This window comes from Peromyscus leucopus, chromosome 23, assembly GCF_004664715.2.
Source record: "Peromyscus leucopus breed LL Stock chromosome 23, UCI_PerLeu_2.1, whole genome shotgun sequence".
NCBI classification, from domain to species: Eukaryota; Metazoa; Chordata; class Mammalia; order Rodentia; family Cricetidae; genus Peromyscus; species Peromyscus leucopus.
This window is the reverse complement of record NC_051082.1, coordinates 9,305,987-9,418,497: the sequence shown is the minus strand read 5'-3', so window position 1 is coordinate 9,418,497 and position 112,511 is coordinate 9,305,987. Positions and strand designations below refer to the sequence as shown.

At 52.1% G+C, this 112,511-nt stretch overlaps 3 protein-coding genes across 4 annotated transcripts; 1 reads left to right on the top strand and 2 right to left on the bottom strand.

The window, feature by feature from the left end:
* Positions 1-3,124: 3,124 nt before the first annotated feature.
* Spring1 (SREBF pathway regulator in golgi 1) lies at positions 3,125-21,759 on the bottom strand. The gene is made up of 5 exons (XM_028878802.2): positions 21,558-21,759; positions 10,486-10,642; positions 7,106-7,257; positions 6,763-6,876; positions 3,125-4,998 (listed from the first exon to the last, which is right to left on the bottom strand). The coding sequence occupies exons 1-5, from the start codon at positions 21,666-21,668 to the stop codon at positions 4,915-4,917; spliced, it is 618 nt and encodes a 205-aa protein (XP_028734635.1). The 5' UTR covers positions 21,669-21,759; the 3' UTR covers positions 3,125-4,914.
* A 186-nt stretch (positions 21,760-21,945) lies between these two features.
* Positions 21,946-81,349, top strand: Rnft2 (ring finger protein, transmembrane 2). Of its 2 annotated transcripts, none has more exons than XM_037198650.1 (11): positions 21,946-22,043; positions 24,077-24,251; positions 24,721-24,779; positions 29,747-30,216; positions 32,823-32,899; positions 36,176-36,276; positions 41,889-42,042; positions 69,221-69,370; positions 70,929-70,994; positions 71,114-71,215; positions 78,673-81,349. In XM_037198650.1, the coding sequence occupies exons 2-11, from the start codon at positions 24,228-24,230 to the stop codon at positions 78,805-78,807; spliced, it is 1,338 nt and encodes a 445-aa protein (XP_037054545.1). In that variant the 5' UTR covers positions 21,946-22,043; positions 24,077-24,227; the 3' UTR covers positions 78,808-81,349. The 2 variants fall into 2 exon arrangements, with proteins under 2 accessions (XP_037054545.1, XP_028734637.1); XM_028878804.2 differs by lacking the exon at positions 21,946-22,043 and adding an exon at positions 22,050-22,204.
* A 1,477-nt stretch (positions 81,350-82,826) lies between these two features.
* On the bottom strand, positions 82,827-103,656 carry Hrk (harakiri, BCL2 interacting protein). The gene is made up of 2 exons (XM_028878806.2): positions 103,278-103,656; positions 82,827-87,936 (listed from the first exon to the last, which is right to left on the bottom strand). The coding sequence occupies exon 1, from the start codon at positions 103,621-103,623 to the stop codon at positions 103,345-103,347; it is 279 nt and encodes a 92-aa protein (XP_028734639.1). The 5' UTR covers positions 103,624-103,656; the 3' UTR covers positions 82,827-87,936; positions 103,278-103,344.
* Positions 103,657-112,511: the final 8,855 nt, after the last annotated feature.

Here is a 112,511-nt window from a genome sequence, read left to right as displayed (position 1 = left end):
GAGCAGCATCACTGACCCCCTACACCCCTACCCATTAGGGCCGAGTGGTACCTTCCCCACTCCAGCTATAAGGACACTATCTCCAGACACTGCCAGATGTCCCCCGAGGGTCAGGGGGGAGGGGGGAGGGGCTGCCCCTGTGACAAACCCACCGCCCTAAATCTATTAGAAAGATGGCTTTGTGAATGTGAGCTAATTGCTTGAGTGTGGCCACGGAAGGGAAAGTTAAAGCAGAGAGAGGCTCAGCTGAGGTTTAGATCCCTGGAGGCTGAGGGTGGAGGATGGAGAGTCTGAGGCTAGCCTGGGACAGACAGACCAGGTCTCAAAGGAAGAGGGGGGGGAAGAGAGATAGAGAATTATTTAAGGCTTATCATGTTCTGTGATAACCAATAGGAAGAGACAAAATAAATGGTCAATCAAAACATGGGTTTCCACTCACTGTGATTTAATAAACACAAATCAATAGCATTTGTGTAGTTTATCATTTAACTTACGGACACAGACTTGGGCAGGACCAGCAAGATGGCTCTGTGGGCCAAGGCACGGCCACAAGACTGATGATCCGAGTCCCATGCCAGAACCCACATGGTGGAAGGGAGCGCAAACTTTCGAAGGTTTTCCTCCGACCTAAACCATGATACATGTGTGCCCCCACCCACCCCCAATAATGAAATGTGATTGAGTTTTTTTTCAGACAGGTTTCTCTGTTACTTTGCGCCTTTTCTGAATCATTTAGACCAGTGCTCGAACTCACAGATCCTCTGCTTGCTCCGAGTGCTGGATTAAGGCGTGCGCCCCATGATTTGAGTTCTTAAAGATTTATTTTTATCATTTTTGTGTGTGTCTGTGTGAAGGGATGCCACATATTTCCAGTCCCTGTGAAGGCCAGAAGACGTCATCCCATCCCATCGGTTATGAGTACCCCAACGTGGATGCTGAGAACTGAACCACGTCCACTGGAAGAGCAGTAAACATTCAACCATTGAGCCGATTTCCCCTGCCCTTAAAAAAAAAAAATCTTCAGTTAAAAAAAAAAATCCTCTTTGCAACCCAGAACTCCTTATTCAGCGTGAGTTGATACACATGGGCTCGGGATTTTACAAATAACATAAATAGAAACGGGAACGCTCAACCCTTGTTAGCAAACAGCTTAAGAGATAACTGGTCCACGGCCGACCGGGGAACGGACAGACAGACACCTCCTGTACCTGTGGCTGCAGGACTTGACCTGAACAGTGGTGCTTTGTAGCAGCAAACCCACCCCCATGGAAAGACCCAGATGTCCCCAACAGGTCCCTAGCAGCCTCACACTGTGCGCGCAGGCCCTGCAGACATTAAACCCACAGGCGCCGCCGTTTCCAAGGGGGAAGCAGCTCTGGGTTTTGTGTTTTTGTTTATTGGCTTGTTTGGTTTTGCCTGAAAAGTCACGGAGGAAGCCGAAAATAGCTGGTGGTTATCTTCGGGCTGTGTGATTTTTAGGTAATAATTTTATCATTTGTATCAGGTCCAAAAAAAAAAAAAAAAAAAAAACCACCTCGGGACAAATGACTAACTATGGTGCCTATTAGCTTACCAACGTGAATATTGCTCTCCAGGCTTTCTCAACATCACTCCTACCTGCGGCTCTTCTCAGTCAGCCCCCTCCCCTCACCTTCTCCAACTCCCTCCCCCAGCTTCTCATTCCTGTGTTAGCCTGCCATTTGGGTCATGGGCTCCGGGGCCCCTCGCTTCCTCCTCCTCTCATGATCATGTTCGGTCCACTCCTTTCTCTCCCTGCTCTGGACTCTCCCAGATGCCTCGGACTATACTCCCCCTCATTAAAAACCTTCCCCTCAGCCACACCCTGGAGCGGTCAGGTCCTCACTTTACAGTTAGATTGTCTGGAATTAGCTAATTAAAAAATAAGTTCCTAATGACTATAACGGATGCCTTTCTCGTCCTTGCCCACCCCACCCCCCATGCTGCTCCCCGGGGGCTGCTGACATTGGCCTCTTAGGAGACAGCATCTCTCACTCAAGAGGATACCTCAGGGCAAACTCGGACAGGTAGACGTGTGACCCCGTTTTCCAAATAAAGGGCCCAAGACTCAAAGAAGGCCACACCGTTGAGAAACAGTGGTTCCAGGCTCCAGTCACATTCCTGTCCTGTCTGTGAGGAAGAGGCCAGTTCATGATTGACCTGCAAATCCCTACGTTGGGAACATCTGGGCCTGGAATCCCAGCATGCCCGTTCCCCACTCCGCTCCCGGGAAGCCCTGCAGTCGGCCTTTGGGGTGTGTGAAGGGCTCCATCATGGCCCTAGAAGGCCTCCTCTACTCCTACAGGAACCCAGGAGCTCACCCTTCCATCCTGGCTGGGGGGTGGGGGTGGGGCCACATTCTCCGGCACCCCGTCTCAGAACCGTCCTGCTGTTGTGTTTTTTCTCTCTGTGGTGACACGGGTGGCATCCCATCATCCTCGGCGAGAGACCTACCTGCCCGCATCCCCTCACAGTTAATAACACTACACACCTAAGTTGATGTCTGCACCTCCTCTCTTCCCCCAGGCCCCCCCGATATGCCTCACTCGACTCGTGCACACAAAACTACGGCCTCTGACTCCAGGAGCCCCATCGGGAGAACTCAAAACCAACCCTGCGAGGGGGTGAGCCGGGGCCTTCCCTGCCCAGTGCCACTCCTGTCTAGAGGAAGTACTGGGAATTTCCGAAGTTGTGTGTGTGTGTGTGTGTGTGTGTGTGTGTGTGTGTGTGTGTGTGTGTGGTGTTTGTGTGTATTCCCCTACTTGACTAAAACACAAAACCCACATTCTACAGTCAATTAAAAGTGACTTTTGCAGCCGGGCAGTGGTGGCGCACGCCTTTAATCCCAGCACTCGGGAGGCAGAGGCAGGAGAATCTCAGTGAGTTCCGAGGCCAGCCTGGTCTACAGAGCGAGATCCAGGACAGGCTCAAAAAAAAAAAGTGACTTTTGCATTACTGCCTTGGTGTGGACGTAGACACCAGTTTCTCCTATCTCCTGTCTGGGATAGCTGAAAGCCATCCATTCTGGGGGTGGGGGAATGGAGGTGCAGTGGAGGACACGTGGGCAGGGTTCAAGGTGAAGTTCTTGTGTGGGTTTTGATGATTCTGTCTTGGAGGGGACTCGGGAGGGCAAGTCACCTCTCGCTTTTTCCCCATCCACCGAGTGAAACACAAGCAAACTCGATCCTTGATCCCAGCTGCTCGGGGACTATAAACCCGGGGACTGTACACAACGATGTGCAGTTCCGGTGCCGAGTCAGACAGAACTGGCAACGGGCATGACGTTTGCATTAAACTGTTCACAGTCAACCTGGGTCGCCACTCTTGAGAGTGAAAACTAACTTAAGGGAGAGACTAACACCAGTGCTGACCAAGGGCAGACTGGCATTAAAAGCCAGGTGAACCCGGCAGCTGGGGTGCACCTCTAATCCCAGCACTTGGCAGTATATATATATATATATATATAAACACCCCAGTTACCAGAAAGAATGAGCAAGCCAGAACATGCCAGAACATTCCAGGACATGCCAGAATGTGCAGGTGCACCTAGTTCTTCAGTGAACTTTGAATTCACGCACTGAGAAGTCCAGAGCAAACGGAAGAGAGTCACGGGGATCTAACACTGAAAATCGATTCCCTGGCCAGGGCCACGGCTCAGGAGCAGAAGGTTTGCCAGTCACACACAAAGTCCTGGGTTTGATCCCAGTATGGCAGCACAAACCAAGAAAACAACTGCCACCAGCCTGTCCTCCCTTCCAGAGAGGTGACAGAATACAATTCAGAGGTGAGCATGAAGAGGAAGCGGGACGGAGCTGAAAGAAATCCCATCCTGAAGGCAAACGTGGCTGGGAGACAAGGTTCCACGAAGCTGCTGAGATAAAATCTTGAGACTCATGTCTGACGCTAGGGCAACCTGAACCAACCCACAGAACGCCGGGGCCTACTGTGAGGCTCCGTGAAAGAAGTGTGCATTAACAGGTGGCCTAAAACCCAAGTTTCAGTTAGTGCTGACAACCGCCCACCCCTGCGAGCCTCGGACGTTGACCCGCCTTCGGGACGCTCTTCGGCATGGCTACCACATCCGGCTCCCACCGAGAGTGGCTGGGAAACTCTAGGCTGGAGGAAGAGCTTAACTAGTGTTTGCCTCTGGCACACGGCCAGGAGCGGAGCGCAGTAAAGAATGAGCGGGTGGTGTGAAGCACATTTCCAGGTCCCCACCGGCTTCCGTGACGGCCAAGGGAAAGGCTCCCCTGCCCCAAGGCTGAGGGGTTTCAACAGGGGCACAGTGACAGGAAACCCCACTGGGACAGTCATCTGGGGAATTCAGGCCTCCCGACTACCATGTCAGGTATATGAACAACCATAAGGGCTCAATGGGGACCAGCGCCCCCCACGTGAGGCTCTACATACCCCTAGATGTTGGGATATGCACACAAGGCCTGCCGGTCCGATGTTGAAAACAACCAAAAGTAAGTCCGTACACCCACACTCCTGGAGACAACCTTGCAGCTGGGCGCAGGAGCGACGTCACTTGTTGACTCAAGTCAGGAATCAAGCACAGCAGTCACCTCCTCGAGCGCACCCGACTGGACAGGCAAAGGTGTCCTGCACAACACACGGCACCTCCCACCGCTCTGAAAAGTCATTAAGTAACTACAACCTAGGATCAAGCGCCCAGCCCCTGACCAGCAGGCTCAGGGCCCTGTAAGGTGCCAGGGCCTCGTCCGACCTGCTCTACAGGACAGCTCCGTCCATCCGCTCCAGCGGGTGGTGAGGGAGCCAGAGACACTCGATGCCACGAGACACGGTCAAGGCCAGGATCCTTGTGTGCCTGCCTTTCTCCTTCGTCATCTCACGTGGACCAGACTGGTTCTGGGTGTGTCTCTCCATCAGGCCTCACGCGGGGAAGAGTTCCGGCGGGCTCTCTCCATAGCAGTACTTGGCTATGGGGTCGCGGTAAGTGTTCTCATGCTGCACGCTCTGTTGGCGAAGGAAGACGGGAGAATGATAGAGAGGGTCAGCCACACACTCCCTGCCCATTCCACCTCCGGCACGCCTTGGGGTTTCAAGGAACTTTCTGGAATAAAGGCGCTGGGTTTGAGCTCTAGCACCTCATAAAAATGGGTGGAGCGGTGCCCATCAGTGATCCCGGCATTGGGGGAATAGAAACTCGGGGTCATTCTTAGCAGTACAGTGAACCTGAGACCAGCCTAGCCACAGGAGTCTCAAACATCAAAACAAGGGCAAGGTGAGATGGCTCAGGAGCTAACACAGACAGCGGCTGCCTCCGGGCCTGAGGACCTCGGTTTGATCTCTGGGACCCACATGGGAGAACGAGAAGCAGACTCTACAGGCTGCCCTCTGACCCCCATGCACACACGGTGGTAACGCCCACACACGTGCGCAATCGTAAGTATGAAAAGAACGCACAAAGCAATCTGAAACGGATGGCCGCGTGGTGGGATCGACACCTGACCCCGTGGTCGGAGAGATCCAGTCCCTGGTAAGGAGCCCTGCAAGGGACTCGGGAGGTGACGCCACTTCAAACGGCAGACATACGCTAAGAGTCTGTGCGCGAGCCAAGCGCCCTCCCCAAGAGCCTCTCTGGCTGGGCTCGGCAAGTGAAGCTGAGTCCAGACAATCCCCCCCCACACACACACCGTCGGGGGTAGACTTCCAGCAATTTCTTGTCGTATGAGCAGTTTGAGCTTTTGGCTGCTCTAGAGCTCATTAATTAGTCTCTACCAAAGCTATGCACCCTGTTAATCCCACTCAACAGACTCGAAGCCCAGGCTCTGGGCACACGAACCAAGCGGCCACTGAGAATCGTCTCCGCTTGCACAATAGTCGGCTACAGGAAGCTGCTAGAGTATCAGTTCCCCTTTCCAGTGTTAGCCAGGAAGAGCAAATGAATCTACTGAGTCCCCTCACGCTTCCCTTTACACCCATTTACCTGGGAAGCTTCCCACCAAGACCAGTGGAATTTCACCTTCTCAGCGCTCCCTCTATCCTGACCCGGGATGGTCTCAACAGTGGACTAGAGATGGAAAAGGGAATTACCAGGCACAAACCCAAAGTTTATAGAGGGCCAGAGACGGACACAAGCCAGTTATCCCAGAGGAGTATGCTTGTGCAAGAGACAGCTTACACAGAGCAGTGACAGGTGCCCAGCCACAAAGGCAGGGAACCGGGGCAGGCGAGATGGCTCAGCATGGGAAGGTGCTTGCCGCCAAGGCTAGTGACCTGAGTTTGAGCCTCAGGACCCACATGGTGTATGGAGAGAACAGACCCTCACGAGCTGTCCCCTGACTTGTATGCATGTGCCTCCCCAAGCCCAAAACGAACGTAGAAGGGGAAATACCCAAAGGTGGGGGGCAGAGGCCTTCCGGGGCACTCCATGGGTGGCGGGTGCACGTCAAGAGAGCAGAGCACTCAAGATGAGGTAGTGTGTGCTCACCGAGAGCGTTACAAACCTCAGACTGACCCACGTGCCTTTAAATCCCCACCGCCTACCCCTGGGTTCCAGAATCATCCATGGCTCTGCCGAGGGACAAGGGACTGCCCTCTCAATGACCAGCTACTGGATCTAAATATCTCGCCTACCCACCCCCAAGCAGCAGAACGTGGTGTCGACGAAGCCCCTTTCCACCCTGGGTCTGTCCAGAGTGATCGGCTAGTGTCCTCCAGCTCTGCCTCCCTCCCTCCCTCCCACCTCCCCTAGCGAGGGCCAGCACCGCTTCTGACCTGGGATGAAGTCCTGCACTTCGCCAAGCACAGTTCGAAGTGGTCTTCAACCGCCATGAAGAGGTTCTGGAAGGCCACCGCTGCCCGGTTGAGGAAGCGCTCCAGTAGAAGTTGCTATGGAAACAAGGGGTATTCAGTCCTGACAGTCACTGCAGGCCAAGCTAGCCCACCAGGAGGGACAGAGAGCGCCATTCTCTCATTCACCAGACACCTGGTTAGCAATAGCATGGTCCTCTCTGCAAAGGGACCATGAGTCGGGGGCCAGCTCGCCTCTCGGGAGAGGCCAGTGCACCCACAGAGCTCTTCTCAAGCACCCCAGGGGATGTCTAGCTCTCCCCCTCACCTTGCTGGGCTGCAGACAGCAGGAGACACAGTACTCATAGGCTTCGCAGCAGCCATTGGCCAGGCACCCTTCACAGGAGTACTGCTTGGCGCTTGGGACACCGACATCACAGCAGCCATTGGCCAGCAGGTCCTTCCTCTCGCAGACATAGCCTGCAAGTCAGAGACGCATCCTGAGCGCCAGGGCTGGCTTCATCCAGGCAGACGATTACGGGGAAAGTCGGGTTCCTCCGTGATCACTAGATCCACCTTGTCACCACGCTCAACCACTTTCCAGTCTCCTGCATAAGTTGTGAGCTCATCACCACGCCAAGCCACGCCCGTGCGGTTGGCTGGGCGCTAACATAAGCAGGCAATCTTTCACCTGGGCCTCTCTTAAAAAGTCTAAGACGGGGCTGGAGACGATGGCTCCGAGGTGAAGAGCGCTGGCTGCTCTTCCTGAGGTCCTGAGTTCAAGTCCCAGCAACTACCTCTAGTGGGATCTGATGCCCTCTTCTGGCATAAAGGCGTACATGCATCTAGAGCACTCATATACATAAAGTAAATGTTTTTTAAAAGTTTAAAACAGAAACAGCAAGGCACCCATTCATAAAAAAGCATGTGCTTTGCAGATTCAAAAAGCAAGCACACCGCTTTTGATGGCTTATGCATGCTCGCTGCTTCTGTGGCCATTTGAAGGGACAGTCCACCTTCCTAACTCTGCCTCCTGGAGTGTTTGTACACAAACATGGGGCAGGGGCACGGCCACCTCCTAGAATTAGGGATGAAGTTCTCAGATCCGTGAGGAGGAGAAAAACTTAATTCGCTCCACAACTGAGAAACCCCATCACATAGATATGAATGTCCAGTGTCAGCCAGGCCACCTTACTGAAACTGCTTTACTACCCAGAGTTTCTAGACAGACAGTTCCCTGCATCCTTTGGGAACAGGACAGAAAAATCTAAGTATAAGTCATGAGAGCCATCACCCAACCCCAGACATGCTCCCAGTGGCCATTCAGGCCTGAAGGCATATATGTACATATATACATACATATGCATACAAGTATATGCAGGGGCCCTCGGGTAGGTGTGTGGGCTCTCATGTGTAGGCAAGTGCCCTCTGGTATGGGCAGGGGGCCTCTGATGTGTGTGTGTATGTGAAGGGCTTCAGGTATGTGCAGGGGCCCTCAGGTGTGTGCAGAGGCCTTCAGGTGTGTGCATGGGCCCTCAGGTGTGTGTGTGGGGGGGCCCTTAGGTATTCATGTGGGTCCTCAGGCATGCATGTGGGCCCTCAGGTGTGTGTGTGGGGGGGGCCCCGGGTGTGTGCATGGCCTCAGGTGTGTGTGGGGGGGCCTTAGGTATTCATGTGGTCCTCAGGCATGCATGTGGCCCTCTGGTGTGTGTGGGGGGCCCCGGGTGTGCACAGCGGCCCTCTGGTGTGTGTAGGGGGGCCCCCCGGGTGTGTGCAGGGGCCCCTGGGTGTGTGCAGGGGCCCGCAGGTGCTCAGCAGCTGTTCCTAGCACTAGCCCGTGTGAGCGCCCCAGCTCTGTCCTCAGAGAACAAGGCTGGCGGAGGATAACTTGTTTTCGGAACTGCTCTGGAAAACAAGGTCTGTGCAGGAGCGGCTGGCGCTGGCAGAACACTGACACCAGAGGGGACACCAGAGGGCCCTCGCTCAACACTTGGGGACCAGGAGAGAGCCATTCCCACCACCTGGGAGCTGGCGCTTCTGTTGTGATTCTGCGACTGCGTCTCCTGAGTGAAGAGACAAAAGCACTCTCTGGTGTCCTGGTAAACGCTTCCTTCCCAGCTGCCCCCACTCACGCTGTTGACAAGGATTCTAAACGGAATTCCCAGGGAGTCAGCACGCTCCCCAGGATCCCATCCCTGATGACAACAATAAAGCAACTCTCTGCATCACGGAGATTCTTCCCACTGCCAACTCCCGGCACTCGGCCTTGAACTCCGGTGCTCACCTCCCGATGACCAGGTCTAACTTCTGAGGAGAAGCAAGCTCACCCAGGCCTCTCACCGTGTATCAGAAATCATGAAAAAGTTACCTTTCCCTTCTCAAAGAGTTACTTTGATTTTTAATCGTGTGTGTGTGTGTGTGTGTGTGTGTGTGTGTGTTGTGTGCCCGCAGAGGCCAGCAGAGGGCGTTGGATCCCCGGGAGCCCGAGTCACAGGCAGTCTGTCTTCTATGGATGCTCGGAATCAAACCCAGGCCCCAGTCAGAGCTCTTGACCAGTGACCCACCTCTCCAGCCCCTTCTTTATTTTTAGTTGAAAACAAACAAACAAACAAAAAATACCTACAAGAACCATATGAGGCATTGTGATATTTCAATACACATATGCACAGTGTGGTGCTGATCAGATTTGCAGATTTCCATCAAGTCCTGTGAGGCCAGGGCCAGCGAATGTGTTGGTCTTGACTGGGAAATTAGCATCCAGCTTCTGAAAAGTTGGTGATTCTAATTGGCCATCTTGTTTAACAGCGCTGTTACCCTGGCAACATGGTGGCATCTCGTTGCTAACCAGCATCAACGGCTGTGAGTTTTCTTTATTAAACCACGTTTCCCATATTTACAAAGGCAAAATAAAACCTGCGGCCGCTGTGGGATTTTTTACAGGTTGAGAATCTGAGTGCTGATTTTTTTTTTTTTTTTTAAAAAAACTAAAGGAATCTGTGAGTCTTTGTCTGATCTAAATTAACCAGAAGAAAATTACTGTTTTTGTGGCTACAGTAAAAGAAAATGACAATCTGCCACCTGATACTAAAATTTCCTGTTTTCTGAGTCTATAGAAACAAGCCCTGGCCTCCAAGCCAGCCCCCACCCAGTTATTCTGACAGCTCCCTGCATCTTCTTGGTGAAGTAACAGCCCCATGCTCGATTTCTCTTTTCTTACAAGGATACTTAAAGGCCAGCAAGATGCTCCGCCAGTAAAAGGGCCTGTGTTAATCCCTGGGATCCACATTGTGAAGGGGGAAACAATCCTACCAATTAGCCTATGACCACGATATACACCATATGTGTGTACACACACAGCACATGACACACACACACACACACACGCACACACACACACACACACGCCCGTGCATGCACGCGCGCACACACACTGAAAAACAAACACAAGATGAGGAAGCCCTGTGCCTGCGCCTGGTAGGAAGTGGCCTGGGACTGAGGCCAATGCTGGAGCTGTAGGCAGAGGGGACTGCTAGGGGTCTGGTTCCTCAGCCAAGCTTCCCAGACGCTGCAGGGAGCCTGGGATAGCGAGAAAGGTACGGAAGACGGACATGGGCGCCCCTGGAGAGGAGCAAGGAGGGCAAAAGCATTCATCATGAGGGAAGGCCAGCCAGAGTCCCAGGCCTTGAGTGTAGGGGAGGGAGGCCGTACCCAGCTCGTCCGTGATGAGGTGTTTCCCTTGAACAGAGTTCCGGCACTGGTTGCTGGGCCGGCTGCTGTTGCCCAGGTTAAACTGGACCTTCCACGGAATGGGCTGTTCGCGGTCTTGAACCTGGAGCAGGTTCCGATCTCGCACCGCCCTCTCTTCCTGCAATGAGACCATGGGGGAGAGGAAGGTTAAAAGTGTTTTTCCAAGCTGTAAGGGAAAGAATAGAGGAGAGCTAAAATGGGCCAGAAGGAAACATCAAGAATGAGTTAGGGAGTTGGGGATTTGGCTCAGTGGTAGAGCACTTGCCTAGCAAGCCCAAGGCCCTGGGTTCGGTCCTCAGCTTCAGAAAAAAAAAAAAAAAAAAAAAAAAAAAAAAAAAAAAAAAAAAAAAAAAAAATGAGAGTAGAAGAACATCAAGAATGAGAAAATAAATCACCAGGAAAATAAAGAATAGAGAATATAAAAGAAGAATAAAGAAAAGGTCTGAAGGAAACCATCAAAAAAAAAAAAAAAGTGTTTTCCCTGTGATCTCACTTGCCCTGCAGGGGTCTACACCTCCAGCTCCCCCCTCTGTGCGCACGCCCACACACACACACACACACACACACACACACACACACACACACACACACCTCCAGCACAGGCACCGTCTGAGCAAAGCCACAAAACAAGCCAGCTGGAAAATGTGGCAAGTTAAAGTTATCCTCCCCAATGGCTGCGCTGCTGATGTGCCCAGAAGTGAACAAAAGAGTCTACGGAATTCTAGAAGGAAACTTCTCTCTCTGCAGGCAATTTAAGTTTTTAAATACTAGAATGCACACACCACAGAATAGAACACACGGCCCGAACACTTTCAGAACCAGGAGGAAACTATGTTAGCCTGGTCATCTTATACTGCCGCCTGATTCCTCTAGACCACGAGGGCTCAGCCGGGACAAGAACTCACATAGAAAACCTGAGTCAGGGGAAAATGACTTTAAGGTCTCCCTTTGTGTGGAAACACAGAGAGGTCATCCTTACAGCTGCTTCTAGATGTCATTCTGGCTACACAGCCTTTTGCCTAGCAAACCAAGAGAGGAGTGGCCCTGGGGTGAGAGCCTGGATCTTTCTCTTAGGAGCCACACCATTAAACTAGGAGGATGGAGCCCAGCCGCTGGGGTATAAGCCAAGCACAGGGCAGCCAGCCACCTTTGGAACTGCCTAGCCATGAAATGTGTAACAAAACACCTACAAATGACCCCCTCCCGGCCGGACGGTGGTGGCACACGCCTTTAATCCCAGCACTCAGGAGGCAGAGGCAGGCGAATCTCTGTGATTTCGAGGCCAGCCTGGTCTACAAAGTGAGAGCCAGGAAAAGGCACAAAGTTACACAGAGGAACCCCGTCTCAGGAAAAAAAAAAAGAGGGGGCCCTTCCCATGGGCCTGTTTTGGGTTTTAAGGCAGAGCTTCTCATCCTATAGTTCAGGCTCACCTGGAACTCATAGCAATCCTCCTGCCTCAGCTCCAGGTGCTGGGATGACAGGATTATGGTGTGCACCACCATGTCTGCTGTCTTGATGGCTTGAGTGTTTGGACATCAGGGTTGTTTGTAACTAAGGAGACCCCTGCGCATCTGGTGGCATCACAGCCGGTTCAGAGAACCAGAAAGGATCTTTGTAATTACCGTGGGAGAGCAACCCGGGAAGTCGGCGATGTTGCAGACGCGCACGTCCACACCCACACCTTGCTCTAGGGAACTCCCTAGTGAGTGCCGTCCTACAGAAACCACAGGCAGAGGTTTCCCACAACCACGCTTCAATCGTAGGACAACAAAGCAAATAAACCAGCAAAACCAGAAACCCAACAACACAGGAATGTCTGACTGGACACTGGCGTGGACACAATATTGTCAAACCGAGGTTTGATACCACACCAGGTTCCTCCAGAGCGGCCCTTCTTACACTTCCTCTACCTGGGACCCCTGTGAGCTCTAGAAATGTTTACATGACCCTGGGTATTCAGGTAAATAAAATAGGTATGTACGGGCTAGAGAGAGGGCTCATCATTTAAGAGCACTGGCTGTTCTTCAGAGGACTCAAGTTTGGTTCCCAGAACCAGCACTGAGTGGCTCACAACTGTCTATAACTTCGGCTCCAGGACCCTCTGACACACAGACACACACACACAATTTACAATTTAAAATGTTGTTTTAAAATTATCTTTAATCCATCCTTGGAATAATCTTATTTTCATCGTAAATGAAAATATGCTGGTTGTTAACTGTAGGAGAAACTAAATTAAAAACAATACTATCCTTGTACATTTCCTGTTAAGCTGTCACTATTCCAAAAGGAAAGGTTCACTTAAAAAACAATGCTTATCAACATGAAATAAAGAAATTACCTAAATCCCAACACTTAAAGTATATTTGCTTTTTCTGTTGTTGTTGTTTAGTTTGATTGGTTTTTTGGTGTTTATTTGTTTGTTTTGGTCTTTCAAGACAGGGTTTCTCTGTGTAGCCCTGGCTGTCCCAGAACTCACTCTGTAGACCAGGCTGGCCTCGAACTCACAGAGATCCGCCTGCCTCTGCCTCCTGAGTGCTGGGATTAAAGGCGTGCGCCACTACCGCCAGGCAGGTACGTTTGGTTTTTCATGTTCACCTCTGACCTCTGACCCAGTTTACACTGGCATCACTGTCAGCTGTTCTGGATGCTAACTGGATGGTTAAAACATTTCCAATGATCCACATCATCTAGATAATCAAATCTTCATGGATGCCTAATAATCCATCATGTTGGTGCGCCATCATTCAGTAGACACAGACTCCACAGACCAGCGACAACCCTGGTTTCTGCTCTCAGGAAGACACTGCAGTTCAATGGGGGAGCCCTGAGAGAGCCCTGTGAATCACTTGCAGGGCTGTGTGCTAGACAGTGCCATGTAACCTCCCCAAAGTTTGATCCACCACCTGCAAAGCACGGGCATTTAAACAGACGGACTCTCTCCTGCCACAATCAGGACTGGATCCCCCTCCTTCAGTCTGCTCGGTGTACAAAAGTCCCTTGAGATGGCTTCCCTGTGTCCTGCCTCCTTTTTGTTCTTTTTTTAAAAAGATTTATTTATTTATTATGTATACAGCATGTATGACTGCAGGCCAGAAGAGGGCGCCAGATCTCATTACAGATGGTTGTGAGCCACAATGTGGTTGCTGGGAATTGAACTCCGGACCTCTGGAAGAGCAGAGCCATCTCTGAGCCATCTCTCCAGCTCCCTCCTTTTTGTTCTTTTAAAAGATGTGGCTAGCGGGCACAGGACAGGTAACAACTCAGTAGCTGTAGTCCTCGGTTACAGAGAGAGAGAGAGAGGGGCAGAAACCCTGGGAGACAGGGACGCCCTTAGGTGCACCCTGTCGCTCGGAAGCAGACCTTCAGCTGACGACCGGAACAGCGCATCACAGAAGACTCTCTGCCATAGGACCCCATGTCCCGTGGGCCCCCAGCACCTGAACTTGTCAAACACGGCCATTCAAAACCTCTGCCCAGAGGACTATGTGGGTGAGGAGTTGTCTGTGATCCACTTTTGAGGTCCAGTGGTAGAGAGAGCATGTGGAAGGAACAGAAGAGCAATTCTACCCAGCGGGGGACTGAGCTACCCAACAGTGTTCCCACTGCCCTTCTGGGCTGGCTCATCTTCAAGCCTCTCACCAGTATGTGGATTTTTTTTTTCTCATTCAAGCTGCGCGTGGTGGCGCACACCTTTAATCTAGGGCTCAGGAGGCAGAGGCAGGTAAATCTCTGCCAGTTCAAAGCCAACCTGGTCTACGAAGAGACAACGCAGGACAGCAGGGCTACATAGAGAGACCCTGTCTCAGGCAACGGCAATAAGAAACATCCACTCAGAGGGGATTTTTACCAAGTGCACAGACGCTTCCGTCAGGGGCTCCAGGGAGCTGTTGACAAAGGCTCTGCTTGTGAATCAGAGCCCCCAACCCCCTAGAGAGGTCAGGGGTCCACACATGCACTGCGGAGGAAAGAGGGGACCACACATGGGCAGACGCACGAGAGAACGTTCTTTGTAAGCGGTGGAGCCTGCAGTTAACGCACAGGACTTCTCAGACTTTTTAAAGCCTAAGTAGGAAGCATGCCGTGTAGGTTTTGGGGGTAATTATAACGGTCAAACGAAGGACATGTTCCACAGACGTGGCACAGCACCGCCCTACACGGCATAGTTGGCATAGTTGACCTTAAGGGATCCGCGTAGGAGTCGCAACAATGGAGGAGATATGGCCGGAGGGCAGTGCCCGCATCTGAAGTTTGAGAATTGCAACCTGACAGTAGGGAATTATGGTTGTAAAGAATCATAAAGAACTTTAAAAAAAAAAATTGTTTTTATTATTTGTGGGGGGGACGGGACGGGACGGGACACGGTGTACATGGTAGCTAGAAGAGAGTGTTGAATCCCACGGAACAGGAGTTAGCTGGGAACAGAACCCAGGTCCCCTGCAAGAGCAGCAAGCACTCTTAGCCACGGAGCCATCTTTCCAGTCCCGAGAGAGGTTTTAAAGATGGGGGGAAGGCTTGTATGTTAAGTGAGGAGATAGCACTCCTCAAGAGAGAGAAGCTAAAACATTTGGATAAAAGGACAGGAAGAAACGCCGCCTTTATGTCGCAGTGGCCCTTCTGCCAGTCACCCCTCCTACGCCCGCGCCGAGCTCTGCAAAGTCTGCGGAGAACAGGTCTTCGCTGTTAACCAGTTTAAAGAGGGCGAGGCAGCTCTCTGTACTCACCCACGCTTTATATAATGCCCATGTGGTGGTCTGAATGAGAACGGCCCCCCAGAGGCTCATATATTTGAACGCTTGGTCTGCAGTTGGTGGAACTGTTTGGGAAGGATTAGGAGGTGTGGCCTTGTTGGAGAGAGGTGTCACTGGGGGTGGGGCTCCGAGGTTTCAAAAGCCCATTAGCTCTCTGCCTTGTGGTGGTAGATCAAGATGTGAGCTCTCAGCTACCGCCCCAGCACCCTGCCTGCCTGCCTGCCTGCCTGCCTGCCGCCATGCTCCCTACTGTGACGGTCATGGACTCTAACCCTCTGAAACTGCAGGCCCCAAACAAACTCTTTAATACGTTGCCTTGGTCGTGGTGTATAATTGCAGCAATAAAAGAGTACCACAGGCCACATAAGTGGATGGCAAACATAGTGCCACAAACTACGTGTAAGTGGGTGCCAATCCACATAGTAATGTGGACAACGTAGGTGGGCGCCAATCCACATAGTAATGTGGACAACATAAGTGGGCACCAATCCACATAGTAATGTAGACAATGTAAGTGGGCGCCAATCCACATAGGTAATTCCTTCCCAGCAGAGAGGCTAATGTAATTTCAAAGAATTCAGCAGAGAGCCCAGCTCTATAAAGTGCTGTGCCACCTAAGTCCAAGGAGAAACTTAGCTCTCACCTCAGGCCAGATGCCCCCAGAGCTGCCCAACCCTGTGCTAGTGTACCATATATCCTAAATTTCTGTTTGAAGTCATCTGCCTACCCTCCCTCCCACTCCCACAGCAGATGTCAGGCACCCAGGGAGTAGACTTCAGTGCCCGCTCTACCTCCGCCCCTGTGCACAGTGCCATGCCCAGGTCACCCGGCGCCACTCACCATCCCCAACCCTCTCCCCCTGATGGCATCCTCTCCTGCACTCCGATCTCTAACTATTTAAATTATCCCCTAAAGCATTAATTAGGAAGAAAACCAAAGAAAAGAGGCATCCAAGGATCCAAGGCAACTGGGTTAGCAGCTGTCTGGGCAAAGACCGCTCGCTACACAAGCTTGAGACGTCTCACGGATGCAGAGCTGAAGAGCCCGGGGGACTTCTGTGTGCCACAAGCCTGCTCTCCACCGGTGACAAACGTCACCTGGGTGTGTTTCTCTCTCCCACCTCCACCTTGTAGAAGAGAGGTGGAGCCCAGGCGGGGTGAGACAAGCTGGGCACCCAGCTGCAGGGCGGCAGTCAGCCAAGCCAGAAATCATGTTCGGGACAGGACTGACCCACGAAGGCACAGCAGGCACTGGGGACCTGTGTGAGAACAGTCCAAGCCACTGAGGACCCACTGTGTGAGTTCGTGTCTACTGATGGAAAGCTAAAACAGAATTCTGAAAAATACTTCTTTTAAACCAAGTATTTACTCATTAATAAGTGGTAAAATGAACTCACATTAGCAACTGGTTTTTCTTTTTCATTTTGTTTCTTGGTTAAAGATGTTTTCCAAAAAATATTATAAACTGGGTGCAGTGGTGGCACACACCTTTGATCCAGCACTTGGGAGGCAGAGGCAGGTGGATCTCTGTGAGTTTGAGGCCAGCATGGTCTACAGAGTGAGTTCCAGGACAGCCAGGGCTACATAGTGAGATGACACCCCCTCCCCAACACACACACACACACACACACACACACACACACACACACACGCACGCACGCACGCACGCACACGCACACACACTCTGACAGGCCAGAGAGCGGCTACTGGCCATTAATGTGGAGTCTATGTCTCATGAGTCTGTGTGCAGAGGAGAGGGAAGAGAGAGGCTGTGACAATTTTGCGTACAACCATGGTTGATACTGTACCATACCCGACACCAAGTTCTATACCGAAACTTGACAAATGTCCTTCTTATAAGTTTATTACAGTGTGACCACTGGAAAGCAGCCACGATGATCCTCAAAAAGCCGGACAGAACACTCAGCAGTTCATTCCCAAGCCTGTGCTAGTGAGCTATGGAAACATGTCCCCACAAAAACTCATAAAGTGGGTGTTCTTTGCCAAAAGATGGAAAACCCCACTGCCCATCAGTGGTGAGCGGACGGATGTGACAACTATTTACGGGGGAACATTGGGTCATGAGATAACATGGGTGAGTCTAAGAACATCATAGCACTCCCAAAAGATCACGTGTTATATGATTCCATTTATGTGAAATACCCAGGGCGGGGACAGGAGAGCTGGCTCAGGGGTAAAAGCGCTGGCCACACCAGCCTGATGACCGGCGTTTGATTCCCAGACCCAGTGGGCCACTGCGATGGCTTAGCGAGTGAAGGAGCTTGCCTCCAAGCCTGACAACCCGAGTTCAATTCCTGGGGACTCACATGATGAGAAGGAAGAATTGACTCCTTAAAGCTGTCCTGAGTGCCACATGAGCAATGTGGCTTATGCACACTCCTAAAACCTTTCCCCAACACCACATGAACACACACTCACACAAAATCAATAAAAATGCAAAATAATAATTTTTTTAAAACAGAAAGTAGGTTAGAGATTGTTTAGGGTCGAGAAGGAGGGGCAAGTCAATGATAGCGCCCCAAATGGTGACTGTGGTAGCGGCTATCACACTGTGACCTTACTAAAACCACTGGGGCTGCACACTCAGGGGAACAGCCACTTCGGAAGGTGAACTGTGTCTCGACGGGCACACTGGGACTCTGAGCTCAGCCTATAGGACCCCCATGTACTGTCCCTCATGTCCTGCTCTGTGAACAGATCTTCACAGGGCTGCCAAATGTCGACACATTTCTGTCACCTTATAAAAGCCCCAGACTCCAATTCGTTCGCCTCATAGCTAATGGAAGTCAAAAAGCCTTGGGGGAGGAGACAATTTCCAAAACTCTGATTCTTCACTTGGAAGCTTGCGTTTTATCTCTGGCAGTGGAGAACGTCAGACCACCCCTGGGAGGGAGCAGGCTCTCTCCACTCAAGCCCAAGTCTGAGATGAACAAGTCATTTGCCGGTAACTCTGTCTCCTGGATGAGACTGGAGGCAGGGGCCAGTTTAGCTTGTAACTCGGACTTCAGTCCTCAGAAGGTAGCAGAGGCTACCCTGTTCCTGCCTCAGCACAGGGCAGACAGGAGCTTAAAATTAGTCTTTTCCCAACATCCTTCTCAGCGGACCAACTTCTGGACCTGCCCAAGCAGTAGGAGAGAATGTGCTCTAGGGCAGTGGTTCTCGACCTTCCTAAGGCTGCTGCGACCCTTCAATACAGTTCCTCATGTTGTGGGACCCCCCCCCCGCACCATAAAATTCCTTTTGTTGCTACTTCGTAACTGTGATTTTGCTGCTGTTATGATGGTATTGTAAATGTCTGTGTTTTCTGATGGTCTGAGATGACGCCTGTGAAGGGCTCATTAGACTCCTGAGGGGGGTCGCGACCCACAGGATGAGAACTACTGGTCTGGGGCCAATGCTGTGGCTCCTGTCCTCAGGTGCTGAGAACCACGACCTGCCCTGCCGTTCCCACTCAGACTCTCAGAGCACTCTCCCCCACGCTTGGTTACCGCTGAGGTAAGTGGCACCACAGCTCAACCTGGCCAACATGGCTTAAGGGTGATTTTGAACCCCATTCAGACCTCACAGACTTCTTGAAAGGGGGGGCTCTCCTGGGGTGTGCCGACCATATTCTAGAAGCTGATCGGCTAGGTTACTCTGAAAAGCAAAGCCCCGGGAGCTTAACACAATACAAATTTCATGCTGGTGCGGCCAGTATCCCACAGCGAGCTGAGACTACAGGGCGGGAACTACATACACCCCAAGGCCAGAACCCAAGCAGAGGGAGGGACGGAGGTGAAGCCGTCTCCACAGGGGCTATGCTTATCCTGGCCCTCTGAAGCCAGTCAGTGTGGGACCAGAATGGGTGAGCACAGGAGAGTGCTCCAAGGGCCGCACAGGAGAGTGCTCCAAGAACCGCACAGGAGAGTGCTCCAACCTCACAGGAGAGTGCTCCAACCTCACAGGAGAGTGCTCCAAGAACCGCACAGGAGAGTGCTCCAACCTCACAGGAGAGTGCTCCAAGGGCCGCACAGGAGAGTGCTCCAAGAACCGCACAGGAGAGTGCTCCAACCTCACAGGAGAGTGCTCCAAGGGCCGCACAGGAGAGTGCTCCAAGGGCCGCACAGGAGAGTACTCCAAGGACCGCACAGGAGAGTGCTCCAAGGGCCGCACAGGAGAGTGCTCCAAGAGCCTCACAGGAGAGTGCTCCAAGAGCCGCACAGGAGAGTGCTCCAAGAGCTGCACAGGAGAGTACTCCAAGAACCACACAGGAGAGTGCTCCAAGAGCCGCACAGGAGAGTGCTCCAAGAGCTGCACAGGAGAGTGCTCCAAGAGCCACACAGGAGAGTGCTCCAAGAGCCTCACAGGAGAGTGCTCCAAGAGCTGCACAGGAGAGTGCTCCAAGAGCTGCACAGGAGAGTGCTCCAAGAGCTGCACAGGAGAGTACTCCAAGAGCCTCACAGGAGAGTGCTCCAAGGCCTCACAGGAGAATGCTCCAAGGCCTCACAGGAGAGTGCTCCAAGAGCCTCACAGGAAAGTGCTCCAAGAACCAGAATTGAAGGCAGAGGCTGGCGGCACAGGGCTGGCCGGGGATGAGAAATGTGCTTTCCACTTCACAACCTGACAGTACATCCTACCAGCCACTTTTAAGACCTGTATTTCACAGGTGACCGCATGTGACAGAGTCCCAGGGCCAACCGAGTTGTGTGCAGCTACCCTGCTGTGAACTGAATACCTGTCCCCATGCTGGAATCAACGCTAAACCCTTCACTCCCAAGGTGACATTAGTAGACAGTGACATCCACAGATTGGAGTGTCTCCTAGGTAACCACAATTCTGTGAGGTCATGGGGTGGCGTCCCCAGGGATGGGTGGACTGGTACACTGGAAAGCGGCTGAAGGGACCAGCGTGCATGCTGCACTATGGAAGAATAAAGTCGGCCAGGGGGGCGCCCACCACATGCAGAATCTGTCAGCATCCGAGCCTGGGACCTCCCAGCTGCCAGGATGCATGTGCGTCGTTTAGGCCACCAGAGTTCCCGTGGTGTTTCAGTAGCCCACACTAAGAACACAGGTTCATCCCACCCCCACAGGGCTTGAGTCCCACATAGGTTCTGCATATCTCCAGAGACTTCAGTCATCCACTAGCCAAAGGCCCCATCATGACACCAGGACAGCAAAGGTCAGCAGTGACTATCAGAGGAAACAGATCTATGGGGGGGGGGGAGAAAAGCAGATTCCAGCTCTCTAGGAATTCTCACCTGGGATAAAAATGAAAAGAGAAGGTTGAGAAGAAAGAAAAAAAAAAAATCCACCCAACCAAGGTGTGCACCAAAGGGGGCACCTCCAGGAGCCTGCTGGGTCACCCAGGGGGACACAGCACAGAGCCCTCGGCCACTTCCTGGCCTAGACATCTCTACCTCCTGCCCACCTGTCCATCAAGAGGCCTGGATGCAGAGCAGGGAGAATGCCAGAGGACAAACGCTGGGCACAGGTCCGAGTCACTGCCCGGGGGCGGGGGGAGTGCTAGGGGACTGTTGTACAAAGATCTGGAGTGGGATGTTCCCCTTTCTGACCCTCCACACAGCCTTCCATGCACAGGAGGTGAGGAGGGAAGAGTCAGAGGACAGGAGAGAGGAGGACCAGATAATCAGAGGGAGGTGAACCAGAGGTGGAGGATCAGAGCACAGATTGAAGGAGGAGGGGGTGGAGGGAGGACCAAAGGGAGTACTGGAGGATCCAAGGACTGAAAGGAAGAGAATCAGAGGCTTGCAGGGAGGACAGAATGGATGCACATCATAGGTAGAAGGGCCACAAGGTGGAGGACGGCAGGGAGCCCCAGAGGAGGAAGAGAGGACAGAGGATCGATCGATCGAGGGTCGGAGGGAGGAAGTGTGAGGACTGAGGATCAAGGAAGGAGGGTTGGAGAAGGACGGAGAGTGGAAGAGAAGAGGGTGGGAGGAGGGCAGAGGAGGACGGAGGAGGGCAGAGAATCAGGGGAAGGAGGGGGTGGAGGACGAAGGGCGGGAGGGGGCTGAGGGAGGGGAGAGGAAGACAGAGGATCGGAGGGAGCAGGGCTGGAGGAGGACTAAAGATCAGAGGGAGGAGGGACGATGGGGGGTGGGAGGAAGGAGAGCTGGGGGATAGGAGAGAGGAGGACCACAGGAGGATGGAAGATAGGGAGGAGGAGATCTGGGGGGAGGAAGATAGAGGATCTGGGGGAGGAGCTGGCTGGAGAAGGAAGAAGGATCCGAGGGACAGAGGTCCTGAGCGCAGTCGCTTACCTGCTTGAAGGTGCTGCTGAGGAAGTAAACCAGCGAGAGCCCGAAAACCAGGGCGAGCACCCAGCGCTTGCGCAGCAGCCGGCGCCACAGCAGCGCCGCAAGGTTCAGCATCCCGGCGCGGCGCAGGCGCAGAGACGACCCCGCGGCATGACCCCCAAGTTCGCTCCTAACGCTGCCCGGCCTCCCCGCGGCAGCCGCGCCAGCCACGTGACCCGCCGCACGCTCCGCCCCGCCCAGTGACGCCGCCGCCAGGCCCCGCCTCCGCGCTTCCTTGCCATTGGTCCCTGAGGAGCCCCGGCCTTCCATTGGCTGGATCCGGAGGCAGGGGGGCGGACCGTCGCCGGCCAGAGGCAGACGTTGCCGTGCCGGGGTCCTAGCGCCGACTGCACCCGGCTGAGCCGGCCGGAAGTCACGTGCCGCCCGCGCCGCGCCAGTGATTGGCTGGGGTGGATTAGCTGAGGCCGTGATTGCTGAAGAGTCTGACAGGTAAACGAAGGGGGATGCTCGCCCATCGCTACCCTGCCGCCCTGCAAGCCTGGCCAGAAAGGCTTCCCCTGTGGGCGCGGTGCAGCCCTGGACCGGCCTGGGGACGCCGCTTGCGCCCAAGCGTCCTCTAGGATCGGTGTGGCCTCAAAGGGAGCGCCAGGGTGTGTGGAACCGAGACGGCTCATTCATTCATTTTATTGCATCCTGCGTGCAAGATATGCTCTGGGATTCGATATTAGAATAGTTGTGCCGCCTGCTTGCAACAGGGTCTTGGGCATTTAATTTAGGACGTTGCGTTAAGCTTGTAGATGGATACTTGAGGATGCTGTGTCTTATTTTCCCCGAGGATGAGTAGTTGGGCCAGGAGGAGTATTAAGCCAGATTGCAAGTTCTTGGGGACATGTTACATGATGACGTTTACTTTCTTTGTAAAAATAGCAGAGTCCAGGGTGTAGCTCGGTGTTAGAGCGATTGCCTGTATTTGAAGATGGTGCCAAGGAATCTTTTCCCAGCTAATTTGGCCTTCCAAAAAAAACGATAAGCGACTTAGCTGGTCCTAGGTTGGTGGTCCTGAGAAGGCTGTGCAGAATTAAGAAGCCCTTCAGTGGCCAGTTTTTGTTGGCCTGGGCTAAGAGATGGTCTGTATGGGGAAAATACTCCAGGAAGATGAACCTGTTCATAGAAGCATATCCTTTATTTCTTTAAAGATGTTTTTATTTTTTAATTAAGTGTCGGTTTGTGCATGTAAGTGTGGGTTTGTGCAGGTGAGTGCAGGTCCCTTGGAGGCCAGTAGAGGGAGCCGGATCACCTGCAGCTGGAGTTTCAGGTAGTTGTGAGCTGCCCATGTGGGAGCTGGGAACTGGATTTAGGTCCTCTGCAGGAGCAGTATGCACACTTTGCAGGCCCTGCTTGATCTTTTATTGGTGCGGGAGGTGGGACAAGGTGCAGGGATCTAAGAAAACCGTAGCTGGAAAACCCAATTTAGTCTTTGCACAAGTACTTGATCGCCTTCCATCTCCGCAATGCTGAGGTAGAAGGGCAGACCAGACACAGGGTCTCCTCGCGGGTCATAATCAATGAGCATGCGTGTAAATGGCCGGTAAGTGCTGCGAGGAAAGCAGCACAGACCCAACAGGAAACAGGAGGGAAGAGAAGACCTCTGGAAGGAGGTACCGTTCGTACTGAAGACGTTAGCTGTGTAACCCTGAGCTGGGAAAGCATTCCAAGGGAGGAGGAGCAAGTATGAAGGCCTGGAGCCAGGGAAAGGCTAGCTTTAGAGTGACTGGAGATGAGTCACAGCATTGGTGAACAGTGATGGTGCTTCAGGAACAACCTGGAACCTTCCGACAGCTTGGGTTTTACTGGGAAGCCAGGGGAAGTTCTAAAATCATTTTCTGTATTCCCCAATCAGGATTCATGATTTCCTTTTTCTTCCTGTCAGTGTGTGTGCGTGCGCGCGCGCGTGCGTGCGTGCGTGCGTGCATGCGTGTGTATACACACATGCAGGGGTGTATGGATGCTCGTGTGCAGGATTGCAGAGGTGTGTGGATGTGCATATGGTATCATTCCTTAGGAACTGGCTACTTTTTATTATTATTATTATTGACTGTTATTATTATTATTACTGAGGTAGGATTTCTCACTGGGACCTAGGGCTCATCAGTTAGAAGGACTGGTCCTGGGGGGTCCCAGGAACCCTCCGAGTTTTACCTCCCCAGTGCCGGGATTGCAACGGTACACCACCATGCCTGGCTACTTACCGAGGTGCTGGGGATCAGACCGAGGTCCTCAAGCATGTGCGGCAAGCACTTCATCAACAGAGCTGTGGCTCCAACCCCCAGGGTCCATAGTTTGCTAGGATGACAAATCTATCAAAGCCGTAACCCGCTGTAAGTGCCTCAGAGACTAAGAGTCTGCCAGAACTAGCGGGCAAGTGGGGTCACCTGCTATAGTTACCAGTTGCACCCCCCAATTTATTAGACGACTCAAGTCATCCTATAGCCTGCTCACCCAAGTCCTTTGTGCCATCCAAGGTCTGATGCCTTGGAGGAACCCCTGCCTTGCACTTCCCTCTGAAGAGGAAGAGGAGCCCCTGCCTTGCTCTCTCCGGGATCCCGTGACCAGGTCGCATCAGGAACCCTGAATGTCCACGGCCCATTTCGTCAACATGGAGTTCTGAAGTCCATGTGGCTCCTTGCGGCGCACCAGGTGATGTGTCTCCGTGGGAAGTCACCCCTTCACCCACTAAATGTGTGAGAGGGAAGGAGACTTCCAGGCTGACCGTTCCATTCCCTCCCGTGGGACCGATGGGGAGTGGGAGGCCACAGAGAGGTTTACTGATTAGTCTGAGGCCACACAGCAAGTTAAAAAGGATGGTGTCTGCTGCTCACCGCACCCCGTCTAGCGGCTGTCGGCAGCCCCATTAGTCATTTTCCCCCTTTTGCATAAGAAGCAGCTCCACCTGTGACTCCAGTCGCCTCCCCGTGAGATGGGGTAATAACGCTCTCCTGTGGGATGTAACACCCAGGATGGCGTGGCAGAAGTGATAGAAATGTGGTTTGGAAGTTGTCAGAGAGCCCTAGCCATGTAGCAGAAGAGTGAGACTTATTTACGGTTACCATGGCAACAGGTAAGGGGTGTGTCAGGGGACGTGGCTCACATGTGTGTCGGCTTTCAGGTGCTAAGGAAAATGCAGAGGCGCCACAGTAGCAACACGGACAATATCCCACCTGAAAGGTAAGAGTGTCCCCCAACTCCAACTTCCTCCCATGTGGGGCCCCTAGGCTCTGGATGGTGTAATGAACAATACTTGCTTCTCAGTATCTGTTATCGGAGATATAAAACAGACCCAAGGGAAAATGGCTTTGCAGATTATTTGGCGGCTTTGCATTCCTCTAAGAACACACCCCAGGCAGATGACTTGATAAAGAGAGAGGGGAAAAAAAAGGGGTTTCTGTGGCTCACGGTCTTGGAGGCTGAGAGAACGCATGGAAAGCCTGGCTCCGTGGCCACCTTTGACCTCATCACCCCAGTATCACGGATGGCAGTGGTGGCGGCATGGGTCGGTGGGAGTGATTGACTTCTCAAGCATGGCTGAGAGGACCGGGTGGAATCCTTGGAGGATCAAGTGTTGGTCCGGCAAGCCTGAGGACCAGTGTTTAGATTCCTAGATCCCACGTAAAGACGGGTAGGCTTAGCAGTCACCTGGAATCCCAGTACCTGGGAGGCAGAGACAGGGAATCTCTGGGCAGCTTACCTGTCTAGACGAGTGGGAGTCAGCTTGCTCTGGGTTCAGTGAGAGACCCTGCCTGAAGAAATACAATGGAGAGCTGTGCTCTACTCAGACTTTGCTCCTCCTCATGCAGTGCACAGGTCAAGGATCTAAAGGTCAAGGATCCTACTAGGCTCCACCTCTTTTTTTTTTTTTTTTTTTAAAGATTTATTTATTTATTATGTATACAGTGTTCTGCTTGCAGGCCAGAAGAGGGCACCAGATCTCATTACAGATGGTTGTGAGCCACCATGTGGTTGCTGGGAATTGAACTCAGGACCTCTGGAAGAACAGCCAGTGCTCTTAACCTCTGAGCCATCTCTCCAGCCTTAGGCTCCACCTCTTAAAGGCCCACCGCCACACACCCCATGACTCCTGCCTTTACAGTCCCTCAGGGGACTTTCTCCTTCGACCTAAACCACAGCAGAGAGGACACCTTGCAGTGGCGACTGACACAGAGTAGCTGCTATTGTCTTAGGACAGTTCTCAAACCCCGCAAGATGGATCCACACGGATCGTTGCGGCTCAGATGAGTGATCGTTCCTGCTGGGTTTTCATACATAGAGACGCCTGGCCTCTGTTAGCTGCTACAAAGCACAGGGGCCGGCCTGCCTCTTGCCTCACAAGTTGCATCTAACTTTCACCAGCGTGAAGAAGGCTGAGAAGTCCAAGGTCAGGGAGCTGGCGGATCTGTACCTGCCGAGAACTGCCGCCAGCTTCCTAGATGGCTGGCTCCTTGTTCTGTGAACCAGTGAGTTTATTGGGGCCACTTTCTGGGGACCTTGAGTGATTCCAAGGCAGCTACAAATACCAAAAAGCCCAGCCCAGCAAGGGTGGGGATCACAGAAGCTGCTACCCCAGCATCCTCCCTTCAGGGGACCTTCCAGCACCCATAGATATACATGCCAGCTCCTTCCAGGACCACATGCAGCTGTGGGGGCACAGGAGGCAGGCAAGTGGGTTGGGGTCTGATGACCTCCCCGCGTTTCCCTCCGTGAGCCCCAATCTTGTGTGGATTGGGTGCAGCTGTCCTGATTTCAGGACGGGAGCAGCCACACCTTTCCCCAGTCTCGGGTACTCTGTGTCACAGACGCAGATACCAGCGGTGGCATCTTTAGCAGGAAGCAGCACCTCCAGGTCTCAGTTTCTCCAGCCATAGAAAGGTGATTAATGTCACAGTTGCTGACGGATGAAGGACTGTGTCTTCACAAACACAAGGACACACAGACGCAGCGTCTATCTTAACCGTTAGCTTGCTTATGGAATCTTCGGAGCTGAGGACAGCTTTGCTCTCAAGTGAACCCAGACATCTTTGGGGGCAGAAGCCATGGCCGAAAAGCTACTGTCCACCGGGCATTAAGGTGCCACTGTTAGAGCAGCCTGAAGATGAAAGACTAAAGTTCAGAGAGGACAAGTCCTTTAGTGAAAGTCACACAGCCAGGAAATGGCAGGGCTAAGATTAGACCTGTGGTCCATTGGTTCCCATCCAAATTTGCGCTTCAACTTTTAATTACACGACTTATTTATTTGGGTGGGGTGCCGGTGTCATGGCATGCGTGTAGGTCAGCAGCTTGTGGGAGTCAGTTCTCTCTCTCCACCATGTGTGAGTCCCAGGTATCAAACTCAGGTTGTCAAGAGTTGTCCGTAGTCACCTTTACCTGTGGAGCCATCTCATTGGCCCCTTTGAGACGCCGTAGTTCACCTTCTCCAATTCAAGTGGACCCGGTCCCTGGCTCTCTTGGCTCCCTAAGGTGGTGCTCTTAAGTGGTTAAGTTGGAAGTGCAGTTCCAACCCCCTCCCCCCAAGGAATATTCTTTCCCATTTTGGCTACAATCCCAACTGGATACAGGAGAGGGGCCGAGGGGAGGGAGGCAGACTGGAAAAAAAAAAAAAAAGGCTTTGGTGGGTTGAGCTTTCCCGAGGTGTACTGAAGTTCCCTGGAGCATCAGGAACTCGAGTGAGCTCAGGGATTGGGGGAGGCTTTCTAGAGTCCCCTGGGATGGTAGGGTCATCTACAGCGGCCTGGGCACCTGACAAAATGCACGCTTTCTGAGCCAAGCCCTTGAAATGCAGAGAAAGCTCAAGTCCTTCGAGACACACAACCGTGGTGCCTGTTGCTGTTGCCACTAATATCGTAAGTATTTTTATCCAGAGCCCCGGGGAGGAGGGCCACACGGTTCCCAGGCTTTGGAACCACCAGGGAGGGGGCCCGGTGGGGAGAGTGATTTGGTAGCCATCTTCAAGCTGTCCCAGGTTTAGGACGATGTACCATGAAGTCCAGCTTGTGAAGGAAACGACCCTGAGACTTCTCCCGACCAACCGGTCCCTGGCCGTGTGTCTCGGTGTCCTGTGTAACATTAATAGGTTTTCCAGGGATAAAAAAGGATTCTGTGGTCAAATGAGTTTTATAAATACCAGGCTCAGGCAAATGCTTTAAACGTTTTTTTTTTTGTTTGTTTTTTTTTGTTTTTTTTTTTTTTCTCTTCTGAAGACGGGGTTTCTTTAGGTGGCTTTGGCTGTCCTCGAACTAGCTCTGACTCTCACTCACTCTTTCAAACAACACTGGTTGAGCATGCTTTGTACAATCTGCATTGTGCTTTCTGGCAGATATACAACAGGGAGTAAGCAGTCACATTTGTCCCTGTCCCTGCATGCTGGAATCTCCAAGGGATTTGAGAAGTCAAGGTACAGGGCCCACTCCCAAAGATTTTGACGCATTCTTTGATGGGTCCAAGCCACCTGCATTTGTCCTGGGATCCCCACAGTGGCACAGCACACAACCAGGATTGAGGGTGTTGGGAAAGGTGGGCAATAAACTAACCACTGAGATCTGTCCCCTGTAGGCAGTCCCTGGGTTTAGAGAGAGTTGGCCACTGCCCTCCCATTGAGGAGATGTGTCAGCTGGCGTCTGATAGAGGCAGGATGAGGTAACCTAGATTCAGTGAGGCAGGGCTAGGGGACAGCGTAGTGACCACAGCTACCTGAAGCTGGGGACCCTTGAGAGGTGAGAAGTCCAGTGTGACATTGGAGTTTAGGGTGCTCATCTGGAACCTCAGTTTCTGTCTGTAAAATGGGAATGCTCTTGGTACCTGCCTCTAGAACTTAGCAGAGTCTTCTGGAAATATAGACTGGGAGCTCCTTAGAGGGCTTTTAGTGTGATAGTGAAATAGTCAAATATATATATATATATGATCAGTAGAGACAGGATGGTACAAGGTCAAGTCCAAAAGCAGCTTTTGGGGGAAACAAGGTGCTTGAGGAAGTAAGCCAGGTGCTGGGATGTGGCTCAGAAGGTACAGTGCTCGCCTCACTCAGGAAGCCCTGTCAGTCCCCAGTACTACATAAAACCTGATGTGGTAGCACACATCCTTAATCCCAGCCCTTGGGAGGTAGAAACAGGAGAATTGGGGGTTCAAAGCCAGCCTCAGCTACACAGCAAGCTTGAGTCCAGCTTGAGATAGATGAAGACCCGGCCTCAAAGATAGATGCATACATGTAAGTTCTTGAGTCGGGACCAAACTGTCCCTCACCAGCCATTCACCTCTGACCAAGTGTCTCTGTTGGTTGATCTGCGAAATGGGGATATTGTGTATACCTAACATAGGCTAGTGGGAGGAGCTGATGAGTCGGTCAATGAAGCACACTGGACCCTGAGCCTTACCACTGAGCAACAATCCCCTGCCACTGCTGCCGCCGCCTTCCCACTTTCTCAAGATAGGGTCTCACTAAGTTGCCCAGCCTGATCTTGAAGGATCCTCCTATCTCATGCCCCCAAGTGCTGGGATCGCAAGCCTCTTAGAGTTGGTGCCACTGGTGACTTCACCCACAGGGACTGGCCATCTTGTGGTGCTGGAGGCTGCAAGGTGCAAGGTCCACTTTCTGAAGTCTTTCCTCCCAACCTGCTGGGTGTCTGTCCTGATCTCTCCGCACAGGGACATCTGCCATACTAAAGGATTGGGGTCCACTGTTTAAAGACCCTGCCCCTAAATAAGGTCACATTCTGGGGTTGAGGGCTCAGGACCACACCCAACATTTTGAGGGGAGATAACAGTTGGGCTGGTCACATCATTGGTACTTTGAGCTCACAATCCCACGAGGGATTGCCGGTTCTCTGTCTCATATCTGTTTTTCTGTGGCCAAAACAGACCACTCCAGGCTGGGTGAAGTTATAAAGAGAGGTGTGTCTCACCTCTTGTTCGGGATGCATCTGGCCATCCGGTTCTTTCTGGTTCACTCCCTCTTCCCATAAAGCTCCCAGGATTCAATCCTGGGGGTTATACGTGATGACCTCATCCAGTTCTAATTGTGCAGACCCCCACTCCCCTCCAGACACCATAGCGGGGTTAAGTCTACACCTTCCCGGCACAGGGATTAAACTGCAGCGTGAGCTTGGGGCCAGGTCTGACATGGGCTTTGCTATCCCATCCTGCAGAAGCCGCAGCCAGGCGCTCAGCCCCGAGGCCAGCGTGGATGAAGGTGGTGTGTTTGAGAGCCTGAAGGCAGAGGCGGCCTCCCCTCCCGCGCTTTTCTCAGGCCTGGCAGGTGGCCTGCCTGCCAACCCCTTCCCAGCAGGCCTGGTCCTGGGCTCCACAGGAGGTGGCGGGGACGTGTTCATCCCGATGCCAGCCACCAGGGACGAGGCCGGTGGCCGCAGCACCGAAGGCAGCACCTACCACCATCGCCAATCCCACCACCACTTCCACCATGCTGCCCACCGCGGGGGCTCCCTGCTGCAGCACGTGGGTGGGGACCACCGTGGGCACTCCGAGGAAGGGGTGGACGAGCAGCCCGGGACTCCAGCGCCCGCACTGTCCGAGCTGAAGGCTGTGATCTGCTGGCTGCAGAAAGGACTACCCTTTATCCTCATCCTGCTGGCCAAACTGTGCTTCCAGCACAAGCTCGGTGAGTCCCAGTGGGCGGGCCCTGCACTCCAGGGAACGGCTGGGCGTGCCCAGGGCCAGGACCAGGCAGACAGTAGAGGAACCATGGTGCACTCGGCTTGAATGCATACATGGAGTTCTGAGTCAGACCTGGGTTCAAATGCCAGCCCGATTGTATGATCTTGAGCAGGTGACCTCTCTGACCCTCAGCTTTCTCCTCTGTCCAGTGGGGTTGAAATAGAAACCTCTTTAGCCAGTATCTCAGTCGGATGGGAAGAGCAGCGTGTCCTAACTAAGAGCTCAGGCTTCGGGGTCGGAACCAGAGCTCCAGCCTGTCGTTGCTGTAGGACATTGGGCACGTTATTTAACTCTCTGCCTCAGGTCCACGTGTCTCTCGGGGTTAGGTATAGACAACTGTTCCTCTCAGTCCCCAATTCTGTCTGTAGATTCAACCACTTACACACGGGACATTCAGGGAAGGGCTGGGGATGGCTCCAGTGAGTAAAGTGTTCATTGCCACAACACATCCAAATAACCAGAGTCAGCAAGATGGCTCAGCAAGCAAAGGCACTTGGCACCAAAACTGATGACCTGAGTTCAGTCCTCCAGACCCATGGAGAGAACCCACTCCTACAGGTTGTGTTCTGACCATCTCTCTCTCTCTCTCTCTCTCTCTTCTCTCTCTCTCTCTCTCTCTCACATACACACACACACACACACACACACACACACACACACACACACACACATCCCTGACAGAGCCTGGCACGTAGCAGGTACTCAGTGGGATGGGGACTTGTGTAGTACTTAACCAAGTACCTAGCCCATAACTCATCATTTCATGATGGTCTCTGGCGTGTTGATGGTGCTACTCTGCCCTGCAGTACTTCCAGACTGTGACTCGGTTACTTCTTCCCATACAAGACAATGTCTGGGGCCGGCAAGGTGGCTTAATGGGCGAAGGTGCGTGTCTTGCACACCTGATTTGCTGAGTTCGATCCCCAGAACCCAGGGTGGAAGAAGAGAACTCCTGAAGGTTGTCCTGACCCCCACACATGCACGTGTGAGCCTGCATTCAGGCGCTCACACATAACAATAATAATAATAATAATAATAATAATAATAATAATAACCAAAACAACAGAAAAGAAAATCTCAAGATGAGGCCATCCATTGTTTCTTTCTTTCCTTCCGGGCTTTCTTCACTTGTCTCTTCTTTCTGATCCCATATCATTTCTTCTGCTCTTCTCTCAAATCTTCGTCTTTCTATCTCCTTTCTTTCTTTTTTTTTTTTTTTTTTTTTTGTTTTTCGAGACAGGTTTCTCTGTGTAGCTTTGCGCCTTCACTAGAACTGTTAAGTTTGTCGCTGAGGCTCCCCTTGAACTCTCGGAGATCCTCCTGCCTCTGCCTCCCCAGAACAGACATGTGCCGCCATACCTGGTCTTGCAGCTGTGTGATTCCTGCGTGCAGTTGTTTGAGACAAGGTTCCTCTGTAGCTCGGCGGAGACCAAAGCTGGTGTCCCCTGCCGCAGTGTCCTGGGTGCTGAGGTCGTAGGTACGGCAGGTGTGCACCCCGGTACCCAGCGTCAGTGGACTGTATAGTTGTCTTTAATTTACATTTGTTTATTTAATGTGTGTGTGTACATGTGCCCAGAAATATGTACAGTGGCACCGGTTTGGAGGCCGGAGGGCGTTTTTCAGGACTCGGTTCTGTCTTTCTACACTGTGGGTCCTGGGGATTGAACTCAAGTTGTCAGGCTTGGCAGCAAGCCCCTTTACCCGCTGAGCCGACTCCATCCCTGCTTATTGTCTAATCCAAAAGGAAGGTATTTAAAGAAGAAGAGAGGGCGGGGGACCAGAGTCAGCACCCTTCCCTGTTTCTAATGCGGAGAAACACTTCTGTTCGGTCCATCTAAGAATCCTAGAGAACACCTAACTCTAACAAAACAGTCCTAAGCCAGTCCTGTCTTAGCCCCGTCCAAAGTAGCGCAGCAGGGTTTGAAGGTCCTTCAAGTCATTCCCCAGGAGCAAGCCCAGGCTGCAGACTGGCGGACCGTGGTGTTTACATGAGTTGTGGGTTCAGTCCCGTTCTCCCTTCTGCCTGACGGTGGAGAGTTTCACCTCCCTTAGCATTGTTCTGTTTCCCCGTGGCCTCCCTCCTGTGTGTGTATTACAGATAACTCCAGGTTTGTTCTAGAGTTGACAGGGTTATGCATCCCACAGAGTCACTGCTGGAGGTTACCTGTGTGCACTGCCCCTCTGTGAGCTGGGTGCTGTGAGCTGTCTGTCCGTCCATCACACAGATGAGGGAACTGGGGCTCAGAGAGGGCCAGTGACCTGCCTGCACTCACACAGCAGAAGTGGCAGAGCCGGGATTTGAACTCTGGTCTCTCTCTCTGGCCGCTCTCCACCCTCTCCCCAGACGAGAGCGGCTCAGCCTTCTTGCAGATGTGGCTCGTAGCCTAATCCCTGGAAGTCGGTCTTCCTCCCCTCAGTCCTTAGCTTGCCAACTCCAGGGACATGTTGGATGACGTTTTCCAGCATTGGTCAGGGTCTCGGGGCTAGGCTGGAGAGGTCTGAGGGGGTGGAAGCCAGCACGTCCCCCGTGTCACCCTGTGCTTCCCACAGGCATCGCTGTGTGCATCGGGATGGCCAGTACCTTCGCCTATGCGAACTCCACCCTCCGGGAGCAGGTGTCGTTGAAGGTGAGTCCCCCCGCGCGGCTGCCAGAGTGATGGATTTCCATCTCACAGCTCTGCAGACTTGAGATCTGACACAGGGCGGTCTAGGCCAAGGTCAGAGTCGTAGCAAACAAGGTGGAAGGTGAAGACCTACACCCAGGGTTGTCCTCTGACCCCCGCCTCCGCGTGCAAGCTGTGGCCTATGTGCACCTGTAGTTACAAATCTATATGTCTTTTCTCATCTGCACACAATTTAAGAAGACAAAACAAAACAATAATTCAAGACGGGGCGGTGGTGGCGCACGCCTTTAATCCCAGCACTCGGGAGGCAGAGCCAGGCGGATCTCTGTGAGTTCGAGGCCAGCCTGGGCTACAGCGCAAGATCCAGGACAGGCACCAAAACTGCACAGAGAAACCCTGTCTCGAAAAACAAAACAAACAAAAATAATTAATTAATTAATTAATTAATTAATTAATTCTACCCACTGTCAGGCCCACAGTAGGTGCCTTTGAGCTGTAATCCACAGGCTCCTCTCTAGAAAAGGGGTTCCATTGCTCCCTGACTTCGGAGGCCCCGAGTTACGAGCTCATCTCTACGACAGTGGCAAAACAACACATTCTTCTGACTTGAGCTGGTCTCGGTGGCTGCACCGTTAGTCCCAGGGCCCAGGAGGGTGAACTGGGAAGACATGAAGGCCGGGAGTTCCAGGCTCGCTCCCAGGCAGCCCAGAGGGCTGACAGCCAGCAGGCTACAGTGTGCTGGACTACTAAACAGGGCTGTTCGGCAGGCTGGGTGCGTCCCAAGTATTGTCATTGATGATTTTCAACGTGCAATGGGTACATCAGACCATCACCCCGTCTTAAGACAAGGCACCCTACCAACTCAGACCCATCGAGGTGATTAACTAAGATAAAGCGTGGAAGGGGTTGTGCCTGGCCTCGAGGAAATTCTAAATCGATCTGTTTTGCAAAACTGCTTTCTGAGCAGGTGGGCCCTGTGATGGCCCCTGTATTCTGCCCAAAGCATGGATGCATCCCAGGTCCCCTTTGCATGTGAGATCCAGGGCTTGACCCCCTCTGTCTCATCTTCATGCAAACCCTTCTGGTAAGAAAACTACAGAGTGACCCACCCCCATAGAGGGGGACACTGGGGATTGGGCCTGTGCCAACACAGTGTCCTCACCATGGCGCCTGGGCTTAGGTGTTAAGGGCCAAGAGGATACCTAGATCCATGGAGGAGCCTCCTGGGATGCTTAAGGTCCATGAATACACAGATGACATTATGTCTGTACATGCATATTTTGTTTTGAGAGGGTGTGGAGGAGACCTAGTCTCACCATGCAGCCCAGACTGGCCTCTAACCCTGCGTAGTTCAGGCTGGCTTTGAACTTGCAACCCTCCTTCCTCAGCCTGAGTGCCAGGATTACACACTGTACATGCATTTTTTCTGTGAACAGGGCCACAATGACTGGCCTTAAGCTTAGGCATCTGGCCTCTCTTGGTCCTTCGCTTCCTGCCTTTATGGGCCTTCCTAAACTAAGCTGGGACCTGCCATTTATTAGCGAGGAGAAGAGACTGCCGAGTGAGTAAACCTCACTGACAAGAGCTGTCTGTTGGTTGGAGGTGGTGGTTTCTGGGAATGTGCGTGCAAGTGCGTGCCTATGTGCCTGGGTGTGGAGGCCAGAGATCAGCCTCTGTGCACTGTGCGCGGTCTTCCTCCATTCCTGTCCATCTTATCCCTGGAGACAGGGTCTCTCACTGATTGGCCAAGGCTGGCTGCCAGTGAGCTCCAGGGACGCTGCTGTCTCAGCCTCCCCAATGCAGCTACAGGTACCACCACACCTGGCTTCTTCCCTAGGTGCTGGGGACTCAAACTCATGCTGGTGCAGGGTGCACTTTCCTGAGCCCAGCCCCTAAAGGTGCTCCCTCAGTCATTAACCTTGACTCCTGGAATAATGGGAGAGTTGAGATCGGTCTGTCTGCTCTTTCGCTGGAAATGTACACTGCAGCAGAGCACCGGATTCTGGGTCAGGTCTGAGACAGTATGTATGGAGGAGCATTTACTGAAACCGCAAGGAAGGGTCAGTGGGAAAGCTATGATCTCATCTCTTCCAGCAGAGCAGACACCCTGGGCCAGGAAGAGACAGGCTTTGGAGGGCCAGCAGCACAGGGATCTGCCCTCCTCCCCCCCCAGGGCACTGGGACAGGAACATGCCCTTCTCTGCAGATTCTGGACATGTTCTGGGATTGCTGTCAGGCCCAGGAGCTGCTGGGCGCAAACAAAGGAGCCTTTGTGTATGTGAGAGACAGGGTATCACTATGTAGACCAGGCTAGCCTCAAACTCTCAGAGCTCTGCCTGCATCTCTGTGCTGGGATTAAAGGCGTGGCTACCACTCCCAGCTTTCAGGACCTAACTGTTAGCCATACCTTCATCTCGAAGGCATTGATGCCTTTGAGCAAGTTTCTTAACTGCTTTGTTATTAGTTTTCATTTTTACTAACATACTTATTGGGTACATGTCACAGCACACGCATGGAGGTCAGAGGGCACCTTTCAGGAGTTGGTTCTCTCCTTCCACTATGTTGGGCCTGGGGATTGAACTCAAGACCCCAGGCCTGACCGCAAGCTCTTGTGCCTGCAAAGCCATCTCACTGGCCCCGATTTGCTTGTTCTGAGACAGCATCTCACACAGCCCAGGGTGGCCTCAGACTTGATATGCTGCAGAGGCTGACCTCAGACTTCTGATCCTCCCGTCTCTGCTACCTCTGAGTGCTGCTGGGATGCAGGCGTGTGGCACCATGCCCAAAGTTTGTGCCCAGTTCTTAACAACGATGGACACTCATGCCAGGCACTCTAATAGTGTGTGTGTGTGTGTGTGTGTGTGTGTGTGTGCACTCATTCTTAGGAACCTGGGAGGTAGTTGCTGCTGTGGATCTATTTAAGCAGCTTATCCAGGGTTGAGCAGCTCAGGTGGGATGGAGCCAATGGGGTGTGTGTGTGTGTCAAGTGCAAGCTAAGGGTAGACAGCCAGCCCATGTCACTCCAGAGTCAGCTGTGAATGTAAGCGCTGACCTTTCTAGATGGTTCTCCCGGCAGAGATTCCCCCTCCCTGTCACCTTCCGTGTGGCTACTGAGTCCCAGTGAGCTAGAAGGACACCCGCAGCCTTCCCTCACCATCAGCTCTGCTTCCTTTGGAGACAGTGATGTTTCCGCGCTCATCCCAGAACATTCTAGAAAGTTCCACTCCACGCACCACTGGCCTCACAGCCTCCCCCACGGTTCTTTCACTCTGTACACAGGAGAAGAGATCGGTCCTGGTCATCTTGTGGATTCTGGCCTTCCTGGCGGGGAACACGCTGTATGTCCTTTACACCTTCAGCTCCCAGCAACTCTACAGCAGGTGAGAAGGGGGGATCTCCAGGCTTGGGGGTGCACAGCTGAGTGCCGAAAGTGAACAAGGATACCAGCCTCAAATTCCTCCGCTGACACACACACACACACACACACACACACACACACACACACACAGAGAGAGAGAGGACACCAGTGGATATTCAACTTTACATTTTCAGTTGTCACAGGAAGGAGACGAATCAGACCCCATGGAATTAATTCTAGTAATAATTTCATTGAACTATCAGCCTTTTCATAGCTGTGGGTTCTGCACCCATGGAGCAGATACAAAGTACTCGGGAAATGGTCAAGTCTGGACTGAATGGCATGCAGGCTCTGTCCTGGCTGCTGCTACTCCTTGAACCATACAGCAGGACCACTGTTTACATGGCATGTACATGACATTTACATAACATTTACATAGCATTGGGTATTAAGAGCCCTCTAAAATCTGGCTGGTGGGGGTGTGTGAGATTGTTTGCAAATCGTAGACAACAGTCCTTAGATTCAGGCATCTCTGGGGCGTCCTGGAACAAATCCTTCACGGGCACCTAGGGATGACTGTATATCCAAAATATTATTTTGATATACAAGGAAGCTGAGGCAGGAGGACGTTGGAAACTAGTGTGGGCCACAGAGTGAACAACCTTGTCTCAAAGAAGAAGAGAGGGAGGTGGGAAGGGGAGGGAAGAGGAGGGGAGGTGGGGAGGAGAGGAGAGGAGGCTGGCAGAACTGGGGGAGAGGCAGTGATGGTTTATTGTGTAATAGGTTCCGGGCTTTGGTGAGAGGAGACCCCGGTGGAAGTGAGAGCTGTCCACAGTGTGAACGTGCTTGTGTGAAATCTCACACAACTGATCGGGGGAGGAGATTTCCTATTACTCCCGTTTTACTACAATTGGGGAAAAAAAAATCCATATGTCCCAGCATCTCTTCCTGAGGGGGTGGATGTTTTGACAGCAACAGTTTGTTAAGGATAAAGAGCGGAGCCGTGGGCGAAGTGACTATCGCTTCGTCGTCGTAGGAAAAGTGGAAATCTTAGGTTAGGAGAATCTCACCAGAATGTTCTCACGGCAGGATGACGGTCAGAAGGGTTCCTGTTGGGGGGAGGGGGAAGGTTAGACTCCGGACAGGGTGCAAACTCAAGGTGGGCCCTCGACTTGGGGATCACGGTCCCCTCGCTGTGAAAACATGCCTGCAGCAGAAATGGGGAGGGGCGCTTCAGAGCAGTCTTGGGGGTCCGTCTGAGCATCAGCACAGTCACACCCTGCATGGTCCCGTGGTCCATGGTCCGTAGTCCAGGGTCTGTGGTCCTGAATGCTAAGGTCCTACTGAAGGGCAGAGGAGGTGGGGGTTCCCGGCAGCTGGGACCGGTTTCCCACTCAAGCCATCTTCTAGGCATCACCATGGTCCTGAATGCTAAGGTCCTGCTGAAACGCAGAGGAGGTGGGGTTCCCAGGCAGCTGGGACCGGTTTCCCACTCATGCTGTTTTCTAGCCACCACCATGTTCTCGGAAGCAGACTCAATGCCTCCATCAGACCAGGGCAGAGCCAAACTGTCAGCACAGGAGGCCAGCAGGGAGGGCAACAGAAAAGACACAGGGCCAAGACCTTGTCCGCTCTGGTGCCATCACTCTCCAGTTGTATATGAGTGGTTCCCGCAGCCACAAAGCCTTTTGTTTCCTGGTACTGTAATGGAGTCCCTGAGGCCGGGCACTTCGTTTTTGCGACAGGATCTCAAGATGTAGCTGGGGATGACCTTGAACTCTCAGCCTGGCCTACATAGCAAGTCACTCAAAACATAAAAATAGGGGCTTGTGAGCTGGCCCAATGGTTAGAGCTTCCTGCCCCTGTAGAGGACCCAGGTTCAGTCCCCAGCATGCACAGCAGGCAGACTGCAGCTCTAGTTCCGGGAGATCTAGATCACAGATGCTCTGTGGCCTCTGGGAGCACCTGCAGGCAGGGATTGCACATGAACTCATGCGGGGGCGCCCATACATACGCATAAACAAATCTTCAAGATAATAGCAGAAAAATACCAATATCCCTCTTCCTCCCCCTAATATTTTATATGTAATCACTGCTGTTCTTGGTGGTGCCCAAAGGGCAAACTTGTAATCAAGTAACAGGAAATGCATTAACGAGCAAAGACAGTTTTAGAGATGAGTGAACTTGGGGTTTGGTCTTGGGGAAACACTTTTGTATTGCTACCCCACCCACCACTGCCACCACCACTACCACCACCAAAAGCAAAGAAGAGCCATCCAGACAGAGGGGGGCACATACCTGTCATCCCCAAACTAGGGTGACTGAAGCCAAAGGTCAGGATGATGGTAAGTTCAAAGCCAGCCTGAGCCACATAGGAAGACCATGTCTTAGTAGCAAGGTCTACCTGAGGTAGACATCAGCCAGTGAGGTCAGTGCCTCAGACTTGTCCCTGGAGGCCAGGAACGGCCACTGAAGCTGGACCGAGAAGTCCCACAGAGACAGAGCTGTGATTGTGGAAGGGTACTGAAGTCAGCATGAGGAGCTACCAGTGTGGACTCTCAGGGTGCTAGAGTGCGGGCCTTACTCCACACCCCCGGGTTCTCAGGGTGCTAGAGTATGGGCCTTATTCCACACCCCTGGGTTCTCAGGGTGCTAGTGTACGGGCCTTAGTCCACACCCCTTTCTGCCCTTCCTTAGGTTTCCCAGGGATTTGGAAAACATCTCTCTCTGTGTTCACTATGAGTTTCCCAGTGATGGAGGAAGCAGGTAGGAGCCTTGCTGGCCCCTTGCTCAGAGCCTCTAGCCCAGCAAGAAGAGCGGAGAGAAGCCAGTGCCCACCAGCCTGGCTCCGATCCTAGTGCCATACACTGGCTGAGGCAGCATGAGCAGGTGACTCCACCTCTCTGTGCCGAGGCACCCTCAGCTCAGATGGGATACGCTTTACACCTGCTCCGTCCCCCTAGAACCTTCGGGGAAGATGGGATGAGTTGAGCTGAACCAAGTAAATAGCGCAGGGTTGGAATGGCAGAAGGAGCCAAGATGTTTTTACTGCTGTTAAAATTGTGAATGGGATGTTGGAGCGCAGAGCCAACGTGTGGGCCATGGACCGGGACCAGTTTGGAAACTATCTCTTGTCTGCCTGCCGTGAGACAAGCAGAGCAACCGAGCGAGAAATTCGCAATGCAGAGTCCTAGACAGCACATTGTGTCTGCAATGTCCTTGACTGTGAACAGGTGAAATGGATTTACAACGTGCCCGCTCCTGAGCAGGTGAACTGGGTTTGCGTCCTTCCTAATCACGGGTGCAATAGATTTGCAGCTTATAGGATCACATACAGGCAAATGGAATTGTGACCCGCCTGGCACAGACAGATGCAATGGCCGACATCGTGTCTGGTCATGCACAGGTGCCACGGGTTTGCACCCTGAGTAGCTCCAGTGTGTGGCACGGATTCATGGACAGCATTCCTTGCAGCCAGGTGGCCTGGCTGCACATCTACCTCTGTCCCTTGCTGTCGTCGACCTATGCAGATCTCATCTGCTGGACCTGGGATCTGAGGTCCTGAAATAATGGGGCAGACTAAGTCTAATGCTGTAGACAGCCTTACGTCTGTTACAATGTACTTTTATATAGGAATGTAACAAAGAAAGCAATGATCCAAGGAAGGTTGTCTGAGTCCAGAAAAACATGTAAATAAACACCAGTGAGCACTTGCTAAATATCAACAGAGCAGCCCTTTCCCAGAACTTTCTCAGGACAGACTATTTAAACACAATTGTCTTGCACATATTGTAGGCTATGTCTAGGGAAGCATGAAAGCCAGGCAGAGGGCCATATCGAGATTCAGGGCACACTGTGGACAGCACTCAGCACATCCTTTCCCTGGATTGGGTTCTATAGCTGTGTTCTGACATCCAACAAGAATAAACGTCCCATCAATTGAATGTAAATGTTTGTCCCAAAAGGCACAAAATCACATCCAAGAACAATGCAGGGAACAAAATACACCTGAGGTAAAAGGCCCTCTGCCTTTTTTTCCTGGAGCCTCTCTCACGGTTCCCCAAGGCATTGTTCACCATGGGTCATCTTTTAACTGTGTTCAGACACTTGTCAGTTGCATGACTCAACCATGTGCCTCAGTTTCCTTATCTGAAGAATGGGGGTAGACGACAGTACAGGCCCTAAGGGTTACCTCTGTCACCACGGCAAGGCAGGGTCTGTAGTACATCTGTGATTATCCAGGCCTGGCAGCTAAGCTGGGGGAAAGGAGGGAGCCCCGATTTGCTGATGGCACTGAGTTAACTTGACGAGCTTAGATGTGAATGCAGGTCTCTCTGGTTCTGAATGTTCTTGTACAGTCGGTTATCTTGTGACATTAAGCTTCAGCCGTCATCTCTGAAGTGGAGCTAAGCCATGCTCACTGCAGAGCCCCTTGTGGTGGGGGGGGGGGGCGGGTTAATGAGATCCACAGAGGAAGGACCTTAGCGTAGGGCACAGGACTTTCCTCTCCATGCCTCCTCTCTTCCCTCCTTTCTATGAAGACTTTTGGATACGTAAAACTAAAGGGGAGGGGGACAAGATGGGGAGGGGGCAGGATGGGGAGGGGGCACTCAGTAGGCAAAACTCGAGGACCCATGTTTGATTTCCAGAACCCTAGCACCGAGGAGGTGGAGGCAGGGACACCCCCCTGGGGCTCGTTAGCCAGCCAGCCTAACCTGGTTGCTGAGTTCCAGGCCAGGGAATGATCCTGTATCAACAAAAAGGAAAAGAATTGTGGTGGTATTGTGTTCCCCAAAATATTGTGTACTCTAATAAATTTATCTGGGGTCAGAGAACAGACAGCCACTAGATACAAAGGCTAGAAAATGGTGGCACTCACACCTTTAATCCTAGCATTCCAGAGATAGAAATCCCTCTGGATCTCTGTGAGTTCAAGGCCACATTGGAAATAGCCAAGCATGGTGACACACCTTTAATCCCAGAAAGCCAGCCTTTAATCCCAGGGAGTGGTGGTAGAAAGCAGAAAGATATATAAGGCGTGAGGACCAGAAACTAGAAGATTTTGGCTGGTTAAGCATTCAGGCTTTTGAGCAGCAGTTCAGCTGAGACCCATTCCTGATGAGGACTCAGAGGCCTCCAGTCTGAGGAGACAAGACCAACTGAGGATCCGGCGAGGTGAGATAGCTGTGGCTTGTTCTGTCTCTCTGATCTATCAGCATGGACCCCAATAACTCGCCTCAGGTTTGATTTTATTAATAAGAACCTTTAAGATTCATGCTAAAAAGAATGAAGATGGCTAGGCTTCTGAGGGACACCTGAAGTTGACCTCTGACCTTCACATACATGCAGGTGCTCATCTGCACACGCATATGCACCTGGACACACATGAATACATACAACAGAATGCAAACAGAGGGGACCTTTATGATGCTCCAGGCTGATACTGTCATTTAATCCTCAAGGGAACTAAGGCTCGGAGAGATTGAGAGTCCCATCTAAGGTCACAGGGCCGGTCAGTAGTAGATGAAGAAGCAGGTGGGACGCCAAGGTCGGTGTGCTTTCTGGCGGTGATATTTGTGAGGTCCCCTCGTGAGGGAAAGCTGATAAGAACTGATTCTCTGAACACTCCCCCAGCCTCATATTCCTGAAGCCCAACCTGGAGACACTGGATTTCTTTGACCTGCTATGGATCGTGGGGATCGCGGACTTTGTGCTGAAGTACATCACCATTGCCCTCAAGTGCCTCATCGTGGCCCTGCCTAAAATCATCCTGGCCGTCAAGTCCAAGGTAAGTGCTGGCTGCTACCACCCGAGGCCCTAGTCACTGAGACAGCCTGGGGTTCCAGGCACCTCCCAGAGGAGGAGAAAACTGGAGCAGAGCTAATGCAATGCCCACCTTATGCCCACCATGATATCCCTTCATCTGCACCCCTCAGTACGTTTCCTTCAAAGCTTTCCTTGATAGAATTTTCATCTGATTTTACCCGAGGGAGGGAAGCAAAGCCTGTCCATATGCCCGGGTCCTACATCTCTCAGAAAAGGGTGATAGAGCGTTTTTGACTCTGTACATTCCACGAACTCTTTCTGTAAATGTGACTGATCCTCAGAGGGGAAAGGGCTCTTCAATCGATTAGTAATGCCTGCCGTGGGCAAAGGCGGGGAGTGGGAGCAGTGATGCTTTGCTGTGCACAGCAAGGGAAATGCTTCGGGGTGGAGAGTTCTTGAGGAATGGCCTTTAGAACTCAGAGGACTGCCACTGTTCCTCATGCAGGGACAACAGTCTTGAGTGACAACTGACCCAACTCACTAGGGGTCAATCTTTGAGCAGCGTCCTTCCTCTGTGATGTTGAGGTTTTCTTGGATGAGGCCCTATCTCTGTGCCCTAAAACAAGGCCGGCCAGGAAGCATCAAGACAGAGAGACAGGGAAATCAGGAGAGGAGCCACTAGGCATAAAGGAGCCCAGAGCCACCTCTGCAGACTTGCCCAGACCATAATAACCGTGGCCTGTCTAGTGCATGCCATGGTCCTATAGGCACCTTGAACTTCACCCCAAAAATCCAGCATGGCCAGTGGATAGGCACAAGGGCTTCAGCCTCAGGCACATTGGTATCTGGACCCAGCCAGATTCCTCCCTATCTGTGTGACACTGAGCAGATAACAGAACCTCTCTGAGCTCCTCACCTGTCCACCACGGGAAATCACGCCTCCCGTGAAAAGGGCTGACCTTACGGGAACAAGAAGGTGCTTTGCCTGAACCTGGTGCATAGGAAACCGCACACGAAGTCCTTCGTGACACAAGTTCATTGTCCTCCATCCAAAATGCTTGGATCACAGGTTGTTTTTTTGTTTGTTTGTTTGTTTGTTTGTTTGTTTTTTTCAGTTCTTAGACTATCTGCATATTCACAATGAGGTATGTTGAGAATGTGATCTGGGCATAAACGTGGAACTCACCTGTCTCGCCCCCATGGTGAGAAGGTGGCGTCAGACAGTGTTGTTGGCACACCTGCCTCCCATTGCAGTGTGTCAAGGGAGGTCAGGGCGGAATTTTCCCCTTGTGTGTGTCTTCATGTCTGAGCTCAAACGGTTGCAGATTTCCGGGCCTTTGGGATGTTGTAGTTTTGGGTTGAGGTGCGCTCGACCTGCACCAATATGACTTAATCTTCATGACACCTAATCCAGGGGCTTTTCCTGATGTTGTGGAGTCCTGGCCAGGTGCCCGTTTCTCAGACTTCGTGTTCACTGTATGATGGCTTTGTGCTCACCCAGGGTTTGGAGGCTCCTACTTCCTGTCTCCTCCAAGCTCTAGTAGGTCCAGTGAGTGAGAATTCAAGGGTCATATTGTCTGCCTCGTGGAGGCCGTATGCCTCAACCAGGAATAGCTTGCAGCCATCAGCTGCTTGGACAAAGTAGGCCACTTCGTACAGGAATACCGGCCTCGGCCAGCCACCTGCAGGCACAGAGCATTTCACCTTTGTGACCCTCCTCTTGTCCCTCAGCCAAGCATGGAGCCCGGCAGGGCAGGCTGGGGCTGAGGCTGGCAGACACAGCTGTGCCCCCTCCCTCCGGTCACCTGAGCACCTGTCCCTGCTGGAGCCTCCTGGTTCTACATAGTCTGCAGGGTCAGCCTGGAAGGTGGGAGAGTCGGAGTCCCAACCAGAGCTTGTGGTTGATGCTGAATGACTCCTGAGAACAGACTGTGAATAGAGGTCATTTTTCCTGCCCATTCTGGCTGCTATCAGGAGCGACAATCAACATTTGCTGGTTGTGGACTTGATTTCACCATGACTATCACCCCTTTGTAAGTCACCCCTGTGGCAACTGTGACACTGGGTAGCTTGGTGACTTGCCCAGGACTATAGTCAGAAGCCAAAGAGCAGTCAGGACTGTTCCTGTGACTTCCAAGTATCTGAGCGTGGAAGTCACCCCCGAAACTGAGCGCTATGGCTCTCTACTGTGGGTGGGCAAAGACACTGTGCCCACATGACACCAGAGGCAGGAGGGCCTCCCAGCGGCTGGCTCATGGTCCGTCATGTGTGGTGACACATTAGTTGTGTCCATTGTCATGTGCCTTGTCCTCTTGGAATTCTCCCGTTCTTGTCCCTGGGAGAGGGGTCTGGTCTGTCAAGTTCCCCTTTTGGATCAGCCCCCATGTTGCTTAGGGGATGACCAGTGAATGAGTTTCATGCTGGCACATGTTCCCCTTCTCCCTGCCCCCGCCATCCATCTGGCTGCCAGCAAGGGAAGTCTGGACTATGGTCACTTGAGGAAGGCTTTCCCAACACAGGTGTGGCTGAGACAAACAATGGGCGGGGTTTCTGGAATGGACTGGGGACCTCCTCCAAGCCTGGGCATCTTCCAGCTGCTCTGGATCTCTGAACATGGCCCTCCATGAGACCATGGCTTATGTTCACAACCTGGGAATGACCTTGAACACTGTACCTTGCTTCTTCCTGGCAGGCATCGACTTCTGTCTATTTTGTATCTTAATTGACTCTAAAGTTGAGCCTCCTACAGTTTCACTGCTGTACCCTAAACTCTGCTGCCATGAAACCGAAGTGGCCTCTCTTAGTTTCTCCTCTCTGACCTCCTTGTTCGAGTCCTTGTGATCAGAGCGGTCTTTTCAGACAACCCATGTGATGGCTCATCTCATCACTTCTCTTTGCTTCCCTACATCTAAAACCCTCTGTTCCTAGAAGGGAGTGAATGCATCTAGCTTATTTGTTGTTGGACCACAGCATTTCTGTGCATTCAGAAATATGGTGTATGCATGCATGCACGTGCGTGTGTGTGTGTGTGTGTGTGTGTGTGTGTGTGTGTGTGTTAGAATGGATGCATATGTAAATATACATGGATGGATGAATTAGATGAATGGGAGTGTAATAGGTGGATGGATTGTTTATGGTAGGCGAGTGTATGAATGAGAGGAAGGGAAAAAATGAATGAATGGATTAATGAATGGATAGATGGATAAGGGGGTAGATGAGAAGATGGATAGGTGGATGGGCAAAAGGAAAGATGAGTAGGTGGGTGGGTGGATGGACAGATAGATGAGAAGGTGGACGGAAGGAAGGAAAGAAGGATAGATGGATGGGTGGATGTATAGATGGACAGTTAAGAGGATGGATGAATGGAGGATCTAGCCAGCTATCTTCTCACTTCCTCTACTCATGACAGCAAAGCCAGGATTCCATCCTCAGCTTGATTTTCTTAGGTGTGCAGATGTCCAAGCAAGGCAATCATGAAAACAGACATGCACAAACAAGCAATATTCCCTCTGTGCCATAAAAGACCGTGGGAACTCTGGAAGGACTCTGGAGGCCCAGCCAACAGTCATGATGGCCGAGCACTACCAAGCGATCCCCAGGAGCCAGGCATAGGATCCAGCAAGCTGTTTGTTCAAGAACTCTACAGAGAGGCTGCCGGGGTGGGCTGAGGTGAAGGCACAGGGGCATCTCAGGCAAACAGTGGACAAAGCCCTTCCCTGTGGCAGTTCTGAGTCTCCCAACACATTGTCATCTTTGGTCTCATCCGCCCTCAGGGAGGAGGCGCTCTGACCTCTTGTCCCACGGACTGAACTAAGTCACATGGCAAAGACTGCAGATCTCGAGGTGACCACAGGCCAGTCACAGAAGAGGGGGTGTGGCTCAGCCCTTCGCTCAGCAGTCTCTGCTCGCAGACGCCTCATAAGGCAAGGGCACTTAGTTGTCTTGGGCTTTTAAAATATTTTATTTGAGGTAAAATTCACATAAAGTTAACTATTAATCATTTGAAAGGGTGTCATCAATTCTGTGACATACATACGGTGACAGTGCAGCCAGCAGGCCTGTGTAGTTCCAGAACATTGCCATCACCCCAGAAGGAAGCCTGCTTTCACTAAGCAGTCAGCCCAGGCTCCTCCCACCAGCCCTGGGCAACCGCTAATCTGCCTTCCGTCTGTGGATTTGCCCACTCTGTACAGTGCCTGCATACAGAATCACGTCGTGGCTGTTAACCAACATTCGTGTCTTCAATTTCCTCTGCATTTAGCACGGGCTGGCACAGCTCACTCCCCTGGAATCGTAGCCCTCAAGAGGCAGGGGAATCGAAAGCTCAGGGCCAGCCTGGGAACAGTAAGACCTTACTCAAAAGGAACGAAAAACAGGATTAAGAGACGGCACCGTGGGTAAGAGCACTTGCTCTGCAGGCAGGAGGTCCTGGGTTCACATCCTAGCACCACATGGCTGAGATGCCTGTAACCCCAGCATTACAGAGCACAGGCAGGCAGGTTCCCTAAACAGCGAGTTTCCAGTTCAGTGAGAGACCCTGTCACAGACAGTAAAGAGGGAAAGCAACGGAAGATAACTCCCAAGATCCTTCTCTGCCTTCTCTGGCTGAGAACCCCACACTCATATTAGTGCATTACACACACACACACACACACACACACACACACACACACACACACACTCAAGCACGCACGCATGCACATGCACACACACAAGAAAACACATCATCACCACACTGTAGCATGGCTCAGCTTTCGTTTCTTTCTGTGACTGGTTCCCTGGGATAGACCAAACGTTCATTTAGCCTTTGCCCTTTGAGGAACTTGGGTTTTTCCCCAACTTCTGGCCAGTGTGAGTAATGCCACTTGGAACATTTCGTGTGTCGGAATGCAAATACGGTTTTTCTGAACAAATTTAGTTTCCTAGATTTGGTTAGTGAGCTCTTTGGGCTAGTTAAGAGTCAGGTCTATGGATACAAAACCCTTGTCTGCCTCCCATCCAGACTAGAGTGTCTTGCCTCTCCTTCACACGGCACTGCTTGGGACCAGGGGGTGGATGTGGGCCCTGACACCCTTCCCAATACCTCTGAGGTGTGGTGACAGTTATTAATGCCTCCCTGGCAACTGTCCAGCTACTTCCTTGATGATTATTATTTTATTCGGAGAGATTAATGTGCCAGGTCAGAGCGTAATCCAGCCTGTAACAAGTGATGTGAATGGCCCTCCCAAGATAAATTGCAGGCTGGGAAAAGGTCCGCAGCCTCTCCTTGCCTGTCTGAGAGCTCTCGAGAATCCTCATCAATCCTTGTCTGGGAGGAAGAAAGCCACGGGTGTTCCTCTGCAGCTGGGGTGGGGCGGGTGGGGGGGGAGACACATCTGTCAGGGACCCCTAATGGCCCTCAGCACAGATGCTCCTGTGCTGGCCTCCACGCCATCCACCGAGAGAGTGGCCTGGTTGAATATTGCAATTATGATATTGGAGACCCCCGGTATTTGGTCCCTGTTGATGGCCTGACGTGAGGCTGAGTGTGCCACCTTGCCGGGGGACTTGGGGAGTGGCTTCCTTTTCTTCCTCTTCTCAATCATCCTTCTGCTGTGACCAGTTCCCCAATTCCCTCGTGCCTCCTTAGCACGAGAGGGTCTGTCTGGAACCCTCACGGAGGGGCCCCTTGGTGAGTCAGGATCCTTGGGGTTAAAGATGGTGGCCCAAATGAGTTAAAGATGGCAGCCACTGACCCGCAGCCTCAGCTCCAAATGGCCACCCTGGCCTGGTGTCCTGGGCTGCCATTTGCTTAAGAGTTTCACTGTGTGTATCCTGGGCTGGCTTTGAATTCCTAGTCCTCCTGCCTCAGCCTCTTGAGTGTTGGGATTCTGGGTGTGAGCCACCACACCTGGCCCTGAGCGGAACCGTCATTTGTCATCATAAACCCATTTAATAGGCTGGGGTGTAAGTTGGTAGAGCGCGTGCCCACATCGAATTAATCAATTAATTAACCGCATATAATATATACAACTCATGTATCTTGGGCCCGCCGGACCTGGCTCCTTCCCCACCTCTCTCCTCTCCCACCACCTAGAGCAGCTCCTTGGGGACTTTGCATTCTCCTTCTCAGGCCCCTCACCCGCCCTGTCCCCTCGGCCTGCGGCAGCATCGCCCTGAGGTTCCCATGGCTGTGTCCTTCCCCGGGTTCCGTTCTCTGCCTCCCTGCCCTGCGCTGTCGGCATCACGGACTCTTCCTCCTCGTGTGTATCGGATTGTTTTGTCCACCCCTGCCCCACCCTGCGTCACCTCCACCAGAGTGTGAGCTTGGGTGCTCGGGAACCTCAGTGTCTTGGGAGTTTCTGTCCCGAGCACAGTGTAGTTGCTATGAGCTGAGAAGACCCTTGCCCTAGTCGCTTGTCAGGGTTGAAGCTGGGCCAGCCTCCCCCTCCCCAAGGGTCCTGTCTGGTTCCGGTTGACTGATGGTTCGAGGGGGCGGCCATGCTGCACCCGGAAGCCGTAAAACTGAGCAGACACCTTCCTAACCACGGTGCACCCATCACCCCCCCCCCCCGCCAACACACCTGTTCGCTCTTGTTTGGTTGGTTCTAATCTTATATGACACTTATTTACGGGGAGGGCGCATGCGCCCGCAGTGGACACTTGGAGGTCAGAAAGACAGCTTACAGGAGTCACTCCCATCATGTGGGTCCCCGGGATTGGACTCATCATCAGGCTCAGCGGTAAGCACTGTTACCCACCCAGCCATCTGACCAGCCCTTGTTTCTGGCACTTGGAGACAGGGTCCCACTGTGTAGTCTAGGCTAGTCCTTCTGTCTCAGCCTTCTGAGTTCTGGGACCACAGACGTCCCCACGCCCATTAGTCCCCTCCTGCCCCTAATTAAGAGGCTGAAGTAACCTAAATTGACTTGACACCTTCTGTCCCACCCACTAGTCCACACTACCTTTCTTTTTATTAAAAAGGATGCCTCTTGGCCCAGAATTCTAGAGCTGTGCCGGCCCCATGTGGCGGATACGGGGCCCCTGTGCTCTGTACATGTGAAGTAGCTGAAATTCGAGATGTACCTCTCCTGTACCAGCCACCTTAGCTCAGGGGTCACATGCAGCTTACCACTGTGCAGCCAACACAGACACCGTGTGTCCAGGGCTGAGGCCGGAGCTCAGGGGCAGAGAGCTTGTCCAGTGTGTGTGTGATACTCTGAGTTCTACCCCTACCACCATTGCCAAAACTTCTGCTGGATGGTATCATTCTAGAACACTCTTAGAATAGGGTTTAATTCAACATCCCACTAATCTGGTAAAATAATTTTTCATTATGAGATAGCCATGAGCCTATGGGGGCAAGTGATATGTTCGGGGGTGTCTAGTTGACAGGGGGGGTGGACTTGTCATGGTTAATACTGATTTTCATGTTGACAAGATCTAAAATCACCCAAGAGACAAACTTGTGGGTGTAACCAAGCTCTTTTTCTGTCTGCCAACCTGCTCCCAAATAATGACCCAGAGACTTCTTATTAATTATGGAAGCTTGGCCTTTAGCTTAGGTTTGTCCCACTAGCTTTTTAACTTAATTCAACCTGTTTCTATTCATCTACATTTTGCCTCGGGGCTTTCTTTCATTCTGTGCGTCCTGTTTACCTACTTCTTCTGTGTCTGCTTGGCTGGCCGGTGCCTGGTGTCTCCCTGGCATCCCCTTCTGTCTCTGTTGAACCTAGATTCCTCCTCCTGCTTCCTTTCTCTGCCCAGAAGCCCCACCTATACCTCCTGCCTAGCTATTGGCTGTTCAGCTTTTTATTAGACCAATCAGGTGCCTTAGGCAGGCAAGGTAAACAAATGTGATACATCTTTACATAGTTAAACTAATATTTTACAGCATGTGGGCGTGTCTGTGCAGGAGTTTCTGGACTGGGTTCGTTGAGGTGTGAAGACTCACTCTGAATATGGGGAGCTCCATCTGTGGGCTGGGGTCCTGGATGGAGTGGGGAGGAGAGAGAGAGAGAGAGAGAGAGAGAGAGAGAGAGAGAGAGAGAGAGAGAGAGAGAGAGAGAGAACTGAGTTCCAGCATTCGCCTCTCTCCTTCCTAACCACAGATGCAATGTGGCCAGCTACTTCAAGTCCCTGTAGTCATGATTTCCCTGCCACGGTGGACTACATCTTCAAACCGTGAACCAAAATAACGCTTCTTTCCTAAGGTAACTTCTCGCAGGTATCGGTCACAGCACCTATGACAGTGATCCCTGCATCTGCGTAGCTGGCAGGGGTCACGCTGCTAGTTTCTCTGATGGAGACACACACGGACAGGCAGTTGTCTTCAGAACTCTGCAGCCCACTTGTCAAGGGAAGCCACACCACACGGCAGATGCCACCGAGGCCTTGAGTCATCAAAGCTGAACTTCAGGCCTGACTCCCTGGTTTAGTGCTGGGGACCTTGGCTACTCACCCAGTGCTCAGCTCCCTCCTCCGGCGGGAACGTTTATGCTGTCGTACACTGAAGACAGAGAGTCTGGTGTCTATGATGCCGCCACGCGACAGCAGAACAGAACAGGGCGAGCTTGAGCAGGGCGGACAAGGGCTGTTCTGCCAATCTGACCGCTCCAAGGGACCCACCGTCAGGCAACCCGCTGTCCCCCTGAGGGCCAGGGAGGAGAAGGCTACCTACCGCCAGCAGCTATCCAGCCCCACTTACCAAAGCCGCTAAAACTATGAAAGGATGGCTCGAGTGCTTGCTTATATCGCTAGGTCAGCCCCTCCCACAGCAGCCTGAAATGTGTCCCTGGGAACGTATATATTGAAGTCCTAACCCGTACGACCTCAGCAGGTGGGCGTATTTGCACCTTTAATTTTTAAAATTCTACTTATTCATTTAGTGTGTGTGTGTGTGTGTGTGTGTGTGTGTGTGTGTGTGTGCGCGCATATGCCACAGCACACGCGGCAGTGGTCCGAGGACAGCTTGCAGGGGTCTGTTTGCTCCATCTATGTGTGGTCCTGGGGATTGGACTCAGCGCTTGAGACCTGATCGAAGGTGCCTTTACCCGCCGAGCAAGGTATTGGTCACAGCACCTATGAAGGCGATCCCTGCACCTGCGTATCTGGGATAGAGTCGCAGGGATAGAGTCTTTGAAGCGGAGATGGAGTTCAAAGGAGAGGCGTTCGTTACTGTTCTTACTGCTGAGACAGAGCGCCTGACCAGAACAGCCTAAGAGAGGAAGGCGGGATTCTGCCTGTGGGTCAGGGTATGGAGTCCATGGTGGAGAAGGCGTATGGCAGGAGCTGCCCTTCCCTGTGGCAGAGGCGCTTGAGGAGACTGGTTACAGGATGTAGGCAGTAAGGAAGCAGAGAGAGAGTGGAGCCCCGCCCCCCCTCGAGCCCCACCCCATATCCCAGTCTTTGTGGAGAACAGCACCTTCAGATGGGGACTGAATGTTTCAATGCACAGTAGCAAAGTGGGTTTTTTGAGTTCAGCTATAGCAAGAGGTCACAGGGAAGGCCCTGACCCAGTGTGACCATTATTAATATCTTCTATCAAGAGGAAATTGGGATGTCGATGGCTGCAGAGGTACCAGTAGGAGGCAGCCATCCCTAGCCGTGGAGCAGGCTTCCAAAGGATCCAGCCCTCCAGACACTAGCCTTAGCCCTCCAGCTTCCAGCACCGTGAGGAACCGATTTCTGCTGTTGAGCTGGGCTTGGTGGTGCACGCCTTTGATCTAGGCACTCAGGAGGCAGAGGCAGAGGAGCTCTGAGTTTGAGGCCAGCCTGGTCTATATAGCAAGTTCTTCACCAGCCAGGCTACAGAGTGAGATCCTGTCTCTAAAAAGAGAGGTTCTGGTCTTGAAGCCAGCCACTCTGTGACTCTTTGTCACAGGAACCCAGACAGAAGCATACCCTGCAAACCAGCCTTCCTAGGACCCTCTACTCCTTGGAGAAAAATTTTTTGTATTTGTCTGGATGCCTGCCTTTTACTACCATAACATTATTTTGTTAAAAATAATTGATTTATAGAGTTCAAAGGTCAAAGCACCTAAACAGTGTGTCTGTATTTATGCACACATATGTATGCAAACCTACACATATACACTTGTGTGTATCCCTTCCTGCTCTAGATACCCAGTTCCTCCTCCTGAAAGTTAAAATCTCATCCTTGAGTATTTTTACAGCTGCTTTGTACATGAAGAAGCAATGGTGGGTGGTGTTCTTCCAGATCACCCTGCTTTTCTTTTTTTTTTTTTTTAATTAATTTTACTTATTTATGTATTTTTATTTTAGGTCTGGGTGCTCTGTCTGCATGTATGCCTACATGTCAGAAGAGGGCGCCAGATCTCATTACGGGTGGTTGTGAGCCACCATGTGGTTGCTGGGAATTGAACTCAGGACCTACGGAAGAGCAATCAGTGCTCTTAACCCCTACATCTCTCCAGCCCCTACCTTGCTTTTCTTAGCTCCCCATCCCATTGACCCTGGAGATGGCTCCAGCTGAACACACACAGGAAACAACCTGGCCATTGAAAGGTGGGACCCAGAGGCTGTGCATTTCCTGTCAGAGTGTCCTTCTGCCATTTACCAGCTGCTCGGCCTCTCCTGCCTTCCTTGCCATAGCTGTAAAATGGGGTCATAATAGAAGCCCCTGCTAGTTACTTTCAGTAGCTGTCCAGGAAATGGCCACTCATGTAGCAGCTTCAAAGACAGCCATCAGGGGCTAGGGAGGTGGCTCAGTCAGGAAAGTACCTGCTTTGCAAGTGTGAGGATCTGAGTTCTGATCCCCGGCACCCAGGTCAAAGCTGGACGTGGTGGTGCACACCTGAGTCCCCACACAGCCTTGGGGAAGGGCGCACAGCACTGACAGACCTTTAGAGCTCATCCAGTCCAGTCTGGGCATTTGGCGAGTGTTCAGTGAGAGACTCTGTCTCAAAACATAAGGTGGAGAGCAGCTGGGAAGACACCCAACACAGACCTCTGGTGTCCGCTTACACACATGCCCACACACCCATACCACAAACATACACACACTCCTGCACGTGTGCATGACCTTAGCTCTGCTGGAACCATCAGTAAATCTACACCCTTAGGCTCTGCCTCCAACCCTGAGTCACAAACCTCAGAGGTGTGTCCTGCTGTCAGGACCATAGCAAGCACTCTGGCTGATCTGAACATACACCGTTGGCCTACATACTCCTTTTCAGTGTTGTGTAATATTCCCAGGGCTAATTAACCCAATAGAGTTGTGATGGTTAAACTGTTTCTTTATCTTTTTTACCAGCATGACAAATAGAGTGCCCAGCCTGCACACACACATGAGATTTCTCTCACGTGGCCATCCAGAATGGAAATGTTGGATTAAATATCTCCCGCTTTATGGAGAACCCCAGTGGGTCCCCCACACCCCGTTAATTATATCCATGTGCATTGCCTCCAGGCTGGATCCAAGCTGCACTTCCCCGTGTCTCTCTCTCTCTGCTTTAGCGTGACTGTGACGTGCCTCGTCTTCAGGGTGGGCCAGGAGCCAGTCCTCATGAAGGCTAAGTCACTGTCTTTTGGAAAGGCTCTTGGTTTCAATGTGGACAGAGAGCATGACTCCAGCACAGCCCATCCCTCCCGGCCATGGTCAGCCCAGGAGCTCCCTTCTGGGTGTTTCATTTTTGCCTGAGCAGCAGTGGGCAGTTGGGTCTCCAGGACTTTGGTGGGGATCTGTCAAGGGTCCTCTATCAGGCATACTCTCTCTCCAGAGAAACGGGGCCGGTAGCGCGCTTGTGCTTTGAGAGGTTTATTTCAAGGAATGAGCTCAGTGGTGGCCCGGTGAGCATGTCTGAAACCTGCAGCATAGCTGGAAGCCTGGGCAGGGGTGATGCTGTAGCCATAGACAAAAGTCCCTCCTTCCACCAGGACAGGCCTCTCTTGCTCATATGGCTTTTCCTTTGGGTTAAATGGGACACACCCACGTGATAGACAGTTTCGGCTGCTTCCTGGCTTGAGGTGTCAACCACAGCTGCATCTCACAGTGACACCTAGGAAAGGACTGCAGAAGTAGACACTGTGGCCTCATTAGCAAAGAGGATGCAAGGTGACAGCCTCAGGGCCAAGTCCATGCTTGCTTGAGGCAGGAAAGCATCCAGAAGTGCAAATGGGGTGGGCACGCCTCACCCTAGCATGAGGGTCTCCAGTTCAGGCCACCCTGGGCTTAAACATGCAAAAAATACTTTTAATTATTATTTTTATTTCTCTGTGTGTGCATTTGTGTGTGTGTGTGAAATCAGAGGACAACCTCTGTCATTCCTCACGTACCATCTGACCTCCTTTTCTTAAAATAATTTATTTAATTTTATTTTGCGTGCATTGGTGTGAGGGTGTCGGTTCCCCTAGAACTGGAGTTACAGACAGTTGTGAGCTGCCATGTGGGTACTGGGACTAGAACCTGGGGTCCTCTGGAAGAGCAGCCAGTGCTCTTAACCGCTGAGACATCTCTCCAGCCCCCAACGTTTTTTTCTTTTTGAGACAAGTTCTCTCATTGGCCTGGAGCTCAGCACCTCAGCCAGGTGGGCTGGCCAGTGAGCCTCAGGGGTCTGCGTGTCTCTGCCTCCCACCTGGTCTTCACTGGGATTATGACTGCTTTGCCTCAGAGCCTGGCTTTTTACGTGGACACCGAGGAAAGAGCTCTACCAACTGAGACATCTCCCCAGCCCCACAAATAACAACAAAATCCTTTCAGAAAAAAGTATCCGCTGTTCATTACACCTGGGGGTGCTGAGGCAGGGGGTTTGGTGTGAGTTTAAGACAAGTCTAGGTTACATATGAGATCCTGCCTCAAAAAACTAACCGTAGGAGAAAAGACAGAAAACACAGGAAGTGCCCATTCCGGTCATCAGCATTGAATTTGTTGAAAAGCTCCTCATTTTTGTCCTTGGATCTTTGGCTGGGAAGCCCTGCATTATGGATGGGATCATGTGATTTCCTCTTAATCCCACATTCCCAAAGAGAGAGTGCCACCACTGTGATGTCAGGGCCTTCAAGCAGGCGTCTGGATTCTTCACACTCTCATCTTTATTAATTATTATTATTATCATCATCATCATCATCATCATCATTATTATCATGACATTAATTTTGTGTGTACGGACATGTACTTGCCGTGGCAAGTGTGTGGAAGTCAGAGGAGGATTTGCGGACATCACCTCTTTCTCATGGGTCCCTGGGATAGAACGCAGGTCATCAGGCCTGGCTGCAAGCACCTTGGCTGACTGAGCTGATGCTCCCGCCTTAGGGGTTTTGCATTTGTGTCCCTGTACATTCTCCCAAATTAGCTCCTGCCCTTTCTGCTTAGATGGCATTGGTTCCTGCTCAGCCATACACACGGACCAGTGGGCTGCCCCGGGAGTGTCGTGTTGTAGCCAGGTGCCGTTGAACCGAAAGCCATGTGGGAAGTCTTCTGTTGAAAGAAGGGGACAAGGGATAGGAAGAGACACTAGTCTCTGCCCCAGGACGCTTATACTTCATTTCAGAGGAGCCACCCCACCAAGGTGAATTGACTTATTTAGGATCACACACCATTCTGTGACGGAAAAACGGTGTAGCACACTGGGCCTTTCAGATGGGGAGGGGCATGCCCTTGATATTAGTACAATAATAAATATCATATGTTAGTCCAGTATAAACATGGGGAGTAGCTGGTGTGTCTGCTCCCGTCTTAGGGGCGCCACCTATGTGAGTTTATCCCACACTGTCTTTGTCACTGTTCTGTTGCTGTGAGGAGACACCATGACCAAAGCAACTCTTACAAAAGGAAGCATTTGATTGGCAGCTTGCTTGTGGTTTTAGAGGGTTAGTCCATGACCATGTCATCGTGGTGGGAGGCAGCAGACAGGCACAGTGCTGGAGCAGTAGCTGAGAGCTTTACATCCTGATCCACAGGCAGGAGACAGACAGAGACACTTGGGGCTTGGTCTGGACTTTTGAAACCTTGTAGCCCACCCCCAGTGACACGCATCCTCCAACAAGGCCACACCTCCTAATCCTTCCGAAGCAGTTCCACTACCTGGGGACCAAGCATTCAAACCTATGTGCCTATGGAGGCCATGCTCAGTCAAACCACTGCGCATGCCCATAACACCTCGTGAGGCAGATCGTCTCAGGTGCTCCACCTGGCAGACAGGGATACTGACACACAGAGTAGCTGGCTTACTGAGGGTTAGAGAGTGATGGGTCAGACACTTGAACCCTGTGTCTTTAGTCTCAGAACGCAGGGTTTTTACATGCTGTCACACACACACACACACACACACACACACACACACGCACACGCACGCACGCACGCACGCGCACACACACGTACGCACACACGCAAGCGTACATGCATACATGAACCCGTGCACATGCACACGTCCCAGTCCCACATTCCTGCCAACCTGTCACAAGACAATGGCAACTGCCACCACTCTGCACAGTGAGCCATAATCATAACAGCTCCCCTGTCAACCAGGCCCCACACCCTCCTTCAGGCCTCTCAGACTCCTGGCCTCAGCCCTCGGCTACCTGGCACCCCCCTCTTCTTGTCTCCAGGGCTTGACTCTCACTTTTGTTTGTTTTTGTTTTATTTTGTCCCTCTCCCTGCCTCCTCCCTCTGCTCCCCCCCCCCAGACTCTCAAAGGCCACAGCCAGCCACCAAGGGAGACAGCAAGGACAGGGCACGGTGGACACCTGGGCGTTCTCACACCTCATCCTCCACCAGTGGACGGGGGAAGAGGGGGCTACATTATTTATCTATTTACGCTGCCCTGCCCTGCTCCACACCCCCCAAGCTGTTGTTTCCCACTGGGGAAGATGAAAAACAGCCTCAGACAACGGCAGACAAGACAGACCACATGGCCCCCGCGGTTTAATTTCCTTTAATTCATTTTATATTGAACCAAATGATACTGTTTGTTTTTAATGGTGAACACTCAGCGCGGAGGAGGGGCAGCCGGACTCCTAGGGGAGAGTCAGGAACACAGCTGCTGCTGAAATCCTGGCTCCTTCTGTCCCCCAGCCCCCCATCACGCACCCCCCCCCGAACCCCATCTTCTTTGGAGATAGGTTTCCAGGTTGAAAGATGACACCCTTCGCCAGCTTGGACGGCGGCTGTCCAGAGTGGAGGCCTGGCTATGCCCCAACTACGTCACCCGTCGTCCTAGGGTGGCCCCACTGGAGAGACGACTAGGTATCCGGACCCGGCTGCTATAGCTGTTCTTAGTGGTCCTTCTTGCTTATCGCTGGCAAGCAGGACCCACCCAGTGCCCTGTCCCAAGGAGTGGACAGGACACATGGAACTGGGCACAATCTAAGTGCGTGCCTTAACTCCAGAGCCTGAGGCTGCGTCATAAGGAAGTCCATGCTCCTCCAGAAACAAAAGTGGGGGAAAGGAAAACCTCCTCCTACATCCAGGCCAACTCTCTGGGGCCCACCCTTCTGTGGCCTGGGCGGGGTCTGGTGCCTCTTGGAAGCCTTCTGTGACCCTGATTCTTTAAGATCCCTTTTTGCTGAGATGGGTTTTAGCTGGTGGCTGTTCTTACAAGTGAAGAGAACTGAAACTCTGAAGGAGGCAAGGAGGCAGAGGGCTTTGGCCTATTCGCGGTCTTGGTGAGGTTGAACCAAAATGATAGATGCCCCAAGAGGTCATCCCACGGGCCTTCCATGCTGCAGAGGTGGCTCTGTGCCTGCTCTCTTGTCCACATGCATAGACTCAGAGTCTGGAAAGGAAATCAGGCTAGTTGTGGGTCATGTGACTCACCCCAGGCCTGATCTTTCTGTTAAGATTGGATTTTACCCTCAAGCCAACTGGTTGCTGTGATGAAGAAGGACCCCTCAGAATCAGGGCTTCCAAGCTCAGAGCTCCCAGAGCAGCAGGGAGCAGGCAGAAAAGCAGGTGGCCCCTAAACTGCCACCCTCAAGGTCTCCCTAGTCTTACCCTGCTGCCAAGGCTAGCCTTGAACCCATGACAGGCCTCCTGCCTCAGCTTCCCAAATGCTGGGATTACAGGCGTCTGCCACCATATGAGAAATGAATGGGGCTGAGCTGGGGTGTGAAGCTAAAAGGGCCTGCCACAGAGAGGAGCAAAAAGCCATAGCACTGAGGTGGTTTTCCAGATTACAGTAGAAAATCTCAGTCCCAACAGTGATGTCTGCCAAGCTCTCACTACACAAAGGGATATTCACAGTGGCCAGTGCCAGGAAAGGCTGCTCATGAATCTGTACTTAGGACTAGACAGGGAGGCTGAGTGCTGGGTTCCCAAAATCAACTGTATCCTACCATGCCTCCCATACTATGGGTGCCGGGTAGCAACTTCCCAGTGGCCTGCTGGAAGGATCCATGTGCCCTCCAGCTAAGTGATAGCAGCTTGTGTCCAGGGCATGGCCCCCATCCCATTTCTCCTAGCAACCCTCCTTCCCTGGTGCAAGAAAGGGAGTCAGCGCTAAGGCTGGCCCAGGAGCCCGCTGGTGTGAGCCTCCACTTTCTTGCCTGTTGATGAAGACTCTAAGTGTATAGCAAAGAGCTGGGCTCTAAGCTAGGCTTGGTGGCTTATGCCTTTAATCTCAGCAGAGCAGGTGAATGTCGGAGTTCAAGGTCAGTGTCTAGATAGTGAGATCCAGGTTAGCTTGGGCTACATAGTAAAACTCAGAGAGAGAGAGAGAATGCACAACTGTGTGCAGATTTTTTTTTTTTTTTTTTTTTTTTTGGTTTTTTCGAAACAGGCTTTCTCTGTGTAGCTTTGCACCTTTCCTGGAGCTCACTTGGTAGCCCAGGCTGGCCTCGAACTCACAGAGATCCGCCTGGCTCTGCCTCCCGAGTGCTGGGATTAAAGGTGTGCGCCGCCGCCGCCGCCGCCGCCGCCGCCGCCGCCGCCGCCGCCCCCGCCCCCGGCCTGTGTGCAGATTTTAAAGAATCACATAATGCTCTGGAAACTCTCATGACACTTTCTAGGGCCATCTGTCTCCCTTCAGTTGTCCACAGGAAATCATTCCCATGTCTGCCTTTTGTACACTTTGTCTCCATTCTTGCCAAGCTATTGATCATGGATTGAGCAAGCATGGAATATACCCAGTTTTACCCGCAGCCAGACTTGAGTTTGGATGTCAACACTGCCCACGCCAACAATTTTTTTTTTTTGCTTTCACCTCCAAAATATTTGTCATGCACAGTATGACAGAGACTGGTGTGGGTGAAGGGACTGAATGAAAGGAGCCCAGCTGAGGAGCAGGACTTGCCTCTTTGCCTAGGTGGCTATCATTAAACGTAAGACTTCAGATAACAGCTCTACTCAGGGATGAAAATTAAACACTGGAGAGATGGCTCAGAGGTTAAGAGCGCTGGCTGCTCTTGCAGAGGACCTGGATTTGGCTCCCAGGGCCCACAAGGAGGCTGACAACCAGTAACTCCAGTTTCAAGGGACTTGTTCCCCTCTTCTGGCCTCCGTGTGCACCAGGCATACATGTGGTGCACAGACATCATGCAGACACACACATGCATGCAAACACAGGTACACCAAAACCACATCCTGGAGGCCTGGCTTGGGTCAGTGGGAAGGGCTTTGAGCTGTGACTACAAAGATCAGGTTTCTCTGCGGTGGGGTTGGCCCCGGCCTGCGAACTGGGACAACCCGGAGGGCGGGGGGGGGGGGGGGGAGGGGGGCGCGTTAAGTGCGGGGCCTGCTGCCCGCCCAGCTCCACACAGCAGGTCTGAAACAGCATCGAGACCTGTCAGTCACGCTAAGAGCTCAGAACTCCTTGGGCACGGCGGCCTCACGGCGCGGGGTGACGTCATCGGCCGGCGCCGCCCCGCGGACCTTGGGCTCTCCAGACGCCGGCGGCGAGGAGCCTGTATTCGGGAGCTCGGGAGGCCACGATGATCTCATCCACCCGGGAGAGACTGGGCCGCCGGTGACGTCATCGCAACGCCCGTTGCCAGGCAACGCTGGCCCCACCCCAGCTTCCATCAGTCCTGTGTTCTCTCCTTCCCGTCTTCCCTTCTTCCCAACCCTCCTCTTGATCCTACTACTGTCTTTATGTTCTCCGCCTTCTTCCTCCTTTCTCCTCTCCCCTTCCAATTCCCTCATATCTATTCTTCCCCTCTCTCTACATCTCACTATCTTTCCTAGGCTCCTGATTCCTGTCTTCCTCACGATGTCCTGGAGCACCCTGCAGAATTTAAATCCCGGCTCCTCTGCCTGTCCTGTCCCAGCCTGTGTCCTCACCTGCTAACGGTGCTAATAAGAATAGCCCCGAGGCCTCCGATCAGTCCTGGGGACAGCATGAGGGTGCTAAGTTTTCCACAGCCTCTCCCGGCCCCATTTTCTGTCCCTTCCCTCTGGGCTCAGATGGTCCTCTCAATGCCTTAGTTAGCCCAGTGTTTTGAGTGGTCTCATCTCAGGCTTGGAATTGGTCATAACCACCCTCTCTCTCTCTCTCAGAGGGGCTCTGGCTGTACGGTTCCTGTTGGGATGTGCTAAGAAGGAGATTATAAAACAGGCTTGGTGGGGTACCTGTCATGCCAGCACTTGGGAAACTGAGTCGATGTGATCATGAGTTTGAAGACCTTAAACTCCAGGCCAACCTGTCCAGCCGCTCCCAGTGTCCTTTTCCACCGGGTCTCTGACTGGTTCGTTCCTCTCTTACATCTTTGGTGCGGTCATTTATCCCTGTTGCAGTTCCCTGTGCCTCTCTATCTTCTGCGTTCCTCTCCAGTAGCCTTTCAGGTACCTTCTCCCGGAGGGCAGTGATTAGTGAGGCGCCTTCTCTCCTGGATAAGCCGGAGCGGGCCCCTCTGCTCATGGCTCTGCCCCTCGGATGACTGCTGGGGCTGTTTCTCCTGAGGTCACCGGCAGCTGAGGCCTCAACATCCCAGCAACCTTGCAAGTCACTTTCCTAGAAAAACAAGCCTTTCTGGCCCTCTCTATCAGCTTGGAAGAAAAAGCAAACAGGGACTTTGGCTGAGGGGCCCTGTACCCTCAAGGTTTCTGTTTATGCTCCCCCCCCACACACACACACTAAAAGAGGCTTTGGGGTGCAGCCAGGCTGTGGGCTCAGGCAATGGAGCTGCCTGCCTGCCTTTGCTGCACCCTAGGGACACCAGGAGAACCCGCTTGGCTCTGCAGTTTTGAAAGAACTGTCTGTTGTGGGACCCTTCCCACGATAGCCATTCAGAGAAGCAGGTGGCCAAGTTCGGGACCCTACCAACACTGGCTGCTTACTTTGGTGCCTGGTCTCAGGAGGGAACACAAAACCTGCCCTTCCTGTGGGAATTCAAGCCGTCAAAAAATGTTGTCTACTGGCTTCCAGTCTCTTAACGGATCTGCGAGGTCCGGCATTTTCCTAGACGTGTGACTTAGATAGAGCAGGATCCTTTGCTACTCACTCTGTGCCTCCATTGCCTGTGTGCCGTACACTGAGAGTGTCAACAGCACTAGCCTCTGGGACGGCGTGCAGAGTGCTGACCAGCACATAACCTTGTAAGACACCAAACAGGAGAAGGGACAACCAGCGCTGATACATGGGGAAGTGACCAAGGCAGAATCGCGATGACGGGTTCGTGACTCTGCATTTGAGCTCCCGGATCCACCTGTACCTAAAGCTCCAGCCAGCTTGTCCTCGGGGTTTTGAGATGGTCCCTTCTTTCTCCAGGCTACGTTGTTAGCCTTCTGACCCTCATGATCCCAGGAGACACCAGTACTTAAATTAGCAATGATTAAAAGCCCAGAAGGTCAGAGCTGGGTTACTACCCCCAGCATACAGAGCAGAACATTGAGGTGCAGAGAGGGGGGTGTTATTCCCTCCACTCTTGGGCTAAAAAAATGTATACATTTCACATTGAGCTCATGCTGCTGGTGTCGATGGGAAAGCCATTTCTTTCCCACTCTGTCCCCCAATTGAGAAGGCTTGGTGACATGTTGTACTTGGCAGACTGCCCATAGAGCCACAGCTGACCCTTGTTGAGTCCTTCCATGTGTCTGGATGGACCCTACACCTCTCCCGCCTTAGCTCACTGCCTCCATCAGTCCTGAGAGGGGGGCTCCTGTTGGGCCCATGTTACCAATGTCATCAGATTCCGTTGTGGACATTTGCCAGGCAAAGCTCAGCAAGAGTGTTAGAACTCTAACCCGGGTACAGGACCGTAAGTCCATGCCCTTTACCCAGGAACCTGCTCAGATACCAGGAGGAGTCCCAGGTGACTCCCCCCTCCGCCCCAGTCCTTGCTTCCTTCCTTCTCCATTGTGTCCTTTTCATGATCATTGTGGCCAGCTCATCAGTTGCCACCAAACCTTCTTCCTCACCCAACTTCAGAGGCTTCATTTCAGAGTCATTTTTGGATGCAAGGATGATCTGGCTGTGACATCTGCCACCCTATTGATCACCGGAGGTGACAGGAACGAGCTGGCTGGCTAGGTGGCTGTTCCCTTTCCCTCGCCAGTCCTTATGTGTCCATCAAAAAGCTATGCTCTCGATCAGCGAAGAGGATACCCTTCTCTGAATTGAGGAGGACCGGTCTTCGATCAAGGGTCTACAAGTAGCTGTCTCTCCTGCTAGAACCCCCAAACAAGCCCTCAAAGTCATTTTCTTTAAAACCCCATATGTCCAGAGATCCGTCAGTAGCATCTTCAGCATCTGAGTTCTGAAGGCTGTGGCCATAGGAATCCAACTAGCTGTTTGAACCATAGTATCACCCAGGCTGTCCACCAAGACTCAAGGAGTGAGGGAGCCAGCCTGACAAGGAGCAGGTGCCCCTGGGGGATGGAAGGAGCCAGTGCAAAGGCCCTGGGGTTCGACTGTGCCTGGCTCACAGGGATGCGGGCAGATGGTACATTTTGCAGCAAATGGAAGACATGGAAAGTGCTTCGGACACCTCTCGGGATGTGGCAGAAGACACTGATCTGAGCAGCATCTGGCACGGTTTTGGACCCAAGATTGACTGTGCGTTCTGAAAGCTTGTGTTTGGCTACCATGTGAGGAATTTACAGCATAGAGCAGGCCAGTTAAGTAGCTCTTTGCAACAGGATCTCTAAGTGAATTGAACGTTGGTCATGAGAGCCAAGGATACCAAGGGCGTGGAAGGGTTTTAGTCACAGAGAGGGGACATCCTTCACCAAAGGTGCCCAGCTAGGAAAGGGCTGGGTTAGGATTTAAATCCAGCCAATAGGAACATACAGAGACCTAAGCTTGAATCGCAGGTCCACTACTGGCCAGCCCCAGTCATCGGTTTAGGTTGCTGTGGCAACCAACCTGAAACTGGATGGCTTCAACGGAAGCTGATTTCTCACCGTGCTAAAGGCTGCAAAACCCATGGTCAAATCCCTGAATGATTCGGTTCCCAGTGAGGCCCCTCATCTGGCTTTCGAGCACCCTTCTCTCTGTGTAGGGCAGGATGGCCTTAAACTCATGGCAAATCCCCGTCTCAGCCTCACAGACCTCATGAGGATGAGGTTGGAATTACAGGTCTGAACCTGGCAACTTTAAAAAAAAAAAAAAAAGGTTTATTATTTTTATATATGTGTTTGTGTGAGTGTATATGGGTACCCAGAAAAGCATGTCAGGTCCCCTGGAGCTGGAGTTACAGGTGGCTGTGAGCCTCCTGATGTGGGTGCTGGGAACCAAAGCCCGGTCCTCTCTGAAAGCACTCATAACTGCCGAGCCACCTCTCCAGCCCATGGTGTCTCTTAAAAGGACACTAATCCTGTCGCAAGGTTCCACCCTCATGTCCACATCACCTCCCAGGGGCCTTGTGTCCCAGTGCGTCTGGCTGTGTCTCCAGGTTCCACATCGGCCATTGAAACCCACTGTGGCTCCACATTACTCAGGGGGGTTGCATCTATCCTGAAGTGGGTGGACTTTTTGTTACTGTTTCCTAAGCAACGGAGTCTATTTACATAGTATTTACATTGTATCCACATGAGAAGCCACCGCAGGCTACAGGGTGTGGCGTCTATCCACATTCTACTGTTTCATGTGAGAGATTGGGGCTGCATAGATTTGGGCGTGTTTTGTTCAGAGGATTCTCGAATCCTCCACTGTGGATACTGAGGGATGGGGGTCAGGGCTTTGGTGCATGAGTTTGAAGGGATGTAGTGCAATCCAGAGACAGCCATGCACCCTTACCTGAATGCTGCCACCGTCTCTTCCTCCTCCTCCTCCTCCTCCTCCTCCTCCTCCTCCTCCTCCTCCTCCTCCTCATATTCCTCTTCCTGCCCCTTTTCTTCTTTCTTTGGTGTTTGACTTGAAACTACAATCATTTAACTCTCTCTGTTCAGCGATCCCAAGTTCATTTGGGGTATACTGGGAACAGCTCATCTCCTGTCATATGATGTCTCCTGGACCTGGGCAGCTCACGCAGGCCTTGTCTCTTGAATCTGCTACCTCAGCTGAAGAAGCAGAAGTGGCTGGCCCAGGGTCCAGGTCCTCAGCCTCCACACACAGCCTGTTCTCCGCGCCCTCCCCTAGCCAGCCTCACAGACAGCAAGAGTGGGGAAGGAAAAACTGCCTCATCTCTACGGGCCTGGGCTTGGACAGTCCAGATATCTCTCCGCCTCAATTCTAACCTGCTTTCTTTCTGCCCCCTCTTCTCCCCCCCTTCCTTCCTCCCACTCTGTGATGCTGGGGATGGGACCCAGAGTTTCATGTGTGAAGGCCACACTGAGTCTCCCATCCTGTATTCCCCTTGACACTCGCCTGCGCCTCTTTCCAATGTGGCACTGATATGTAACACCCCCAGGCCCGGATTAGCATGAGGCTGAGCATCGGCTGTCACCGTGGCCTACAGTCTTGCTGTGAACCTGTAATTTCGACCTTGTAGTCCCTTGGATCTGCATGGTACCTGTGGTGTGGTGGATCCCGATCACCTGGGCTCCTGAGAGTGGAAGGTTGGACTTTCAGAAAGTTTGCAGTGGACCTTATGGGAATATTTACACCACAGAAATTGGCAAACACACAAATTAGGGACTGTTTACCCCCAGGGACCTGGTTTACCAGAACGCCACTGCATACAGTTGTGAGTGTGTGAGTGTACGTGTGGTGGTGTGGTGTGGTGTGTGTGTGTGTGTGTGTGTGTGTGTGTGTGTGTGCGCACGCACGTGTGTGAATGTGTACATTGTTTGTATGTGTGTTGTATCTGTGTGAGTGTGGAGGTACTAGTGTGTGAGTGTATGTGTGTGAGTGCAGATAAATCAGTGTGGAGTGTGTGTGTGTATGCGCGTAAGTATGTGTATCTTTGTATGTAGAGGAAGGAACTGAAGCTCAGAGAAGTAATATTGTCCAAAGTCACTCAGTTTAGAGGATGGCAGACCTGACTACGGCAAGTCCCCTACCTTCGTCTCTGAGCTGTCATGTCCTGCCTCGTGGATGACTGCTCATCGTGAATATTCATTACTCTCGGGGACACGTGAATGACCAACCCTTCCTCTCTGTTCTGTGTCCACACTGATGTCTTGGATGGTTCCTGCCTCCGCCCTCCCACTTCTCAGGCCAGCTGGTCCGTTTATCTCCGTCCTCAGTGTCCCAGCCTCCTCAGCAGCCCCAGGTTGTCTCCAAGCTTTTGTTGTTTCCCTGCTCTCGCTGTGTCCCGACTCATCCTGACATCAAGGAAGGCAGAATGTACCTCGCCTGCCCGCCCGGCACCGCCCCCATCACAATCCAAGCCCAGAACCACCACCACCCCCCTTACTTCCCCACCCCTCGCCCCACAAGGTCCTACAACTGTCTCCACATGCCTCTCTCCTGGTGACAGGCAGAAGAGGTGCCCGCGCTCCATCGCCCCTCTCGCTCCATAGAAACCCGCCTTCTGTTTGGTGGTCGTCAGAAGTAACAGGCACGAGAAGCCTGGAATTAGGAAGCTGCTTAATTAGGGAGGCTGTTCCCCCTGGATGTACACAGTTCCCAGTGGCCACCCAACCCGGCAGCTAATTGCTACTTTTAAGAGGGTGCCGCTAAGGCATTCCACTGCCTTGATTTTCTTTTCCGCGACACAAGGGCTTGCTGATGAAGCGGAGCTCTTCTCCATCCACGTTCCCACTCCACTTCGCTGTCTGCCAACTCCAAGGAGGCGCCAGGTGGAACCTTCAGCCTCAGAGCCCCCTGTCCCGCTGTGTGCAAGGATACGCCCTGAGTTGAAGATGCAGGGTGGGCGCCCCAGGATCTCCTCTGAGGGCCTCGGAGTCCAGCGGGAGAGATGGGGGGAGGGGGCTGAGGTTGGGAGAAATGCTAAAAAGAGAGAAAAGAGGGAGAAAGGACATAAAGAAAAGAAACATCGGGCGCCTGGATGGATTTGTGGATGGAAAGGAGGGGTGGATTGATGTGGATGGAAAGGGAAAATAAATAAATGGCTGAGGGGTCTGGGGAGATGGCTCGGTGGATAAAACACTTGGCACCCAAGCATGAGGACCTGAGTTCAGATCCCCACTTAGCCACCTAGAAGCCAGGTGGGCTTGGAACCCTTTAGCCTCAGGACTTGGGCGGTGGGGACAGATGATGCCAAGGGCATGCGGGCCGGCTGGACAGACTCTGAGTCCTGCAAGAGACCCTGCCTTGGTAAGGAAGCGACAAAGGATTGCAGAAGACACAATGTCAACCTCTGTCTTCCACATGCATACACATGAACACACATGAACACACACATACACCACACACACATACACATTTTTCTAAAAAGGGAAAGGAGGGTTGAGGGATGGTGGGGTACATGGGAGAGAAGAGAGGAGAGTTCTCTCTGTCATCCATGGCTCTGCAACATTGCCACATGGCAGTGATGTGTCAAGTGTCTTCCTCAGTAACTCTCTACCGTATGTACCGAGGCAGGGTTTAGGAGCTAGATTTGCCTCCAGGTGATACTCGTGGGACAAGGGGTCCTATGGAAGGAGTTTGGAAGGGAAAGGAAGGCCCCTTCGGAAAACAGCGACCCCCCCCCCTCCCAACCAGGACTCAGCCACACAGTCATGAGGATAAAGAGGAGCAGATGGCCGATGACCATTCTTGGTCCTTTTGTGTATCTGCTTCAAGGCGTCACCTTCTAGATGCTTTGCGTCTGGCCACCATGATGGATGGGAAGAGTCGGATAGAAAGTCGCCCTTTGGGTGCTGAGATGGCTTAACTGGTAAAGGGGCTTGGTGCCAAGGCTGGCAACCTGGGTTTGACCCCTGGTGCCTGCCGTGGTTGGAAGGAGAGAACCAGCTCCTGCAAGTTGACCTCTGACCTCCACACACTGCTGCGGCTCACACACACGCACTCATGCACTAACTAAATAATATCCGATAATTTTTCTAAAGAAGTCAAGCTTACATTCTCCACTAGCCCATCATTCCTCCTTAGGCTTCTCCTGTCACTCAGTCCTTGGTCTTTGTCTTGAAGAGCACTGGGCGGTTATTCTGCAGGCTCAGCTATAAACTATTGTTTTCTGATGGTTCCACGGAGGATCACAGACGTGACACTGTCCTTTCCAATGTGTCATATGCTAAGGTTCATGGCGTTACGGTGACTTATTACTGGGGGTGCTGACCTTGGTTGCTTGGGTAATAGGGTGTGTGGTTAACCACAGAGTGGCTGTTTCACGGGCTAATCTTTCATAGCCGCGTGGCTTTCCACCGTAGATCTCCAACAAGCAGACCCCACCGCTTGGGTGTTTCCTTTGCAATCTTTTCTGCTGTTACAGAGATCATCCTGGTGACGTCTCTTCTTGGCACATCTTTATGCAAGGCTCTGGTTATTTTATTCGAAGAGTTACAAGTACTGAGCTTGCTTGTATGAGCTCCACATACAAGCTGTGGAGCCTGAGGAAGGGCTGTTGGCTCTTTGTGTGTGTGTGTGTGTGTGTGTGTGTGTGTGTGTGTGTGTGTGTGAGAGAGAGAGAGAGAGAGAGAGAGAGAGAGAGAGAGATATCCACGTGTGTACATAGGTCTTTTGTGTGTGTATATACATGTAGAAGTCCCAGATTGATGTTAAGTGTCTTCCTCACTAACTCTTTACTTTATGTACCGAGGCAGGGTTTCCCACTAAACCTGGAGCTCACTGACCCAGCTACTCTAGTTAGCCAGCTGTCCCTGGGGTTGCTTGTCCCTGACTCACAGACTCTGGGATTACAGGTGGGCTGCCACACCTGCCTGGCTTTTATGTGGGCGATAGGGATCTGAATTCTGGTCCCCACGTTTGTTTGGCAAACGCTTTAATCCACTAAACCATCCCCCCAGCCCAATATGGAGTCTCTTATGACCATCTCTGAAGAACCATGATGCCTGTAAAATCCATCCACGTTGATAGACATATCAGTCATCTGTTAGTTGCAATAGCTGAGTGGTCTCCTATTTTATAACTATTGCCTGAATCTGTGTTATGTGTTCAGCTATGGGTGGTGCATTTGGGAAGTTTCCAGTTGGTGGGTCTTGTGATTATAGTTGCCAAGAACATTTCCTACTAGTGGGCCCATTTCCATTTCTCTCAGAGAACCTCCTTGGAGGGGTGTCCAGGGTCCCCCATCAAGTTAGCCTTCATGTTCATTAGATTCTGTGAAGAGGGGATGCATTTCTCTCCCTTTCCTAGCACAGGCCCTCATGAGGCTTGTTCAAGGCCAAAGGGAAGAAGGACCCCTGAACCTGTGGCCTGGTAACGAACTAGGTCCTCTTCCTGCTTGCTCTTAGGGTAAAAAAAAAAAAAATAGGAATCTCATCCTGGGACTTGTCAGTATGGCAGTGAACCCGGAAAGAGTGAAGTCCCATGTCGAGATCTTTCCCATGGTAACATCTGGCCCCTCTGGAGGCCACAAGGGTTGGAAGTGCAGAAGTCGGTGCCCACGCTTGGCTCCCAGCCTGGCTGTCCTTGCTCCCGTCCCGTGGTGCCAGAGTTAGCCCTGTTGGGTAATTTGGGGGAGGCAGCGACTGTCTTCTGCCCGCCACGCTGCACCCAGTCAGACAGTGACCACACAGCTGCCCCTATCCGAAGTGTTCTGTTTCTCCATCGCTGACACCTGATCCCAGCACTTGGATCTTGTGGGCAGTAGGCAGTGGGCGGTGGACAAGGACTTCAGTCAGGAGCCATGTCTCCCTGGCCACATCCATCGGTCCCCATTAGAACCAGCTTGAGTGCTTTCCAAAGCTGATTAATGGCCTGCCTGTGACCTGGACTGTCATTATGGCCGTGCCTGGGCCCCAGCTCTGTCCTCTGGGTCTTTGCCGCTAACACTAATTGATGCTTTTTGTGTGGCTGCAGGGAAAGTTTTATCTGGTCATCGAGGAGCTGAGCCAGCTGTTCAGGTCGCTCGTCCCCATCCAGCTGTGGTACAAATACATCATGGGGGACGACTCTTCCAACAGCTACTTCCTAGGAGGGGTCCTGATTATTCTCTACAGCCTGTGCAAGGTGAGCTGGCCCGGGGCATGCTGGGCCTGGCTTGAGGGGCTGCTGAGGAGCCAGGTCCAGCCACGAATACCTTCTGCTTTTAAATGAAAATATATTTCATAGAGCATAGAATTAACCATCAGCCAATCTGTCCATCTCTTTTCTTTCTTCCTTCCTTCTTTCTTTCTTTCTTTCTTTCTTTCTTTCTTTCTTTCTTTCTTTCTTTCTCTCTCTCTCTCTCTCTCTTCTTTCTTTCTTCTTTCTTTCTCTTCTCTTACTTCCTTTCTTTCTTTCTTTCTTTCTTTCTTTCTGTCTGTCTGCCTTTCTTCCTTCCTTCTTTCTTCTTCTTTTCTTCCTTCCTTCCTTTCTCTTTCTTTCTTTCTTTCTCTCTCTTTTCTTTCTTCCTTCCTTCCTTCTTCTTTCTTTCTTTCTTTCTTTCTTTCTTTCTTTCTTTCTTTCTTTCTTTCTTTTCTTTCTCTCCTTCTTTTTCTTTCTCTAGTGCTGGGAACTGAATCCAGGACTTGGCTCATGGCAGGCAGGCGCTGTATCCTGACCATTATGCTGTACCCCTCTTTCAGACCCTGACACAGGGTCTCATCAAGTTCCCACACCATCCCTGAACCCCCAGTCCTCCTGCCTCCGCCTCTGGAGAAGCTGGGAACGGATTACAGGTCTGCCTCACCAGGCCTGCCGCTGTCCGTGGCATTTGCCGTCACAGTGTGCGACAACCACTTCCTCTGTTTCCAAGACCTGTTCTCATCCCACAAAGAAACCCAGTACCCAGCTTTCCTGGATAGCAGCCATTCTCCAGTCTTCCTGCTTCCCAGCACCCACTAATCCACGCCATGTGTCTACACATGTGCTGGTGTTAGGTGTTACGTATCAGTGGGCTGTGCCACAACCCTTTGGGTGTGGCTTGTTTGATTTACCATAACATTTTTGAGATTCACTCACGTCGTAGCATGGTAGCATATACCAATACTTTTTAAAATGAATTTACTTAGTATCGGAGGAGGGGTGTGCACGTGCTACAGTGTACATGTAGAGGTCAGAAGACAACTTGCAAGGGTCAGGTTTCTCCTTCACCCATGTGGGTTCTAGGGATTGAACTCAGGAGTTCAGACCTGATGGCAAGTGCCTCTACCCGCTAAACTATCAAATTGGTCCCTAAAAGCAAACTCTCATTCTCTCTCTTGCCTCTCTTCCCTCTTCCTTCTCTGTTTCTGGCTTTAAAAGGTCTAGGGACAGTGAATGCATTCACTCTGCTTCTTTCCAGCAGGACCAGTCAGGCAATCCAGGCAGAACCAGCCATGAGGCCTTATCTTGCTCACTCTGATCAGCTATCAGTGGCTGGTTCTAGTGCTGGAAGAGTGCTGTGATTGATTAGCAATGCCTGCCTTGGGCTTGGCAAGGGGGAAAACAGTCTATCTGCTGTTTATTTATCTGATCAGGGTAACAGAGGAGACTGTTGATATCAGGTGTCAGGACAGAAGTAAGGCAGAACTGATAGAAATGAGAATGAACGAAGGTGGGGGATGCCAGGAGGAGGTTCTCAGCCTTCACTCTGCTTTACTTTCAGTCTTTTGACATCTGTGGTCGCGTGGGTGGAGTCAGGAAAGCACTGAAGCTCCTTTGCACCTCTCAGGTGAGTGCGCCTCAGGCCCCAGGAGCCAGACTGCGCAGCCCTTTCTCACCCCCCACAGACACTGCCTCCCACGAGGGCTCATGGCTGCTTGTCTCCCCCTCTCCCTCTTCCTCCAACAGAATTACGGGGTCCGAGCCACAGGACAGCAGTGCACAGAGGCGGGCGCCATCTGCGCCATCTGCCAGGCTGAGTTCCGAGACCCTATGATTCTCCTGTGCCAGGTGAGCAGGCGCCACCCAGTGGGACTCCACTCCACAAAAATCCCGGCCTGGGAGCCCATCTCAGGGGCCTGTGGGGACCACCAGTCAAAACCAGAGGCAGCTAGACCAGGGGTTTTGGTTTTGTTGTTGTTTTGGTTTGTCGAGACAGGGTTCTCTGTGTAGCTTTGCGCCTTTCCTGGAACTTACTCTGTAGCCCAGGCTGGCCTCGAACTCACAGAGATCCGCCTGCCTCTGCCTCCCAGTGCTAGGATTAAAGGCGTGCGCCACCACTGCCCGGCGCAGGCTGCTTTTCTCTCAGAGCATCAGTGTTGGTAAATGTAGAATTTGTTCGCCGTGATACGTAATATCAGACCATTCTGTGCGAATCCCAGCCACACCCATTCTTTAAAAATGCCCGTGCTGTGGATCGAACTCAGGGCCGGCTCCTGCTGAGTGTGCATTGTACCTCTGGATACCTCCAGCCCCCAGCACATTCCACATTATTATTTTTTTATTTTGAGACTCAGGGACCTTTGAACACAGGCTCCTCCCGCCTCCATCTCCCAGCGTTGAGATCACAGGTGTGTTTTTGATACCTGGTGCAATGGGATCAGGGGGGTGCCACTCCATCCCCCCATGACAAGTGTCAAATGATCATGATGCTGCTGCCTACTACGTATGGGTCCGACTGCAGTTAAAAGAAGCCTGCCCCCGCCTGTGGCATCAGCTCTGGCTGCATTTAAAGAGATCATCTGTGCGGGGCTAAACCTGCCTGGCTGAACCACAGCCGCTGCCAGCATTGTCCTTGTTATTTTCTGCGTAGTTATCATCATCCTTTGTTTTCATTATTGTCGGGGGTCTCCAAGCCACGGTGGTGGTAAGTGCTTTGACTCCCTCACGTGCCCCCTCCCCTCTCCCTGACATCAGGGGTCAGGTGTCAATTCAGTAAATGTGAGCTGGGTCAGCGCAACCGATCAGAGTTCAGAGGCCCTGGAGGTGGAGGATGCCCAGAGCCTGCCGCTCCTCTGGAAGCTCTCGGTCTCCTTAGGGATGCGGACACATATTCATAAATAACTATGAAACAAGGCAGGCAGTGATAAGAGCTGTGTAAGAGAGATTCATGCAGAGTCTCCAGGGACCAGGGCAGAGAGTGACGTGCTCCAGGCTGAGGAGGCTTTTTGCATAAGCCTGGATTCCAGAAGGAATGAGAAGGAAGGCAGATGGCCTCTCTCACACCCTCGGAAGATGGGATAGGAGGTAGGGTCCTCTTTTAGCATTAGCAAGAAGAAATTTGTTATTGCTGTCTGAGAGAGACTTTTTAAAGGAGTTTGTTTTTAATTGAAATTTTAATGTTCTGGTTTGGTTTTTTTTTTTTTTCCCTTGGTGAGACCAGGTCTTATGTAGCCCAGACTAATCTCAAACTCACTGTGTAGCCAAGGATGACTGAACCTGATCCTTCTGCCCCTGCCCCTCAAGTCCTGAGATTGTAAGTGTGCACTGCCACGCCTCATGTGTGCTGGACAGTCTACTAACTGAGCTACAGCCCGTCGCCGGAATGGTATTTGTTTTTAAATGGACAGTGTAGCCAGGTGTGGCAGTGTACATCTTCAATCCCAGCACTTGAGAGGCAGAGGCAGAAGAATCTCCCTCCACAAGTTCAAGGCCAGCCTGGGCTCCGTGGCAAGCCCCTATCTGCCTCCCCCCCCAAAAAAAAAAAAAAAAAAAGACATTTAGTCTGCTTGAGTCAAACTTCAGAAAGGAGACATAACTACTAAATACAACTTGTAACCGTGATTGGATCCTGGGACAGAGGATGATAAAGCTGCTGTGTTTTGAGGACATTTAACTCGAGCCTGAAATCATCAGTAGCCACATGGCAACCCTGTTCTTTGCACTTTGACAAATCCCCTTCCTGGTCATGCAATAATTCGAGGGGAAACTGAGCCTGGGTGAGGACGGTGTTTCCATCATTGAACTTTAAGTTTCTTCCAGAACAAAAGGGTTTGTTTTGTCTTGTTTTTGGTTTTTCTGTTTTTTAAGGAAAAAAAAATTTTGCAAGCCATACCAAGATGGAGCCAGCAAGACAGCAAGGTGCCTTGGCAGGTGAAGGTGCTTGCCTCACCTGAGTTCAGTCCTTGGAACCCACCACACTCTGCTCTGACCTCCATACATGTACCATGGTGCCCACGCGTGCGCACAACAAACAAATAATAAATACAAAGACTAGTGAGAGGCTGTTTGCCCTCATCCTCAGGCCTCTTCCTGTACCGGTCCTCACAAGCAACTCCGTGGACTGCTTCCTTTATTTCTTGCCACAGATATTTTACAGAGTTCACGGTCATGGCAAACATAGCACGTGCACGTGTTATCTGTATCCATGTGCGCAAACATCCATACCCATAAACCTCTTTTCAAACAAGCTGAGCGTGCAGCCTGGTCTCCCTGAGCTGTGTGTTGCTCTGCACCCTTGTGACCTGTGGCCAGTGCTTTGAGATCAGTCCTTATTCTGTCTTAGAGCCACAGACCTGACATTCTGGGGATAGACCACCGTTAGTTTGGCTGTTTCCTCACTGAGGCACAGTCTCCTAGCATCTCTTGCTGCTGCGAAGATGGCTGTCCCAATGGTGGCTGAAATAGATTGATTGTGCCTGCCTGAGCCCGTGGTGTTGATTAAATGAGTTCACTCAGGTAGAGCCTCGGAAGCCCCACATGGCCTGCGACCAGTGTTCAGCGCAAGGTAGCTGTTCCCAGCAGGCTTTCTGTCTCTGACGTGGACGTGCTGTTGGTGTCGTGGAATTCCTAATGGTAGAATTACCAGGTCAGAGGGCCCTCCATGTTGGCAGCTCTTGCTAAATTGCCCTCTTTGGAGAGACTACATTACGTGCCTATTCTTCATAAATGGGGTGTGGCCAGCCCCTTGCTCCTACCCTCGCCTGCACACGGCAGCGTTACCACCCCCATCCTCCGCCAGACTGACAGGTGACAGTGCCGTCTCGGCTCCTCTTTCATTTGCATTTCCCTAATTATGAGCGTGGCTGGGCAGCTCTGCTCGTGCTTTGGAGCCATCTGTATTTCCTTCTTTGTGACGGGGATTATCTGAACATGATGGCGAGGTGAAAGTCATCCTCCTGGCAGTCTCTCCGTGCCTCAATCTGTCTGTCTCTTCCGTTCTCCTGGTACCGCATCTTCCCAAAGGTGGATGAGGAATTCTTGGGAGGGGGTGAGCAAGACACCCTTGTCTTAGATCTAGGAGTGACAGCCATATCCAGTGGCTGACTGAGCTCACATCTCCACCTTGCTCTGCTGCTCTGTGCTGGTCTGCAAGGGCAGAGGAGACCCGTGCAGGCAAAAGGGTCTACTGTCATTGAATGAATGAATGAACGAATGAATGAATGAATGAGCTCAGATGTCACTTAAGAAAGGTTCCCCATTTGTGTTTCCCCAGACTAGCCATGTTCCTGGCTACTGTGGTCTTACACACCATGGCCTTATGTACTGTGGGTTTTCACCACAGATCCCTTTCCTGTTGTTACCATGATCATTTATGGGGTTAATGATTGTATAAGGTCTGTCTCCCCTTGGCCAAACTTTGAGCACCTTGCAATTGGAGGCTATGACTGTCTTGTTTAGCAGCAGAGACAGTACTGGCACAGTGAGTATTGGGTGGTTGGATAGTATGGGTTGGATGGATGTGGATGGGTGGGTGGGTGGATAGGATAGATGAATATGGATGAATGGGTATATATGTGGGTGAATGGATGGGTGGGTGGCTATTAATAGATGAATATGGATGGATGGATGGATGGATGAATGGATGGATGGATGGATGGATGGATGGATGGAACCCTTCTGTCTTCCCCTCAAAGAGTTATAGGGTGAACATCAGCCATCACTACTCCTTGAGGTAGTGCCTGGGAAACAGATTGTGGATGTAAGGTTGTTGGGCAATGAATATCCACAGAGGCTTGCCGGTCTGCTCACATGCTGGTCCATGTAGTCTCTCCATGTGTTCATGGTGTGCCACACTCCAAAGCTCAGAACTCAGGAAACAGAGATGCTCAACACAAAGTCGGACTTCTCTAGAGGATCCTTTGCCAAGAATAGAGAGCAAAGCACTCTCCTGATCCTTGACCACTGTGAGCCTGGCTGAGTGTGAACATTCTTGACCACTGTGAGCCTGGCTGAGTGTGAACATTCTTGACCACTGTGAGCCTGGCTGAGTGTGAGCTTCTTGACCACTGTGAGCCTGGCTGAGTGTGAACATTCTTGACCACTGTGAGCCTGGCTGAGTGTGAGCATTCTTGATCACTGTGAGCCTGGCTGAGTGTGTGAACAGCTGACAAAACCATGACACCCACTGATTTGGGGCTTAAAATTTGCTCATACTTGATGCTTAAGAGGCTGTATTCAGCTGGTCAGTGGTGGTGCATGCCTTCAATCCCAGCACTCAGGAGGCAGAGCCAAACAAATCTCTGAGTTCGAGGCCAGCCTGGTCTGCAGAGTGAATTTCGGGACAGCCAGGACTACACAGAGAAACTCTGTCTCGGGAAAACAAACAAATAAACAACAAAAAGATCTGTATCCATTTCCATCCTTAGACTCTCTGTGGGGAGAGAGGAGCCCTGCTTATTGGCAGAACAGATTTGGGCTCAGAAAGGCAGACATGCTCACCCAGGATTCAAACCCAGGGCCTCTAGTGCTGTTGACTCCGCCCTTTCCACTAAGTCTCAGCTTCTTGCCTGGAGGCACCCTGAAGGCTGTGCTGGGGGACTAGGTGACCTTTCCTGGAATTCATGCCAACATGCTGCTCTCTGTGCTGCAAAGCCTGCGCTTATGACCTCCTCAGGGGGAGGGACGAGCTGAGCTGGGATCCAGGCTCTGCACACCTGCCTGCGGTTGCTGCATCCTCTCTCTTAGACGCTGAGTACTTCCTTTTTGGTTTTGTTGTTGTTTTGTTTTTCCAGACAGGGTTTTCTCTGTGTAGGCCTGGCTATTCTGAAATTGATTGATTGATTGATACTGGTTGATTGGTTGGTATGTGTGTGTGTTTCTTGTTTTATAATAGCCACATTTTCAGCCAAGTTTTCACAGAACCAATCATTTCTGTCCTCATGTCCCAGGCCCTCCCAGTGTGCACACTATACACAATAGCACATAACAAGAGATGATTTTGCTAGAGTCAGGCACTCTGTATCAGCTACCTCTGCTACATAAGAAATCATTCCAGAGCTTAGCAACAAACATCTGTGACCTCATAGTTCCCATGGACCACAAATTAACACAGACTAGCTGTGCCCTCTGCTTTGAGGTGACTCATATGGTTAACATGGAGGTCTCAGGGCTCACCTGAGGGAGCAGCCACTTCCAAGCTTTAGGGTAGAGTTGTGAGCTGGCTTCAGTTCCTCGTGGCCTGTATGACTGAAAGTTCGTTCATGGCTGTCATGGCCAGAAACTGCCCTGGCTTCCTTGTCTAGCTGGTGTTGTTGGAGCAAGCCTATGAGAATCTCAGAGAATGTGAGCAGGGTGAAAGTCATAGTTTTTATAATCCAATCCAGAAGTGACTCCCATTACTGTATTGTCCTTGTTAGAAGCAATGCACCCTGGGTAGGGGTCCTCAAGGAGGTGAATCCTAGGAGGAAAAGATCATGATAGCTGCCTATGAATTCCAGTCCTCTGTCTGGCTGCTGTATGTCCATGGGCCTGTGTCTCCCCCTCTCTGAGTCTTGACCCATCTCTTTGTGATCACATTAGCAGTGAAGGGACATTGAAAATGTCCCTGACTCACCTGCTGGACCCCACCTGCATCTGTCTGCTTTGTCCAGGCTCACTTCCCCCTCCACCCTCAGCTCATGCATAAGTCCTGGGACAAGAGATGCCCTTCTGCCTTCACGGCCTCTTCCCTCACACAGGGCTGGCGTCTGTGGTTTATCCAGCCGTGCGCTGTCTCCTCTGAGTCTCAGAGCACAGTGTGTAGAGATTGCAGATGCCATCCAGGTATCTAGTGTATGAGCGTCGTTCCTAGGGCTCCTCGCCCAGCTCCACAATCAGTGAGTCCAAGCCTGGAGAAGAAAACACTCCAGCAGCGGCTACAGTCCTGCCCAGATGACCCCAGCTGGGAAAAACACTCCATCTGGTCCTCCCCATTTCTCCTCCCCTGCAAAGATGGACAGAAGCCTCATGAACGCCTCAGCTAGGGCTCCGGGCAGACCTGGTTCCTTGGATGCCTTCACTTGGCCCCGGACTGTGTCAATTCTCTGCTGAGGAGGCAAACACAGAGTCTTCCTCATTCTAGCGCCCATGAGTCTCTGTCCTGATCCACATTCATTTCGCAGACACGGTGACAGAGCTCATCAAGGCTATGCCATCATGGACATAGACGTCTGACATTCAGAAGCCAGTGGGGGAAAAAAAAACGTGTGTTTGGCTGTCCTGTCTAAGCCATTTTCACATGTCTGCTAAGCGTGCCAAGACAAGGTTACTGCCCCCATTTTACAGATGAAGAAAGTGAGTCACAAGGAAGTTAAGTAATATGGCCTGTGCGGGGACATGTGTGGACCAGCGTGTTCTCAACCTAACAAGCAAATGGGTCGTTTAAATTTATCAAATTATAAACAGAATGCTGGAAATGCAAGCTCACTTGGCAGAGTTCTCTCCTGACATGTATAAAGGGCTGAGGTCAGTCCCCAGTGGGGACACACACACACCTGTCACCTCAGCACTGGGGAGCTACAGGTAGGGGAGTCAGCAGTTCAAGGTCATCCTCCGCCACATGGCAAGTCTGATGGCAGCCTGAATGAGGTCCTATCCATTTTTTTTTTTTTTTAAAGGAAATCCTATCAGGTCACTCCTCTGCTCAGAGCCTTACCATCGTGGCTCCTTGCTTCTCCCAGAATAAAAGCCAAACTAGGCCTTGCGCCTCATGCCTGCAATGCCAGCATCTGGATGCTGAGGCAGCAAGCTCAGCCAAGAATTCAAGGCCAACTTTGGCTTTATAGTGAGTTCCAGGTCAGTCTAGACTACAGAGTGAAACCCTGTCTCAAAGAAAGATGATGTCCACCAAAAAAAAAGAATTGTCCAAGTCCTCACATGGCTCACAGGGTCCTGTACAGTCTGTGCCCCTCATCAGCCCTCTGACCTCATATTCATTTTTTTTCTGTGTGTCTGTCTGCCTCAGCACCCCCCTGCCCCTCCACTCAGCCACGCATTCTGGCCTCAGGACCTTTGCACATGCTGATGAGGTGTGCCAGACCCCCAGACCCCCAGCCAACCCCACCCTCCCACAGAAGGAGCTACTTTCACAGGGCTGTTTCCCCAGGCCCCACCTCTGCCTTCCAGCCAGAACACCAGCTACTGACATTTCTATTTTAGACATGGTGGGCCCATGGTCTCCCCTCCTGGAGGGCGTGGGTGGTCTGGTGAGTTTGCTGCTGCCCCCAAGCTCCGGATCACACTCATTCCTACCGCTGTCCCCGCCACAGCACGTGTTCTGTGAGGAGTGTCTCTGCCTGTGGCTGGACCGGGAGCGCACCTGCCCGCTCTGCCGCTCGGTTGCCGTGGATACCCTGCGCTGCTGGAAGGATGGGGCCACGTCGGCACACTTGCAGGTGTACTGAGCTGAACACAAGTGTCTGGAGATGCCAGAGGGCCCGGCACGGCTGAGCCCAGCCCCGAGGATTCCTGGGAAGACCTCCAGCGCTTTCTCCTGCCTTCCACCACCTCCACCTGATGGCCCCAGGGTCTCCCCACCGACAAATTTCTCATCACCCTGGTGCAGTGTGTGCATCCTGCCCCGCCAGAAAGGGAAGCCCTCCTCACTCAGGCGTGGCTTCCCTGCAGGTAGGTGGTCCGTCCCCTCGAAATGGAGGAATTGCCCTTACACAATCTCCCCTTATTTAACTGCTCCTAGCTGCTGCTGGTACTCGATGCTACAAACCGGCATGAGCTGAAAGAGTGCAGCCTCTCGCATGTGACCCAGGTCTGCAAATGAGAGCCACTGGGGAGAAAGTTCAACACACATGAGCACCAGGCTTCACCCACCTCCGGGAGGTCACCGAGATAAGAAGCGAGGTGTGGTCACCCAGCTAGCACAGGCGATGGGTCTCCGGCTCTGCCTGGTGCTGTTGCTGCAAGTACAGGGAACAGCAGAGCTAGCTTGTCGGAAGCACAGAGGCTGTTCTCCTGTCCCCACACTGGCTGAGGATCAGTGGCCTGGGCACACAGCGGAGGCAGACTCTGCTGAGCGCGCAGGCTCTGAATGCTGGCTCCTGAAGTCAAATGGTGGGAACCGTGGAAAGACTTGACCTTCCCGAGTCCTTGTTTCCCGGGCTCTGCCAGGGACAGCCCATCTCCAAAGGGTCCAGAAGTGCATGCTACCGGGCCTCTGTCATCTCTCCTCTCCTCATTCTCTTCTGTACTGTCCCTCGCTGACAGCTCAGGCCTTGTGCAAAGCTCTGGTGGACATGGCTACCCCTCCTGGGAGCCTTGGGGAGCTAACAGTTCAATCCACGTCATAGATGGCACACGGCTCAGGAGCACTCAGTCCGTTTTTCCTTCCCTCTAGTGAGTTAATTAGCTCTGAGAAACAACAGTCCTTCCAGAGTCTCTAAAAGACTGCTTTATATCTTTAACCGAACGCCGGAGAGGGACCACAGGGAACGCTGGGAGCAGGCACCCAGGTGCACTTCACTCAAGTCTCTAAGACACAGCTGCTTCTCCTGTCTCTCTGCTTGGAAACCTGGGTTAAGATAGCACAGGTGACCGCACAGAAGCCTCTGGAAGCCTGCCTTCACCCTCTCCCAACTCTGTTCTCTCATTGTCAACATCCTCACGACAGGCTGGCCCCAGCCACATTTGAGAAAACAGTGTACAGCCAGTGGGCAGATTAGCATACATGCCCTGGGGGAGATGGGGGCCTCACTGCCATCTCCCTCCCCAACAGTAGATTCAGGACTCATGCCCGCCCCCCACCCCTCTCCTGGACTTTTTCTTTTGCTTGGTCTCCTTGGCTCTTTCCTGGTACCAGCAAGACACACTTTCCAGGAGACCACGGCATTCTTTAAGCTCTGTTACTATGGCAATAGCCGTGATGTTAAACAATCTCGCTGTCTGGATGTTCTAAGAGGAGAGGGAGGATGGGTCCCTCTGTTCTCTCTGGCCCGAGGGGGTACCTAGGGAGAGCAGTGGAGCCGCCTGCAAGTTGTTTTTATCAGAGAGATCGCTTTGTCTGCATTGTGGAGGGGTCGGAGCTGGCGGAGACTCACAGAAGTGTAGTGTCGGGTAGAGCAGAGGCTGCCATTGGAGTTCAGGCTTGGGAAAGGCGACTCGCAGCTCTGCATGACTCCGCGATGTCCCTGTAGCCATCAGTGGGGCTGCTTTTAAAACCTAGCATGTTACATGCTGGGACCGAGAAAGCTAACAGGTCTTCAGGTGTAGTTCAGTGAGTAGAGCGCTTGCCTAGCATGCAGGAAGCCCCAAGTTCCATGCCCGGCACCACATAAACGAGGCATGGCTGTGCACACCTGTCATGCCAGCCCTGGGAAGTAGAGGCAGGAGGATTAGAAGTTCAGGGTCCTTCCTTGGCTACAAAGCAAGTTCCAGGATAGCCTGGGCTACATGAGACTTTAAAAGGGAGAGAAAATGTACACTAACAGCGTGGGTCACTGGTGAGTGCTCCAATGGTTTTACCACCCACCCCCATTACTTTTCTAGCACTGTGTAAATATAAACTATACACCTGCCATATAAAGAATGCCACCGGTCGGGGCATTCCCTAGAGACAGTGAGCTGATGGAGTCTAGGATCTTATTTGCTCAGGGGTTTTCTTCCAGGTTAGCTGACTCCACCTCTGCCCTAGCAAAGGCAGAGTTTCCCACACACCGAGCTATGGGAAGGGTGTCCCCCGGAGATCCCTGCCACAGTCCTCGTCTGCATTGGCACGTGAGTCCTTTGTATCCAGGGGTTCTGTCTCTGGCTCCCAGTCTTTTGTGGGTCACAGGCTCAGATGGCACTGAGTCCCCAGTGTCTTGTTTGTGCAGAAGAACCTGAGAATAACGGATGTAGGGAGGGGCCGGAGAGAGGGCAGAGTGGTTAAGAGTGCTTACTGCTCCTCCCCGGCCTGAGTGCAGCTCCCAGCTCCAGCTCCAGGGAATGGGAAGCTCCCTTCTGGCCTCCACGGGCACCGGCACACATAGGGCATGTGCAAGTGTGTGTGTATGTGGGGGGACGGGAGAGGCCCATGCACACACACAATTTCAAACAAAATAAATCTTCAAGAAGTGTGTGGGGAGAAGAGAAACCTGCTTTGGACAGAGGTTAACAGGGCCAGCCTTTTCCAAAGGGAATGACACCCAGGTATGGAGCCTTGGGAACTTCCCGATGCTAAGGGCAAAATGGGCGGCAGTCCTGAGGTCTGCCGTGCTTTCCTTTGGGACATGTGGGCTATCTTTGGTGTCTTTGAGACCGTTCTGCCAATAAACCTCCCCTGTGGACGCAACTTGTATTCGTGGGTCAGTCTGCCTTCTGAAGCCAGATAGCCCTGTTTCGGGGCATGCGGCACCTGTGGGGATGCAGCGGGTGATTCTCCCTAGAGAAGCCAGGAAGAAGAGAAAGTGGGTTGGCCATACAGGTGCCTCCATAGGGAGGATGCTTGCCACAGAAGCATGAGGACCGAGTTTGGATCCCTAGAGCCCATGTACCCCCGTAAAAAGCCGGGTGTGGCAGCAAATCTGTGGGGGCGGGAAGACAGGCGGATTCCTGGGACCAGCCAGCCTAGCTCCGAATTCAGAGATCCTGCCTCCAAACGTGGAGAGAGACACATGAAGACACCGAGTGTTGACCTCTGGCCTCCCTATGGACATGTGTGCACACACACACACAAGAGTAGAGGTGAGGGGGAGCCACGCTGGACGGTCACTTCTGGGGAGACGGTCTCCGGGGACATCCCAAAGGAGGCTCGTAGCATAGGCTGTGTCTGAGTCTACCCCACTCTGACCTGAGTACCCACAAAAACACACCAGGGGATCCTTGACTCTGAATTGAGGGGACCTTCGGGGCACTTTGGCCTGTCACTCTGGAGGCCCCACATCTCACTGCTGGCCAGGTTCTGTCATAGCACACCCCACTACGGAGTGGGGGTGTGGAATTGGTGGTCAGGAAAGGGGTGCCATCACAGCACACCCCACTGCTGGATGGGGGCGTGGAATTGGTGGTGATCAGGAAAGGGGTGCCGTCACAGCACACCCCACCGCTGGATGGGGCCGTGGAATTGGTGGTCATGGTTCACAAGTACAGTGAGACTGAGAGGAGGATTTATAGTGAACTCTATCTCAAAAACCAAACTAATTTAGAGAAGTAAATACAGAGCTTGCCAGGGATCTAGACAGGGGTGGAAACCTCTGTGTAAATTAATAGCATCAGGTGACAGTTGTGCCCCTAAGGGACTTGCTAGCCACCTAGCCTGGCTGCCTCAGCAAGCTGCAGGTCAATGAAGAGACCCAGCTTCCAAAGACAAGGTGGAGCTGGGCACAATGGCACATACTTTTAATCCCAGCACTTAGGAGCAGAGACGGGTGGACCTCTGAGTGCCTGGTCAACTTACTGAGTTACAAGTTATCCAGGGCTACACAGTGAGATCCCGTCTAAAAACAAGAGGACAGCTCCTGAGGTTGACCTCTCACCTCCATGTGCAAGCACACATGAGCACACACACACACAAATGGGAGGATAAGGGTGTGGCCTTCCGCTCTCTGGCAGGCTGAAGGGGGCCTGTGCAGGTCAGGAATCAGCTGTCACTGTGCAACCGTGGTCCTCTCGTGGTCTCTGAGACCCCACCTTCCCAGAGGAAATGAACACGCAAAGGCCTTCATGAGAGGTGCACAATCAATTTTTTAATAAAAGTGTAACAAATATGTACAAAGCGTCCAGGTAGGAAATTCCCCTTACAAAAGAGCACAAGGCAACAATGTCGGGACCCAGACAGAATGTCCCCCAAGTTAACTGCCTCTCCCCCAGGCTCCAAATGCCCTCACAGCCACCTTTGCCGTGTATATGGGCTCCTTGACTCTTCTAGTGCAAAGACCTTGGGGGTCTGGGGTTCGGGGGAGAAGACAGATGAGAGAGGTAAGAAAAACATCCCACAGCCTAGGAAGTGAGTGGGACAGGCCATTTGCACCTTAGACAAGCCCTTACGCCCCCGGGAGTTTATTGAAACTGAGGGCAACCCCTGAAGTCATCCATTCTGCTCTCAAGTGTCCCCAAATAAGGTGTTCTTCCCATTGAGCTTACGAGACACTCCATGGTGGCCCACAGGTGTGTCCTTGCCCACCTGGCCTCGAGCTAGAAAACCTTGCTACCAAACACAATGCTTGCTTTTAAATGAGCAACATCAGAGCCCCTTGATATAATACGGGTACCTCACTGGCTTGGGGGATCACACAGACTCAAAATGCAAACCTTGGCTCAGCCACCTCGCTATCGGCTGCCTTCGGCTTCCTCACCTGTAAAATGGGATCAATGGTACTAGCACTAAGGCAGGAATCTCTCAGGAAAAGCCTTGGAAAGCACCGTGCAGCGCTCGGCGGCAGCGGCGGCGGTACTCACTCTGTGAAGGGGTCTTTGATTATTGTACAAAGGGACCCATCTTCCTGCTGAGGAGATAGCGTAGCAAGCTTTTTAATTGCATTCAGCCCAGAGCGTGGCATGCAGAAAAATACTATATAGCAATCTGCCAGCAAGGCGTGGGGTCACAGTGGTGACCTGGCAGATCTGTTAGAAATTATGAGCCAGACTGAAAAGGGACATTTCATGGCATCTGGTCTCCAAAAGGACTGTTGCTGTACCATGACTAAGTTTGTCCCGAGGTGGAGGTCTCCGGCTGGCACGCTGTAGCTGCTCAATAAACAGGTGTCAACTGAATCGATTAAAACGTTTAAAAAGATAAACTTTTGGCTAACGCTTTCAAAAGACACTGTGATGTCAGCGTACCCTCTTTGTGGGGCTTCTGATCAGCTCGAGTGGGAATAATCTGCTTTCCCTCCATCCCTGCCTCCCCAAATCCTCCGCTGACTTCTGACCCCCTGGTTTCCCCCAATTTGACTTCGGGCTCAGAAAAGAAAATAGTATGAACACAGAAGAGAACCTGTGTCGCGGTCACTGCAGCTTCTAAGCGTTCACCCTGGACATTCAAACAGTCCACTGCTGTATAGTGAGTTCAAGACCAGTCTGGGCTCCATGTCTCAAAAAAACCAGTAACAACCAACATAAATAGTCCACGGTCGTGACTCCGTGTCTCCCAAAGGTACGCATGACAGGGTGCTTCCTCCCTCAGTTCTCGGTGAGGAAAGGGACACGTGGTCCATTTCAGAGACATGACCATAGAGTCAGGTGCACACGAGACATGAGCTCAGCTGTGTGACGTGGCATCGGGGCATTCACATCCTCTTTATCCTGCGACAGTATGTTTAAGTCACCATCCCTCAACACAATAGAAACAGAACAAGGCTATCCACAGAGCTGAGGAAGAAGTATGACCCACGACGATGATGAGCTGGGGAATGGTGACAGGAAGTGTTGGGGGGGGGCGGAGGTGGGGGGTAGGGTGCCCTCCTGGATCAGAACATACTGCGCTCTCCAAAAGAACCCTGGCTCAGACTCCATCTAGACCAAGGGAGATGGAACCCCAAACTTGAACAGAGCTCTTGCTTGTTGAGGACGAGGTAAAAGAGGGAGGCTTCCAGAAAGGAGTGGACCTACTCTGGAAGGCTTCAGTCCCACAGACTCCAGGGCCCTCACCCTCAGAGAGCAGGCAGCTGCTTTTGGACCCAGGTGGCAGATAGCGCCTCATCTCCTCACACAGCCAGCTCCCTGGCAATAATCTCAGAGGCCTCCTAGGCTTTGCGTGGACACATACCACACACACACACACACACACACACACACACACTCTGCTGCAACCCAGCATGAGGTCTTTTTAAAATTTATTTCAAAGCCTCTCTCCCTCTCTTTCCCTCTTCACAGACTCTGTGGAGAGGCAAATCAAAATCAATGCTCCTTGGCAGCCAGGGGAGGCAGGGGATAAAGGCAGGGCTGGTGCCAGCACTTCACACACTGTGGAAGTTTTGGGTTTTGTTTTTTTTTTTTCTTTTTGTAGTAACACCGTCGACAGAAAGCCCATCCCCCCATCTCATGCAGTCCAAGTAACACCACATCAGAGACCGTGGGGACGAGAGAGACACAGCTAGCATGCTTCAGTATCCTAATACAAATGTCCATCAAGAAGTCAAACCTCATATAAAAACAGCATTTAAAAACAACCCCCATCAAATTCGGGGCAGGACTCAAAGGAAAGGCGGCGGCGTGCGAGCCAAGCCTCAACCACCCGCACCCCCCCCCCCAGATCCGATAAATATGTGGTTTCCATTACTACAGGAGAGTATTTACAGAGGACTTGGCTGAAAAACTCCATCGGGAGGTCATGGGTGCCCGGGTTCTCTCAGCAACACAGCTTCATTGAAATGAAAATCACCGGATATGCCAACCCCTGTGTTTGGAGTTCACATCCTCCAGGGAGATATCGTCCGCTAACAGGCAATGTCAGGCTCAAAAACAAAACACAAAAAGGGAGGTATTCTCTGACCTCTCACCCTCGCGCTGGGTTTCTCTGGGGTCAGCATGTCCCCACTGCCATCTTGACAATATCTCTTTAAAGGGGCTGACATTCTGTGATCTCCACCATAGCAAGCACCTTCCCTGGAAATACAGTGCTTTGCAAGGGCTCTGTTCCTCGCTAGGAAAGGGACTAAATACAAACAGAGAGCGTTTTCCAGATCATTCTATGTCATTCCGGCTTGGCGAGGGCACGGCCTGCTGCCTGCTGCCTCCCTGCCAAATAAGCTATTTATTTTCCTTTGCCGAGTTCAGTTCTGGCAGCTAAGGGGGGGTGGGGTGGGGTGGGGAGGGCATTGAGTTCTCAGTTGCGTTTTCTTTAATAGGTTATTTAGAGAAATATAAGGCATGGATTCGACATGGAGAAGGAGGGGGGCGCAAACTGGGAGAGTGCGCACTTTAGGACCTGGTCGCGCTTGGCATAGTTGGTGGGACCATTTCCCTGTAGCCCTGTGCACACTAATAACTAATGCTTCCTAGCAGATCCCCTGATCCCCAGGCACCAGGCATCTGTGACCTGCAGATCCAGCCAGGGGAAAGTGACTGTCCCCTGGCAGGCAGTGTCCCAAATGCCAGATGTCAAGACAGGAGGCTCAAGGACGGAGGTCAGCCTGGGCTCCAGGGCCAGACCTTGTCTCCGAAATTTAAAAAGGGGGAAAAAAATCAAAACTGAGACTAACTGTCTCACTGAGCCCACAGCAGGCTCCCTCACCATCATCTCAGCCACGAAGACTGCCACGGAGGTAATAAAGTATCCGTGCAGAGGAATAATACCTGTTTCTGTTGGGAAAAAAAAAATTTTTTTAAATGAAAGCAAAAATTAAATCATCACTTCTGAAGCAGTAGGCTTTGCAGCCAAATATCAGTCAGGCGCACAGCTTCATTTTACATATATATATGTATTTATATGTATATTTATATTAGCCCTTCTAGAAACTTCTGAAAACAGTAGCTTATCCTATGTGTGTTTGGGGAGCAGGGGAATCGGACATTTCATTTAAAAGGTCCGCCCCCCCTCCCCTAACATCCCCTGCTTATAAATCACGCTCCATCAGAATGTAGCCGTTTCTTGGCTCTTTAATCTATAAAAACCTAAGCCCTGAATCCCCTCAGGAAGTGGGGGAGGCCACAGCAGTCTCTCGGGGTACGGCAGCAGGGGGGAGGGGGGACTGCCATCTCCTAGGCAGCTTCTGTATCCTAGCTTACCCCTCCTCCCTCGCAGGCCCCCAGGGGGTGGCTCCTAAGCCCCAGAGAGCATTCCCCCCCCCCTCCCCCCCCATAGAGACTCTCCAGTGGTACTTTTGTCACTTGGCCCTTAAAAAAAAGACAGAGTATATCCAAAGAGCAAAATAGAAACCTGTCATCCCCCGGCCGTTGTCCGGGTCTGTCACTACGACTCTGGCCATGCCAAGGACACACTTAGCACCAAGAAAAATTGAAGTGAAGCACCACACACACCAGATAGGTAGGAAAAGAAAATGACATCCCGTTTCTCTGGCTGTGACCAACCATGAGAATCTAGAGAGCTGTCTAGACAGGGACAGAGAGAGAGAGAGAGGATGGGACATGTCAAGAAATGGAGGCTGCCCCCAACCAAACGCCCCACCCCTCCCCAACCCCGTCTTCGTCCATCTCGCCTTTGGCGGGCGCTCTCACTACTTCACGCCAGCATCTGTCCTGGGCGCTTGGTCCATGCTGAGGCTGATCCCACCGGTCCATGTGAGTTTTTTCAGCCTCCACACAACAGCAAGCATCTCTCTCCCCGCTGCCCCAGACGTTACAAAGTCTCAAAGTTCACATTGCAAGGTGCGGAAAGGGGAGGGACCACATCTCCCGCAGGCATGCACAGATACGGAATTTTGTATTTTCTTTTTGTGTGTATGTATATATATATATAGCTATATGTAAATAGCATTGGGGTGGCTATCTCTGCAGCTGGACTTCCCGAGGGGCTTCCTCAGTCCGTGTTTTCACCATCAGCTCTGGGTGGGTCTTTCCACTCCGCTTCCTTCCAAGCTCTGGCTCCCCCCACTCAGGAAAACGGGAACCAGCTTCCTCCAAGGACACAGGGTTTCGCCAACCTGTGGAAATAAAGATTTGTTTTTCTGTCAGTGCAGTCTGGCTTCCGGGGTGATGTCAGTGCAGAAGGGGAGGGGGAGAGGGGGATTTGCAACACAAAGCTCTGATTGGGAAAGAAAGGGCTCCTCTTCTCACAGTCCCAGAGGCTCTGTCCATGTGGCAGTCACAGCCTTCCTTACCTGAGTGCACCAACCATACCCCCCCCACACACACACCTGCTTTCAGACCTGTACATTTGCATGGCATCATCCGTGACTAGAAACAGAATTGGAGCCAGGCGTGGGAGCGCACGCCTTTGATCCCTGGACTTGGAGAGGCAGAGGCAGGCAGATCTCTGTGAGTTTAAGGCCAGCCTGGTCTACACAGTGAGTTCCAGGATAGCCAGAGCTACATAGAGAAACTCTACGTAGACTAGCATGCAAGAAACCTCTGGTTCCACCCCCAGCACTGCAGGAAATCATACATGGTCTTGCATGCCTTGGAAGGCGGAGGCAGGAGGATCAGGAGTACAAGGTCATCCTTGGCCAGTCCCAGAAACTAGGAAGTTCCAGGTGAGTCCGTTTGATGACATAAGACCCTGTCTGGGGGTGAGGAGATGGGATGAATTGAATTTGGGCCCTGAAGGTAAGTACCACTCTCTATACCAAAACTAAAATGTTTATTAATAGGAATAGATAAATGACAGGTAGATGACTGATAGGTAAATAATTGATAAATGGTGGGTGTGAGGTAGGTAGGTCAGTAGGTAGGTAGTCAGTAGGTAGATGGATAATGAAAATCCAGAGGCTCATTATCCTTCCCTATTTGGAAGCAGCCTATTCGTCTGCTTGGCTCACACCTCCATCTCCCCATGTTCCAGACAGAGCTAGTTTTCTCACTCATCCATACATGCACACACACCCCAGTGCCCTGTGCTATGAGCCACTGCTGTGTCCCTTTCCCATGGGAAGTTCCAGGGCCACGGGGGGGGGGGGGGGGGAGAAGCTCTTATTACTTCTCTCCTGAAGAGCAGGTGCAGTCTGTGGAAACATGGGCAGGAGAGGCAGCACATAGGCCCCAGAGAGAGAGATAGATCCCTACTGAGAATCGGATTCCTAAGAACCAGCCAGGATACAATGAGGCTCTCTTGGGGCTGAGCATGGGGGAGGAGATAGAGCTAGCAGGCGAGTGAGCGAGTGAGCGCACGCCCCAAACATAAAAACTAGCACCCAGGAAACACGGCCTGCTCCAGTGAGAAGATTGTCTGGTCAAGGCTGGAGGCGGCACCAATCAATTAGTATAAACCCAAGTGGTTAGAAGGCAGTTTGATAACATGCCTATTTAGCAAAACAGGAATAATAGGGTTCCATCTTGGTCTCCCCAAAAAAGGGTTCTTGATCCAATGTACCAGAACGAGACAAGAGTTCCCTCCGGTGGGACAGGCCTCAAATGCAACTGTAAAGTGGTTGGTTGCTGGCATAGCGTTCATGCCATTATTGCCCTAGAGGTTAAAACACTGAAAATAAGTGATGGTGGAGTGTTTAAACCCCCCCACACACACACCCATGGGGACACATATCACAACTCCTCAAAGGCCCAGGAGACATCACCAAAGGGGGTCAGAAAGAGCTGGGGAGGAGAGACTGTGTATCAAAAAGATGTCTTGTGGACATGACATGGCCGTCCGACTTCTGGCAAGACTGGGCCCATCAACGTTTTGTCATGGATGGGGAAGGGACTTAGGGGTCTCCACCCGTCCCAGAGGGACTCCTGAATGGATACTTGTGGGAAGGCATCACACTGTCCTCAGTGGTGTAGCCACAGATAGCCTGTCATTGCTCCACCGAGAAGCTTCTGGCCCACACTTGGACTGGTCAGTCTAATTAAATTCAGTGGACCGTGGATTTCAAGAAGACCTGGAGATGGGAGGAGACCTTGTGGGAGAGGGAGGGGGGAATGAGGGAGGAGAACTGGGGGTGAAAATGTCTAAAGCTCATTATGTAAATATTTGAAACTACCAATGAAAAGATACGGGGGGGGGGAAACTTGTGCACAGACATTCATAGCTTCATACTTCAACAGGTGCAAACACCCAAATGTGTGTCAGAGATGAATGGATTGAGCGCAATGTGGTCGGCTCAGGCCATGGAATATTATGTGGCCATAAAAAGGGAATGAACTACAGATTCATACACAAGATGGATCAAACTTGAAAACGTTATGCTAAGTGACAGAAACCAGGAAGAAGATGAAAGATGGCGTATCATGCATTTATATGAAGGATTCACCAGAGGAGGCACCGTCTTTGGACCCCGAGAGCAGAGTGATGGTTGCTTAGGGATGTGAGGAATGGGATGTCCTGGGGAGTCATTGTTCATGGACACTTTCTTTTCTGCTTGCTGTTTGATAAGACAAGATCTACCCAGGTAGCCCAGGCTGGCCTAAAACTCACAATTTTCCTGTCTCCACCTCTCCAGTACTAGGATTTGAGGTATGCACAGCCACCCCTGGAAGATTTCAGAAGCGAAGGTGACACAGGTTACCAGAGGAGACACAGACAGGAAGAACGCACTCCATAGTTTTTTAGAGAAAGCCCACAGATCTTTATTCCCTGATTGGAAAAAGTCCCGAATGTTGGTGGGTATCTGTGGTGTCTAGCTTCCTGCTGAGTGTGGCCAGCAATGGACACAGAGACCTTAGACCCTGGATACTTACTCTTCAGGGGACTTCTCACTGGTCACAGACCAAAAAACCCCAGCTCCAGCCCCACTGTGCCCTGTTGAGTGGTGACACCCCCCCTCTATTGCCAACCTCGGGGCCCCACATCACTCTAAGCCCTGTTCACATCTATGTCTTGAACCCTTGTCAACCTCTCCTCTGATGACTCAGGTTGGGGCTAGCCTCTGCCTCTTCCCTGGACAAGGGGCCGATGCTCATCGGACTTCACGACGGCGAGTCAAACACACGGTCCCTGCAGTCCACATCAGTGGGTCCCCAATTTGGTGACTTCACACTAGAGACTTGCTTAGGCATTGGCAGAAGAAGATTCTTAGCCACCCATCTGCTAACACCCTTTCCCCATGAGGAGGATGTGGCACACCAGGATCCCTACACTCTCCTGGGGCCACTTTCTACCTTCTGAGAATCTAGAACTGAAGCCATCAATTGACTCAACTGATACACACACCTGACTTAGTTTATGAAAACTAGCTTTGATGGCGCCTAAAAAGTCTCACTTGGTCGGTTTCTGACCACAAGGTTATGGGACGGAAATCAGCAGAGCCCACGGCAGCAATGGAGACAGTTGGGGGTCCTGTGGCACCCATGTAATCCCGGTATGCAGGAGGTGGAGGCAGGAGAATGGAGCAATGGAGAGTGGTAGGAATACTTACGGGTACCTACCGTGTTCTAGAGTGTGCTGACTATGTGCTAAGCATTGATCTCTGTGCTAAAGAAGGGCAGGGTCCTCGATGTGCCTTTCAGTATTACCGGGGAAGGCGTGACAGGTCAGAGGTCAATGCTTGTGGTGGTTTAAATGAGAAATGTTCCCCCTGTAGCTCACATTTAAACACTTAGTCACCAAATGGTGTTTATAGCTTATATAGAAATCAGGATGGAGCTCTGTGTTGGTTAGCTCTTGTCAGTGAAACACAAATTACAGTCACCCGAAAGAGGGAATGACCCTTAAGGAATTGTGCCCACTAGATTGGCCTGTAGCAAACCCGTGATGCATTTTCTTGATTGATGATTGATGGGGGAGGACCCGGCCCAATGTGGGCGGTGCCACCCGCGGGCAGGTTAGTCCTAGATTGTATAAGAATGCAGGCTGAGCAAGCTAAGGTGAGCAAGTCAGTAAGCAGCACTCCTCCATGGCCTCTGCTTCAGTTCCTGCCTCCAGGTTCCTGCCTTGGCTTCCCTGAGTGATAGGCTACAAGGCATACGATGAAGTAAACCCTCTCCTCCCCAAGTTATCACAGCAACAGAGAAGCGGACAGGGCAAGCCCTCCCCACCAAGGCAGCCTCCGAGAAGACCCAGCATGTGAACTGAGCCTTGAGACACAAGCATGGCCTTTCCCATCTCTAAGAAGGATCATGAAAGCGAAGCGGAACAACCGGGATTCAGATAAATGGGGAGGGAACCGCACCAGAAAGCAACAGGAACCCGTGTTGCATCGGACGTTTTTTTCTAAGTAGCCAGCAACTGGGCTGACTTGCCTGTCCTACCTGGAAATCACTGAGCATGGAAGGAATCTCAGGGTTTCTCAGGTCAGCTTTCGGTCATCATAACAAAATATCGAAGGTAATACCAAGAGGGAGGGTTTACTTTGGCTGGCTGCTTGGACTTCATTGCTTTGAGGCTGGGATGTGGGATACTGCAAAGCTGCTCTCCTCATGCGGACCAGGAAGCAAGAGAGAGGAAGAACCCGGGGTCCCAATATCCTCAAGGATACACCTAACAGTGACTGGAAGACCTTCCACCAGGGCCCAACACTTAAAAGGTCTACCATCTTGAGGTAGCACAATAGCATAAAACAAGCCCTGTACACATTCCACCTTCGCCTTCCGGGGATGCATCCAAGCCACGGCCCTGCAGCTGCCAAAGGGACCCGCTCTAGGGCCTGTTAAATCACTGTTTACTGAGTGATATCCACAGAGACACGAGCCCCAGAAACAACCGTGTGTACCAATAATGAGCATGTGTCCCTCACACTGTAGTCTCCCCGTGACTGAGTCCCACAGTGAGGGGTTGTAGATCTCACTTGTAGGATACATATGCCCAAAGATCCACTTCCAGCTTGATCTGTAACCACAGCAGCCACGTAAAAGGACTTAAAAGTGTTTCCCCAACAGAAGGTTGGATTGGCAAAGTAAACTACATGTGGATTAGAAAGATATAAACCGGGGCTGGAGAGATGGCTCAATGCTTAAAGAGCACTGACTGCTCTTCCAGAGGACCTGGGTTCAATTCCCAGCACCCACATGGCAGCTCATAACTGTCTGTAATTCCAGTTTCAGGGGATCCGACATCTTTACACAGACATACACGCAGGCAAAAACATAAATGCATGTGAAACAAATTATAAAAAAAAGAAAGACATAAACCGAGGTGGGCCAAGGTGGCACACGCCTTTAATCTCAATACTCAGGAGGCATAGGCTGGTGGGTCTCTGTGATTTCCAGGCCAGCTGAATCTTGTCTCAAAAAAAGACAGGCAGACAGACAGACAGACATAAACTGAATAGTGCTAGAGCTGAGCTGGGGCTCACTGAACTAACAAGGCCCTGGCTTCCATGCCCACCACCACAAAAAGTGAACATGCCAAGACAGAGCAATGGAAGGTTAAACATTAAAGTCCTTTTCTCCTTTAGTGAGTATGTGTACACACACACACACACACACACACACACACACACACACACACACACTCAGTATCCTTTATCTGAAGTGCTTAGTATTACTAAAGTGGTGTCGGGGAATATGGGAGATGGAGAGATAGATGGTGGTTAAAAAAGCAATTGTTACTCTGCTAGAGAACCATGTTCAATTCTCAGCTTCCCACATGGCAGCTCACAACAACTTTGAACTCCAGTTCCACTGGCTACTGTGGGTACTGCATACATGCAGGCAAAATGCCCATACACATAAAAATAATAAAAAATATTCAAAAATATTTAATTTTTTAAAATTAAAAGGCCAAGGGGTGTGTGGAAACCTAACTGTAATTTCTGTGTTTAGAAGGCAGAGACAGGGTGTTCCCAGAGCAAGCTGGCCAGGCAGACTAGCTGGAACTGGTGAGCTCTGGGTTACGTGGTTCAAGTGCACCCTGCCTGAGGTGGAGAGATAGAGGAAGACACCCAACATTAACCTTGAGCTGTCATGTGCACACAGTCGAAATCACACACACACACACACACACACACACACACACACACACCCACACATAGTGTTTTAGAGTTCATATTTTCAGATTAGAGGTGCTCAAATCGTCCAGCTAGATTTATGGAGACACAGGCAGCTAGGTGACAAGTATGATCTAATACACATGTGTACAATTTGGCAGAAGGACAGGATGATGTGTTTCAAATCTCCCCTGCCCAGAAGGGGATTAAAGTTAGCTCTGCCTGGGATGTTTAATGTGTATTTACCAACAGTCTATCTTTCCTTTCTTTCTTTTCCTTTTTCTTTCTCTTTTTCTTTTTTTTTCTTTCTTCTTTTCCTTCCTTCCTTCCTTTTCCTTCCTTTCTTTCTTTCTTTCTTTTTTCTATTTTTGCTTGTTTGTTTTTTCAAGACAGGGTTTCTCTGTGTAGCCCTGCCTGTCCTGGAACTCGCTCTGTAGCCCAGGCTGGCCCTGAACTCACAGAGATCCACCTGCCTCTGCCTCCCAAGTGCTGGGATCAAAGGCGTGTGCCACCACTGCCAAACTTTTTCTTTCTTATCTACATTCGGTCTCCGAGCCCAGCATTCTATCTGCGCCTCTGGACAGAGGAGCACGCCAGCTCCCAGCGGCTTGGTGTGGATGGTGTCAGATGGCGAAAGTCTCCTAGTGCGGGGATTTGGAGGAAAGCTCTTTGGGGCAGCATCCTTGACGAGGAAAGATTGCTCTAGTGAGTTCTCACTTTAGTCTTGATCTGAGGTTTCATGTGGGAGGCTGAGGGGAGCTAATGGGACTGAGAACCCTCTGGGAAAAGTGTCTGCTCCCCTTAGCCTGGCCCCTGCTATCAATCATTAGGTGTCAACATAACCTAGGAGGTGACTGACTTCTTTAGGGTCTGAGGAGACTAAGAACCGTAGCGTCTTCTGCTGCCACACCCAACAACTGGTTTCAGAAGCGCTAGCTCAACGCAGGATCGAACCCAAATAAACTGGGCATTCCTTTTTGAGGCAGGGTCTTGCTCTGCTGCTCAGGCTAGCCTCAGACTCCCGTCTCAAGCAATCCTCCTGCCTCACACTCCTGAACATAGACTACAGCTGCGTGCCACCAAGCCCAAGCCGGACAGACACGGACTGACCAATATCAGGGCGGATGTACCCGTTATGTGCGACATGTTATAATACGTGTTTTGGAGGATGTCCAAACAAAAATGTTCACTGTGAGCTGGTTTCTAGGGTTACACAGTGGGGAAGGGTGGAAGTCCACGGGGGAGGGATCTAGATAGAGAAGCAGTGATTCATGCATTAGAAAGGCTGATGCCCACCTTTCAGTGCGCACGGGGGAAGATCTCAATGGATGAGCTCAGGCGCTTAAAGTGGGATCCGCACAGGTGTGCGTGGGCCTGGAGGGAGGGGGAGCTTCCAGGTGGAGGAAGGGCTGCCAGGGAGCCCCCCCCACACACACACACAGGTGTGCACTGAAACTCACTGAGCCCCCTAGAGTGAGCCAGGGTGAACTGTGGTGTTGATGGGTTTGTAACCCACATACCCCTGTAGGTAGGGGTCTTACTGCCGCGTGGACATAGAGAATGTCACTAAAACTTTGCATATTTTCAAGAAAAACTGGAAACGCGGGCTTCTGTAGGAGCACGCCTGCTTTGTAAATGTTGCAGGAAAATCCTGCATCAAGCGCAGCTGAGGCCCTGTTCCATATGGAGGTTGTCATACTCAACCCGTGCTCTGAGGAACAACTAGCTGGTTTTTAAGCGTACCCCGTCTTACCACCGGGGGTTCCCTCTGGGCCTCAGTTTCCCCATCTGCAAGGCACAGGGGTTGGATGGGATGGTATCTAATATCCTGTTCGGGTCTGGATGTGTTCCAGAAAGTTGGTATGGGAAGAGGTATGTCACAGCCCTTTTGAGAATTGGTCAAGACAGTGGCTCCTCTCCCAGACGGGCTGCAGTACATGAGTATGACATCAGTCAGGTTTACTGGGTCATTGCCAGGGACTTGCTGACTCCCCTCAACCACAACTCTGTTCTTCACAGTGTTAGTGCTGGGGTATGGTGAGGGGTGAAAGCACATGGTTGCTTTGCTCCATTATGAGGAGTTCAAAGCCAGCCTGGGAGTGTGACCCACGGCGCTGACCATGCAGTCACTCTCTCGGCTTAGACCTGGTGACTTCAGCAGGCTGCTGAGTCACCGGATAGGGGGAGAGGGAAGCGCTAGCAGCTGCTTAAACTGAGGATCAAAAAAGTCCTTAGGGTTCTTTTCGGCACCATGAATGTGGGCACACAGGCTGACCTCCACCCCAAAGAAAAGCAGTAGAAACTCAAACTGTCCATCTCCAAGGTGCACCCATGCCAGGCCACACAGAGCAGGTTGGATCAGCCTGTCTCCTGACACCAGACACAAGGGGGACGGTGTCTCACAGTTTGGGTGATGTGGGGCCAGGTCCCCTCGATAGACAGGACCGTCACTGTGATTCCATTTCACAGAGGAGCACCCAGGGTCTGGAAGGTAAACGGATGTGCTTACGGTCACACAACTGGTAAATGGCAGGTAGAGTCTTTAATTAAAGCCAGCCTGACTCCAGGATTCATGTCCCCCAGCTGCTCCCCCTCAGGCATGAAGTATGGGTGAATTTTCTTAATGGTGAAGTCAGAATTTATAAGTCTCATGGTCTGCCAACAGGTGGGGTTTCTTTTGTTTCGTTTTTTGTTTGTTTGTTTGTTTTGTGTTGTGTGTGTGTGTGTGTGTCTGTCTGTCTGTCTGTCTGTCTGTGTGGGTATTGTGTCTTTGTGGGGCCACAGGGGTCAGTGTCAGATGTCTTCACTTCCTCTTCACCTTAGTTTTTTGGGACAGCGTCTCACTGAACCTGACTGAACTGCCAGTTTGCCTAGGTGGTCAGTGAGCTCCGGGGATCTGCCTGCCTCTGCCTACCCAGCTCTGGGATTCCAGGCATTCGCGCAAAGCCTGGCTTTTATATGGGATCCAAACTCAAGTCCTCATGCTTGGGTGGCAAACACTTCATTCCCTGAGCTGTATTCCCAGCCCCTATAGGCTGTATTTTAAATCTGGGCTGGCTTTCAAAATGGCAGTTCTTCCGGAATCCATTTCATTGGGCTCAGCATATCCCCACTAGAGATCAGAAGTCACCGCACTAAAAGCCATCGCCCCATTGCTAGCATGAGAGCATCCTGAATGGTTCATCAAGTCCAAAGCACTACAGCCAGGATTGTATGATAGATGTGATGCCTGGCCCGGGGATCAGGTAGGCTAGGAAACACCCCAAAGCTTTCGGGGACACGGCCAAGACTTAGAGCTCTCTGCACTCCCCCATTGGCTAGAGGTATAGACCATGAAGAACATTCCAGAGGAAGGCGAGCAGGGAGGCAGAGACAGGCAGATCTCTAGGAGTTTGAGGCCAGCCTGGTCTATATAGAAAGTTGCATGCTAGCCAGGCCTACGCCACGAGACCCTGACTCTAAAGAAAAGGAAGACAGATAAACAGAAAGAAAGATTCAGCTAGGGATGGCAGCCGCCAGCTCTGGAGTCAAGCTGTCAGGCACATGATGTATTCAGGCTAGCGACAGGGATGACCGTGGTGGGGGACAGGAGTGGATGGCAGCATTTGTCTAGATTCTAGGCATCTTCTAGAATGAGAGTCTAGAAGGTTCCTTTGAGTCTTTACCATGAGTTCACATTTTCTAGACAGTCTCTGTTAACACACAAATGCCGACAAGCACTTCTGTACCAGAGTTCCACTCTTGAAAATTTGGCCATTTTTTAAGCTCGGTCTGTGCGGAGCAGAGCCACGGGGCATTCCTTACCACACCACAAAGAGCTGGACAGCCAACAGCAGTGGATAGGGAGCACAAATGATTAAAGAAAAAAAAAAAAAAAAAAGCCAAAGGATGCAGGACCGGCCAACCCTGGAGTATCACAAAGGGCGGGGCAGCGAAACGGTTTAGTGGTAAAGGTGCTTGCCACCAAGCTTGAGGACCCGAGTTTGATTCCCCAGGAGAGAACCGACTCCAGAAAGTTGGTGTCTGACCTCCACACCTAGGCTGTGGACACACAGACACACACACATGCGCACATACACGCAAACACCCAAATACACCATGTGCGCACACACAAACTTTTTTTAATACATAAGATATGGCTTCCATGACCTCAGGGACTTCTGGTTCTTGGCCCTCTCTGTGCCCACAGTGCCTAGCAAACCGCGGGCCTGAAGCGATCACCAGTTCAGGGATGGGTAGGGCCGGTGCCTGGCACAGCCAAGGCTCTGGATTCCATCACCAGCAGCATAAAACTCCACCTATGAAGATGTGAATAGCTGTCGAAAATAAGAGAAAATGGCTGTGTGGGGGAAAAAAACAACTAGCTTACTTCGTTCTGGGTGGATTTGTTTTCCCAGTGCATAGCTGTGCAGCAGGGACCAGCAAGTCTCGGGGGTGTGGGGGGGGCGCGGGTGCAGCGCTGAACAGCGCTGGGTCACACAGTCATTAGAGATGAGCAGAGGGGAACAGAAGCTGGGTCCCTTCCTCCCCCCAGGTAGGTTGGCTTTTCAAAACCTAGTGGTGGGATGGCTGGATCCACCTGGCTGCATCTGGAGCCTATTTAATTACCCAGTGAAGCTGTTTCTGCGGCCACGGCTAATGCTGGCGCTGGTGGCCCTCTCACTAGGCAAGTGAATAACTCTAGACAGGGACCAGCTTGGCGGCCAGAAGGCTGCTGCTGTCCTGCACATCTGGCCCCTTCCTCAGAGTTCATCCTCAGCAGCTGTCGGCCTGCAGTGACCAACTCCCTCCCCTGCCAAGCAGGACGGAGCCTGCTGGGAGGCACCTCCAGATTTAACCACTTAATCCCCAAAAGTGCCCTGTCTAGTTGGCCGGCCGGTCAGCCGGCGTGGCATTAATTCATTAAGGCCTCCCCATTAGTTTCCTTGTAGCTGACCACTTTGCTTCTGGGGCCCACAGGCCCCTCCTTTCTCCTCTTCTTCTGGTCCCAAAGCAGGAGTCTGCTGCCCTCCCCTGGCTCCCCTTTCAAAGACAGATTCCAGGGCCCCATTCCCTCTCTTCCTCCTTCCCCTCCCCCTCTTGAGGCACGCAGCTCCCAGCTCTCTCCCTCCCCACTCACCACACAGCCTCTTTTGTTTCTCTCCGGTATCTTTGGGCCTTGACTGGGTTACCTCACCCCTTCCTCCTGGCCTCACCAGCCCCCCTAGGTGCATCCTCCCGCCCCTCCCCTATTACCTTACCAGGTCCCCTCCTCCATTGCAGCCTCCAGGCCAGGGGAAGAGGTGGCCAGCCCCTCACACAGGAAACTCCAGCTTGCCCTCACACTTTGCAGAGACTCGGGTAAATAAATGCCCTCTGCCTGAGAGCATCTTCCCCATTTTGAAAGAGACAAGAATGGCCCTGGCCGGTTCAAGTCGAGTGAATTAAGAGCCAGGCCTGGCCCTGGCCACTTCTAAAAAGCTACTGTCGGAGCACCTCCATCTTCCCTGGAAGAGGATGGCTACCCTTTTACAGGCAGCTGTGGCTCTTACCTGAGGTCACACTGCCATGCTAGGGGTAGAAGCCAGGAATTTGCTCCTGCATGCTGAGCAAACCCTTGAGCGCCCAGCCACATTGCCAGCCCTTCTGGTCCCTAAACCTACCTTCTATATATGCAAACTCAGATAACTTTCCCATGTGTGCACATGCAGAGGCCAGAGGTGGAGGTTAGATGTCTTTAATGCTCCATCTTTTTCCCCCCAGAGTCTCCCCCTACACACACACACACACACCCACACCATTTTAGCTAGGCTGGCCAGGATCACCTGTCTCTGCCTTCTCTCTCTCTCTCTCTCTCTCTCTCTCTCTCTCTCTCTCTCTCTCTCTCTCTCTCTCTTCATGCTACCTCACAGGGCACGTACACAGACCCAGGGGATCCAAACTCAGGTCCCAATGCTCATACAGCAAGCACTTGACCTTACAGAGCCATCCTCCAGCCTCCACTGCCTGGTCCGTTATATCACCATATTCTGTCATGAACCGACTTCCCGAGCGGGCCAGTAAGAGAATGGCTAGGGGTGGGCGGATGGTTCAGTGGTTACAGGCATCAGCAGCCCAGCCTGACGACTTGAGTGTGCTCTCTTGGGGACACACACACAGAAGAAGGGAACCAACAGCTGCCCCTTGTCCTCTGACCTCTGCACTTGTGTGCCCACGAACAGTGAATAAAGAGGATAAAAATTAAAATTTCCCAAAGAATGATGATGCAATCCGCCAGCAAGGAGCATGGTAGAATGCGGCCTATGTTGGAAAGAGGGCCAGCTGATACATGCTCAGGAAGCATGGGTAGTAGCTATTTTGTTTGTTGTTGTTACTTTGCTACCATGGTTGAATCCACGTTAAGCACACGCTCCGTGATCCATCACCGAGCTGCGCAGCAGCCCCCAGCCCTTACCGCCACCTGGGATCAGTCAGCACTGTACATGGCACCCACCTAACTTTTACCTGTGCTGGAAGCTCATTGCTATGATTGTCTCCATTTTACATACAGAAACACTGAGTCTCGGAGCTTGCTTGCTCGCTTGCTTGCTTTTATTGGTAACTTTGAGGAAACAAAGTGTTACTGGCTCCCAGCTGGGTCTCAGAACTAGATGGTTGGGACCACAGACCCTGCTTAAAGCTAAACCCCTAAGAGATTTGGAGTGGTGTCCCCCAGTCCAACGCCCTCGCCCAGACACAGAAGGAGGCCCGAGCATTCCCATCCCCCACTCTGGGTTAAGTGGAGAACACCCCACCTCTGGTACACAAAACTCAACCAATTACCCTCTCAGCTGGCTTTCTTTGCTCTAGCCAACTTGGGCAGACTAGGAAATGATGGGCTTGGTCCTCTTGTCAAGGGAGGAGGTGTGGAGCCCAAGGTGAGGAACCCCAACATGGGCTTCAGGAAGTGCAAGGGACCAGCTGGAGAAAAGTACTGGCACCTTCACGGGTCAGGAGCACCAGAGAGGTGAGAACCCTGATGGGTGTGGCTGGTGTGTATGTGTGTGGGGGTGCAGCAGGCAGAAGAAGCCAGAAGCCAAGAACTGGAGTGTGTTTGGGGGTGCCTGTGTCAGGGCGCAGCACGGAGCTTCCTCTGGGACAGAAACAGAGCTGGGGTAGGAAGAAAGCCAGTTCTGAGGTGAGAGTTATCTTCTGTCTCCTGCATCCACATCCACACCACACCAAGAAAATCCTCACCACCACCACCACCACCACCACCACCACCACCACCACCACCACCACCACCACCCCTGCCATCCAGGCTCCAGTTTCTCAACTTCTCACCCTGGTCAGGGCGCAGACTGGAGTACCGGGTCCGCCTAGACCGCAGCCTTTTTTTTCAGGGTCCCTGAGCACCCCAACTTCTGACATACATGCACACCTGTACAGGCTACACGCTCCAGCCCTGGTCCCGAGTCTTCGGCCTCCTGGGCTTCTGTCATCCCGCCTGTACCCCACGATGCCAGAGTCCACATCCCGGGCCCCTTTCTATTAACCTTCCTTCTCTTCCTATAGACTTTCGCACCTGCCATTTCTTCTTCTCTACAGCCCCTGCCCCCCCCCCGCTCCGCCCGCCCCAACTCGGCAACCTGCTTTTATCTCCCCAATTCATCACCTGTTTTTCCTTTCCTCTCTCTCTCCTTCTTTCTGCCACAAATCTGTGGCACCCTCAAAAATATTGATCCCACCCCCCGGGATTCCGCGGCAGCAGCAGCACTTTTGGAAGGAGGGACAGAAGGGGAGCAGCGCATGGGACCTCCAGAGCCGGGAAATCGGGCTCAGGGCGCCCCGAAGCGACACTTCTCTTCGCCAGCGCCCGGGGCTGCGCGAGCCCACGCGACATCTGTCGCCCGCGCTCCCGGCTCACACCCTGCTCACCCCCGCAGCTCCCCGGGCGCTGCCACCCCCCACGCTCCGGCTGCCGCCTCTCCCTGCGGCGCGGCGCCAGCTTTCCAAGGTGTCTGCGCGCCCGCCCGCCCGCGGGGCTAGGCTGGGATCGGCGCGCGCGCGCGCGACGCGACGTCTCCGGGTTTCTGGTTACCTCACCTGTGGTCTTCACCCCCACTCTCGGAGGTCAACCTAGTGCCCCCCATCCCCGTTCTCTGAATCCTCTCTACTCAAGAACCTAGGAAGGTGACTCTGACGCTTCTACCCGCCCCCCCCCACTAGCTTAGCACACACAGCGCCTGGCACACAGCGGGTGCTCCCAGGTCCCCCTATCAAGGACCCACCTACAGCCACTGGACATCAAACGTGTCGAGACGCTCAGCACCCACTCAGCACCCTGTGACCACCGGGAGCAGACAGCAGGCTCCCACACCTCACACCGCATCCATTGGGGGTGACAGGAGGCCAAGCTCTAAACCGCGACACCTCGCGGTGAAAGGAGCCACGAAGTTACCCGGGAGATGGGACGCTGAAGTGCGCCTGCCTGGGGGGTCGGGGATCGAGGACCAGCACCCAGCCAGTGAGAAACTTCCATGGGAGGGGATGGTGGCGGGGGGGGGAGGTCGTCACAGAGAATGAAGATTCACAAACTGCAGATGTGACACTCGGGGGAGCAGGGAGTTAAGAGCGGAGAGATGGAGACCTGAGCAAGCCTGGAGTGACCGTTGGCGTGGATGGGACTGGGGACGGGGAGGCTTTTAGCTCCGTCCAGTGTGGTTCTGCTCCGTGTGTTTACTGGGGCTGGTGACGACGGTGACGGCTTAAGTCCTTCTAAAGCCACTGTGCGGGAGAGGAGGGAGGGGGAGAGAGAATAGAGAGGGAGGAGAGAGTGGAGACATAACAGAGCGGGGAGAGGGGAGAGAGAGGGAGGGAAAGAGTGTGTGAAGACGGGAGAGGGAGAGAGAGAGAGAGAAGAGAGAGAGAGAGAGAGAGAGAGAGAGAAGAAGAGAGAGAGGAGAGAGAGGAAGAGAGAGAGAGAGAGAGAGAGAGAGAGAGAGAGAGAGAGAGAGAGAGAGAGAAGAGTGCAGATACAACCGAGGAGGGGAAGAGGAGAGAAAACATTGAAGAAAGAGAAGACAGGACAGGGTGGAAAGAGAAGGGAGCGAAAGACAAGAGAGAGAGGTGGGAAAAGAGAGAGAGAGAGAGAGAGAATCAGAGTGAGAGGAGAGTGAAAATCGGAGAAGGGAGGAGAGAGGGAGTGTTGGGGGGGAAGAGTGAAGACAGAACCGAGAGAGACAAGCGGGGGGGAGGGAGGGAGAGAGAAAACGAAGAAGAGAGGAGAGAAAGAGAGAAAGGAGAGAGAGAGAGACAGAGACAGAGAGACAGAGACAGAGACAGAAACAGCGCGTAGCAGACGCTCCGGGTCTGGGCCGAGAGGGGACAGGGCAAGCGAAGAGGAGCGAGCTGCTCCCGGAGGTGGCGCCCTGGCTCCCGCCGCCGCGCTCGCTCTCCCTCCAGCTCCCCGGCTCGCCCGCTCGCCTTCTCGCCGGCCCGCGTACCTGTTGCTCGGTCCGGGCTGGGTCTCGGCTCCGGTCCCCCCTACCAAGAAGGCCCCGCGCGCGCCGCCTACGCGCTCCGCCTGCCGAGCAGCCAGGCCGCCAGCGCCGCCACCTGCGCGGCCGCGCACAGCCAGGGCCAGCGGGCGCGGAGCGCGGGCAGCAGCGCAGGCAGCGGGTCCCGGGGCCGCGCGCGGCGCCGCATGGCGCGTCGGTGCAGCTCGTCGCCCAGCGCCTGCAGCCTCAGCGCGGTCACCTGCGCCGCCGCCCAGCGCAGCCCGGGGCGAGCGTCGCCGCAACCGCACACGGCCGGAGGCCCGCGGCCGCGATGCCGGGGACACGGGCACATGGCGTGCGCGGAGGAGCCTCCCCGGACCCCAAGTTTCGCCCTGCGCCGCGCGTTTGTTGTGCTGACGGCGCTATTATTAATTAAAGTGTCACATGGTGGAGGGGGCGGGGAGGGCGCGGGGAGGGGGTTACATCATCCGGCCCGGGGGGGGGGGTTGTGTGTGTGTGTGTGTGTGTGTGTGTGTGTGTGTGCAGGAGAAGAAGCCGAGAGGTAACTTTTAACCCTAGCGACGCCGGCAAGGCGGGGACAGGCAGGGACGCGGGGCTTCGGGGATGCTGGCCCAAGGCGTCCACTGTCTCTTGATTCTCGGGCTGCGGGAGCTCCAGCTCGGACGCAGCCTGCGAAGCCAGCTCGGTGCACAGTGGGCATGACGCTCCAGCGAGTTCGGTGGCTGTTTGAAAAGATCCCCGGGCTGTTGTGTGGCTTGGATGGCGGGAGGCAGGGGGATTCTAGTCGACTTGCCCGGTTTTTCGGGGCTGACTCGGCACCTGTCAGCTTTTGGGTCGGTGCACACACTCCTGACATGCGTTCACACCCCCTTCTGGTGACCTGACCTAAGCACATCCTGGGGTGAGAGCCCGAAATCTGGAATGGAGGTGAGGGGGGGCACTGGAGCTGGAGGGGTTGGACCCCAACTTCGGCGAGTTGCCCTTGCACTCCAGTCCCCACCCCGCCCCGCCCCCGCCCCGGGACCTTTCTAGAGAGAAGTTCTTATTGCCTGCTTGCTTTGTGAACATTATCTTTCCTAATGGGGTTATGGATTGTAGTGAACCCTGTAAGACACTGGCTTGGCGCCTGGTGAGATGACCTAACCTGAAGACCAATCCAGTTCCGCTCCAGCCCGGAAAGTACGTTGGGGAGGGTGCCGACTAGTTCTTGGGATTCAGTAGGGTGTCAGAGAGGACCCCCCCCCATTGTCATATCCACTGGGATTTGGACCTGGAGGAGCAGGGAGGTGCCTCCAAGCCAGTGACTTCAGAACCTTCGAGACCCTTCAGGGTCGCCCCTTCAGACCTGCAGAGTATTGTCAAGGCCTGAGGAGGCCTTTGGTGCGCCTTGGAAAAGATTTTTCATGACCATGAACTTGGTGGAGTAGCACCTGACTGTAATCCTCACAAGTTCAAAGCCAATCAGGTCCACATAGGGGTTCCAGGCCAGCCAGGGCTACCGAGGGAGAACTTTATATTTTAAAAAAACCCAAAGAGTCAGGGATGACTCCATGGCCGTTCAGTCCTGTGAATCCGTGTGATCCGAAGAGAAAACGAAAATGGATACCTGCAGTATGTCCTCTGAGCTCCGTATGCTTACTATACTTTTATGTGTATGCACGCACATTAAATAAATAAATAAATAATAGATAGGCAAATAAATAAATGTAAGTGTTAAAAAGAAAAAAAAACCCAAACCAAAAGACATAAAACTATGAACTCACCTTTTGGTGATTTTTGTTGTTATTGTGACTGTTGTCTTTGTTTTGTTTCGTACAGGCCTGCTATGTAGTCCAGACTCGCATTTAACTTGAAACTCTCTTGCCTCATCCCCCTGAGTGGTGGGACACCAGGTGTGTGTAACATGAATTGCGAAACAGTCTTATAATAAAACAAACAAACAAAACAACAACAACAAAAAAAAAAACCCACCTGGAGCCAGATATTGGGATGAATGCTGAAAGACCAGAAAGACAAAGGAACAAGCCCCAGCCACACCTCACCTTGCCAACTCCACAAATCCTCTGTTTGCTTCTGCGTCCTCAGCAGAAAAAGAACTTTTAGTTCCTGTCACCTCACGCCTTATATACCCTTCTCCGCCCAGGCATCGCTTCCTGGGATCAAAGGCGTGTGTGCTTCCCAGTACTGAGATTAAAGGTGTGTGCCACCACTACCTGGCTCTGTTTTGTCTTCTAGACTGAGTCAAATCTCATGTTGTCCAGGGTGACTTTGAACTCACAGAGATCCAGACAGATCTCTGACTCCCGAGTGTTAGGATTAAAGGTGTGTGCCACCCACTGCCTGACCTCTATGTTTAATCTAGTGGCTTGTTCTGTTCTCTGATCTTCAGGCAAACTTTATTAGGGTACACAATACATCACCACGGATGTGCAGCGACATGCTCAGCTTGGCTTATTTTCATCTGCATTCATGGTATCTCCCTTAGCGACGTGGTGAGGTGACACTCGGAGATCAGCATAGCCACGCTGTGTGTGCTTCTGGTGGCCCTCACCTTCCCCCAGCCTCGGTTCATCTTCCCTAACAACTGCCCACACTGCCCAGTACCTTCCATGTCAGCAGGCCCGCCAAGGGCCTGGCTTGTGCTCCTACCAAGAATCTGTTGCTGCCCTGTTTCTAAGATGAGGAAGCCAAGGCCCCGGTCCATGAGGCCTCTTGCCCAAGATGAGGGTTAGTGCAAAGCCTGGCCCTGAACTAGGGCACCCCGTCAGAGGCACCAAGCCCTAGCCATGGTTAGACTGATAATACCTCCCTCCCAGGACCAGGGCCCAGACTAAATGAAAGAACTGCGTGCCAAGCGCCTGGCATGCGGTGGGCCCAAATAAACCTTGGTCCCCTCTGCTTCTGGCCAGAACCACTTCTCCATCTCCTGGGACTCCGGCTCCCTAATCCCAGCCATCCTTACAGAGGGCAGCTGAACCACTGCCCGAGTGTAGTGGTCCAAGATTGAAGATACAGTGTCTATTTAAAAAGCCCTTTGGTTTTGAACGGTCCCCCCCCCTCCCTTTTAATCTCCGCGCTTTTAACGGCTCACTTCATGGACATTAATTTTAATGGGACGATTATTGCCCTGTTTGGAAGCCTGCCCCTCGAAACGCTGGGCTCACAAGGTGGCACGGGGTTGGCTCCCGGCAGCGAGGATTTTTTTTTTTTTTTTTTTTTTTTTTTTTTAAAGCAGAGGGAGTGCAGCTTTGGCTGTGGGGCTGAGAGGAGAGGAGAAGGGGGTGATGGGGAAAGGGGGTCAAGGGAAGGCCTCTGTCTGCCCATCGCTGAATTAGTCTCTAAAGCTGGCTCACACCAGTTACCCTGCTCTCATTGCACTGGGTCACTGGGAGGTTGGCCTTGAGATGTGGCCTTTAAGAAATTTATTCTCCCCCCCTTTATGTTTGTGTGTGTGTGTGTGTGTGTGTGTGTGCGCGCGCGCGTGCGTGCGTGCATGCGCACGCGCGCGTGTGCATGCACATGTGCCATGGAGTACGTGTGGAGGTCACAGGACAATTTGCAAGAGTCAATTCTTTCTACCATATGGGGCTCGGAGATTGAACTTCACTTATCAGACTTGGTGGCAAGCCCCCTTATCCACGGAGCCCCAAGATGGGCCCTTTTGAAGCATCCATTTCTTTAACTTGGAAGTAGAGATGGTATCAGCATGGACCTCACAGGCTTGGGGATCTTGTAAACCGCCCCCACCCCCACTAGCATGGAGCCTAGCATACGGCCTGCCTTCGTTTACTAGCACAGGCCTGTAAATCCCTGCGACTCAGGAGGCCGAGGCAGGAGCATTGCTAGGACCTTTTGGGAAGACAGAGTGAATTCAGAGCTAACCTGGGCAACTTGGTGAGACCCTGTCATGTTGGGTGGGTAGCCGGCAAACACTTGTTGAGACGAAGGCTGACCAGTTAAATGAGTGACCATCTGATAACTGATAATGACTGAACAGGTGGCTGGATGAATAAATGACTGACGGCCTGAATTGCTGACTTATTTGAATGAATGAAGACATTTTCATTGGTCTTTTCCTCTTCAATGTACAAAGCAGGGTGGGCTGGAGAGAGGGCTCAGTGTTAAGGGTTAAACACATCTGCCGCTCTTCCAGAGGATCCAGGTTCGGTTCCCAGCACCTGTATCTGGCAGCTTACCACCACCTGTGACTCCAGGTCCAGGGACTCCAATGCCTTCCGGCTTCTGTGGACAACTACACAAATGTGACATATACTTACACACACACACACACACACACACACACACACACACACACACACAGTCTAAAAGATTCAATGATGCACATGGGAATGTTATAAACGATGGCATACAGATACGTTTATGTGTGTATGTATGTACACACGTGTATGCATGTATGTGTGCCTGGCTTAGAGCATTCTCTTACCCCCTACAGAAACCAACACTGTTTTGGCTGGAAGAGGTTGTAAGTTCTTTTATTTGATTAAAACATGATTTACTCAGTCTGGTGTTTGAGAGCCAGGGAGCCTTTCCTTAGGTGTTTTAATGCACGTGGCTGCGTACAGTGGCAAACGAAGGGAAAGCTGTTGCCTCCCCGAAACAGCTGTGTTTCCGGGAGACATCTGTCAATGCCAACTCCAGATCTGATGCCAGGAGTCAGCTCACGGCACATACATTCTCTAACTCGAAGCCGGGGATAGTGGGGGTATTAGATTCAAATTTAGGAGCCAGAGGGACCTAGGTCATGGTGGCCATACTAAATGACAGCAGGAGGCCTCTGCAGTCTCTCCTCTCTCTGGGCCTTGGGTTTCCCATCTGTAGATTGGGAATGAAAACCCTAGCCTTGGGATGGCTGTGAGCATTGAAACAGAGGATTTATGTGGAGAGTTAATAGACGTGATGGACACTAAAAATGACCAGTGATCTTTGTGGATATCCCGGGCTTAGTGAATATCCACTTAGGAAACAAAATAGAAACAGTGACCCAACCCCACCAAGGAAACAAGGAGAGTCAGTTCTCAGGGAGCCTGGACCTGTGTCTCACAGTTACTTCCAGGCTAGTCCTCTCCATCTGACAGACCCAGAGCCAAATGGCTCTTGTCCTTCCTGGGTATCCTGAGAAGATAGGGTAACCCTTTCTCCAGGGGCTTCCTGATGACCCCTCTGGTGCCTTCCCTAAGGGCCTTTTTGTTGAAAGTAAAGAGCAGGTGAATGGCCACAGCAGGGGAGAAAAAAAAATTAACCATCCAGTAATTATAGTCTCAGGCATATAAACTCGCTTGTGCATAAAGCCTAATTCCTTGATTAGGAGTCAGGAGACAGGGGGCTGATTCAACTCCTGTCCCTGCTGTGAAAATTATGCCTCATTGCCCCCCATTCAGGCAATAATCACCTCCCCGAGGTGGGATAGATTAGAACTGATAAAGATGGAGGTGAGGGTGAAAGTGACTGCCATGGAGTGACCCAGAGAGTCCAGGGACTGAAAATGATCCTCTCTGACCTCAAGACCCCATTTCTCGATATTCACTCTAGCCCCCCAGTGCAGGCAGGTGTTCCCTGGACAACGCTTCATCCTCAGACTGGAAGGACTTATTGGCATCTAGTAGACAGAGGTCAGAGAACTGGTGAACACCCTACTGTGCACAGAGCACAAACTTTCTGGCCCCAAATGTCAATACACTGTATTCAAGAGTCTCCCACCAGACAGGTTGCCTCAGCATGTACTTGGTTCAAGAACCAAGAACCATCCGACTCCAATCAGACAGTGTTTTATTATTCACTTGACAACTCCAGAGGACAGGTTGCCAGTTTACAGCCTGTGTGCCCACCTGGCCTTTGCCCACTCTTCTAACAGTTTGACTGCCCTAAGGTCACCCTCATTCAGCTCTGCATAGTATCTCAGTGTCTCGGTACCTGCGGCAGAGTTGAATTGTTGAGGAATATTATTTGAAGGTATGTTACTTTTGTTTATGTTGCATTTGTTTAACTCTGTGAAGCTGTGTTCCTGTGCCTGTCTAAAACACCTGAGGGTCTAATAAAGAACTGAATTCCAAGGGCAAGGCAGGAGAAAGGATAGGTGCAGCTGGCAGGCAGAGAGACTATACAGAAGGAGAAATCTGGGAGGAGAAAAGAGAAGAATCCAGAGAAGGAGAGGAGGACATCAGGGAACCAGCCACCCAGCTACACAGCAAGCCAGGGAGTAAGAGTAAGATTTGCAGAAGTAAGAGAGTGGGGAAAAACCAGAGGTAAAGTTAAATGGGATAACTTAAGTAATGCTAGTAACAAGTCAAGCTAAGGCCAGGTATTCATAATTAAGACTAAGCCTCCATGTGTGATTTATTTGGGAGCTGGGTGGCAGACCCTCAAAAGACTGAAAAAAAAAAAACCCAACATTAATCATTTTGTCAGCTCATGAAGCTGTTTGTTATCTGGCTCTTCCCAGAAAAAAAAATGTGTCAACTCCTGGATCAAAGGAAAGGCTGAGTGTGTGTGCTAAGATTTCATCAAGGGGTCAGGGGCCATACTGATGCTGCCACTTGGGCATCCTTTGCAAGTCTGTTTTGATCCTGAGGACCCCACATGGACTAAGATGGCAGGGGAGAGAGGGAGAGATGTGGCAGATTCAGGATCCACATCAAAGCTGACTGCCAGGACTCTCAGGTGTGACAGGTGATGGAGGGGAAGGACTCCGGCTCCTGCTGGAAACATCTGGCTGGTGACATGGCTTGCAGAGACAGGAAAATGTTGGACGAGGTTCCAGAGAACTCTGTTGGTAAGGAGGGTTTGTGTGGACAGCAAAAAGTTGGGATGACTTGGTATTAAAAAAAAAAAAAAAAAAGGAATCATGTTGGGGCTCCTGTTTCAGAGGAGTCTGAGTCAATGTCATGGTAATAAGAGTGTCTTTGAGCTGGAAGATGGCTCATAAAAAGCTGGATGTTGCCAGGCAGTGGTGTTACACACCTTTAATCCCAGCACTTGGGAGGCAGAGGCAGGTGGAGTTCCCTGTGTTTGAGACCAGCCTGGTCTGCAGAGGGAATTCCACGACAGCCAGGGCTACACAGAGAAACCCTGTCTCAAAAAAAACAAAAGCAAAAACAAACAAAGCTGGGTGTTGAGACTGGAGAGATGCCTCAGCAGTTATGAGTGCTTGCAGGGGACCAGACTTCAACTCCCAGGGGCCTTGTCGAGAAGTTCACAACTGCATTTAGTAACCGTAGCTCCAAGGGATCCAACACCCTCTCCTAGCCCCGTGGGTACCTGCATGTACATGTGAATACATACACACAGACACACAGACATATATGGAAGTAAAGATAAAATTTAAAAACAACAACTTGATGAGCCTGGAGGTGTGGCTGTACACACCTGTAAGTCCAGTGCTTTTGTGGGAGCACGGGCAGGGGCACTGAGACTAGCTTTTGAGTGTTACCTGCCCCTGGATAAAAAGGGGCTTGCTCCTCTCCAGTGCACTGTCTGACGGGCCTGAGGATGGAGAGACGGAGGAAGTTGCGGGGAGGATGATGGCCATCTGTAAGTCATCATCCTGGGGCAGCAGCAGAGACTGAGCTGTGGTTCCCAGGGAAACACATCGATATCAACAAGCGGGCACAGAAGAGCCTGCTGACATGTATTCCGAGAGGGCCCTCTGTGTTCGCATTCTCTGGAGGAACCAAACCCACAGAGTGTACGTGTGTTTCTAAAGAAGGGCGATTGAATTGGCTGGTGGGATAGGGCTTTAAACAATGACAAACAGTTCAGTCCGAGAAGCCCGCATGCCCTAGCAGTCCCAACCCGGTGCTGAAGGCTGAAGTTCCCCGGAGGGTCTGGTGAGGTATTGAGTCCAGATGTGGAAGGCGGAGGAAGCCGGGGTCTGCTTCAAGCAGACATCAACAGCAACCACATTGGCTCAGACCAACAGAGGGCTTGCACGCTCCCTTCCTTTAGTGTCTGGCCCATGGAAGGGGTGCGCCCCCACTTATGGCAGGTCCCCTCTGCCCCAGTCACTGTCTCCCATGTCAGTCTTATTTGGAAACAGCCCCCCAGACACAGAGATGTGTTTCGCCAGCCTATATGACAACCAAGATCTACCGTCACCCTGGCTGTGGGGGCCACTCTATCTCCTCTATTTTAAGCACTTCTGGAAATCCAATTGATTGCTATTCCCTCCCTCCCCATCCCCCCCCCCAGTCTTTATCCAATCAAGAGCTGGCCATGTGACTCATTAGGCTCCCAGCCCGGACTGAACATCAGGACCATCTGAGGACCACTAGGGTTGCAGAAGAGACTCCATTCTGAGGAGACTGCACAGAGGGCTAGCGCCCAGTGACTTCCTGGATGGGTTGGCTCAGGGCCTGGACCAGGAGATGGACTCCAGGTTGTGAGTGCATTCCATAGAGATGGCTCCTGGGTTCCGTGATGACAGCCATGGGTCAGACAGACCTGGGGCTTGACGTTTGGAGGGATCTCTCTATGCTTGACTTTCTCAGCCATCCTTCAACTTCGGCTCTTCTTTAAGTCAGCGAGGCGCGGGGGTCTGGTGCTTGTAAATGAAAGACCGGGCTTCAAAGGAGCATGTGCAGTACAGCAGAAGGTAGTCCACATAGCTCAGCATTCACAGAGCCCATAGTTGACAATGTCTCCATCTGTCAAGACTTATGGATCAGAGCCAGCCCGCCCTCCCTCCCTTCCTCCCTCCCCTTCCCTCTCTCCCTCTCTCCTCTCTCCCTCCTTCCCTCCTCCTCCTCCTCTTTCTCCTGTTCTTCTCCCTCCACTCTTCTCTGTATATATACCAGGCTGGATTCAAACTTGCAATTCTCCTGCCTCAGACTCCTGACCGCTGGGCTGACAGGTGAGCCCTCACACCTGCCTGGCTTCATCTTATTCCTATTACACCACTGACCACATACCAGCCGCCACAGCCCCACGCCTTGAGGTGGCTATGGCACCCAACAAGGACCACTAAGTGACCGGGGATGTGAGCAAGCCAAGGTATAGCCTCTGTGACAGTTGCTGAGTCGGACACTTGGGATGTCCTTGGAGAGGCTGTGGCTTTGCTTTTTACAGGTGGCACACCTTGGAGCTGCTCAGGCTCTCCAAGGACAAGTGGGTTTTCAAGTTCATCAGGAAAGGGTGGGGCATGCCTGTGCACCAAGGAGAAACAAGAGCCGAACCACAAAGGTCCTGACCCCCAGGAGACAATCA

Bases quoted from the DNA above. Each gene is read 5' to 3' on its own strand.
- Spring1 (XM_028878802.2), bottom strand. From the start codon at position 21,668: ATGCTGAACCTTGCGGCGCTGCTGTGGCGCCGGCTGCTGCGCAAGCGC. The intron at 6,877-7,105 runs GTGAGGGGGAGA...TTGTTTCCATAG, and splicing joins GCTGTCTGCAGCCCAGCAAG to CAACTTCTACTGGAGCGCTT. The intron at 4,999-6,762 runs GTCAGAAGCGGT...CTTCGCCAACAG, and splicing joins AGTGCAGGACTTCATCCCAG to AGCGTGCAGCATGAGAACAC.
- Rnft2 (XM_037198650.1), top strand. From the start codon at position 24,228: ATGTGGCTCCTTGCGGCGCACCAG. The intron at 24,780-29,746 runs GTAAGAGTGTCC...CCCATCCTGCAG, and splicing joins GACAATATCCCACCTGAAAG to AAGCCGCAGCCAGGCGCTCA. The intron at 69,371-70,928 runs GTGAGCTGGCCC...CTTTACTTTCAG, and splicing joins TTCTCTACAGCCTGTGCAAG to TCTTTTGACATCTGTGGTCG.
- Hrk (XM_028878806.2), bottom strand. From the start codon at position 103,623: ATGTGCCCGTGTCCCCGGCATCGCGGCCGCGGGCCTCCGGCCGTGTGC.